This window comes from Dermacentor silvarum, chromosome 9 (genome assembly GCF_013339745.2).
Source record: "Dermacentor silvarum isolate Dsil-2018 chromosome 9, BIME_Dsil_1.4, whole genome shotgun sequence".
NCBI classification, from domain to species: Eukaryota; Metazoa; Arthropoda; class Arachnida; order Ixodida; family Ixodidae; genus Dermacentor; species Dermacentor silvarum.
The window spans coordinates 10584006-10728184 of NC_051162.1; the positions used below are offsets into that span (position 1 = coordinate 10584006).

Genomic DNA, 144179 nt, shown 5'->3' on the forward strand with positions numbered 1-144179 from the left:
GATTTAGTCAGCGAAGCAATCCGCCTGTACAATAAAGGTAATTATGATGCCATTAATAGTGATCTGAGCGCATTTCTTCGTTCGTGAGGTTATGTTCTACGCGCTCTACAAATGAAAACTGGTCAATATTTAAAAACAAGCTAGGTGATCTGGTTGACAAGTTCATACCGAGAATAACGTTCCGCGGAAACCGTAACAAGCCATGGTTCACTAAAACACCTAAGGAACTTGAAAACAAAAAGAAACGTCTCTTCCGCTCAGCCAAACTAAACGGACACCCCTCTGCTTGGGGGAAATATTTTGTGGCCGAAGACGATTATCTGAGGGCTATACGGAATGTTAAATTCTCCTTTTTTCACGATGAACTGCCTAAAATGCTTACAAACAGCCCTCGTCAATTTTGGCAAATAATAAACCCTCAGGAGGCGCGCATGATCAGCGTGTTAAATGCACATGGCGAAGCGGTCAGCGACAGCGAGTGTGCTGCCATTTTTAACGCAGCGTTTTTCTCTGTATTTACTAATGAGACTTCAACTCCAGATCTTCCCACATCTACTAACATAACTGCGTGTATGCCAGCAATTATATTCTCGGCAGATGGAATCACCTCGATCATTGATAACGTCAAGCTTTCATCGTCAGCAGGTGTAGATGATATTAATTCCAAACTCTTAAAAATATTAAACATGTATCTGCTGCGTACCTAACTTTGTTTTTTTCGCAGTCATTCTCTACAGGCATCTTACCATCCGACTGGAAAGTGGGCAAGGTCGTTCCAGCCTTCAAATCGGGCAACAGAGAAATCCCATTAAATTATCGTCCTATATCATTAACTAGTGTCCCCTGCAAAATCATGGAACACGTCATATACTCGCATATCATGAACTTCTTAGACTCAATCTGTTTTTTTCGCCCTTGTCAGCACGGATTTCGAAAAGGCTATTCTTGCGAAACGCAGTTGGCAATTTTCCTTCATGACCTGCATGTTAACCTTGACAGTAACCTTCAGGCTGATGCCATATTCCTGGATTTTGCAAGAGCATTTGACACAGTTCCTCATAAAGGTTTGCAGCTAAAATTGTCTCAGTTAAATTTACACCCCGACGTACTAAAGTGGATAGAAGCATTCCTGACTAACCGCTCTCAGTTTGTTTTCGTTAATAACCATTCTTCTAGCAGAGTCCGCGTAACATCAGGCGTCCGGCAGGGATCCGTCTTAGCTAGGACCACCTCTTTTTCTAATTTACATTAATGATCTACCAACACAGGTATCATGTAACATTCGTATGTTTGCAGATGATTGTGTAATCTACCGCAAAGTTACCAAGACATTTGACCACACATTCATACAGAACGATCTCAATAATGTACAAGAATGGTGTAATCGCAGGCTAATGAACCTAAATCCTAACAAATGTAAACTCGTGTATTTCAATCGCTGCCGTAACCCCCTCACATTTTCCTATTCCATTGCTGATGTTCCAATAGAATCAGTAGAATCATTCAAATACCTTGGTGTCACTCTATCTTGTGATCTGTCCTGGCGCTTGCACACTACTAACATAATCTCATCATCTCATCAGCTCACTGGAATTTCTTAGGCGACATTTACGTCATACCCTACAACAAGTAAAAGCGTTGGCCTATAAATAATTTGTAAGATCGAAACTTGAGTATGCATCTCCCATCTGGAACCCGCATCAGATTTATATCGCAAATGCACTTGAGGTTGTGCAAAATCGTGCTACGAGGTTTATTCATTCTTCATATTCGTACGATATCAGCATTTCATCGATGAAAGCGGAATCTGGCTTGGAAACTCTTTCTTTCGGTCGACAAGTTGCCACCCTCTCTCTCTTCCGTTCATTTTCTTACAGCTCCCTACATCACCCACCGTACATCACTTCATACATATCGCACCGGTCATCCGCTTCAGGTTGCACGTGCCCGGACCACCACTTTTGAAGCATCATTTTTTATTCGACCATCAAGGGACTGGAACGGCCTTCCACACGCCATCGCAGCCATCACAAGCCCATCTGCCTTTACCGAAGCTGTTGTCACCCATATCTCAAAATTAACGCCTGTCTCTAACGTTTATTTTTTTAACTACCCCTTATGTAATACCCCTCCAATGGGGTTTTTAAGGTAATAAAGTGAAGTGAATTGAAGTGAAGTCAAGTCCCATCAAATCTGTGCCACGTGCAATTTCACAAAGTAGACGCAAGACTCCTTGTGAAATCAGGAAATATTTATTTTGCTCTATATAAAAGCTCGTTCCGCACTTTTTGTGCGTTCATCCAACGTTGTGACCCCAGGTAAGCAGTAGTTCCTGTATGAAGCTCCACCGGACGGCACCAGCTGAAAAAAAAGTTAATTACAAGCATGTTACATTTACAAGCATGTAACAGCATGTTACAAACATGTGTTATTTGGTATTTAGATGTAGGAATACTGCGTGTAGAGGTGAAACGTGCGAAAGCGGTGAATGGGTGGCATTACAAACAAAAGCAATTCGGTTTTACATACATGGCGTAGAAAATACCCTGACTCATCCCAAATAATACCATAAAATATGAAAACATCTTATTTCCAAGTATTCCTCCATTTCCGGGCATTATTCCCTACACTTTAGCAGCACAAACACACGGGTGACTTCACGTTTCTAAAACTTGGCCTCGGGCGACGCGATGGTAGCTACATACACACAGACGGACGCAACAGAGGCAGAGGTTCCCAGCCGGACCATGCTAGACGTTCGCAGAATGCCTTCTACTCGCACTCAAGACAAATGCGTGGGTGCAAAGCCTGTTTTCAGTCCTTTAGAAGACGGAATTTTCGAATTACAAGTTTCTGATATGTTCCTCGGCGTTATATTTCGCGCGTTCTGCCGGCGCCAGCAACACAATGCCATGTTATATATCACTCTTGGCAATCACCCATCGCATTTTCGACAGGCGTGAGTACTGAAAGAAGGTATATGTTGTTGCATGGCCACAAAAAAACGTCACAAACTTGTCCCTCTAAGATTTATTAAACGCCAAACAAACTTTGTCACCATGGCCGAGCTGCTTATCGCTACCTGCGCCACAGCGCGCTGTGCGGCCAGCGTGCCTCAAAAGTACCCCAAAAAGTAACGAAATTACTTTTCAGTAATGTCTGGCGTCAGAGAAAGCGGCACAAACTTCTCGTAGCGAGATGCACTAGACTACGCACCACGCCCTGCGCGGCCAGTGTGCCTCAACAGAACCGCAATTAGTTACAGTAATCCCCTAGGAAGCGTCGGAAACATGTCCCAGCACGATTCATTAACTCAAGTTAACTGCGCCAGGACTGCCGAGCTGTTTTTCGCTAACTGCGTCATTAGTCTCGGTCCCGTGCCGTAAGCCTAATTGCGTCTAAGACTGTGAAACAAAATTTCTCACCTTGCCGTAGTTCAATAGTGCAGTTTTGTCTTGTCCCAGGTGCAGAAGGAACGCAAGAATACGGCGGGAGCCCAAGAAACCAGGCTGCATTTCAGTGGCGCACCGATGGAGGGGGGGGGGGGGGCTGTACCCCCCCCCCCCTCCCCGAGGCCGAGTTAAACCCCCCCCCCCCTTTTTTTTTCTGTTTAACCCATTTTCTTTCCTTGCGCCTTTGAGTACTGCAACTCAGATGTAAGACGCGCAATCGTCTGCACACTCGCGAACTTGTGCAAAAAGCGCATTTTTTGACAATTTACCGCGAAGAAATTGAAATTAGTGCTGTTTAGGTGGTATTGGCACACTAAGGCAAACTGTCAACCACCCCCCCCCCCCCCCCCCCCCCCCCGCTTTGGCAGAGATCCTGGGTGCGCTACTGCTACATAAAAAAAGAAGAAAAAAAAAAAAGGAGAGACAGACCGGTCTCCGCGGGCGAGCGCTCAAACGCGCGCGCAGCCGCCCTCGCTCACCTCGGGGGGAGTGTCTGGCGGATGACGCATGCATCTGGCGCGTCATTAGCCTGTCGCTAGGTAAGGCAAGAAAAATAAGTCGCAAAGTTTACGTTCATTTATACGCAAAACGTTTTAGTTTTCAGCGGCAAAGAATTTAAAAATGTCACAGTTTCGCCCTAAGGGCGAAGCGATGAATGCGATAGCAACACTAGCAATGTCATACGAAGTAAGGTGAGCGGCTTTGGTAGCAATATGAATTGTAGTAAACATGAGCTGATTAAGTAAGCAGGTGTGCTGCGGCGTAAGTAGACCGACATGAAGAGAGACTCGATGACCACGAGGAGGCGCGTGTGAAACGGTGGTGTTGATGAGAAGCGCTTCCCGTGGGCAGCGCGTGCGAAGGGACACACCTGTAGCGCTGCACTGCCGACCCAGGCAGCATTGCATGTGTAGCGTGCGTTGGAAAATGTGGCCCGACTATTACTAACTGATTGAAGAAGCGTGGTGTGAGCGCGCACAACAAACATGAATAGATCACACTTAATGACTGAGTGTAGACAACGACCGTCAAAACGCTGGCAGCGAGCGGATATATACGCCGCAGGAGCGGGCGAAGGTACGTGCGGTCTATCGCTTCAACGGAAACTGAGCGGCGAATGCGCATAAAGGTCAGAGCCGTGTGGAGATAAGAGACGGTGCGGTCGAACGAACGACGAGCGCGGTTGTTGGCAGCGTAGAAGTGCGCCCCCCCCCCCCCCCCCCCCCCCCGCTCCTTCCGGCGCTGGCTTCCCGCTTCCTTGCTTGCGCGTGGGAGAGATAAGAGACTGTGCGGACGAGCGACGAGCGTGGTTGTTGGCAGAGAAGTGCCGGCGCTGGCTTTCCGCTTCCTTGCTTGCGCGTGGGAGATTGAGTGCGTTCGCTCTCCGTGATAGCGCGCGTCCCCGCACGCTGCCTCTGGGGCATACGGCGCGCAGCGAAGATTTTATCTATACGGAACCTCACGGCGACGGCGACGGCGACGCCGACGGCAGAAATCCGGTTGAAGTGTCCATATAATTGCTATCGCAATAAAAATAAATCAATGTTAACTTAATTTCACTTCCTTTTTTTCGATGCTCGCGGCAGCTAACGTTCGGCATCAATACTATAGCGTGACGTGTGTTGACGTGTTTCCTGTTGCGAGTTTTTGCCGAGTGTCCCATCTTGCGGCATTTCTTTCTCTATGGCGCAACACTGGGGGGCTGGAGGGGGGCAGAGGGTGAAGGCCCGTTTATAGTCCGACTAGGGCGCCTCGATGCCAGCGCCGCTGGGCATCGAAGCACCCCAAGTCGAACGTTATCGGCGCGCGGGCCAGCGTCGTTTACGGCCAATCACGCTACGCCGGTTGCGCTGCGCCAGCCGAAACGCCATCTCCTCTATTGACCCTTTTCGCGGCGATGCCGTGGGCGCTGCCATATTTGATCACGTGGTGACGCGCCCATTGCTTGCCTCAACTTCCTCCGTTGCCTCCTTGTTTACAATGGAAGTGTATGACGCCGGCGCGGCTTAGAAAACCTCTGTTTTCGGAGATCTCGTAGACGGTGACTAGGTGGACGACACGAAGCTTTGATCACAGCTTCAGAGAACATGCAAAAGCGCGTTCGGAGCTGGTTAAGCTATGTCCAAACGGCGCAAGCAGCATATATGGTGCTTAATTGTTCTAAAAGCAGGGCTAAATATGTATTTCAAGCTATCCAAGCTTTCCGATTATGAATTCAGTCAGGATTAGTGCGTTTTGCTCTTTGTTTTTTATTCGGCAAATATTTTGAAGCGGCGACTTGTCAGTTTCTGACTCAGTGAAGTTCCCCGGTGCGGCCACTATCTGATTATTTTCTGCCTAATCGCTCGCGGGTGTGCTCGATTCCGATAGATTTGTTCTTGCTGAGCACAAGGCTTGAAACGTAGCTGTTTTGTACATTGTAGTACCTTGTAGCAAATATATATTACAGCTAGTAACTCGCTTACTCTTGTGGACCGTCACGAGACATTCAGCTTCCACCATTCGTGCGCCATAGGTGTAGTCCGTGATTTATTGTGCGTATACAGTGCGCGTATGTTCAAGTGTGAGTCCCTTCACTTATTCTTGATACGTCGGCGATAGAGTGGGCGTAAGTTTTCCTGCCATTTGGGAGAGATGTGTATAGATAACGTGCGATAAACTTACTATGACAAGAAGCGGCGCTACTCCCTTTGTCATTGTTTAACGAGTGGTACTCACTCTTGACGATGTTTTTGGGGATGAAGCCCTTTCATTGAAGGTTAGTAATACAAGGCTGGCGGATGATCAAATTTCTGTATCCTCGAGGAAAGCGCCGGTAACACGTGCGGTCAGTTGCAGAAGCGGTCCGCGAACTTGGCCACACACATTCATTCTATTCCTTAACATACGAGTCACTATTTTTGCAGCCAACTACTGCACACGTCTTCAATCTACATGATTCAATCTAGCATGATTGGAGCACAGTGTGTTAGCGAAAACTCAGTTACATTTCCGACAGCTGATCGCACAGAAGCAAGGTAGAAGCGGTAATGGTTTCGTATTCGTGCGCGGTCTCTGAGGAGAGGTATGGCGTGCCACCGTGAGCGCCATCTCGTTTCTCTAAAACAAACTGCTCCGCAAAAAGGGTCAATAGACCTCACAAACAGACACTGCAGCCGCACAGTGTAGCGCGGCTGCGCGCGCCCTATCTTGGAGGTAACCTGTGGCGGTTTAAAAGGCTTGTCCAGCCGAGATGGCTGGTGGCTTCATGTGCGCTGTCTTCCCGTGCACCTAGTGTTGGTAGTCGCATAATCTCAAGGTTCGGAGACGCGTTGTAGCGAGAGGCAGTAGAAGCATTCACTGCTCTCTGTTTGCGCTCTTTATCACGCCAGCATGTGACTGTGACAGCAAGCGTTCGCGGTCATGGAGTTTGATCTGCTCATGTTTGCCGGTGCGCGAGTTGCAACATGACTGTTAAGTTCATTAGTAAGTGGATGTCTACTGCAATTTACAGATCCGATACAACTACAAACTTTGCTTCGTGTAGTCTAATAATTTGCTTTCGCTATCAGTGCTTCGCCTTTCCGGCGAAAGTGCGGCTTTTTTTATATTCATTGACTTTTAAAGCGAAATCCGGTCTCCGGCACAGGTTTAATTGCATGTGTGCATTTCAGACAGACCAAATAGTCGCACAAAATCGCTTTCACTGCCGTTGTCATGACAACGCAGCCCTTCTTTCCAGCGCGCACATAGTGAGTGAGTGTCGCTGCCAGATGTCTTCACAAGAAAACGAGGAAAGATTACGGAACAAATTTTTGAAAAACAATTCTTAGTGAAGGTGACGTGTGATGGGCTGCTGAGGATGCATTGAAAGATCCAGGCTAGCTCGTTTAATAGTTCCGAACCCAGCGACGGAGATCGGTCCTTCGGGGCCCAGTGCACCAACGCAAACCAGCTCGGAGTCGCTTTTTATTAATTGCTCAATTACTTTCGTGAGGCAGTAATTGGTGATTGTAATCAATCACATTTTTCAAAGAAGGAACTGTCACTGTAATCGGTTACGTTTTTTAAGCGAAGCTTTATAGGCTCACAAGTGTCGGCTGCGATGGTGGTGGTGGCGGTGTCACGCTGAAAAGTGGCCGATCCTGGTGATAGTGCAGAAAGGGTCCAAACTCAATGGCACATACCCCTGTAGGCTCGGGGACCTGTAACGTGCCCTTGAACTACCCTTGTCACACGTGGGACCCCCAAAAGATCACCAGCCCTTCCACTGTCGAGAGAAAATGCCAGGCCTGCGCGGCACACGCAGCAAAGTTACAGCGTAAGCTAGACGAGCGTTTAGACAGTACTACCTAGTAATTTGAGTGAATGCGTCAGGAACGCGCTTGGGGCGCCGTCGCGCGTGCAAGCCGCCGCGTTCCATCGCCGATGGCTAGCTAGAGTCACTGGAAAAAATTTCAGAGTACCGCAAAGGTACACGGCATGCCGGCAACATTGGGTGGCAGCGGCCATATCCCTTCCAGACCGCCGACGCGCTGTAGCGGTGCCATGTATGGGTGTTCTGCGGCGGTGCTAGCTTGCATTGAGTAGCGTTGAGTTAACTGACGGATTTTCCCCCTAGATTTCGCGTTCCGTTTCGCGAAACTGGAATACACACAGCACCTTTTATTTTTCTCCAACATGAACACAATAATGCAGTGGAATGTTAGGGGACTAATCCACAACCTAGACGACATCCAAGAACTTATGAGTAAATTTAATCCAAAGGTGCTGTGTGTTCAAGAAACACATCTAAACTCCAGAAACACCAACTTCCTACGTCAGAATATTGTTTTCCGAAAAGATCGCGAGGATTCTGCCGCATCATCTGGTGGTGTGGCCATCATACTCGACAGAAGTGTAGCCTGTCAGCAACTTCCACTTAATACGGCACTTGAGGCGGTAGCCGTTCGTGCTGTACTTCTGGGTAAACTCGTTACCATTTGCTCGCTCTACATACCCCCACATTACCCTTTACACAAGCATGAATTTCAGTCACTTATAGATGAATTACCAGAACCTTACCTCGTTCTTGGTGATTTCAATGCACACAGCAGCTTGTGGGGCGACACGCGTATCGATGCGCGAGGACGCCTAATCGAACAATTTCTTTTCTCCTCTGGTGCGTGTCTCCTGAATAATAAGGAACCCATCTACTACAATCTCGCAAACAAAACATGTTCTTCCATTGATCTCAGTGTAGCTTCCCCGTCTATATTTGCTGAACTTAAATGGGTAGTTATAAAAAATCCTTACGGGAGTGACCACTTCCCTATACTGCTGAGATCACCACTAAAAAACGAATCTCCACCACAGGCACCCCGCTGGAAGTTGGATATGGCAGATTGGGAGAAATTCCAAAGTCTTACAAGTAGTATCTCGTGGTCTGAAATATCTTCGCTGGGAATTGATGCTGCTGTCGAGTATTTTACATGTTTTATAATTGATGCCGCTTCTGAATGTATACCTGAAATAAGTGGTGCGACCTGCAAACGCCGTGTCCCATGGTGGAACGAGGAATGTCGGAAGGCTCGTAGGAAACAGAACAAAGCGTGGGGGTTGCTACGCGACTCCCCAACTGCGGAGAATCTTGTCAATTTTAAGAAGATAAAATCGCAGGGGAGAAGAACGCGCCGACACGCCAGGAGAGAAAGTTGGAAAAAGTTTTTATCAGGCATAAACTCATATACGGACGAGGGCAGAGTCTGGAAGAAAGTTAATAAGATAAAAGGGCTACAAACTTATTCACTCCCGTTGGTAAACACACAAGGCGACAGTCTGGAAGACCAAGCTAACTGCCTGGGAGCACATTTTGAACATGTGGCAAGCTCATCTCATTATTCGCCAACATTTAAAAGACACAAGGCTACCATAGAAAAACAGAAAATAGAAAGAAAATGCACCGGAGACGAGGCATACAACCAGCCATTTTGCATCGCTGAGCTCTATGCGTCGCTTAGTTGTTGCAACAAGTCTGCCCCAGGCTCTGACCGCATAGTTTATCAAATGCTAAAACACCTACCCCATGAAACAAAGAAAACTCTCCTCTGCCTTTACAATGCTATATGGTCCTCCGGCAAGATCCCCGCCGCCTGGAAAGAGGCCATTGTCGTCCCTATACTGAAGCAGGGCAAGGACCCATCGTCTGTTTCGAGTTACCGGCCTATAGCACTAACAAGCTGTCTCTGCAAACTGTTCGAAAAATTGATAAACCGCCGACTAATACATTTCCTCGAATCAAACAAACTGCTTGACCCGTACCAATGCGGGTTTCGAGAGGGTCGATCCACCGCCGACCATTTGATACGTATTGAAACGCAAATTCGTGAAGCTTTTGTCCATAAGCAGTTCTTTCTGTCTGTATTCCTTGATATGGAAAAAGCCTACGACACCACGTGGCGGTTTGGAATACTTAGAGACCTCTCACACGTTGGAATACGTGGTAACATGTTAAATGTCATAGAAAGTTATTTATCTAATCGCACATTCCGTGTTCGTCTGGGAAATGCTGTATCAAAACCATTTGTGCAGGAAACTGGAGTGCCACAGGGCGGGGTGCTGAGTTGCACTATCTTTATCGTAAAAATGAGTTCTTTGCGTCTGTATATCCCAAGAAACATGTTTTACTCTGCATACGTCGATGATGTACAGTTAGGTTTCGCCTCGTGCAATCTTGCAGTCTGTGAGCGGCAGATTCAGCTTGGTCTGAACAAGGTGTCTAAGTGGGCAGACGAGAATGGATTTAGCCTTAACCCACAAAAGACCACCTGCGTCCTGTTCTCCAGGAAGAGGGGTCTGCACCCCGATCCTGACATTGAGTTGCAGGGACAACGTGTGGCCGTAAAAACAGAACACAAATTTTTAGGTGTGATTCTAGATACGAAACTTACATTTGTGGCGCACATACAGTATATAAGGAACAAGTGTATGAAAACAATGAATATTCTAAAAGTGTTGTCACGCACCGTTTGGGGTAGTGACACAAAGTGCCTTGTAAATCTGTATAAGAGCCTCATACTCACACGACTAGATTACGGCGCCATAGTGTACCATTCCGCTACGCCAAGCGCCCTAAAGATGCTGGATCCTGTACACCATCTAGGCATCCGCCTAGCCACTGGTGCCTTCAGGACAAGTCCTGTGTCAAGCTTGTACGTAGAAGCGGACGTGTGGTCGCTTGACATGCAACGTTCATACTTAAGCCTTACCTATTTCCTGAAAGTAAATTCGAACTCGGAACATCCGTCCTTCTCAATCATAAATGATATGACCAGTGCCACACTCTTTAATAACCGGCCGACAGTAAGAGAACCATTCTCACTACGTATAAGAAAAATTAGCGCAGAAATGGATATCCGACTACTTGAAAATAATTTGATGGCCCCAGCAAATCCAGTGCCACCGTGGCAGTGGCAACTCATAGAGTGTGATACTTCGTTTGTAGAGGTAACAAAAGACGCTCCAGAGGCACAAATCCAGATGCATTTTCTAGAAATCCAATTTAAGTACTCGTCCTGCACTCAGTTTTACACTGACGCTTCCAAGTCACATGCAGGGGTTTCTTATGCAGTAGTCGGCCCATCGTTCTCCGAGTCCGATGTACTGCACCCGGAAACAAGCATTTTTACGGCTGAAGCCTATGCAATTTTATCAGCCGTGAAGAATATAGGCAAGTCAAAACTCAAACGATCAATAATATTTACAGACTCCCTAAGCGTTGTAAAAGCTATCATGACTCTACACAGACACAAAAACCCTGTACTCATTGAACTGTATTCTGCTCTGTGCAAAGCATATATGTCTAACCAGCATATTATTTTGTGCTGGGTGCCTGGCCATAGAGGCATCGAGGGCAATGTTCTGGCTGATCAAATGGCCTCATCAACTCCATCGCGAGCCCTTAACCCTACAGCTTCTATCCCTGCCGCAGACCTCAAGCCCTACTTAAGAAATAATCTTCGAAGCCACTGGCAGCGCTTGTGGGATGCCGAAGGAAACAATAAGCTCCATTTAGTTAAGCCACAGATAGGTCCCTGGCATCCCGTTACGGAAATACGAAGAACTAATGTCCTATTCTCTCGTTTGAGAATAGGACATACATACGGCACCCACAATTTTATTTTAACCGGAAATGACCCACCAACCTGTGGTAGATGTGGAGAGAGGCTTACCGTGCTCCACGCCCTCGTGGAGTGCAGGGAAGCCGAAACAGAGAGAAAAAGGCACTTTCCTCTAGCGTACCGGTACTGTCTCCCTCTCCATCCCGCTATGTTTCTGGGTGACAAACCCCTCTTTAACACCAAAGCTGTCCTGGGTTTTCTTAGCGATGTTACATTGCATGTTATTTGCCCAATTGTTTCATAGCGCATCCTCTCTCCAGAGGATGCCGCTGCGATAGTAGTTTTGTATAGCACGCGTCTCCAGGCCCTTGCATTTCAAAGGGCCTGTCAAGGCAGTAGTGCTTTTTGAAAATACTTATCAGTGATAAATTCTCATTTATCATCATTATCTTGCAATTTGTTTTTTTTCGTTTCATAGTGCACCTCATTAGCCATTGCCATAATTTTATTACATATATATTTTACGCATTTTACAGCGATTGTTTTTAGGCCCTTTTACAGCCACGACACATCTACCTTTCGCAATTCATTGCTCCATTGTCAACTTATTAACACAGGCCTGGCGCTCTTTGGCCATACCTGGCCCTTGCGCCATTAAACACCATACATCATCAATATTTTTGTGTTTTATTGCGATGCGATGGACACTCCAAAGCAGATTTCTGCCGTCGCCGTCGCCGTGAGGTTCCGTATGAAGTCAATGGAGATGAAATCGTCGCCGCGCGCCGAACGCTGTATGTGCGAGTGAAATGGCGCGAGGGACGCGCGCTTTCACCATAGAGAAAGAAAAAAAAGTTAAGAGAGGACACTCCGCGAAATCTGGCCTCAGGAAGTACGTCACGACCACGTAACAAACTAGTGCTCTCACCAAACGCCAGAGGACGCAAGTGCGAAAAACAAAAAGTTATCATCAATTAAACAATGTTTTTTACAAAATAATAATTATGCGCCTATATTTGACATGTTATTTATACATAAAAACAATTTATTCAACGCACCTTACGTGGTTATTTTTGTTCAGCCGCACTGCCATAAGCAGCATCTACGATTTCGCGCCGAGAGTACTCGCCATACCAGCATGCGAGAAGCCCAGGCATGACCATAGGCTGCTTCGGTGTTTTCGTGTGTGAGACAGCAGGTGAGGTACGTTTTCAAGCGAAGCTTGTTGAATTACATGTTGTTGGGCTAGTTGGGTCATTGAATCAGAAAAAGGTTACAACTGCGCGAATAAGACGCCATGTAAGAAACATAAACACGCCCACACGCGTTGCGCTTCGTGTGGGTGGGCGTTTCTGTGTTTCTTACGTGGTGTCTTATTCGCGCAGTTGTAATCTTTTTCTGGAGCTTGTGAGGACGGCGAGGTTTGCTAAAAAAACAGTTTGCGGCTGTATGCGGCGGCAAGACGTGAACATTGTGCAACGTATGCAGAATCGCGTTCGGCTCGATGGAACGGAACGCCTCCGTCCCATCGTGGAACGCGTACAAGATTTCGCCCTAGTATAGCAGCAAACTGGGGCACGGCGTCAAGCCGAGGCGACGCGTGCTGTGCGCTGAGCTCGGTGCGAAACATTAGGGAGTTTTCGAATAGCGTACGAAAAGCTTGCGGCGTAGCGGCGAACGCGTCGTACGCTCGCGGGCTCCCCTTAAGTGAAGCCCGCAACGCTACGCCCGCAAGCTTTGCTTTCGCTATTCGAAAACTCGAAAACTCCCTGTTGAGGAGCGGTCGCTGGGCCTCGCATGCTTCACGACGCGTTTCCCGAAGCCTCGGACCACGAATAAATCCTGGTGTGCATTTACTGACATTTTCAGACCGCGCTGATGCCATGCCGTCCGGCGGTCCAAGCTACGGCAGCTACTGCTGTGTTTCGTGGTGCTTGAACAATGGCAGAACCCACAAGAAGCCAGGGACGAGTTTCTTCCGCATACCACGGGACGGCAGGTGCGCTAAAGCTTTTGTATGGTTTGCATGTCTTCAAGGTTACTTTTCGTGCTTGCTCAGTGAGGCTAACAATAACAAAATCACTGTTCGAGCACTTCGCCTTCAGCTGATAGTTCATTGCCGATGCAGGATGACAGCATGGATGCAGTATGCCGGACGAGATGATCTCCTGAGTAAGCCGGTCAGCCTATTGTACGCAACGTGCAGGGTTTGCAGCGACCATTTTACTGCTGAAAGTTTCATGGACCCTGGGCACACAAGGCTTACAAGAATGGCTGTTCCCAGTGTGCAACCAATTGCACCATGTAAGTGATTGACAGAAACTCAATTATCTGCGATAGCAGCCACTTATTTTGAATCAGTGGTGACAGTTAACCTGGAAGATATTTGTAGCCGATGGAGAAACCTCGCTGTAGAAGTAACACTTCGAAAGTCTTAAATTTTGTGAATTGTGGGCTATTACCTTCCTAACAGCTTTACATTCCTGTCATTCTTTTATGCTATTGACCTGTGCAACTTGTTTTGAAATACATTGAAGGGCTATTTAACGTTAACTTGAAGCCTTCATGCACATGTACACATATACCTCGTATCAAAGAAAGCTGGCACTGTCGATAATTCCACAAACCACAAATTGCTTGTTTCTCTGTTGATGCATTCTCTTTTCTTCCACCTACCAATTCATGCGTTTGAAAGGGCGGTTTAAATTTCCCTGTGCTACAAGCTTTGTAACTTGTACCAACTACACATATATGCAGGTTCTCTGAGCATCGCTTCAAGTAGTGACTGGGACATGACTGCAGAAGCCGCACTGCAAGGTGTGGATGTGCTTCAGTTTTTGTTATTTTAAGCCTCTTACTGACAAATTGTTGTTGTTTCATTTCTTTAGTGTCTGCGGCAGAGGCTTCGAAAAGCGGCTCCCACACATTGAAGTGCCCCGAGGAGCAGGGTGTGTACAGTGTCGACTTGTCTTTTTTTTCGAACTGAGTTGACTGTTGACCAAACCTCTACAGGTGGCAGCTCCCATGTAGCTGGTGAAGGAGTTCCTGCTGACTGCGTCTTGCTGGAGGAAACCTTGGGCAGTCGCTCAGTTGTCACAAAGGGAACATGTGTGACTGGTGAGTTTACTGTTTGCTTCAACACTTATGTTCACTTCAACAGACTATTGATATAGAGACTTCCGCAGGCTGCTCGCAAGATTGTTCCGACAGCAGTGTCCGAGGTACTGAACAAGCTTCGCAAGACTCTCCAGAAGATGTGTCCTCCAACAGCTCCACGCCTGAGTGCCCTACAGCAAATGGTGATTATGCTGTTATTGCAGCTGTTTTCAATGTGCAATTTTATGTTTAGGACATTCTGAGCAAACTAGCACCAATAAAATGTCATGGTGGGCTCTCAGTGATTTTCATTATTAGGGTGCCATTGTTAATGTTTTTTTTTTCAATTTGTGGAATCGAAAACTTTGCACCACAGAAAGTTGGGCACCTTGGGTAAAAAAGAAGCGAAGAAAGCGCTCGTACGGGATTAGTTGCTGTTCGCTTTTAAATCAATTTTTGTTTATTGCAGTGCTTTCCTGTGTGCCAGCTGCAAGGTCTCCATCAAAGAAATACAAGCAAACCATTCGACGTCTGCAAGCCAAAGTAGCAGCACAGCGGAAAACTATCAAAAGACTGCTGAGGCAGCCTCACCGAGCACCGTCATCGACTTCAAAGGCCCTTGGCATTATCCGACCGCACGTCACCGAGGAGGTTTTTAAACTTCTTTCTGCACATGTTCGCTTGAGGCCCAAAGGCAAGGGCAAGCGGTTTCCCGTGTGGTTCAAGAAATTTGCTCTTCACTTAAACTTCCGTGGTCCGCGAGCATACCGATTTCTGGCTCCATATTTTTCTTTGCCCTCCCGGCGTTCATTAAGGAGGTGGCTAGCCAATGTAAAGATGACTCCAGGCACAATTCCAGGAATCATTTCTTCCATTGCAACAAATACTCAAGCTTGGAATGAACGGGACCGAGTGTGTGCTTTAGTTTTCGATGAAATAGCACTCAAAAAGAATTTGTGTTATGATGCTGCACGGGACATTGTCCAGGGTTTTACAGATGATGGCACTGATCGCACTTCAACCATTGCTGATCGAGCAATGGTAGTTCTTCTTGTTGGTGTTTCGAAAAAGTGGGTTCAACCGGTTGCTTTTACTATAGGGCACACATCAACACCATCATCTGTTATGCATAACCTGCTGGTGTCACTCATTGTAGAGCTTAGGAGCATTAACATTGCAGTGAAAGCAGTCATTTGTGACCAGGGCAGTTCAAATGTAAGTCTCGCTAACCAACTAAGAGTGACTGTAGCAAAGCCTTTTTTTGAAGTTAATGGTGAGCGGGTATATTTCATCTTTGATGTTCCACATTTAATTAAAACAACGCGCAATAATGTGCAAGCACACAAGTTATATATTGGGGATGACATCGTTGACTGGTCCCACATTGTAAGCCTTTACCAATCCTCACATGAGTTGCGGTTGCGATTGGCTCCAAAGTTGACTGAAAGGCACATTCATCAGAAACCTTTTTCTAATATGAAGGTCAGCAGAGCAACGCAGGTCCTCAGTGCATCAGTTTCGATTGCTATCACGGCATTGGTGTATGCGAAAGTGCTGCCTGCCTCGGCCATCACTACAGCACAATTTTGTGATCGTATGGACAGGATTTTCGATGCCTTGAACAGCGCGAGTAAAAAGAAAACTTCGCGAAAGCTCCGGCATGCAATCGTGAAAGAGGATTCAGAGCTGATTGACTTCCTTCGAGGCCAGCCTCCCTGGATTGCATCATGGACGTTTGATGGCAGACGTCAACCACAAACCGTCGTTGGTTGGCAAATCACAATTCAGGCTATTTGTCAACTGTGGGACGACCTCTCCAAAAATTACAATTTTGAATACCTGCTAACACGCAGACTTCAACAGGATCCTCTGGAGAACATATTTGGCCACATAAGGCAAAAGCAAGGTTGCAACACCAACCCCAATGTAGCACAATTTATTTGTGGCCTGAAGCACATCTGCATAAGAAAACTCTTCAAACTGTCAGAATACGGAACTGTCGAGGATGATGAATGTGACCTCCTTCAGGAGCTCTCGCCATTCTCCCTCGCTAGTGCGTCTCTTGTGGATAATGAGGAGTGTGCACAGCCACAGCCTGACGACTTTCCCGCTCTAGACGATCTCTCTGAACTTGCGACCAACATTCACTCCCATATTATTGATGACTCCGCTACATATTATGTAGCTGGTTTTCTCATCAAATACTTTCTTCGGAATGCACGTGATACTTGCAGTTGCCCACAGATATTGATAGACGACAGCGAGACACTAAAGGGGACCCATCAGTATTTCACAATGCTCAAAGCATACCACGTCCCCAGCAAACTTTTCGGAAATCTAACTGTGCCATCGGAAGCAGCTTTTGAATACGTACAACTTGAATGTCACTTTCTTGCCATTATTGAGGCCACTGCACATCACCTGAAAGTGTCTGATGTTTTGTATCACCATCTCTCAAGTGTTGGCGATTTTCATTTCTGCTCTGCTGGGTGTCACGAGAAGTTTCTGACAATGTTTTGCCGGGTTCGTTTATGTTGGCATGTGCGTTTTGTGAACCGAAACTTAGATAGGGTTAGGTTCCAGTCTTCAATTTCAGGTATACAGCTTGACAAGTTCAAAGCTTAGCAATTAGCGGCTGCTTTACACAAAAGCATTCAAGTTGAACCAAATCCTGCAATAGCTTTGTTATAGTCATTACTTCGTTACATCAGACCTCATTATGGCCCTCTATCAAGTTCAACGGGACTAACCACTCCTTCGTTATGTCCATTCTTTTGTTTACCCACTATGAAGAGTATGACCTTAAAAAGAAATTATGCTTGGTAGCCTCTCTGTATTTTTGTAGCATATGCGGGCGAACTCTGCACGTTAGTGTGGGTCGTCGGTCACTATGTGCACTTTATCTCTCCAGCTCAAGTAATATAACGATAGCAAAAGCGCGTGTTGAAATATATTCAAGCGGGTAAGGAACACAGTATGAAGTGGGCATGGTTCACATTTTCATGCCTTTCGTATATTAGCTTCTCGTCAACCTCCTCACCACGCCCATCAAAACTTTTCATAAGATTGTCCAAAACTGCAGCTGTTGATGGGGTTGCGGACGCTGCCCCTTTATTATCATAGCTTGTGAGTCATAGCACACTGTGTACAGCCTTTGTGAAAAATAATGACAGTGTTAACGCACTGTGTACAGCCTTTGTGAAAAATAATGACAGTGATAAGGCACTATGTACAGCCTTTGTAAAAAAAAATGATGACAGTGACAATGCACTGTACAGCCTTTGTGAAAAACAATGACCGTGATAATGCACTATGTACAGCCTTTGTGAAAAACAATGACAGTGATAAGGCACTATGTACAGCCTTTGTAAAAAAATGAGTGATAACGCACTGTGTACAGCCTTTGTGAAAAACAATGACAGTGATAATGCACTATGTACAGCCTTTGTGAAAAACAATGAGAGTGATAACGCAATATGTACAGCCTTTGTAAAAAATGATGACAGTGATAACGCACTGTGTACAGCCTTTGTGAAAAACAATGACAGTGATAATGCACTATGTGCAGCCTTTTTGAAAAATAATGAGCGAAAGTGGTTTTCTTCGGCTGTTAGCCCTCTGATACCGCTTTGTAGCACCAATTAAGGTCCACAATTTTGGATAAGTGATGACTACCATCTATTTCAACTTGGAAGCGTCACAGCAACGCCCAGACGCAAGTAACTTGGGCTCTAAGTTTTTGATGAGAGCGACACATAAGAAGAGGCAACAGGTCTGCAAGTGTTGTAGCATAAAGTCTGTCTTTCACATTGTGGGCAAGCTGCCCTACCTTTCCGAGGACGAACAGGCAACGTTGAAGCATCAAGTTCGCTTTTTTTTCTCATTTTGGGCAAGTTGCTTTAAGAACAGCCAACACACTGTATTTTTGCTTTTCTGATATATTGTGTCGTGTGGTTTCTGTACGCTTTTTCTTTTCTGTGCATTACTTCTGTTAACCCGAGTCGTGACTCGGGACTTTATTGCTGTGTATACGTCACTTCTTCCTTCTTTATCAACTTTGTGCGCTGAGTTTTTGCCATAGATCCATATAGATCCTTACCCACTTGCCCAGTGCGTCATTCTTCACCAGCTTGTCGGCTACTGCCAACTCTAGCGATGTGTGCGTTGTCTGTGTTCTCACTCTATTTGTTAGAATTTATTTGTAAGTCTAGATGCATTTGTTGTCTACTTTGCATTTGTGTGCGATGTTCTTCTCATTTTGTGCTTTTTATATGCTCAGCCTCTACCTTGCCTTGGAATAAAAACATTGCGGGTACTCTGTCTCTTTGATTGATATATAGATTGACCGCTTGTTCCAAAAGAAAAGCGCGATGAATAAAGCCGTAGTGAATTATGATTACCTGCATATCTTTCTATTATAACTTAGTCGAAATAAAGATTACGTCATGACCTCAATTCGCACGCACAGTTTTGAGCTAAAACAAATAGGGAATCGCTAAATCAAAACGACAAACAATAGCATTGCTATTTGGGCGGAGAAAAGTGGTCTGAAATCATTAACTTTCGCCATAGCCAAACGTCGGTTGCGCACAGTAATCCAAAATTCGCGCCAGTGAAACCGAAACGGGAAGCGCAGGCCAGTTGCTCTCACCAACCACCAGGTGCGCTAGAGTCGATTGGGCCGCCTTTTTAAACAGTATTTAACATGCACACCACTTACGTCCTAAAACTGACATTGTGCATCTGGAACAACTCCAAAGTACCTTACATTAAGGATATCGCGACATGGAGAAAACCTGAAAAACAAAATAAAACCCGAGATAGTTCTTTTCAAAGTGAAGAAATTGGCACATACCTGCAACATTTATTGAGAGAACTTCGTAACATCGAAACAAAATAGGCTCTTTCTAGGACTGTTTATTACGTTTTGTGCAAAAGCACCTAGAGGTTAAAACAATATCCAGTGCTTCGATGCCGTGTCGATGTCGAATTTCATTGATAGGACGTAAGCTGCAGAATAATCGCAAGGGTGCTTTGCTTCACTTTGAGGGCGTCGCGCTACTTGTCATTAGTAGTAGTGGTGGAATACGACATCTCATTCTCACAGGTTCCGATCTTGTCGGGATGGATTTCACGCATCGATCCTCGCCGCGTAAGCTCCTGCACCGGCGTAAATAGGTGTCAATTATATCGGTCGGTAGGGCACGAGGGCACTTTGGTGGTTGGGACGGAAAGTCTCGCTCTAGAAAACGTAAGTCTCGCTCTAGAAAACGTGAGGGCGTCGTCCGTACAGCGGTTAAAAACAACACACTTGGAGAAAACAGTCCGATCAGTCCGAACGCAACACGTTGGAACAGCCATGGCCTCTCGATCGAGCGGCCGCGGCACAGCCGTGGCTAGAGTGACCGCCGTGGCGCTGGGGAAGAAGAGCCAGGCGATAAAGCACTGAGAACGAGAGTCGTCGCTTGGCGCCGTTGCTAAGAGTGACATCACAGCGTCCCGCAGGCGTGTAAGCCAATAGCGTGGCTCTGCGGTTGCCATGCGTTGTACCTACTGGATATTCTAAGTATGCCGCCGGGGTCTATGGGAGTGTCCACTCTAACTTTTTTTTCTTTCTCTATGCTTTCACGGGGAGTGAACGCACGGCGTAGAACAAACGCGCGTTCTGCGCCGTGCTTCCTTAAGGGCTGCAGAAGTAGGCGTCTCTTTCCTCCTTTACAATCACCATATATGTAGAGCAAACGCGCCTTCTTCCGACGCGCGAAAGGTCTTGGGGAGGGGGGGAGGAAGAGGGAAGGGAGGCGACGTTTAGCTGCGACACCAAGTGCCTATTTATATCAGAGGCTCCGGCAACAGTCACCAACGCCGCACGCATTTTGTGCGAACGCGGGGAAAACGCTGACGGCGTCGACAACAGTTCTGCGTGTTGCCGGTGCTGCTGCATGTCCAACTTTACACAGCTGATAAAGCTAATATCATTACTCCGTATAGCTCTCTACAAATTCGCTATCGCAATTGTTGCTTCGCCTTTCGGGTGAAACTGCGACAACTTTTTTCTTCAAGTGGATGTCACAAGTGACACCGAGATATCGACGGTAATGAACGTACTGCGCGGTAAGCGACGGAACGTATAAAATGTGCGGCGATGGTTCCGATGCTCTACGTGTCGCTTTTGGACTTCGCCTTGCGTCAAGTGCTATGTGCAGAGCTGCTGCAAACATACTTGTATGCGCCCAGTGAATTCGCTTGAAACGTCTTTTATGTGAAAACTGGGCCTTGAGGTTGTGTTTACGCTAAAAAAGTGGTCGCAGTTTCACCTGAAAGGCGAAGCATCAATTGCGATAGCAAACTTGTAGAGAGCTATACGGAGTAATGATATTAGCTTTATCAGCTGTATAAACCTGGACATGCGGCAGCATCGGCAACACGCAGAACTGTTGTCGACGCCATCGGCGTTTTGCCCGCGTTCGCTCAAAATGCGTGCGGCGTTGGTGACTGTTGCCGGAGCCTCTGATATAAATAGGCACTTGGTGCCGCAGCTAAACGTCGCCTCCCTTCCCTCCCCCTCCCCCACGGCTTCTCGCGCGTCGGAAGAAGGTGCGTTTGCTCTACATATATGGTGATTGTAAAGGAGAAAAGAGACGCCTACTTCTGCAGCTCTTAAGCGAGCACGGCGCAGAACGCGCGTTTGTTCTCCGCCGTGCGTTCACTCCCCGTGAAAGACGCGCCCCTCGCGCCCTTTCACTCGCACATACAGCGTTCGGCGCGCGGCGACGATTTCTTCTCCAAATGACGTCATACGGAACCTCACGGCGACGGCGACAGCGACGGCGACGGCTACGGCGACGCCGACGGCAGAAATCTGCTTTTGAGTGTCCATATAATTGCTATCGCAATAAAACGCAGCTTGACAGCCGATGGAATGTGCAGCGGGTGTTCAGGTTTCCCTCATAGTGCTCGTTCGCGTCCTTTTGAAGTACAAAAGTAAGCAAATGTAAACACCTTACGGCTGCGCTGGTTTATCTGTGTAATCGGAGCGAAGTGTGAGCAGTAATTTTTATGTAGATTTATAAAGTTGCCTGTCACGTACCAGTGATAAAACGCCAGTACCTGCTGCAAGCAAACTTCGCGCCTTGCGTCTACTGGCGTGTTTGCGAATGCGTGCTTGTAATGTTCTCATCGATTTGTCAAATAAGCTCTCCGAAGGTAATGTTGTAAACGACTGGTTAACAGCGTTTAATTCACGCGAAACTCAAGCAGGTATCCGCATACTGCTATAAAGAATGTGTACGAATGTCTTTTTGTACCTTTGATAACGTGAACCTTTTAGTGCACTTATTTCCAATCTGTTAATGTGTTCTGGAGTATCGTCTTGACATTGCCAGTACTAAATGGTGGTGCGGTTTTCCTACATTTTTTAAATGATGCTCTTATCACTGCACTCACGGCATAAAAAGATGTATGCGGCTGTGTTAAAAAAATTAAATTGTGGGGTTTTACGTGCCAAAACCAGTTCTGATTATGAGGCACGCCGTAGTGGGGGACTCCGGAAATTTGGACCACCTGGGGTTCTTTAACGTGCACCTAAATTTAAGTACACATGTGTTTTCGCATTTCGCCCCCATCGAAATGCGGCCGCCGTGGCCGGGATTCGATCCCGCGACCTCGTGCTCAGCAGCCCAACACCATAGCCACTGAGCAACCGCGGCGGGTTAGGGGCTGTTTTCACTGGAATTTTTCTAGGGCCTCTATGGCTAGCGTCATTCGGCCTAGCCAAGCGGCCGACAATGCAACTACGGCTGTCACATTCGCTCCCATTGCAATGCGCCCGACGCGGCCTGCTTGGGACGCCGTCGCCCGTGCAAGCCCACATGTTCCATCGCGGATGGCTAGCGCCGTTCGGCCCAGCCAAGCAAGCGCTTGCGTGGCTCAGTGGTAGAGTATCCGCCTCCCAAGCAGCGGGCCTGGGTTCGCTCTCAAGGAGGATTAAATAAAAATTTCACAGTTTCGCCCTAAGGGCGAAGCAATAAGTGCGATAGCAACACAGCAATGTCATACGAAGTAAGGTGAGCGGCTTTGGTAGCAATATGAATTGTAGTAAACGTGAGCTGATTAAGTAAGCAGGTGTGCTGCGGCGTAAGTAGACCGACATGAAGAGAGACTCGATGACCACGAGGAGGCGCGTGTGAAACGGTGGTGTTGATGAGAAGCGCTTCCCGTGGGCAGCGCGTGCGAAGGGACACACCTGTAGCGCTGCACTGCCGACCCGGGCAGCATTGCATGTGTAGCGTGCGTTGGAAAATGTGGCCCGACTATTACTAACTGATTGAACAAGCGTGGTGTGAGCGCGCACAAACAAACATGAATAGATCACACTGAATGACTGCAGACAACGACCGTCAAAACGCTGGCAGCGAGCGGATATATACGCCGCAGGAGCGGGCGAAGGTACGTGCGGTCTATCGCTTCAACGGAAACTGAGCGGCGAATGCGCATAAAGGTCAGAGCCGTGTGGAGATAAGAGACGGTGCGGTCGAACGAACGACGAGCGCGGTTGTTGGCAGAGTAGAAGTGCGCCCCCCCCCCCCCCCCCCCCCCCCCGTGCTCCCTCCGGCGCTGGCTTCCCGCTTCCTTGCTTGCGCGTGGGTGATTGAGTGCGTTCGCTCTCCGTGATAGCGCGTGTCCCCGCACGCTTCCGCTCGGGCATACGGCGCGCGGCGAAGATTTTATCTATAGGGAACCTCACGGCGACGGCAGAAATCCGGTAGAAGTGTCCATATAATTGCTATCGCAATAAAATAAATTGCCCCCATCTCCCCGAAGGGAATCGTGAGGAAATGAGAATGCATTTCTTGCGCCGATAGTACACGGCCTAGTAATTTTAATGCCGTAAATTAATGACGAGACGAGGATTTGTACCGTCGCTTGCGTGGCGCGATCGAGAGCGCGGGCGGCAGCGGGATCAGCCTGTCGTCGTTGCCGCTTGGACTCGGCCTCGCGCCGCTTCACTCGAGGATCGGCGGCTCGCCGTTGACGTTTCTCCGCCGCGTCTCGAACACGAACTTCAGCGTTCTCGGCTCGCCGTTGACGTCTCACAGCGGCGTATCGAGCACACATTTCCGGATCTTCGGCCCGGCGTTGGCGTTTCGCAGCGGCTTCCCGAGCACGGAGTTCGGTATCGGCAGCTCGCTTCGCTCGCTTGCGTTCGGCATCACGCGCTCTTCGCTTCGCAGCCTTGTCTTCCGCTTCTTCTCCTCCGGTTGATGATGACGTTGAAGCTACTGCAGTGACGTCACCTCCAGCGAGAGGTGTAATGCTCGGGTTGGATTGTATTACACTTCTTGCTAGGGGTACCGTTGCCGTCAGACATTCGCCTTCACCGACTTCTGCCATCGCCTTGAGAGGCGCCCAGCCAGCGAACGGTCGAGAGCGAGGCGCGCGCTTCACTCCATTTATATATACGTGCGAGCGAGCGAACGGGATAGTGGGGCGCAGGGAGGAGAGAGAGCGAACGGCGAGAGAAGGAGTGGCGAAGCACTGCACCTACCCTCTCCTACACTCTCTCCACACACGCGGGAGCTCCGCTACAGTGTACTGTACTGTTTTCTGTCTGACAAAATTTTACATTAGGTCGACACGGCATTAAACCGTATATTTGGTCACCGTCCCTTTCATTCAAAATTTTCTTTCATTTTTTTACGATTGCCCAATAATTCGGAAAATTCGAAGGCCCCTTCCACATAAGCGAAATCCGTCAGCGACGACCTCTTTGCACAAAAGGTTTAAGAGTTAGGATAGGCAGCAAATTGCCCAAGAGTTGCCGTCTTCCTTTTCCACAAGGTACTATTATGGCAAATATCATGTGGCCTAAACAAATATAGTGCTTGCTAAAGATATGTAAAGACTCTCAAGTATGCCAAAATTAAAAACAAGAGTGTGAACTGCTTCGAACTGAAACCGACAGAAACGCAAGGAAAATCAAAGCTTCTGCAAGCAAAGCTTCCATTGAAGTTGCCAGTGGCGCCACCTCTTGGATGCGACGCTGACTGCGTCAGAGGAGCGGCTGAGTAAGCCCACTGCCCCCTTCTAGTACACTGTAGCTCCGCCGAGATGATGATGATGATGATTTATTGGCATCCCCTTTGAAACGGGGCGGCGACAAATAGTCACCTAGCCTGCTTGATTTAATCAGGTATACTATACATGTTCTTTATCTTGCATTTTTGTATACCTATCATTATTTTTCTTTTTCAAAAATTTACCTTGTACCGCTGCCTATGATTTTAAGAGATCAGGTCGCATCCATCTTTTCCCTACTTTTTTTCCACCAGTACTCTAATCGTCTCTTGCTGATCTCTACGGCTGATCTGTTTATGTTTCCTTCCACTTTAAACCCAAGCGCTTCTGGGAGTTGCACGTTACCTACGGTTCTCGCTGGGTGGATCCCGTCGCATTCCATTAGGATGTGCTGAGTGGTCTCTGGATCTTTACTGCAGCATACACATGTCTCATCTAATTCCGAATATTTGTTCCGATATGTTTTCGTCCTTAGGCAACCGGCTCGAGCCTCAAATAGCAAGGCACTGCCCTTCGTGTTATCGTACAGATTTTCCCTTCTAATTTCTTTCTTCTCATTCTTGTAAATCTCCATTGTCCTTTTCGTTTCCATTCTTTGCATCCAATTCACGGTCTCTATTTCTCTCACTTTCTTTCTGATGACCCCTGGTTGTCTATTTACAGTTTCGATTACCCTGTACTTGGTTGCCAACTTCCTTGACCTCTTCCTCCATTCTGTGTCCACGCTTTTCATGTAGAGATACTTGTGCACTTTAGCCGCCCATTTATTTTCATCCATGTTCCTGAGCCTTTCTTCAAAACTAATTTTGCTTTGTGCTTCTCTGACTTCAAAAGAGGCCCAACCCATGTCTCCATGCACTGCCTCATTTGTCGTATTACCGTGTGCTCCCAAAGCCAACCGGCCTACTGATCTTTGGTTAACTTCCAAACCCGCCAATATATCCGATTTTAAGCATATAATGGCATTTGCGAATGTTAGCGCTGGCACCATTACTCCTTTCCAGATTCCACGCACCACCTCATACTTATTGTGGCCCCACAGTGCTCTGTGTTTCATTAATGCTGCATTCCGCTTCCCCTTTATTTTCAGATTATCTTGGTGGTTGCTTGAGTAATTCTTTCCTTCGTTTATGTGTACGCCGAGGTACTTATATTGCTTCACTATGGGTATTACTTGCTGTTGAATTGACACCACGAAGTTACTCGTGTGCTCATTAAAGATCATAATCCCTGATTTCTCTGTGCTAAACTTAAGGCCTAGATTTGTCGCTGCGTTCCCACAGATATTCGCAAGTATCTGTAAATCTTTTTTATTGTCCGCTAGTAGCACAATGTCGTCTGCGTACATCAGTCCAGGGATCTTCTGTTGCACCATTTGTCCATTACGCATGTAGGATAAATCAAAACCTAATTCGCTGTTTTCCAGTCGTCTTTCTATGCCCTTGACGTAAAGCGTGAACAACAATGGTGACAGAGGGCATCCTTGCTTCAATCCTTGGTGAATTCCCACCATTTCATTTCCTTTTCGGCCTTCCCATGCCACTTGTACTTGGTTGTCTCGATATATCTCCCTCAGCAGCTCCACGAAATCGTCATCTATGCCTTCGTATTGAAGAATATCCCACAACAATTCCCTGTCTACGTTGTCATAAGCTCCTTTAATATCTAGAAATGCTATCCATAAAGGTCTTTTCTGAGCTATTGAAATCTCTATGCACTGAGTTAGTACAAACATATTGTCTTCTAAGCGTCTGCCTGGCCTGAACCCATTCTGTAGTTCCCCCAATACACCGTTCTCCTCCACCCACTTCGACAGTTCTAATTTTATGGCTTGCATTGCCATTCTATATATCACCGACGTTACTGTAACTGGCCTGTACGAGCTCGTCTTTTCCTTATCTCCTTTGCCTTTGTAGATAAGATTCATCTTGCTTTCACGCCATCCAACGGGAATATTCTTTGTTCTAATCACTTGCTCTATGGCATTAGTCAGCAGTGCCTTGCTTTTTGGACCGAGGTTTTTGATTAGCTGTATTGGGATTTCATCGGGTCCTGCTGCCGTGTTGTTAGGGACATTTTCTGCTGCCTTTTTCCAATAAAAGCTTTCTATGCTGAATTTTGATCTCTCAGGCCTCTCTGTTGTTGCTGGATCTGTTGTCTGAACTAAGCTTTTTCTCGTCCCGAAGTTATGCCTGATAACGTCTGTGATGTACCGCAGCGCATCATCGCCTTCATAGATGTTACCGTCTTCATCCCTTATAGCCGTTTGCGAGTTTCTAGTTGGAGCTCCGAGTGCTTTTATATGGTTCCAGAATCTTTTTGGGGCGCCTTTGTCTCTTTTGTGAATGTTATGCACCCAACGTTCACTTGCGCATTTAATTTTCTCTTGCACGAGCTCACTCGCAACCCTTTTCTTTTCTCGGTATGTATTCCATCTAAGGAGCACCTCTTCTTCTTGTAATCCCAACTTTTTGGCTTCTCGATGAACCCTAGATGCCTCTTTGCGCTCTTCTATAGCTTGTTTAATTTCCTTGTTCCACCACTTACGTGGTTTCCTCTTTCCAATCCAACAATTGTATTGCCGTGTCCGCCTTATTTCATGCTGCATAACCTCCACCAGTTCCTTATATTCCCAGACTGCTGTAGGAAAAGCCTCAATTTTCTTCTCTATGTTGTTTGCGATCTCTGTTATTTGCTCGTCATTCATTTTTAAAAACTCTGAGGCTATTGGTTCATGTTCTGAGCTGGTATCTCTCCCAAACTTTAATGCTAAACGTCTATGATCGCTTCCCAGGCTATTTTTTCCATTTTCGTCTATTATCATTTGGTCCAGTTGTTCGTAGACCATTTCTGAGACTAAGGCGTAGTCGATACATGACTGCCTGTTTCCGCATTGCCACGTTACCTGTCCATGACACTTATTCTCCCTGTTAACTACTATAAGGTTCTGTTCATCACACAAATCCAGCACTAGAGAGCCGTTGTAATCAGTATATCCGTCTAAATCGTCCATGTGCGCGTTCATATCTCCCACTAATATCACCTGGCCCGAGTTACTGAACTCATTAATATCGCTTCTAATGCAATCGACCAATTCCTTATTTTTTTCCCTGCTATCACTACCTGTCCACAGGTAAGCTACTCCCAGCCACGTCTTTTTACCTTGCCATGTACCACTAATCCATAAATGCTCTTTACATGTCTCGTTTACCCTTCGCCACTTCAGACCTCGCCTAATTAGTACGCCTACGCCTCCGCCTTTCCTTGACCCGGTCATTCTGTTGCACCCTTCCCATACAAAGTTGTCAATAACCGACGGCTGCTCCAAATGTCGTAGATGCGTTTCGGTCAAGGCGTACACACTAATCGCTTCATCATTCAGTTGCGTTTGAATTTCCAGCCATTTTTCCTGCTTACGACCACCCTGCATGTTAATGTAGCAAATTTTACTTTCTCTATTCTTATCCTTTCTGTGTCTTTTCCTGACTCCTGGTCGCCTAATTCTGCCCTTTACTGGTGTTTCGCTATGTTCAATACCTAATCCTGCTTCCTGATTGCCTGGGGCCCGCCTAAAAAAGCTACAGCTCGTGCCGCGAATCGATTTCCGACCGGTGTTGCTACACTTTCACTAAAATGTATCCCGTCACGCACAAAAGCGCCTTCGCGGCCCGCTCGGTGCACTTCACGGTTGATGTCAATGACCGTAAAATTCATTGCTTTAGCTAGAGTCCAAATTTCCCTGTTTACTGCAAGAACTGCCCTTTCAATTTTATAACCCTGCCTTTCAACCTCTGGCACCGTGCACACCGCGATTTGTTCCCGCGATGCGAGCGCCCTCACACGCCAGAGCGCGCTCCTCCTCTCCACTCACTCTCCGCTACTCCGCCCGCACCACGTGCTCCGGTTGCTAGGGGCGAGGATAAGCGCGCGCACCCGCAGCTGTTGCTATGGGAGAGGGAGTGAGAGCGGAGAGATAACACCTGCCGGCGCGCGGACACCGACAGACGCCTGACATGCCCCGACTAAGAAATGCATTCGCATTTAAATATGCTGGAGTGGAGCTGCCGTCTTAAATGTGAAGCCGGACCGCCGCCATATTACCAGAGGCAAAATAACGTTAGGAAATAGCGGGGAATACACGAAGCACATTCTTCCCACTCCATGCCGTTTTGAGGTGGAAAATTTAGCCGTGCAGATATCATTGGACGTCTTCCTTTCTGTCACTGGTTTCAGAAGAAAGCCTTAAGTTAATTTCAAATTTTATGGCAAATCATGATATTAATCCACAGACAAAGGTAATATTTTAAGCGAAAGGTTCGAGCTTTTAATTTCAATTTAGCCTAGCATTTGCAATAACTGACCAAAAAGATGTGAGCTGCAAGCAGATTTCAGCTGTCATGGCCCTCTTTCAGAGTAGAAGTATGGGCAAACTGTGGCTTCACCTGTGCTGGTAAGAAACTGCGGGGACTGCCACTCCAGCATTTTTTTCAAATCCTCCTTGTTCGATCCCGGCGGAGAGCGGGTACTTTTTTTCGCATGCGATAGCGGCTACGGGGCGGCGGCGGCGGCATCATCGCGACCCGAAACGTCTATTGGAATGAGCCCATAACAGCTTACGCTGTAAAAGGGGGTAAGCGAAGCTTCGTTAGATTCTAGCCTGAGGCTTCCGAAGCCCAGGCGAAACGTCAGCGAAGGGCCGTGGACCCCGAGTTGCGGGAGTGCGATGTTGAGGCCAAACGTCAGCGAAGCGCCGCCAACCCTGAGTTTAAGGCCTACGAAGCGGAACGCCTGTGACAGCGTAGTCTTGCCACAAGCTTCGCTTATCCTCCTGTTCTAGGCAGGGGAAGGGCTATGACTTGTTTTCTGTAAGATGTGCAAGTATGATCCTCATACAGCTTTTCGTAATCACACTGAGGTAAATGTGGCGCTACGAAAATGTCTCAGTACGCATGAGACTGCCAAAAGTGAGCGCTTCAGGTTGGCATCTTTCTTGGAAATCCAGGACACCACGACAACGTGTCCGACGACAAATGTATTGTTTGTAACAATGGTTCGGTTGCTACTAGACTAAATAGTAGTAAAGAATGTTTGAAGCGCTGTTTTTTCTATATTGTTAGAGTTACGCTTTTTTATGATTACCTCAGCACTTGCACTAGAGTGTATAGCCATATCGAACGCGAACAGTACCAGTGGTTTGCAGAGGTTTGAAAAAATTTAAGAGCAAGTCCGCGTTCACTGTGCGTCGGTTTCAACCGTGCGTTTCCGTTTTCTTAGTTGGCATGTTCTACTGATTATATACACGCAAACACTACGACAATATACACTAAGGGAGAATGCAGGATATTTGTAAATGTATTCCGAGAAAGCGCCGTTTGTGCTGGCATGACCACGTGAAACACGTACCAAGCCACGTTCCCATCGCGTGGCAGCACCCTTTCAGAAATACACACGGGCGATGGTACGCCAAATATTACGGCGAAGCAGTATACCTCTCGTTGGCGTAAACACAAACCTCACCAGGCGTTGTTCTATATATAAAATATATAAAATATATATATAAAAGGGAGTCAAGTCTAGCAACTCATTCAGTTCAATCTATAGGACTGCCATGGGTAGACCAGGGAAATTAAAGATACCAGAAGAACAGCGTGAATACAATGCTCGACCATGTGTGGTGTTTGATACAGCTTCGCTGGACATTCACGTTCGCAGGGTGGGATGGCGGCCAATTTTCTCTCGGTATCAAAAAAAAAAAAAGAAGCTATAAGCCTTCCGAAAACAATATCCCCGCAGCACTTTATTGCCGAAGCGGCCATCTCTTTCTGCTAAAAGAAATGTGCCTGCCTGGCCCTTTGACTTGATCACGCTAATCACGGAGTGCAAATTTTGCACGCCGTGCTGGAGGCTCGCTACAGGACGCGAATGGCATGCTGGATCCAGGGAAGGTGAGCGCTGACCCGGTTCCAGAACGAGTCGCTGCCGACGCCGCACAGCGTCCCCAAGTCGGTGCTCTTCAGGATGGCGTTGGCGACGCCCTGCACGCTCCAACCGGTGCCGTCCTTGGCACAGAACAACGGGCCGCCACTGTCGCCCTGCGTGAAAATATAGGCACACGTTCAACGAGTGCAAGCGCGAACGCTGTGCTTTCTTGTGGAGAATGTTGGTATCGCCAAGTCAAGGAACACCAGACAACGAGACAAAGACGAACACTCGGATTTTGTTTGCTTCATTGTTCGGCGTCCCTTTATTTCGCGCTATCTTTGTCCAAAGTAAGCATGACGTATCAACTAGCCCAGTCTGCTGCCTGTCTAAGCTGCCCTTTTCATTCAAACACTGCACCGGGGTGCTACTCTGGACATCGCCAGATTCGGCCATATTGTCCAATTCGCCATCTTGTCGCATCTGATTGGCTCAGAGGTCCTCTCTGATTGGCGCAAAATGCCGCCATTACAGAAATCGATGATATGGCGCAATTCGACAACACCCAGAACAGCACCCTTGGTCGTTTTAGAGCGAAGCTGTTAAGCAGAGTTCCTCAGCCGTTCTCGTGCGGCCGAGGCTGGCGTGCGGCTTTCTGCTCGACATCAAATACGTGCACGCACGCACACACACAAGCGCGGGCGCACCTAAATTATACCGAGCCTTTTGTTAGACGGAGTTAGACGCCTTGAACGCATGATAGTTTCAGAGGCAGCAATTAGTTTACTTCCTCATTCCGAGGATGCGCAAAGGCGAGCTTACCGGTTCTTAGCGGCGGCGTACTCCGCTGTAATTGGTCGGCAACATAACAGCCAGGTCGCAGCACCCACGGTCACGAAACCCCGCGAGGTTCACAAAGAAAGGAAAACAGCCAGAGTCCCAAATTTTTGCTCTGAATCGTAATTATCAATTATTGCCTTTACCTCATTCGAATAGAGAACTTATTTGCGCGTTTTTTAAAACAGTAATCCAGAATGTTTCTTTCTCACGTCGCGTTTTGTCGGCTCCACGTTGGAAATCAGCGAAGAGTTTGTGCGGCTGCGCGGCGGTGAAACGGCGCGATCGCACGGTGCAGCAACGCAGCTTGCGATCGCCAAAGTCGATATCAGGCGCTGATATATGACATATAGGTTCAGAAAACAAGTGTTTTGATGTGTGATTGCCGTGATGCTATGACGTCTTTGCGTGTTGCACGTCAGGGGGCGTCCACTAATTTCAATCACGGCGTCCGAGGCATCATGAACTCCGTCGAAGGAATATACAGTCTTTTTTAGAAGCGAAGCATCTTATGGTCGGGGCTATGTCACTCCCTCCCTCCGCCCTGTGGCGTCCACACCCACACTGCGCATGCGCATCCTCCTCCCCCTCCTCTCCTTGTCTCATCTCATCTCTCCTCTTGGCATTCCTCCTCTCCTCTCCGACGCTCCTCTCCGGATTGCGCAACGAATGGCAACACCTGCGGCTCCCGCGCGATAATGCGAAGCAGCTTAGATTAGAGGCGCTACGGTAGGCGCCCCAGAGCAACCTAGTCTAGGTGGCGTTGCCCAGAGGCAACAGTCACCAACGCCGCGCGCGTTCGGTGCGAACGCGGGCAAAACGCCGACGGCGTCGACAACAGTTCTGCGCGTTGCTGCTGCATGTCCAAGTTTATACAGCTGATAAAACTACCTTGAGTCGACCCCATGGCTGCTTCGAATACTACTCAGGGTTCCCCTACGGGAAGATGGTGTAATTTTTTTTGTCTGGGGTTTTACGTGCCAAAACCAGTTCTGATTATGAAGCACGCCATACTGGAGGTCTCCGGATTAATTTTGACCACCTGGGGTTCTTTAACGTGCACTACAACGTAAGCACATGGGCGTTATTACATTTTCGCCTCCATCGAAATGCGGCCCCCGCGGCGGGGATTCGATCCCGTGATCTCGGGATTATATAGTCTTCGACATCGTTGTTCCTTCGAGAACCAGGGCCGAGACCGTCATCGACACGACGGCCTCAATAGTTGGCCACTCTGTAGTCTATTGTGTAAGCATCAGGGAGCTCCAAACTTCCAAGTGACCGTCAAGAGCGGGGAGCTTCTATGGCCCTGATTGGGGTCATTGGCAGCGAGCGTGCTCCAATCGTGCCTGTTAGTCCACAAGTGACCAACGCCGCCTGCATGCTTCTTCCTATACCGCCCTTCTCCAACTATGCCCTTATCCAACTTGCACTCTCGCAACACGGCAAGGTTCTTTCCGTCAACAGCGGATTGATGAGCGCAAGGCGAGGAATCCACGCGCTTCACCCGCATGGAAATGAACGCCGCGAACCCTGGGCCCAACTGTGTGTGTCTCCGGTCACCGTGCAACAATCGACTATCGTGGTCTTCAGCGAATATGCCGAAGGTGCGGAACAAGCGGCCAACTTCCGCGCTCAGTGCACGGCGCCCTTCTGTGGTAGATTTGTACGAGTACATTGAAGTGGGCGTTACATGTGAAGTTAAACGTGACCACACGTCACGTTTGACACACACACACATACACACACATCACCGACGTCGTCGTATACGGACGACGTCGGCGATGACCGCACCGATCGACTATTCGAATAATCAGAGCTCAAGGACAAGAATTAGTCTTACTGCCACAGGCGGTTTTTAAAATTCCGTAAAACTAAAAAATGATCACCCCGTATACATCGGTGCGTGTGCGGTCCAGTTTCACAGGCACACTGAGGGCCTAGCTTGTCGCACCGGAAACGAGCGCCCGCCCCTTTCTTCAACGCGTCCGCAGCTTTCCCCACGTCATCGGTCCTCATGGAACGCAAAGCCGTGGCTACGAACGTGAACAGCAAGTGCATAGCGTACACTAGATGCCAAGGTTTAGGTTTGCGTTTCAGAACGCTGCTATCGCTGGTGCGCGACTCGCACAACTGCGACTGTCGGCCTCTCCTCTCAAGAGTGCAGCGATCCGCTATGTACCGCTGCCGAGGGTGCCGATTGAAGTCGATGCTGTGGCGTGGCTGTATTCAGAATGGCGCAATTAACTCACGTGGCAAACGCCGTGCTCTCCGTGAGGGTCGCCTGCGCAGAAGGTGTCGTGTTCGTTCAGCTCCCTGAAGACAAGACCACCGGCGTTTCGGCACTCTTGGAAGGGCAACTCACTCATGGGGGCTTGCTTGAGTGTCGCAAAACTTCCGCTTCCTGTGTAAAGAAATGGAAAAGAACCGATTTTATTACAAAATTTGTTAGAGAAACATCGAACTTTGTAGAAGAAAAAGGCAACAAATTGTCAGAATCATTGGCTTTCTCACTGTTATATTCTTGTGTAATGCAGTGGACAATGAAACTTCAATGTATCGTAAAAATTGTTTAAAATGTAGATAAAATCTTTTTTCTGAACTAGGTTCTTGCAAATAATACTTCGCACGAGATTTCTGGTGCCAGGCCTCACAGTAGATTGTGTCAACACGTGGCTGCTGCTTGTTGGTTCGGGCAGCACGTGGTACATTACCACTGCAGCGTTCAATTGCCGCTGCCGCGTTCAATTGGACACTAATGCTTTAATGCTTCACAACTCATAATAAGTGCTTAGGTGCTGCTGTCAATGCGTTGTCACATTACGCGCCGCGGTGGCTTAGCGGCTATGGTGTTACGTTGCTAAGCACGAGGTCGAGGGATCGAATCCCGGACGTGGCGGCCGCATTTCGATGCGGGCGAAATGAAAAAAAAAAAATGCCCGCCCGTGTCCCTTGCATTGGGGGCACGTTAAAGATACTCCTTGTAGGTTAACATTAATCCGTAATCCCCCACGTACGGCGTGTCTCATAATCAAATCGCGGTTTTGGAACGTAAAACACCAGAATTCAGTTGGTTGTCAGATTGTCGTCATCACGACATCTTCTAGCCGTCGTGTCATACCTTCGTCACCATTCCGTCGTCGTCATCGCAAAAGTTGCCGTCGTGGTTGTTCCCTCGTCGTCGCTTTGTCGCAGCCATTGCGCTGTCGTCAACCCGTTGTCGTCACACCTTTGCCGCCGTCGACGCGCCGTCCTCTTCGCACAGTCGTCGTCATACCATTGTAATTATTTGAACATCCTATAGGCACCACGTTGTCGTCGCGGAGTCGTCGTCACGCCATCATCGTCATTTCATTTGGTTGTCATGCAGTCGACGTCACAGCATCGTCGACAGGCCGCTGTCGTCACTCTATAGCGTCGTCATCCTATATGGTCGTCGTGTACTCGTCGTCATACCATTGTCCGCACTGTTTGCACGCATATGAGTCATCTATACCTTCCATGAATACTTTGCATTCCATAGACAATCATCGAGGGTGATTTCTGCCTTAATTTCTGTTTGCTTATATCCGGTTCTCTGTGGCAAACTACTGATCAACTTGTCTATGCAACGATAGCGTATTTTCAAATTTCGTTTACGCTTGTGAAATATTGCACAAAATAACACTCCACCTCTCGAAACGTCCACACTCACCCCTTGTCTGTCCCCAGCCGGTTGCAAAGCACTCGCCGTTCCGAAGCAAATCGTTGCCCTTTTCTGGCAGACAAATAGGCCTCACTTTGTCGGTGAAGTTGATGGGCACGTCAAGCTTGACCAGGGCAATATCGTAGTTCTTGTTGAAAGCGCTGTAGTTCTGCAAGAGAAATGGTTTTCTTGAGAAAGTACTTTCAAATGAGGCATGATCGATGTCAGGTGTTTATTTATTTATGTGGAATACCCTCAGGGCCGAAGCATTACAGAGGGCAGCGGTAACCAAAAATACGCAATCAACAAAAATAACAATTAGAGATACAGCAGAAACATAATACAGATGGCCAATTAAGAAGAAAAAAGAAGCTGATACAGACACAAGTCCCGTTCATACCATGCTTTCTAAGGAATTCTTAAAGTACTTATGGTTCCGAATCTTTGTCATTTCTGCGGAAGTTGATTCCATTGAACAGATGTGTGTGGAACAAATAAAGATGAAAAAGAGTTTGTTCTGCAGGGTGGTGTGCCAACCTTGTTAGCATGATCTAATCTTCAAGATATGAATTGCGGTGACAGGGGAAATTCGGCTGTATAGCTGAGGATGCTAAAATATTTTGTGCAAGAGGCGTAGACGAAGTTGGTTGTGACGCAATGCGAGAGGGTAGATTAAGACTGAATGTCATTGAGGTTATGCTTGCAGTTCTGCTATAATAAGAAATATTATGGGCATTATGGCGTGGTCACCATAATGCGGAGCGACCGTTCAAAGATCCATCGCAATATGCGGATCACTGTCTATCACGAGTATTTATCCTTGTCATTAGCGGACGCCTCACACGAACGCATCTGAGGTCGCCGTGACTGCCTCTAATTGCCTATGTAGTGTTCCTTTTTTTTTTCGTCGTGCATCGTTGCCCTCCTTGCAGGGCTTAAAGTCTCCCTCCAGTGGAGGGGGGGGGGGCACACGTTCATATATATATATATATATATATATATATATATATATATATACATATCTGTGAAGCGTTGAATCAGGTCAAGGAATAGAAGCACGTAGGGAAAATTTAGGGAAAATACCCCGATCTTACTAACGTTTTGCCTGGGGATCAGCCTACACTCCGGGCCACATCAACCAATTAATCGCGATTAAATTGGTTATTGAAAAATTGGAGAGTTAGAATGGCCCCGCACAAGGCACCACTGGTAATAAAATCACCTCCAGCACCTGTCTAATAGTGCGAAAGTACTACAGTTGACCTGCCGACGGGGACCCTCCTTAAAAAATGGAGAGGGGGCCACTCCCCGCCCTAACTTTAAGCACTGCCTCCTTTTAACACCACGCACCCACCTGTTCGGAATTTTCGTTACGCGGGCGTGCTGCACCCTTGTCCCTTTTTTTTCTTCGTCCCGTTCCTATACACTGTTACACACGCATTTTAAATATTTTCAGTGATTTTAAGGAAGAAAAGAAAAGACCGTTTTTGTATTTAACAGCTATTATCCTAAACCGTGCTGTACTGTAGTACTGCACAGTAACAAAACGATGTACTTACGTTGTTTCTTAAACTTATGTATCAAGATGAAATTTGTTAGGTATGGAGGGTGTAGGGAACTAACGAGACGTGAAGAAACCAGACAGAGAGCTCATCGTTCCAACTTCTTCTCTTCCCAGTGCCCGCCTGCGCGCGTTTATTCGTCTTTTTCTACATACTCCCGCCCCCCAGTATCGTTGTCCAATTCAAGCTTGTACAATTTCTGCACTGGACTTCTTACAAACTTGCCATCTTGAGCTTTCACACGGCACGCTCAGGTTATTCCATCTTGGCCAGGGAAAACATCCACGACTCGTCCCAGTGGCCAAATACTTCTGGAAAATATAGGCTCCTCGATGAGGTCACGTCGCGTAGCCTGAGCGCTTAGAGCTCCGTAGTCGCTGTTGGTTTGCTCTGGGGAGGCAGAAAATGAATGTCCGACAAGAAAATGTGCAGGACATATTGTAAAGGGCTTTGTAGCGTCCATATTTTCAAGTCGGCCACGAAGTCGAAGCTGCCCGCTGTGATCCAGGTGAGGGTGGAGATCGCGCAATACGGAGTGTTTCTTGACAGTGTCCCTAAGCCGAAGGTGTTCAATGTCATTCGTGAATACTTCGAGCTGGACACGGCAGATCCTGAACATTTCAGCCAAGTTTAGCTCCTCTGTCGAAATAGTTCCTCCGAGTGACGTTTGAGTAGGACGGCTTCGATCCGCAAACCAAGATACCCAGGCGGTGACGGGCAGGCGCTTCTGCAGCTTGCTAAATTTCCTTGCGTCCATCAGGGTGTCCACTTTTTCCGGTGCTTGAATAAGTGCATGTTGTGTGTCACACTCTGACTCTTCGTAAATCGGTGTGCTCATGTCTGAGTCTGTAGGCCAGGTTGATCTTGGCTGGGATAGCCATTCAGGTCCCCGCCACCAGCTGCGACATGTACGTAGAGCCTTTAAAGATACAACCCCTAGTCAATAAATCTGACGGGTTGTCTTCTCCTGGGAAGTAACGCCATAGCAGCGGGTCAGCAATTGCTGCGATTTCATTCACTCTGTGCTTTACAAACTGACCCAACTTCTCGTAGTCACCCCGGATGCAGCTCAGTGTGCTCGTTGAGTCTGTACACATGACGCAGTGAAATGCTTCGTAATCGCACTGATGAGCGCCGTACTTGTCGAAGCTCTGGGTTGAGGTTGAATCCTTTATCGCAGCAGTCGTTGAGGGATGGGAAGCCTTCAGCGTGGGACGATGCGTCAAACACAACCCGGAGCTTAGGTGGTCAGCGAATTCCTCTCGTATAACTTCCCGATGAGGCGTATAATAGGTGTCCCCATCAATGGGAACATCCTTAAGTACCACTTCAGCGTGCCCTAGCTCCAGATATTGCCGAGTGACTGTGTCGTATCGCTCCAATAATCCTTTCTTCATCGATAGCCTCTTTGCCAGTTTTTGTATACGTGTGAGCGCAGTATCATGGTTGCTTCCAAGTAGCTGTTTTTGATCTTCGTTCCAAGATTGCGCTGTTTCGTTGTCTCTAATCGTTTCCACTCACTGGCAGACCATAAAGTTAGCGTCGCAGTGAAGAAAGGCTTTTTGGCGACTCGGCCCTTGCAGTGTCCAACCAAGTGCCGTGTTGATTGCGACCAATCCTTGAACTTCGTTGCTCCTGACAACTTCTCCAGTCATGATTTTCCAAAGATGGTCAGCTCCAATCAACAAGTTGAGGCCGTTCTCAGTCTCCGCTTCAATAAAATTCTTGTCATCAGCAAGAAATTTGCCCTCACATCGCAGCTTCTGGATGAAGTTGTTATCAGCTGTCGGCGCAGCAATGTCGTGACAGATAACTGGAACTATAATTGCTTGAACAATATGGATGTCGGGACAGTGTTGACTACGCAGTGGTACTTAAACAACCTTGCGTATTTCAGCAGAACTTGGGGATGCGTTGCCAAACGTGTTGAATGCCCCCAATTCGGGTTTATCCCAGTACCTGCAATTTCAGTTTTACAGCGAGATCTTCTGTGATGAATGATCTCTGACTGCCTCCATTAAGAATCCCTCTGATGTATCTGGACCTGTTATTTTTAACGACAAAAGCGCGAAAAGTCTGCAGGTACACTTCTTTGCCCGTCTTTGCGCAAGCATTTGTGGAATCTCTGTCGCAAAGCATTACTGATTGCGATGAGACTATTCCTGATGTGCCACGCGAAGCCACCGCTGTTTGCGAAGTTCCCGCTGGAGTGTCTTTCTTTCTGTAGTTAGGGTCACACATACTCGAGGCATGTCTTCCGTGACAAGCAGAGCGCGTGAGTTTGACATGACAAGAGCGTGCCTGGTGACCTCGTGATGTGCACCTATAACAGCGTTTATCCTTAGCTAGCTTCTCTTTTTTGGAAACAAGAGATAGGTTGGCGTCGCAGGCGCGTGTACCGTGGTTGTTAGATCGACAGAAGAAACACTCGTTCCAGCTGTATGGTGTACTGTGCAGTATGGAAGCGGTGCTGCTAGCCTCGAGTTCTCTCAGCACGGTCACCGACAGATCGTTGTGACGATGTGTTGCACTGCTCTCGGCTTTCTACCTCAACACGTGTGAACATGAGCAGCTCTTTTAAGTCCGCTTCCGATGTTGCAGCTGCTAGTGCTGACTCCGAGACGTTCGTATCAGACCTATGTTCTCGTAAAGTCTGACTCCGCTTTCCTCGCGTATATGCAAGAACGATCTCGTATGGCAATGCCTTCTGTAAAATATCAATCAGCATTGCAGAGAAACTGAGAGTCGGTACGTTTAGTGCAGTCAGACAGCGGATATGTAGTTGCGCGGCATCATACAGCTGCCTGAGGCCGCGTACGCCGCTTCCGTGTGGAAGCGGAAGATGACGAAGCGCAATCAGGTGGTGCTGCACTATCCTTTTACGATCGCCAAAACGTTCTCCGAGAAGTTCTACGGCATCTGCGTAGCAAGCTTCAGAAGTCGGTAAATCGGCAATGGCCGCTGCTGCTTCCCCGGCAAGATAATGCCGTAAATAGGAAAACTTGGTCGGGGTCGATATAATATTGTTGAGATGAACAGTCTGCTCGAACTGCTCCCAGAAAGCTGCCCATTTGTGAATGTCGCCTTTAAATGTTGGCATATCAAGATTAGGTAGCCTTGGGCCAATTCTGGCCATAGCATGAGGAACTGTCGGGCTTGAGTTCTAAAAAGCAGTCTCCGCTGTACTGTCCGCGCGTTCCAAAGCGTCGATCTTGCAACGAATCTCGGCAAGCATGCTGGTAGCTTGATCGTTATATTCTGCAGCAGTTACGTATTCTGCTTCGAGCTCATCGTCGGCAATGTGCTCTTCGAGTGCGTCGTTAAGTTTCGAGAGTTCGTTGTTGCTAGCAGATAGACGGTCAAAAATACCTGAAAGCTTGGGCTTGTCCACGGTAGACGAAGATTCGAAGACAGAATACGAAGATTCCTGTAGAATCTTCGTATTCTGTGCTCGTCGAGCCGATCGCTTGGTCTTGATAGATGTCTGGTCTCCACGCCGATCACGAACGATGCGTTATCTAGTCAGTCCTCGCCGCCCGCAGCGCGAAGCGGTAGAGTAGAAGGTCCTTGAAGACGTGCGATGAAGGGAACGAGTCCGCACGGAGGTTTTCGGCACCAAAATGTAGGAAACTAACGAGACGCGAAGAAACCAGACAGAGAGCTCATCGTTCCAACTTCTTCTCTTCCCAGTGCCCGCCTGCGCGCGTTTATTCGTTTTTTTTTCTGCAGAGGGTATCTCGGGGGAAGCATATTCGACGAATTTCAAAGCTGTACACGCCACCCCAATATTAAAGGGCGAACACCAATTATGTCTTCAAGTTTTAAAGCCAGTAATTGTTCTTAATTCTGTGTTGAAATAAAGAAACGTTGATAGGGAAGAAGTCATAAAAGAGGAGTATAAGGGGAATCGGAGTGCGATATATTTTTTCTTACACTTCCGCCTGAATCACTGCTTGAAGACAGATGAAAAGTTCGCTATCATATTAGGAAAGAATGTACATGCTCTAGAGGTGCCGTAAGAAAGTATCTGATTTGTGCAAATCAGGTAAAGGGTAATTGATACTTGCTGTTTGATAGAACGCTTGCCGTTTGAAATACAAAACGAAACTACGTGGAAATAGAAGGTCCTTCGCGGGTGAAAGTACTGCAGAAATTTCAAAGTTATAGGTGTATGGAGGGCGCACTAGGGTAATTTCGAGAACTCCATCGGAGCCAATCGAAGCCTTTAGAACGCGCATTCGGGCATGTCAATCTATACTGAGACGAACTGATAGGCAAATGGTTAGATTCTTATGCTTGAAACGTTGCACACGTCATGTATACGGGAAACACTCTAAGCTTAGAACATACCATTTAAATGAGCGTCTAAGAAAAAAATGAGCGGGGCTCTATATTAGTAAACCTTTCTTATATGTATTACCAGTAAAGGTACTCTTACTGTCAGAGGATAACCCAGAAAAATTCTCCGATGATTACGATACTGTCTAATTGGTAATTTGAGCGCAGCTGTGTGCGTGTTTTCATTTTGCGATATATTGACTGGTGCGGACAATCTGACTCGTGTGGTACGTTGCAAACGGAGCGAAGTGTGGCGCGACTGCCTCGCTGATCGGAAGGTGGTGAAAGGAAGCGTGTGGGTGACGCGTGGGCGCGATTCACAGTAGCCGCCGCAGACCAACTCCACTCATGCAGCGCTTTGTTTCCATACAGACGACGCGCGCTACTCTTGGGCGATTTTGTAGCCATCGTTGCCGCAAAGCCCGTCGTGCTTTTCTTATCACGCTTTCGCCATACCTTCCTCTGTTTTCCGCCTCATGGTTCCGCTGCACCGTCCTCCTCGCACTCTCTTCGCTCTCGCCGCTTTTTTCATCTCCCGATGCGCTCCGCTTTCGCTCTAAACTACTTTGTGTTCCAAAGAAGCTAGAAGGAGTGAAATAGGCAAATTTCAAGAATTTTTACCGAGCCACAGTGGCCAAAAAACGAAGAAAGTACTTTCAAATTGTTTATGTCATATTGACGTCCGGCATTGTGCTTCCGGCGTGGAATTCAAAAAGTAGAACTTTGGTCTTCATTTCGTCTGCTAGCAATCAATTTATTACATCGAAATTAACTAAAATTGTCTTTTAAAGGAATACTTTTACAATCTAAACTGATTTAGTGTTTGTCTTTATTGTTGCAAATCCGGAAGTATACTGAGTGCGGTAGTTAGGTTAAACGCCGCCAGCGTTTGTGGAACAGCTCTGGCTCAGCGCAGCATGGAGAGGATGGGGCCCGCGAGCGCCGCGAGAAATTCACACAAGAACCGGAAAGGCTTATTTGCCGGGAAAACGCTCGGAAGCTCAAACCAGGAGGCGTATTTCCATTTGCTAGTAGGTACAGCGTTCGACCGCTGGCGCCACGCTGCGCCGCTCGCGCGTACTATGTTTCGAGCCGCCGCCGTTGGAACGGAGGAGGCGTTGACGGAGAAAACGCTGGGCTGGTGGTCACTTAGCCTGCTGTTGGGATCGGTGGTATTATAAACGCATCACTGTTTTGATGATCCAAATATAATCTCACTATCAGGGAGGGAGCAGTCTACCTGACTGGAGCAGTATTTTTTTTATTTGGGGTGTTGCTACGCTGCGCTCCGCAACACCCCAACGACCGCCGATTCGCGTCGGCGCCCGGCACCAAGGCTGCCGCCGTGGCGCCGGGGTTCAAGCGACCGCGCTGGCAAACAGTGAGAGAAAAAAAAGGGAAAAGCGTGATATTAAAAAAAAATGTAGCCAGAGCGGGCTTCGAAGCCGCGTACGCAAGATTCCGAAGCGAGCGCCGTAACCACTCAGCCATACAGCCAAGCTTCCAAGGGTTGCATTCGTGCAAACCATATCATTGCGTTCGAGCGCCCTCGGTGAACGGAACCACCTAGAAACGCGGTACGTGCGAGCGGCGCAGCGTGGCGCCAGCGGTCAAACGCTGTACCTACTAGCAAATGTAGTGTTGCAACCAGGAGCGCCCCGTGTACCCCCTTGATAGACCTTGGTCGAGCCCCTTGATCTTGAGAGTTTGGTTCTTATTCAGCAAAGGCACGGAATTTCGCTGTTGTTTTCATTTGTGCGTGTTCATGCGCGCGTGCGTGGTTTCAGTTATTAGAGAGTTTTAGATTAGGGGGACGCAAGCGTAGGGGCCCGCTAGCGCTTGGGGCCGCGGTACTGCGCACGCGCTTGCGTCCCCCTAATCTAAAACTCTCTATTCTTTATGCAAATCACATGGAAATGACATATATCACATCACATTGCAACACATGAATGAAGGAACAGGGCAAAAGTATGACAACGTACATGGCTGCAGCCTGTCGTAGTCTGTCTCCTGAATAATTTTTACCACCTGAGGTTTCTTAACTTGCACATAAATTTATGCACATGACCGTTTCTGCATTTCACGAATAACAAGAAAATAGAAACGAATGAACACACATTCATGAGAAAAAAAAAGAGCACAAGCTGAATCTGCAAAATTCTACCCATTCTTGTTGATTTAAGGCACAGGGCCAGGGTATTGAACGTTTTTTTTTTACGCTAAAAATAATTTTGGGGCGCTAGATGGGACATACAAAAGGAAAGATGCACACACACACACACACACACACACACACACACACACACACACACACACACACACACACACACACACACACACACACACACACACACACACACACACACACACACACACACACGCACACACACACGCACGCACGCACACACACGCACGCACACACGCACGCACACACGCACGCACGCACGCACGCACGCACACACACACACACACACACACACACACACACACACACACACACGCGCGCGCGCGCGCCGCACGCACGCGCGCGCGCGTTCGCTAAACAATACTTATTACGCCATGTTTAGTTAACCCTACAAACACACCCAAGAAGTTCTATAAGTTACGTATTTCCGCCCTCTCTGTCGAATACAGTTCTGCAGAAGTGTGTGGGAAAGAAGTATAGTAATGAGAAGATATTTGTCTGTTCAGAATATGGTGCGTCCTTGTAATAACCAATAGATTTCGTTTCGCTTTATTTTTTTTAATTGAAATACTGAGCACATAGTAATATTGCGGTTGTAAAGGGCCGATAGCTTGTCATCGTCTCTTCAACGTTAGTTGTTAACAGCTGTTTCAGACCGTTAACATTCGCTTGTCGAGTACTGGGGTGCCATTCGTCTGTGTGGGCTACATGGATTGATTGCTGCACTAACACGAAAAAAATATTAGGGTAGCTTGCACTAGTGGCGCAAGGCTAAAGACACAGCGGAGCTAATCGGTTCCTAGATTGTCCTGGCTATACGAAGTGATGCTAAGTTATACGAAGTAATGTCAAGTGATGCTAAGTTATACGAAGCATTTCCTCGTCGTCCGTGGCATCGGGGAACGCCTCGCGAAGCACTTGCAGTCCGAGCACACGTAGGGGAAGTGGGGCGAAAGCTATGCACAGTGTACGGGCTGCGCGTAGCGGACGAAACGCCGGGATGACGTCACGGCACATGCGCAGTAGCACGCAGCTGTTGGGAGCTCGGCCAAGCCGCCGCCAGAGGAGCCTGCTGCAGTCATGTGCACCGCAAGCGTTTGGTGCTAATGCGGGGAAACGGAGAAGTGCGGATGGCGTCGGCAGCACCTCTGCGCGTTGACTCGTTGGTGCTGCTACCATTTGTTTCTCTCTCTCTCTCTCGCTCTCATTTTCTTTTATTGCGATAGCAATTATATGGACACTTCAACCGGATTTCTGCCGTCGGCGTCGCCGTCGCCGTCGCCGTGAGGTTCCGTATAGATAAAATATTCGCCGCGCGCCGTATGCCCCAGCGGAAGCGTGCGGGGACGCGCGCTATCACGGAGAGCGAACGCACTCAATCTCCCACGCGCAAGCACGGAAGCGGAAAGCCAGCGCCGGAGGGAGCAGGGGGGGGGGGGGGGCACTTCTCTGCCAACAACCGCGCTCGTCGCTCGTCCGCACAGTCTCTTATCACTCCCACGCGCAAGCAAGGAAGCGGGAAGCCAGCGCCGAAGGGAGCGGGGGGGGGGGGGGGGCGCACTTCTACGCTGCCAACAACCGCGCTCGTCGTTCGTTCGACCGCACCGTCTCTTATCTCCACACGGCTCTGACCTTTATGCACCGTGCATTCGCCGCTCAGTTTCCGTTGAAGCGGTAGACCGCAAGTACCTTCGCCCGAAGGTAAGTACGTTGCGCTGCCAGCGTTTTGACAGTCGTTGGCTGCAGTCATTCAGTGTGATCTATTCATGTTTGTTTGTGCGCGCTCACACCACGCTTGTTCATTCAGTTAGTAATAGTCGGGCCACATTTTCCAACGCACGCTACACATGCAATGCTGCCCAGATCGGCTGTGCAGCACTACAGGTGTGTCCCTTCGCACGCGCTGCCCACGGTAAGCGCTTCTCATCAACACCACCGTTTCACACGCGCCTTCTCGTGGTCATCGAGTCTCTCTTCATGTCGGTCTACTTACGCCGCAGCACACCTGCTTACTTAATCAGCTCATGTTTACTACAATTCATATTGCTACCAAGGCCGCTAACCTTACTTCGTATGACATTGCTGTGTTGCTATCGCATTCATTGCTTCGCCCTTAGGGCGAAACTGTGACATTTTTTTCTCTCCCGAGCATAGCGCGCGAGGCAACACTGGCAGTGGCAGGCAGCACACATTGCGGCCGGCTTAAACAGCTTCGCTGTTAAAAAGGTATTGAGGACAAAGATTTCACGCATCAGATATACCTTGTTCAGATACTAGTGGAAGTCTTGTATGATAAAAGCCACGGTTAACTACCAAAGCGGCAATATAGCAGCAGTATTCGTATAGAGTGTATGCTGTATATTTTAGCTCAAGAGTATCGGGCTGAAATGTACATGGATCCAACACATCTAGCTTCGCGCTGAAAGGGAGAGAGAGATGCAAGAAAAGGCAGTGAATTTGCAAGAAAAGGCAGAGGTTGACCAGAAATGCCGGGCACCAAAACGGGAAGACGAATCCTCGACCTGCTCGGGATTCGATATCATAAGGCGCGGGGACTGAAGGAAACACTGCTACCGGAAGTCAGGGTCGCCATACAGACGGAAAACATGCCGAAGAACATGCACCCGGCGCATGACGTGCAAAGACGTAAACGAAGGGTGGTAGCAATCCTCGAGGAGCACGAAAGACGAGAAGGCGTCCTCTTCGTCGATGCAGCCAGGTACCCGCGGCCCGCCGGTAACGTTGATGACGACGAGGGACGAAGACCACCATCGCCACTACAACGAAATGTGCGAGACGAACCGGGGATGCCAACACCACCATCACTACTACTACTACGACAAAAACGGCAGCAGCAACAGCAGCAACATCAACGACACGGCCGGCCGACGGCGGCGGAGCCCGCCTTCTCCATGGCGGTCGTAGATACGAAGGGAAGGATCCGAGTCAGGGCATCAGCTAGGCTGCCGTCGGCCGAAGCAGCGGAGGAGATGGCCATAGCCCTCGCGGTACTCCACGGAGGTACGGAGGATAGCCTGATCATAAGCGACTCCAAATCAGCGATCCGGAACTACACCAAAGGTTGGGTGTCCGCGGATGTGGCGCGCATGCTCAATGCCAGAGCCGGGGACTTCGTGTCCGGCACGATTACGAACAAGTCCCTCAAATGGTTCCTCGCGCACGTCGGGGAGCTTGGTACTAAAGAAGACAACAGCCGCAACACCAACAATACTAACGGCCGAAAACACACCGGCATCCCGCCCAACCACAACGAGCGTGCCTATCTCGTCGCGAGACAACTTACCCGCCGCAACGCGATCACCCATAGGACAGCCGCCGTTGTTGTGCGGGGACCCAGCGGAGGAATTACCAACACAACTCAAATCGCGGCGGACGGAGCTGGGGGCCACGGGGACGCCGACCGTGATATCGAGGAGTTTCCGGCCTCGTACCGAGATGTTCTTGCACACTACAGGAAAGAACGTATGACACATCCACAACCCCACGGGCGGCTGGAAAGGTCCCAGGCACTCGACCTGAGGCGGTTGCAGACGGGCACTTTCACCAAACCCTACCACCTGCACCGCCTGTGGCCCGCGCTGCACCCGTCGCCCGGCTGCCCGTGGTGCGAGCACGAACGGGCTGATATGGCCCATATACTTTGGGAATGTCAACGCCCTGAAGAAGAAGAAGGACCAAGAGGAAGGGGGAAGATAACAACAGGACCCTCTGAAGCGGGGCGCCTCGCTGAGAGATGGCAAGCCGCCCTCCTCAGCGAGGCACCCGAGGACCAGGAGTGGGCCCCCAGCGGGCCAGGGCTATTGACGAGGATCTCGAAAGATTTTTCTCCGGTGATGGACCCCTGGCAGCCTAGTCCCTGGCACCAACAGCCTTAATCGCTGGACAAATAAAGTTTATTCCTATCCTATCCTTGACCAGAAAGACATCCGGTTTGCTGGGCTGGAAAATTTGCACGTTTACGTACATAATAATTGTGGTCCTCAATATTGTACATCCAGCCCGATCACATAAAATGGGACGCCATACTTCAGTTTGTCACGTTTTTTTCAAGTTTATTTACAAATACTGCTGTCTCAGTTTCTGAGACGTAGCAGGAGTGAGTACAGAATGTTTAACACTATGAAAAAATACAATTAAAATACATTCAACAAAATTCAACAGAATTATACAAGAAAACCTTAACAAAATACATGATTACGCAATTCTTTTTCAAAATGCTTAGTACCGAGTCTGCGCAGCGACCCATGAAGTTCATTCCATAAATCCACCGTCCGCGGAAAGAAGGAAAACTTAAAACAATCAAGATTCGACCTGAAGGGCACAATTTTCAGGGGATAAGATCGTCGAGTACAGCGTGCAGAAGCTGCAACAAAAGAAATGGGCGCCAGAACACTCAAGCCCGTGTGAACTATCTTATGCAGAAGGATAACACGATCACAAGTGTGCCGATGTTCGAGAGATTGCAACGTTAAAGCGTGCGCATGCAAAGTAAGCGAGAGCACACCTGCTTACTTAATCAGCTCATGTTTACTACAATTCATATTGCTAACAAAGCCGCTCACCTTACTTCGTATGATATTGCTGTGTTGCTATCGCATTCATTGCTTCGCCCTTAGGGCGAAACTGTGACATTTTTTCTGTCTCGGTACCCACCGTATCCCCATTGTGGGAACAGTTCGCCTCAAGACTGGGACATTTCCACCAGGAGGAGGAGGAATAAACTTTATTTCAAGAAGAAAATTAGGCGAGCGTGGTTGGGCCCTTAGTCCAGGGCTCCACTGGCGCGAGCGGCTCGCTGGGAATGGTCCAGGAGAGCCGCTTGGCTCTCCTTTCCCTCGTCCGCAAGCCATGCCTCCCACTGCCTGAGTGGTTGTGATGTTATGTACGGGCTAGTAATATGTGAAGGCCTTTCCAGGCACTCCCATGTGATATGTTGTAGCGTGGGTTTGTTGGAACACCATGGACAGACGTCCAGAAATCTTGTTGGGCTTATTTTACTGAGCTGATGGAGGTTGGGTAAGCTGTTTGTTTGAATGCGCCGCCAGTCCCTACTTTGCTGTCTGTTAAGGGCCTTGTGTGGATGACCGTAGACTCTGCGCTACTCCCGTTATTGTAGAAGAATATCACGAGTGCTTGGAAGAAGTTCCGCGCAAGGCCCGGCCGCAGCTCGGTTGTTGAATCCTCGAGCTATACGGTCTGCCGCCACGTTACCTTCCAAGCCCTCGTGAGCCGGACACCAGATAATGTCGGGGTGTTCTTTCAAGGTTTGTCCCAGAATTCTGCGTACCATTTTGGGTACCGTCCCATTGAGAAACAGCCGACATGCCGTCTGCGAGTCGGACAGTATTACTGCCGACTCGTTTCTGTGTTCCGCGTCTGCAATTGCCATGGCTATTGCAGCCGCTTCGGCCGCGCACGTGGATCGAGTTACGACTGTGGCCGTTATGATGCGTTGTTGTTGGGTAACCGCTAGCGTGTGAGTCTCTCTACTGGCTCTGCTAGCGTCTGTGTAGTACGCGGCTGAACCTTTCCCAAAACGATTCCGCAGGGTTACAGCTCGTGCTCGTCTTCTACCGGCATGGTATGTTGGGTGCATATTCTTTGGTATTGGTGCCACCGTGATATGAGATCTCGTGTACCTGTCCAGTAGCACTGTATCCTCGTCGCAGTACAGTGGTCGCGGTGTGAAACCCAGCTTTTCTAGAACTGCACGTCCCTGGTTCGTTGAGCTGAGCCGCTCTCTTTGAGCTATAAGGATCGCGCTCGCCTATTCCTCAAAGGTGTTGTAGAGGCCTAGTCTCTCGACTTTCTCGTTATTAGCACTTTCGGGGATGCCAAGCGCTGCCTTGAAGGCTTTCCTTATTATTGTATTAACTTGTTTCGTCACCTGGTTTGTTAGTGTTTGGTACGGGAGTGCGTGCGTCACCGTGCTAATTATAAAGGCGTGGACTAGTCTGTTGGTTTCTACTTCAGTTAGCCCATCTTTACTGTTAGCTATCCTTCTTATCATACGGGCTACGTTCCCTGTTGTTCCTCTCAACTTTTGGATGGTGTGTGTTGTGCCTGCGTTCTGTTGTACCCACATTCCCAGAATGCGCAATGTTTTCACCTCCCTGACGGGACGTCCATCAAGGCGGATGGTCATTGGTACAATATCGTTCTTTCTCGCGTATTTAGCCCTGACTCTGATCAGCTCGGTCTTCTCAGGCGAACATTTCAACCCTTCTCTGTCGGTGAAAGCCAGTATCTTGTCTACTGCTCTCTGTAGTGTGGATACGCCTACGACCCTCTTGGCGTCCAAAGGGTTATGTCGTCCACGTAAATGGCGATGCCTAAATCTGGGTCCTCCTGTAGTTCAATGGCGAGCTTACGCATGGCCATATTGGAGAGGATAGGAGAAAGGATAGCTCCTTGCGGGGTGTTGTGTCTGGCGGTCCCTCGGGACAAAGGAGGCCGGCGCCGACTCAGACGCGCCAACCTGGTGCCCTTTCTCGCGGCCGAGAATTGTCACCTGGGACTGAGGAATTAGCAGTTGGTCTCCAGGCTACATCATGCGTCGCTAAACGGCAGCGTCGCCCCTTCGGTGCGGTTCCGTGAATTACCAGCGCCGCCCGAACCACGATGAGGCCCGGCGCCGATTGCGACGCGCCAAACTGGCGCCCTTTCGAGACAGCCACCGCCCTCCCTGGTTCCGCGAACTGACCGCTATGGAGAGGCGAATCTTCAAAGGGGCCAGTGTCTGGCAATCGCGGGGGAACGACATCAACGTTCGGTTCCCAAGGTGTTAACCGCTGCCGGTGTTCGGAGGCGACCTAGCAAGATTGGAGGCGGGAAACGACGACACATCACGTGCGGGATATGGCCACCTGATCAAAGACTGTCATTGGCTAAAAGAACTAAAGTGCATTCCCTCGTCGAGTGAAAGAGGGAAACGGAAGGGATAAAACAGGGGACTTGAGTGTTGTGGAGAGGCTTGACCATGTAGAGACGCTCGACCATGTAGAACGCTCGGAGTTGTAAACGCTACCACATGCAAAGATGTTAGCACGTAGACGGCTCCAATATTCTGGAGCCCTTCTTGTAAAATACCATGTACAGTGTATATAAAACAGTTTTCTAATCTCCCTGGATATCTCCTCCTCTTGGCACCTGGCACGGCACCATACATGAAACCTTCGTGGACCCTCGGACAGTCGACATTCACAACAGGGGTGCCTCTGTTCGGGAGGTCAAAAGTGTCGGACCTAGTCGACCTGATTCGATTGTGGCTTGCTCTGGGCCATGGATGCCCTGGGTGACTTGTTTCTTGGATGGGCTTTCGCCTTCGTGTTCTCCTCTATGGTTGGTCTCGGCCTCGACGTGGACCTTCGACGCTGCTGCTCCGGTTGTCCGGGATCCGTGAGGTTGTTCGATGGCGAGCGGGTTCTTGAGCGGCTACTGCGGGTCGCACCTCGTCCGTACTCCCATTCCGATTGTTCGTCCTCCGAGGAGAACCAGCGACGCGCTGGTTTGTGTGGTTTCTTGGGTGGTTTCGCTGCCTGGTATCGTACAGGCTTGAGGCGTTTTTGGGCAGCTGCGGTCTCCAGTTACGTGGTCCCCAGAGCAAATTGCGCATGTCGGGGCACAGTTGTGGGTTACTTCTGGGTTGCACACTCCGCAGGTACGGCACGTGGACAAATCTGGCTGCGGGCACACGTCGGTGCGGTGGCCAACTTTCCCACATGCTCGGCAGAATTGTACCGTGTTACGAAAAGGAATACACTCCTTCTCACCTCCTCTGTAGTAAATATATATCGGTAGCACGTCCCCGAAGAAAGTAAGGACAGCACTCTGAGAGTCTTCCAACATCCGGGCCTCTACCAGCTCCACGCCCTGGGTGCGAAAACGGATGCTTTCTTTGATAGTCTCAGACGAAGTGTGCAGCTCTATACCATGGATGACACCTTTCCTGGTTCCTTCGCCTGGTGTGACATAGACATTGACCGGGTGCAGTCTTCCGTTGATCTTCAACGACGTGACGCCCCTCATCGCCATTGCGACGGTTGTATCCGGGGTGGACGCTAGTGCTATGTTGGAACCCGGCCGGATGCGGAGAATGAACTGGTCCCATCTGATTTTTCCTCGGCAGGCCTCTACCAGTGGCGTAGCCAGAAATATTTTTCGGGGGGGGGGGGGGGGGGGGCTCAAGTTGCAACGCGGCCTCCTCCTTATAAAAGTTGTCGAGGCATCAAATACATGAATAATAACTGCATTGCCATTGCCAATGCCATTGTATATTAGGTGCTGAAAACGAATTATTTAACGCTACGCACAGTCAAGACAAGTAAATTATGTGTTTGTTTCATAAAAGAATAGCTTCGTATGTCCCAAAAATTGTGGCAGTAATAGCTGATATCAATGCTTCCGCGTTTTTTTCCTGGTCTATCTAATAAGCAAAGAAAATATCACGTGAACTTTAGAACTATATCAGTTCGAAACCAGCAAAGCAGTGCATGCAGCTGGTATGAAAAACGTAAAGGCCATAAAATGAACAAGTTGACAAATATTTTGATGAATCTTTGTCATTTAACAACCTCGTTTACATTTTAACACGAAAGTGTTTTATGCCGGGGTCCACCAAGACTTCACTGACGTATTTCCGTCACGGAAATACGTCAGCTTACAATGTACACGAACATAATACAAAGAAAGAAACCAGAAGAAAATGTTCCACAAACAATGCAAAATTTGGAAATCGAACCCACGACCTCTCGGTCCGCGACGATAGATCGCCGAGCGTTTAACCCATTGCGCCACAAACGCATTTGCAGAGAGCTACACAGACGCGCCTTATATATCTAACACTCCTCCGTGTACCCGCGCTCTTGCTCGGGGCGGTGCCGCCGCCTACGAGCAGAAAAGAGAAGTACTGCATTATGACACTAACGCGCACCGACAGTCAACGCTTCGGTGGTCTCAGCACTACGGCGCCTCGATGCCAGCATTCGAAGGGACGCTGGCATCAAGAAGCACTACCAACGCCACCTAGGTGGCGTTCACCGTACTCAGCACAGCGGAGCGTGGCCTCCGCAATTAGCTCTGAAAATGTTTCTGAAGTTGATCGCGGAGGCTGCAGCTACGACGCGCTGTACGCGCTGATTTGACTCGGTGACGATTCAGTTACGTGCTTTGTCTTGCGCGTTGTATTAGTGTGTCAGTTACGTGCTTCGTCTTTCGCGTTGTGCTAGCGTGTGCAGCGTAGTGCAGCTTCCATATGCACGACGGTTGCTCATGGTCATCGACGTTGGTAGTCGTGATGGAGGAGACGTGCCACCAGGCGTCAGCGTGGGTGCATCAACGCCTAAGGGCGCTTTAGCCACAAAACACCAATAGACATTATATATCAATGTGCAATAAACATTACACTACTTCTGTGAAGACACGTTTCACTTTCGTGTTCTATACCGATTCCTATATAAGAGGGATCAACCACATTTTTTTGTACATATGCAACGGTCAGGGAAAAACCTCAATGACGCTGTCCTTCGTTGCAACGGATTGCGCAGCAGCAGATTTTACCGCTCGTATATTGTAATTGCACCGAAATAATAGTTGCAACAACGAGTACATATAAAAAGCAGAAGTTCCGCAAAATATACATTAGAAATGCGAAGATAGAATGGAATATACAAATGGCAAGATAAACGGCAAGAAAGTGTCGCGTGAAACCAATTGGTTCACTGCTTGTATACACAAAACCTCGCAACAAGATATTTAAATATACGTATAAGTCTGCAATAAATCTACGTATCTAAGGAAACGTCATTGTATATAATGCGTCAAACAATACAAATAAACATGTTGCGCAGTCACAGATAGTAAACTTCACGCATACGAGTATATTTTAGGTGCTCGTATCCTTTGTTCTCGTAAACTGTAGTATGGTTTTTCGATTCCGCTTTGTTCATATAGTTTATTTTGTTGAATTACTTGGAGCAATTTAAAATAGTACAACTGATCAACCCTGAGCATGGAATGTTTTACGAACAGTGGAGCAGTTGGCAGGTCTTGTAATTTTCCCCTGTAATTTTCGAAACAACGCAATATTTTCTTCTGCACAGTAATAAGTCTATGATAATTTCTTTGCGATGTTGTTCCCCAGACTAATATCCCATAAGTTACCTTAGAATGAAAAAGTGCGTAATACATATTTAATTTTAACCTTAATGGGATTAAGTGTACTGTTTTGTGAAAACAACCGACTATTCGCGCTAATGCGGTAATCAGGTGATTTACATGTGTGTTCCAGTTTAATTCTTCCTGAAACCACACACCAAGAAATTTTTGTTCCCTAACGTGTGTAATACAATTTCCTTCAAATGTGACGCTTATTTTACTTATGGGCTTGTTTATAGGTCGGAATATCATGTAGGTTGTTTTTTTAGCATTTAATCGAAGCTTATTTTGCCTTAACCATTCTGAAAGATGCCTTAAATAGTTATTTACACTGACTTCAAGTGATAATAAATTGTCTGATGAAAAGAAAACATTTGTATCATCTGCGTACATAATAAGTTCAGGGGAATGAGGAATTTCTACAATGTCATTTATATTGTGGGGTCTCACATGTGCTCTTGGGACAAAGGAACGACACATAGTAGTGCAAACAATCAAAAGGGCATTTATTGCACCTTTCATACACTAATACATACTAGCCGAATTACAACCAATAGAACATTCACACGGGCGCGCGACAAATCAAGGAAGTCCGACTCACCGCGACCCGATAGCGAGCGAATACGTTCGCCCCATGCTATGACACCATCGCCTAGTCGTTCACGTGTACGGTCACGCGAACGGTGGCGCGCTCGAACGATCCGTGTTCGTCCATACCGGTGTCCCGCTCTAAGCCTCGCGCGAAGCGGGCCGGCGCACGCGCGAAGCGTTCGTGCGTGTTGGTCGCCGATCCCCAGCCAAAGAGAGAGCCCTCGACCTTTTTCTCCCAATTGACCCCGGCGTTTCGGTGGCGTTAGCATCGCGACACTAGCGCCATCTCTCGCAACGCGCCGCAACCACCGCCGGTAGCCACGCAGAGAAGCCGGACTACAGGAGACATGCGGGGAAAACAACATCAGGGGACGCGTGAGAGTCGCGCATTCCCACAATATAAGCAAGTAAAAGTAAATCCATGTAACTAAAAAGGAAAGAAAAGGACAAACGAAAGCCACAGATGATGCGGCAAGTTGATTTATCCAACATCCGAGTGCGTTTTTGCGAAACGCCGCGTGTGCCGGGCTTTCAATGAGCAAGGTTTGTCAAAATTGGTTATTGATGTCCCCGTAATTTTTGTATTCCCAGGATAATTTTGATTATCATGCTAACTGTTACAACAAACGGCGAACATTTCTGTGCTTTTAAAAGCTAATGAACAGTCATACGTTTTCAAAATTACGAGCTTATATAGGAACGTGAAGGAACAGATATTTTTACAGGCATTGATTTTTGCTGCTTCCCTATCTAAACGATAAACTTTACTCGGCGGGGAGGTTTAGTGAAGCGTTCAGTAACTTCCGACATGTTGATGGCGACGTCTCTGTCGGTGTATAGAAGCGCCAGCATAACCATGCGTTCCTCATTGTAAAGCGCAAGTGGTTTTTTTCGTAATCTCATGTTTGAAAATCTCTCTACGCTGGCAGTGGCACTGGAAGGGCGACTAGAATATGCAGCAGTTTGTACTAGAGCACTACACGGGCCGATTTTTTCAGCCCGGACCCGGCCCGGGCCCGTTTTTACTTTGGGCTGCCCGCCCGAGCCCGAACAAAACTTTCATGGCGAGACCCGGGCCCGGCCCGGGCCCGGAAATAATCTACGTTACCCGCCCGGCCCGGCCCGCCACCCCTTTACCTCAGGCCCGAACCCGGCCCGATACCGAAAAATACATGTTTGTCAGAGTTGAGACGCCCGAGAATAACTCGCTGCAGGTTACATGCACACCACCAGAAAGCCCGAGCCCGGCCCGGGCCCGGGTCAAAAAGCACACGCCGTGCCCGAGACCGGCCCGAGCCCGTGAAAAAACTGCTCTACCCGGGCTTTCGGGTAAGCCCGAGCCCGTGCAGTGCTCTAGTTTGTACACATGTACATATTCGCGACTCCAGCAATTCATGCGACACCTAGCGGCGAGCGCCGGAAACCTCGTACGGAGGTCGGAGCGTGCGAGCAGACGCTCCGTCCGTAGCCTTCGCACTGCGATCGGGTGCGCGTCACCATCAACGAAACTCCGCACGGCCGTGGAATTATGCTGCGTTTTGCAGTTTTGCGGCGTCGAAGAGCCACATGGATTGCGAATCTTATCATAAGCTGCGACAACGGCAATTGTTCGCAACATCTTGCTCGAGAAAGTTTTTTTTTTCAGGCGAGTTTCGGTTTGTTCTTTGTATGAAGAGAACGCGATACTGTTGCTTGTACTATGTTTGCAGTGAAGTGCCACAGCGAACTTCAGGAAGTTTGCGTTGAGGTTGTTACTGCCATCGTGATAAAGTTCAGCGTATGCGTGCTGCAACATGCAGTTTCATGTGATAGCCGGCGTGGTAATGCAGTTTATGATGCAAATGTCGCCGCGGTACTCAAGCTTTCCTTCATTAAAGCTGTTATATCGGATACATGCGGCGCACAACGTGGAACTACCGAGTAGGGTACATCAGCGAAAATCAATCCTTACATCGGAGTTTCAGTTACTCCCGGGTAACGTCGGCAAATCGTTCTATGTAAACACAACATGTACGCGCCAGCGTGCAAAATAACTATGGGTTGGCATAGCGGTACGCCTTCCTTGCGACCTGGACACGCTACCCGTGTAACTAGTGCAAATTAGTAGTCGCTCATTTGAAAATGCGTAATTATCAAAGCAATTGTATCTCTTATCAGTGTCTGAAGGAAATTGGCAGTCAGAGGCGAACACAGTTTTGGCCACTTAAAGTGCAGGCTACGTAAATTATAGAATAACATGAAAAATTAAATTCATAATGCAGTAGCTTAGTTAACATTAATTTACACAGATACATTTGTTTTATTTCATTAGTACACAGCAGCCATAAGCGACATGTTCGCAGACAGCGGGGAGTAATCAATCATGGTCAGGCCATGCAGTACAATCCATACATATACATGGTGTGCAAATGTGTTTTTATTGTAGTAAGCAGATCCTTCGGTTTCTTATTTATCGTTTTGTTCTCTACGAGAGAAAAAATGGTTCGCCACAGATTCGTAGTGCATGCTGGCGATAAAGTGCAAAGCTTGATTTTAGGTTCGCTTGCTCTCTAGACTGAAAAGAGCGTTCAGAGTTTGCGCCTTCGCCGAACGAAAATGTGGCAACGACAATGAGAAAGTGCGCGCCGGCTGCGCATTTATCCGCATTTACAGCGGCAACAGCTGATCGAGCAAGTGGGTGCGCTGCTGCGGGCCATGTTAAACGTACCAAACTGAGCAGGTTGTAATATTTCGGCAATCCTGGCGAGGCCAGCGTGACGTATCCAACTTCGCCGGCCGCTGTCTCGCACGCTCGAAACACCGGACTATCTATCCACGCCTTAACAGTGACTCAAAGCAGCAGAAACGTGCTTGTAATTTTCCGGCCATCCAACAGTGCACGAGTACTTCGGTTCCACGACCAATGGGTTCAAGAATACACCGGTGATTTTCATCAGAATCTCGTGCGGGTCCGCTGTCACGCCAGATGTTTGCACAAACCGTGCGACCACTTCAGCCTCATTACCCACTGTGCTTCTCTCAGATCGGCTAAAATGATTTGGCCGGTGTAAGCTACTCGCTTTCCTTCCAGAAAACAGCGCAAACCGGCATCACACTGCACTAAAATCATCAAACTACAGTGTACTGTACATCAAACACAGCGGTTGCGGCGACGCGGGGACCTCCGTATATCCGCCATGTTGCACAGTGTAGCCAGACGTGGCCAGTTTTCGCAGCGCCCCCTGCAGTTCATTTGAGTTGCGAATAACCTGCAGTCTCCACGAGAGAGGGCATCTATTCCTGTGCTGAAACCTAAAAACACTTCGATATCGTTTCCTCAGCACCACGCTCGACAAGGTAGACAGCCGTCCTCTTACGGAAGCCACAATTCTTGGTCCCTGGTCCCAGCCGACGTCGGAACGAACTGCTTTAAAAGCGCTATTACGCTTTTTAAAAGAAACAGGACTTAGTGAAAAACTATAGAATGTGCGGACTGATACGTTTCTTTTAGTTTTCTTTTTAATCTTCTTTTGTTTTCTAATATTTTCTGCCTTACCCCATCCCCCTGTGCAGAGTAGCTAATCGGACACTTAACCTGATTAACCTCTCTGCCTTTCACCTCTTATTTTCCTTCCTTACTTCCTTCGATATCGTTCACATCCTTGTTTACGTACCTTGCACAAACAGTAAGCTGCTCGATTCCAGCAATATCCGTCGTTTCGTCAGCAAGTACGGAGAAGCAGCCTGCAGCGTTCACTTTTGCATCTAGGCTTTCTTTGATAATTTCACCACACATTTGTATAATTTGGTTTTGTACGTCTGGCTTAAATACGAGGCATTACTGGGGCAACTTTCCAAATGGTTCTTCAGATGTGTATCTCCACAATCAGCTCGCATGCGAAGAAGCGTTCTGGAAATATACCAGTATTTTCAGCGGGGGCTTTACTTAAATCCATAGGACCAGTGTCCCTATCGCCACGGAGAGCAAGACCTTGCCGCCCGCAAAAAAGAACTGTCTCAAATTAAATAGGCCGTTGAGTTTCTTCTGTTTTCTGTTATTTTACTTTGCCTGCCCTGGTCCAGCTTATCGATCACATTGGACGCGCTTTCTGAAAATGTTTGGAGAAAATTATCAGATGCCAGCTGACAGTCACGGTGATATTTAATATTTTCCTGTGCGTGGAAGATTGCGAGCGCGTGCTTCCATTTCTGGAACGGCTTAGACACGCGCGTTCGAGTGCGTGCATGTTGGCCCAAGTTTATAAAAACATTAAACCCAGAAAGTTCCAGAATTAAAAATCAGAAGCACGCCTTTGGAAATGTCAGTGCACTTTCGCGTCAAAAGTCTATGAGAACTTTATACTCATCAAGTTTCGGAATTGAAATCTATGCGCTCCGTAGATTCCGGTGCCGCTGCGAGATGCCGCGACGCGCCCGCTTGCTATCGAAAATCCCTTGAAACTTTGTGCTCGGCTGGGGCTCCTTACGTTATGTGACTCCAGGTGCATGGGCGTTTCCACGAAGTCCAGCCCGAGTTCGCAATTTTCGCGCCGAAATGTCTTTTCGAGTGTCAAAAAGACATTGTAGACAAAATCCACAATAATTTCCGGCGCCGGTGGTTGTTTTGGTCGGCGGTGCATGACAGCACGAAAAAATTTCGGGGAGGGCTGAAGCCCCATCAGCCCCCCCCCTGGCTACGCGCCTGGCCTCTACTATTGTGTCGGAAACCGCTTGGCTGGTCATATTCCTCAGTGGCAGTCCCTGGTGAGGTCGGAAGACCTCTTTCAGATCGTCCTTGGGTAGGGGTGGGGGCCTGCGTTTCGCGGGTCGGCCTCGACGTTTTGGCTGGTTGCCTGCTGTATAAGCTTGCTGTCCGCGGAGAAGTCCCCTCCTTGCCGTACGTTCCACTCTGTTGCCTGTTTCTTCTTTGCTATGAGCGATTGGAATATCTGCCAACCCTCCTCTGCGTGGTCAGTCTCCTTTTTAGCGGAAAAATGCGCGTTGGCGTGCGCGGACGCCATGGTGCAATTCCCGGGTGGTTGTTCATGGTTCCGGTTTTGGGCGGCAAAGTCCATAACCTCATCGCTTAAAACCATTGTGGTTTGTTGAGTCACTGGCTGCGATTCTTTAGTCGAGGTCATAGTCGTCGTGGTAACTACGGCGACGTTGTCGTTGTCGTCCTCGGGCGCGCGTCTCCCGGCGTCGCCGCCGCTCCCCTACTCGAGCTAGCGGAGGCTTCACATGGGCGAAATCACAAAAGGCCGTGAAATGGTGAAAAATGGTTCAAAATCGGTGAAACTGGCGTCCACCGATGCCGGAGAACTTCCCCTACAAGCAGGTGACAATTTCCGGACGGTTTCAGGGGATGAACCACACGAAAAGGAGATCATGCGGAGCTCGATGTGCACGCGTCTGCACTGGTCGGCATCCAGTTGGCGTCCCTCCAGTTCCACCAACTCACCCGCAGTAATACCAGGCCTTGGAAACTCCGCTGGTTTTTTGTCCACGCCAATTGCAGCGCCATCCATGCAAAACCAAAATCGCTTTACCTTTTTTTTTAACACGAAAGTGTTTTATGCCGGGGTCCACCAAGACTTCACTGACGTATTTCCGTCACGGAAATACGTCATAGAACATATACAAAGAAAGAAACCAGAAGAAAAAGTTCCACAATCATGTAAAATTTGGAAATCGAACCCACGACCTCTCGGTCCGCGACGATAGACCGCCGAGCGTTTAACCCATTGCGCCACAAACGCATTTGCAGAGAGCTACACAGACGCGCCTTATATATCTAACACTCCTCCGTGTACCCGCGCTCTTGCTCGGGGCGGTGCCGCCGCCTACGAGCAGAAAAGAGAAGTACTGCATTATGACACTAACGCGCACCGACAGTGAACGCTTCGGTGGTCTCAGCACTACGACGCCTCGATGCCAGCATTCGAAGGGACGCTGGCATCAAGAAGCACTACCAACGCCACCTAGGTGGCGTTCACTGTACTCAGCACAGCGGAGCGTGGCCTCCGCAATTAGCTCTGAAAATGTTTCTGAAGTTGATCGCGGAGGCTGCAATTACGACGCGCTGTACGCGCTGATTTGACTCGGTGACGATTCAGTTACGTGCTTTGTCTTGCGCGTTGTATTAGTGTGTCAGTTACGTGCTTCGTCTTTCGCGTTGTGCTAGCGTGTGCAGCGTAGTGCAGCTTCCATATGCACGACGGTTGCTCATGGTCATCGACGTTGGTAGTCGTGATGGAGGAGACGTGCCACCAGGCGTCAGCGTGGGTGCATCAACGCCTAAGGGCGCTTTAGCCACAAAACACCAATAGACATTATATATCAATGTGCAATAAACATTACACTACTTCTGTGAAGACACGTTTCACTTTCGTGTTCTATACCGATTCCTATATAAGAGGGATCAACCACATGTTTTTTTTTCTTGTCAACCCTCTCTCAACTTTGTCGTTTATCGCCTTCAGCTATCGGCGGCGCGGTTGGCGCGGCTCGCGTGAAGTCCCTATATAAGAAAAGTACCGCCATCTACTCTTTCCTCCGCCGCCTCCTGTCCTAAAGCGCTTGCTTTTTTCTTTACTTTTTGCTTGCGAAAGCCAACTCGACGGTGGCGCACCTAGAAAGTCCACGTTGAAGCTTTCATGCCGGGCGCGCGCCGCCGTCGCCGCCGGCGACTGCGCAGAGGAGTTTCAACATGGCTCTGAGGCGGAAAAAAAGAAAAAATAAAGAAGTGAAAAGCGCGCGCTATCATCGTCGAATCGGAGATATAGGAGAGAGAGAAGCGGCGTTTATCAAAGGATGGCGGTACTTTTCTTGTATAGAGATTTTAGGCCCGCGCTCGTCGTCGGCCGTGCTGATAACGGCCAAAACCGCAGCATTTTTTAAAGACGATAGTCTTTCTTGGGGAACTTAAACGCTGAAAATTTGGTCTGTCTGTTTGTCTGTCTGTCACCCGATTCAGCCACCCGGCCAAAGTTGGACCACTTGCTTACCGCCCACACTACTTAAACTGGTACGGCAGTTCATACTTGTGAACGTTATCGATCAAAAAGTAAATATTACGCATACCTGAGGCGCAACATCACTAGGTAAGTATTAGGAGGTGTGTTCCTTTAATAGAAAATACATAGATACGTAACTCTAAAGACCCTAGTTTCTTAAGCTGCGATGAAAATGCCATGCTATGCGCACCGACGAACGACGTCTGCCACCAAGGGAGGGAACCCTCTGCACAAGCTCGTGTTTCCCCGACTGCGCGCCGACGAGCGCCCTCTGCCATGGAGGAAGGAAACCCTCTGCACAAGCTCATGTTTCCCGATGTATTGCCAGATGGCGTCCATGTCTCACGCAGCGCCTCCTCAATTTTATCAATGCCAGCCAGATGCGGCCGATTCCGCCTCCTCAATTTTATCGATGCCAGCCAGATGCGGCCGATTCAACATAAAGCGCAGCGCCTCCTCAAGTACGGCCGGCAGAAGACTATCGTCTTTCGACGACATTTGCAGCGAAGCACGCAGATACGCGGCCATTTTTTTCTGGCATTATGCGGTCAGTTTTGCGGTTTTCGCCTTCCGCGCTAGCATTGTGGTCCGTGTAGTACCCTGCCGTTGCACCTTTGTCGGCTTTCCCCCGCAATGTCTCGCAGCTGTCGCTGTTCGTGTGTGGTTCGATGGTGTGCGAACACATCAAGACGAAGTGAGCCATGCGACGTGAAATTCTACCGCATCCCTAAAGACAACAGGTGAGCACTGTGTAGTTTACTTCGCGGTTTTATTGCGATAGCAATTATATGGACACTTCAACCGGATTTCTGCCGTCGCCGTGAGGTTCCCTATAGATAAAATCTTCGCCGCGCGCCGTATGCCCGAGCGGAAGCGTGCGGGGACGCGCGCTATCACGGAGAGCGAACGCACTCATCTCCCACGCGCAAGCAAGGAAGCAGGAAGCCAGCGCCGGAGGGAGCGGCGGGGGGGGGGGGGGGGGCGCACACTTCTACTCTGCCAACAACCGCGCTCGTCGCTCGTCCGCACCGTCTCTTATCTCCACACGGCTCTGACCTTTATGCGCCGTGCATTCGCCGCTCAGTTTCCGTTGAAGCGATAGACCGCACGTATGTACCTTCGCCCGCTGCGGCGTATGCTTGCTGCCAGCGTTTTGACAGTCGTTGTCTGCAGTCATTCAGTGTCATCTATTCGTGTTTGTTTGTGCGCGCTCACACCACGCTTGTTCATTCAATTAGTAATAGTCGGGCCACATTTTCCAACGCACGCTACACATGCAATGCTGCCCGGATCGGCAGTGCAGCGCTACAGGTGTGTCCCTTCGCACGCGCTGCCCACGGGAAGCGCTTCTCATCAACACCACCGTTTCACACGCGCCTTCTCGTGGTCATCGAGTTTCTCTTCATATCGGTCTGCTTACGCCGCAGCACACCTGCTTACTTAATCAGCTCATGTTTACTACAATCCATATTGCTACCAAAGCCGCTCACCTTACTTCGTATGACATTGCTGTGTTGTTATCGCATTCATTGCTTCGCCCTTAGGGCGAAACTGTGACATTTTTTTATTTGTGATAGTAATTGTGTGCAGTCGTGCATGCATGTTGTCCGGTGGTGAGGCAGCAGCTAGCTGATTTGAAAACACCACAACGATGCAGTAAATCGTTATGTCAACACGCAGCGAACATAAAGCTCCTGATAAATATAGTACCACCTTTGCGTATCGCAAGGAACACGTGTGTAGATGTGCGCTTTGCACTTATTTCTAGCTAATTGGTCGCCATCGTTTAAAAATGCGTTTCTGAGAATTATGGTTGACATATCACAACTATAGCACTCTGCCGCGACGCGAAACGAGCTCAATTTTGTATGTTCCAACTGCGATGTTTTAATTTGTGATCTGTACTGTTCTTCAGGATGGAAGCATTTTTAACCTACGCTGGAAGGATGGACCTAATGGGTTTGCCCAGAGACAAGGTCAACAACCGCAGAATATGCTCTGTGCCCTTCACGGAGGTGGATTTTATGGACCGAGCGAGAAGCAGGCCGTGAGAAGCTATTGTGCGCATTGGCCATTAGAGCAATTAAATGTTTTTTACATGCGCGTACATCAAAGACCATCCGCGTTTTGTTGCATTCTATAGTGTGTTGCACTGTCTGCTCCAATTCTGGTTTTCGCAAACGAACACAATAAAGTGAGTCCAAAGAACTGATGTGTTGTAAGTGGAATTATTTTTAATACAATTTGGGCGCATGCTTGCTTGATTGTAAGAATGAACGCGACTGCGTGCATAAAATTCAAAAAGAATCTACTGCGCACAAGCACGCAGCACGAATGCACGAATGACACCGCTGGACAGGAGAGGAGCGCGCGCTTCGGTTCGGCGGTGCATCTGATAACCCTCGCGACAAAAAAAAAAAAAGGGGGGGGGGCGCCGCGGACAGCTGCAGAAATACAAAAAAGCATTGCGCGAGGCATGATGGGAGGGTGAGGCGAGGCATGGCAGAGGGACAGGAAAGTCAAGAGGGAAAGGAGAAATGAATGGAACAACGGTATCATAAAAAGTTGCAGTGGCTTAGCTCGGCTATGCCAGGATATACGTAGCGTTAGCAAAGGTTCAGCTGATTATTCTTAGCTTTCCTGGTTGTCTCCTACGCTCAACCGCTAATTTCCAGGCAACTAATTCGGGATCCGATGAGTCAAGCTTCTCCGTTCTTCTGCGCTGTTGAGCAGCATTTGCGCTCTCCTTCTCCATGGCTATACCACACTGGCAAACGCCAGTCAGAACTGCAGCGGCTCCAGCGCAGTGTCAGACGTTGACTGCACAGCGAGCGCGCGCCGGCGCCAGTGCGTCTACCACGGCTACGACGTCACTCCTCTGGAATGCGCAGACCAGCGGCGGTGAGTCGCGTGCGGCGGCGGCGGAGTGCGCGAGAGGTGCCGGCTCCGGTGCGCAAGCCGTGTGACATCACTGATACTTGCGCATGCGCAGCACGGCTCTTGATGTGCCGCGCGAAACGGGCTTGGCTAGGCCAGTGTAGCTAACGCTACAAAAATGAAGCAGAAAAGTGCTATAGCGAAAGGGGGAACGTAAAAAAAATCGCTCCGCTTTTTTTGCTTTTTTTCGCCACAGTAGTACCGTCATCCATCCGCTAGGGCCTCACTGAAGTGCGCCTTGGCGCTAGCGTCGACTGAGCGTCTGCTATAGGAGAACCAATGGGAGGTATAGGAAGATTCACCCCCCTTGTAATACTCAACGTAGGCAAGAAGACCGTAAGCTCCGCTATCACCTACTCGTCACGATTTGTCCTACCGTCCTGGCGACCAAGTCCTACTCTGCACGCCTGTGCGCTGGCCTAGTCTGTGTGAAATGTTTTTCAGCAGTTTCCTTTGCCTTTATGAGATCTTATTTATTTATTTAGAAACCTACACAATTGGGCATTGTTGTAGGGGGGCCGAAACAAAGGCCATAATCAAAATAAGGAAGCAGACGGTAACAGCTATCACTTGAACATTCAACTCAAGCTTACATCTTGCAAGGAAGAGAAAAAAATATTTGCGGGAACATCGACAACACTAGCATCCAACTGATTCCACTCGTGAATCGTAAAATGAAAAAAAAAGAAGAATGCGCAAATACATCCGTGCGACAACTTATTTCTCGAACCTTTTTTAGCTTGATCATCCCTGCGCGATATGGGCTGATAATGTAAAAGTTTTATTAATACCAGTTTCATCATAAAAATGGGAAATAAAAAATGTCACAGTTTCGCCCTAAGGGCGAAGCAATGAATGCGATAGCAACACAGCAATGTCATACGAAGTAAGGTGAGCGGCTTTTGTAGCAATATGAATTGTAGTAAACATGAGCTGATTAAGTAAGCAGGTGTGCTGCGGCGTAAGTAGACCGACATGAAGAGAGACTCGATGACCACGAGAAGGCGCGTGTGAAACGGTGGTGTTGATGAGAAGCGCTGCCGGTGGGCAGCGCGTGCGAAGGGACACACCTGTAGCGCTGCACTGCCGATCCGGGCAGCATTGCATGTGTAGCGTGCGTTGGAAAATGTGGCCCGACTATTACTAATTGAATGAACAAGCATGGTGTGAGCGCGCACAAACAAACACGAATAGATCACACTGAATGACTGCAGACAACGACTGTCAAAACGCTGACAGCAAGCGCATATACGCCGCAGCGGGCGAAGGTACGTGCGGTCTATCGCTTCAACGGAAACTGAGCGGCAAATGCACAGCGCATAAAGGTCAGAGCCGTGTGGAGATAAGAGACGGTGCGAGCGGTTGTTGGCAGAGTAGAAGTGCGCCCCCCTCCCCCCGCTCCCTTCGGCGCTCGCTTCCCGCTTCCTTGCTTGCGCGTGAAAGATTGAGTGCGTTCGCTCTCCGTGACAGCGTGCGTCCCCGAACGCTTCCGCTCGGGCATACGGCGCGCGGCGAAGATTTTATCTATACGGAACCTCGCGGCGACGGCGACGACGACGGCGACGCCGACGGCAGAAATCCGGTCGAAGTGCCCATATAATTGCTATCGCAATAAAAAATTTCATCGCGAAAATTTTCTTCGCTGCTGAAGAGGTTTCCAACCTAGCTCAGAATGAGCTAGGTTGGAACCGTGGCAAAGGTGCTGCCGTCGGCGTCGTCTTCGCCGTCGCCGTGAGGTTCCGTATAGATAAAATCTTCGCCGCGCGCCGTATGCCCGAGCGGAAGCGTGCGGGGACGCACGCTGTCACGGAGAGCGAACCCACTCAATCTTCCAGGCGCAAGCAAGGAAGCGGGAAGCGAGCGCCAGAGGGAGCGGGGGGGGGGGGCGCACTTCTACGCGGCCAACAACCGCGCTCGTCGCTCGCTCGCACCGTCTCTTAACTCCACACGGCTCTGACCTTTATGCGCTGTGCATTCGCTGCTCAGTTTCCGTTCAAGCGATAGACCGCACGTACCTTCGCCCGCTGCGGCGTATATGCGCTTGCTGCCAGCGTTTTGACAGTCGTTGTCTGCAGTCATTCAGTGCGATCTATTCATGTTTGTTTGTGCGCGCTCACACCACGCTTGTTAATTCAGTTAGTAATAGTCGGGCCACATTTTCCAACGCGCGCTACACATGCAATGCTGCCCGGATCGGCAGTGCAGCGCTACAGGTGTGTCCCTTCGCACGCGCTGCCCACGGGCAGCGCTTCTCATCAACACCACCGTTTCACACGCGCCTTCTCGTGGTCATCGAGTCTCTCTTCATGTCGGTCTACTTACGCCGCAGCACACCTGCTTACTTAATCAGCTCATGTTTACTACAATTCATATTGCTACCAAAGCCGCTCACCTTACTTCGTATGACATTGCTGTGTTGCTATCGCATTCATTGCTTCACCCTTAGGGCGAAACTGTGACATTTTTGCACTCACTCACTCACCGTCGCTACTGATTACGCTACGCGGTACGCAATCACTAGAGCCCTCCCGACAAGTTGTGCTACTGACGTCGCTGACTTTCTTCTCTACGTATGACATCATTTTAGTGCACGGTGCTCCACGCCAATTACTCACTGACCGTGGCCGTAGCTTTCTCTCGGCAGTCGTCGAGGACATCCTTCGTTCCTGCTCGACAAAGCACAAGTTGAGCGCGTCCTACCACCCACAGAACAACGGCCTCACGGAGCGCCTCAACCGTACCATCACCGACATATTGTAGAAGTACGTTGCGGCCGACCACCACGACTGGAATCTTCATTTACCATATGTGACGTTCGCGTATAATTCATCGCGTCACGACACCGCCGGCTATTCCCCATTCTATGTCGTATATGACCGAGAACCCGCGTTGGCCTTGGACACTTTGCTGTCCTCGCCCCCAAGTTGAGCCACGCCCTTGGACACTTTGCTGCCCTCGCCAGCACGTTCAGCCACGCCCCCCGACGCAATCGCACACGCCGAACACGCGCGCAGCTCGCCCGCACCCGTCTCGAGGCCTCGCAAGAGGATCAGAGACGCCTCTATGATTTCCACCATCGCGACGTGCACTTTTCTCCGGGTTCTCTGGTGCTTCTCTGGTCACCCATCCATCGTGTGGGCCTTTCCGAAAAGCTGCTGTCGCGCTGCACTGGCCCATACCGTATGGTGCGACAACTTCGAGCTATCTCATCTCACTTTCAGCAAATCACCGAGGTCAGATAGTTTGGACGTGGGGGAATCTTTTGCTGTTCCCCAGACCAGACCTGTGTACAGGATCTACTCAAATGCACTAATTTTGTCACGCAGCCGGTGAGATCTTTCGTCCCTCCTCATCTAGCTTGCTGCAAAGGCCTAGTTCGCGGTGTGGACATAAGCCTAACTCCACCAGAAATCCTAGATATTTTGTACAGCAGGTGTAGTTTCCGTGTACCGCTGTACCAGACTTGTAGACAATAAGAGGGTTCCTACAGAAACAATCATAGCGACATTTGTAGGGATGGCTCGCCCATCAGAGATAAAGGCATGGCCAATAATTTACAGGGTTGAACCCTTACCTCCACGACCACTACAATGTCTCAAGAGCTGGTGGTACGGACACAGCGCTAATGCTTGTTGTTCAAGTGCTCGATGCCGATTATGCGGAGAAGAACATGATGCCAACGATTGCACGTCTCAGGAACAATCATGCTGTTTATGCAATGCGAATCATGCTGCCGACTACTCCAACTGCCCTGCCAGATCCAAAGAAATCCAGGCGTTTGAAATAATTGAGAGGCGACGGTGCTCTCGTCGAGAAGCTCTTGAAGAAATTCAGAGCAGGACCAAGGGTTATGCCGGTGTAACAGCCCGTCAGTCATTCGGCATGGATCAATCACTGCCCCAGGCAATTACAGCAGCAATAGAAAAAGCGATGGAAAAGGCATTAGAAAACATTCTACTAAATCTCTCTGAATCTTTGGCTACTGTAATATCAACGCAATTGGCTGGTATATCTCAGACACTAACAAACAGTGCACAAAATACGGCCACCTTACCTGAAACATCACCTAAATATCAGACAGCTCTTCCTTCTAACACTGTGGATTCAGTACGTCCTTCGACTTCCGCTCAGGTAATCATGAATGCCACTCCGATTCAGATTCTCTAGGCAATGGAGATGTAGATATGGACACTCGAGTTATTAAACGCACAAGATCGCCTAACAACAAAATGTCTCGTTCTCTTAACTCCAAAACAAAAAAGTGTGCGAAAGAATCACTTACGAGGACTGACTTTCTAAAAGACAGTATCCTGGACCAAGCAGCTGCGGCTGCTTGTCTACCGTCAACATGGGGTGCCTAAGGATGCTGCAGTGGAACTGCCGACCTATACTTTCTGCAAAAACAGATTTATTATATTTAATCTCCCACCAATCGCCAGACGTTATACTATTACAAGAAACTTGTTTGTCCGCTGACCAAGACTTTCATTCAAACAATTACAAGTGTTTTCGATTGGATAGACCTTCCCGAGGTGGCGGATTAGCGTTTTTCATTTCGTCTAAATTCTGTCATAAAGCAAAAATTTCGTATCATACCCTATCATCCGAATGTGAAATCTTAATATTAGCAATAACTATTCCGGGTTGCGCCCCACTCTCTATAATTAACTCCTAATTTCCCGCTGGAGTGCAAAACGTATGCCCACTTGATGTCGCAGTAACGTACTGCAAAAAGAACATATTGCTTGCGGGTGCTTCAACTCGCATCATGTGTCATGGGGCTTCCGCACAGACTGATCTGGAAAACATTTATGGGATTGGGCTAATGTTAAAAATTTTACATGTTTAAATGCTAAAGTTGCCACTTTCGTGCGTTCGCAGTCACGGTCTGTCCTAGATTTGACATTTGCTAGGTCAGGCATTTCCATTTCTTCTTGGACTGTGGTTGATGCCGCCACTAGTAGTGACCACCGCCCGATTGTCATTGATATTAACAACCCTCTCATTTCTTTAAATAAACATACGCATACATTCGTGGACTATTCAAAATTTAAAAATAATTTACAGTCAACTTTGTCTTCTACGACAGATATGGAAACAAATATTAAAGCGATGAGCCTTTGTGCAATTTTGAAGGGCACTTAAAAAATCAGAATTTGTCGTATCATCAACAAAAGAGCGCATTGATTGTCCATGGTGGAATAGTGATTGCGCACGAGATTATCGACGCCGAAAAGCTGCATGGAAGAAACTTATTTCCAATCAGTGCCCTACTAATTAGAGTATTCATAAATATGCTGCTGCTATGTTTAAAAGAACAGTTTCCTTAGCGAAGGATAACTATGATGAAAAATGGTACAACTTTTAATCGAAAAGTGATAACAAAAAAGCATGATTTAGGTTTCTTCGCTCTCGTAAGGCCGGCCTTTCCAGTGCTCATAAATATTGATTCAGTGGTTCTGTCACCAAAAGAATTATTAGAATCATTAAACAAGATCGCAAAAGCCTTAGAAGAGCGCTTTACAACTCAGCTGCAAGTAAACTTCGTAGGGGTTCTATCAGGGGATTACTTTATAGAGGTATCAATGGAAGAACTTCAGCACGTTATTCGGCTGCTACCTGGCACAGCTCCAGCTCCAGATCGCATTACATCAGGCATGTTAAAAATATTGTTTGACCTCTGCCCACGAGACCTCTCCAATATCGTTAACGCATGGATAACGCTAATGAACGCATGGATTCCTCCTGACTGGAAACTCGCAAAAATAATCCCCTTGCTCAAAAACCAAGGAGCAGGATTGGACCCAGATAATATAAGACCAATCGCATTAACCTCAAATGTTATGAAATTAATAGAAAGGGTATTGCACATTTGTATTATGAAATCTTTAACGGATAATACATTATTGAGCCCATGTCAGATTGGATTTAGACCCGGATGCTCGATATGGTGCGCCCATGTCGATTTAGAGGAACGCATTAAGCTTGCACGGCACAGGCGGCAGTATGCAGCTTTAGTGACCCTTGATTTAGCTAAAGCCTACGATAGTGTAGAACATGTCATACTCCTTAACGTTTCATATAGCATGGATTTACCTCGATATATTATAAATTGGATACACGAATTTTTAAAGGATAGACAATTTTATTGTTCTCAGCGTGGCTTGGTGACACAAAAATATAGTAAAACAAGAGGAGTTCCCCAGGGATCTGTCCTTTCTCCTATTTTATTTAACATTTTACTAAGTTCAATCCCATTGTGAGATAGTGTACAAGTATATGTCTATGCAGATGACATAGCATTCTTTGCGTCTGCGAGTGGTATTCACTCATTACAGAGTACACTACAGTCATACTTGGGAACACTTGAAGCCTGGTTTGCGAATAGTCGAATGTCGCTCAATGTTAACAAAAGCGCCTTGACTGTGTTTCCATTGAATGTACCAATTAATATCTCTCTCCAATATCATTAGGAAATTATTCCGCAAGTTGAGTTTATCAAATATCTCGGTGTAATATACGACACAAACCTGAACTGGCGAAATCACATTGATCATGTTAAATCTAGGGCGACACGCGCGGTTGGCATGATAAGCAAACTTGGCCAACATCGCTTTGGGTTACACAGAGACACTTTAATGATGATTTATCTTATGTATGTTCGTCCGATATTGGAATTTGGGTGCGTGCTATTCTCTGGTGGGCCAGCGTACAAAATTAACCCCCTGGTTCTTCTAGAGCGGGAGGCGATTCGGAATTGTCTCGGTTTGCCAAAATTTGTAGCTAACAATAGAGAGTTTTAGAATAGGGGCCCCAAACGTTTTGGGGCCCCAAAGAAATAGCGTCGACACCACTGCGCATGCGCGAGGCGCTAACTGCGTTTGGGTTTTGCGTCGGGCACGCTATTTCGCCGATTTAGCGGGAGCCCCAAAAGCAGCCCCAAAAGTTTTGCGTCAACAAACATGGCGGCACCCATCGAAGCGGCGGCTCTCCGAGTACCAAACTCGGCTTGATTCGTGGTAACGCGTGAAGTTCCTAAGCTAGGAGAAGTGTCTGCGGTTATCGCTTTCTCTCAACTAACGTGTGTAATGAAGATTGATTCATTAGACGCAGCTGATTCTGAATACGATTGTCGATTCCATGGCTCGTAGGCCTAACGTGGATTAGCTTGGCTGGTGAAAGCACGTCAAGTTGGTTACTCAAAATTAGGCGCAATAAATCGCTTGCTGCTAATAGAATAACATCTTAATTGCAATTAAACGCAAAACCACGAAAGTCAAAATTACTCTTCCTATCATAAAATGGTATAGTTTATTTTAACATTTGGAATAGTTTTTCTTTGACACCATAGTGGCGCTGCAAGCGCAACACGCTATTCGCAAACGCAAAGCCCTATTCTAAAACTCATCACTCTTGCATGCCCCAACGCTAACACCCGCAAAGCTCTTTGGGGCCCCAAACTTTTGGGGCCCCTATTCTAAAACTCTCTAATGTATTATATCAAGAAGCACGACTGCCTACACTTCCCTGCAGATTCCGCATTCTAACGGTAAAAAAATATTGAATCATTTATGCATCTTCTTTGAGAAGATCACAATTTGTATTTATTAGATAAATGAGGGCATTTTTCGATCAGCATTGGTCCCGCCTACTTCGACCTCAAGTTTTGTTTGTACAAGCTGAGCTCGATCAATTAAATGTTAATATACGCGAGATCGCTCACTCAGACAAACCCTTACCTAATATAATGATAGAATTTGACGATATATTTCCATCTAATGCCAAACTCCTGCCCACTACATACTTAAACGGCATGTTGCAAGATCATTTAACGCAACTAGGAATAGGTCACGTGATCGCGACTGACGCGTCAATGAATGAAGAGAAAGCGGGTGTGGGTATTTTCTCCGAATCACAATCCTGGTCTTATGCAGTACGCCTTCCGGATTTCACACCCATATTTTTGGCTGAACTAGCAGCGATTATCTTAGCTCTGCGGAAACTTCCTTCAAATTACTCAACAGTGGTTATAGTGACTGATTCACTGTCAGTATGTACATCGCTCACTTCATCTGCAGACACTACTGTAACCAATACATTTAAATTGTTAACCCCTCCTAACTTAAGTCTGGTACGATTGGTATGGGTTCCAGGCCATCGTGGTATATTTTTAAATGAAATGGCTGACACACTTGCGCGGATATCTCTTGATGGACCCGTTATGTCAGTCATACCTAGTTCGGCTTATGTCACTGCGGCTAGGTTTAGAAAATTTTTTCTATTACAAGATTCCACAAAACTGAAAATCCAAATGTCGGAATTGAATCATTTGTCCTTTTCGTGGGACAATAAATGGTGCCCCACACGTGAATTAGAAATCTCCATAACAAAATTACGCTGCCGAATCCCACCATTAAATTTTTACCTACACAGGTCCGGTCTGGCACCGTCCCCTCTGTGTCCTACCTGCCAGGAACCCGAAAACATTGACCACTTTCTATTATTTTGTCGTCGCTTTAGAAATCAGAGGAAGAAATTCGAATTTTCATTCCGTAAATTGGGTATTTCTCTTACTACTCAAAATATCCTCTCCTTCGGGGCTTCTTCAATGGGCTTTAGCTACAGGAACATCTGCGTGGCCCTCTGTGATTATATCTGTGACACAAAAAGACTACCCAGTTAATTCTCGGAACAAATAATTGGATAACTCATTAAATCGCTAATTGTTGTTTCGAAATTATTCTAATACCACCAAAAAGTTTTTGCTGTTTATATACAATTACAATGATTTTACTTCTGTCTCTGCCCTGTAAATCTCTTTCCAAATTATCATAAACGCCATACTTCACCCTGATTTACTTTTTCGTCTAGTTTTTTTTTTCCGTCTCTCCCTTCACTTTAACCTTTAACCGCCAGCTTCTTGGCCAATCCCCCGTAGTGGGTAAGCGCCACGGATGAGGATCAAGCAAGCAAGCAAGCGTCGCCATTTTGGCCTCCGTTATCTTCCCTGTAAATAAAGTGTAAATAGCCTTGGGCATCAGTTACACGTAACAATATCATACTTAGAATGTGATGACTGTGACGTCGTGACAGCTTCGCGCCCGTGCGCCACGGGCGACCTTGCAAACCCTCCCTTATGAAAGCGACGTTTTTATGCCTAGTATTTTTGATAAACCTGTAATTTCGTGCACATGGTCATGCAATCGCGTACGCTCAACACATATCGAGTTTTTCTGTTAGATACCTCCAGAGTCCGCCTATATAGTGCTGTCGAGAAATGCGTAACCGATGGTGGGATCGAACCTCTGTCTACCAGCATAGCAGCCCTGTGCTGTGACCATGATCGCATGTCATGCTTCTCTCGTTCCATAGTCGCTCTTTGAAGCCTCTGGCGCATGTGCCACGTGCCAGTTTTTCTCACATTCTTCTCTCGTGGCAGCTAGTGCTTTGAGACGTGCGCTGCGTGCACTGCCTTCGGCTGGGGTCTGCCCATATTTTCTGTTAGATACTTCCAGTTAGAGACTTCAGCCAGCCAAGAGAACAGGCTGGCTTCAGGAAGGGATATTCTACGATGGATCATATCCATGTCATAAATCAGGTAATCGAGAAATCTGCGGAGAACAATCAATCTCTCTATATGGCTTTCATGGATTATGAAAAGGCATTTGATTCAGTAGAGATACCAGCAGTCATAGAGGCATTGCGTAATCAAAGAGTACAGGAGGCATACGTGAGTATCTTAGCAAATATCTACAAGGATTATACAGCTAGCTTGGTTCTCCACAAGAAAAGTAGAAAGTTACCTATCAAGAAAGGGGTCAGGCAAGGAGACACTATCACTCCAATGCTATTCACTGCATGCTTAGAAGAAGTATTCAAGCTCTTAGGCTGGGAAGGCTTAGGAGTGAGGATCGACGGCGAATATCTCAGCAACCTTCGGTTTGCAGATGACGTTGTCCTATTCAGCAACAATGGGGACAAATTACAACAAATGATTGAGGACCTTAATCGAGAAAGTGTAAGAATTGGGTTAAAGATGAATATGCAGAAGACAAAGATAATGTTCAATAGCCTGGCAAGGGAACAAGAATTCAGGATCGCCAGTCAGCCTCTTGAGTCTGTAAAGGAGTACGCTTATCTAGGTCAATTACTCACAGGGGACCCTGATCATGAGAAAGAAATTCACAGAAGAATAAAATTGGGTTGGAGTGCATACGGCAGGCATTGCCAAATCCTGAATGGTAGCTTACCACTGTCGTTGAAAAGAAAAGTGTACAATCATTGCATTCTACCGGTGCTAACATATGGGGCAGAAACTTGGAGGTTAACAAAGAAGCTCGAGAACAAGTTAAGGACCGCACAAACAGCGATGGAACGAAAAATCTTAGGAGTAACATTAAGAGACAGGAAGAGAGCGGTGTGGATCAGAGAACAAACGGGGATACACGATATTCTAGTTGACATTAAGCGGTAGAAATGGAGCTGGGCAGGTCATGTAATGCGTAGGATGGATAACCGGTGGACCATTAGGGTTACAGAATGGATACCAAGAGAAGGGAAGCGCGGTCGAGGGCGGCAGAAAACCAGGTGGGAGGATGAAGTTAGGAAATTCGCTGGCGCAAGTTGGAATACGCCAGCGCAAGACAGGGTAATTGGAGATCGCAGGGAGAGGCCTTCGTCCTGCAGTGGACATAAATATAGGCTGGTGATGATGATGATGATGACTTCCAAAATGGGTTAAATTTGCCTGTAATGCTATAGCATAAATAAAAGAAGACATGGGCGTCGTACTTACAGAGTGCGCTAGAAGCGTGTCAGCTTTGCGTGTAATGACGTCACCGATGTCTAGAAGGCTGTGCGCGCCAAGAATGGCGATGATGTCACTCGCGGTGCGCCTGCAAGACAAATTGTTGAGAAAAAAATTCAGAGCCCCTCCACTACTGTGAAGACGGAAGCCAGCGAAGCTGTGACTATAGCGGGTCTGCTGCAGTGAATATTGCCCCACGATGAGAATGAGCGTATCGTCGTTGGGCATCACCCAATCGAACATGTCTATCATGAACGTTTCGATCTCTTTCGTAGGCGTTGCAGGGGGAACGTAACATCTCCTAGAACCTCGCCAACAACAGCTACAATGCAAAACGCTGCCAACCCGGTGTTTTCATACAACTCCACGACGTGGCGCTACATGTCTGAAATTGTTGTACACTGCACTTCCGGTTTTCTACAGACGCAATCTCCTGGAACCTAGCCTATAACAGCTTCTCTGTAACAATTGGCATGCGGATGGTTCTGCAGTCCTCGGTGCTAGGATCGACACAGCTTTTTTTTGCAGAGTGAGTGAGTACGAACTTTATTTAGGTCCTGAGGAGAAAGAATGAAAGCGAGGCCGGAGGCCCCACCAATCTATCCGGTGGCTCCACCCTGGTCGGGGCCGGTAGACATAGTCCTTCGGCGACGGCCCGGGCCCTCTGGAGCTTTTTTTGCAGAAGAACCACTGCTAGCTGCACGCGCCCGTCCTCGCAAATCACTCTAGCCGCGGAAACGGGTACACGTGTTGTTGATCATCGCGTGAAAGTATATTTTCTTTTATAGAGAACATGTTCGTTTGAATGGCAGTATACATGACGTGACGTTTTACTAGCAGAATCGAAGTCGATTTCTTTTAATAAACTAGCGAATTAAGCATTCTTACATTAGAGCAACTAAGTGCAGAATGACAGAAAGATGGAGAAGTGGGCATAGAATGATATTAGAGTGCTTTAGCTGAGCGCTTGCTGCCCGCCCCGCTCAGACCGGCAGCAAATGCCACACAACCGCTGCGCTCGCGCACAGCGCTCATAGCGGCAGCGGAACGAAGACCGCATCCTTCGCTCCGCTATAAAGCCGACTGAGCGGAGCGTCACAGCGTGTCTACTTGGGGACTCTTCTTCGTTTTGCAGCCGAATTGATTGCGTGTCGCTCGCGTCTCGGCAAGACGCGCTTATCAAATGCGAAATCTACGCAGTTTCCTGCAGTAGACAGTTTTAGCAGAGCGCCGCTTACGCTCCGCTCCGCTTAGATTTCACGCTCTGAGATGCTGCAGGAAACTGTGTAGATTTTGCATTTGATAAGCGCGTCTTGCCGAGACGCGAGCGACGCGTTATCAACTCGGCTGCAAAACGAAGAAGAGTCCCCAAGTAGACACGCTGTGACGCTCCGCTCAGTCGGCTTTGTAGCGGAGCGAAGGATGCGGTCTTTGTTCCGCTGCCGGTATGAGCGCTGTGCGCAAGCGCAATAGCGTTCCCGCTAAGCGGTTGTGTGGCCGCAGTGGACTGGAATAAACACCAACTAAGGAAGGCACAGGCGGAGACCACGCGATGTAGAACGAAACCAGGATGCTTGTTTACACAGCTGCGTGTGGATCGGTCACCTCCTGCGGCCGTGCAAAAGCGAAGCTACTACCAAATAAAGTTGACGGCTTTCAACACCCATGACCTATCTCGCTTCTTTTTCACCTTGCTGATTTAATCGGCACATGTTCTCGGCAAACCTTCAGCTGAACGACTTGTGAAAGACAGCACTCGCGTCGCTCCTACTTTCAAAGCGAATCTTTCTTTGCATACGCTCCCGGGTTTAGCGTGACTGCTGTCTGCTGGGTCTGTCAGTATATTGGTGGATATGTTAACAGCGAAGCTGTTTAAGCTGGAGGTAGTGCGGCGGTGTACGCAGAAAACTCCGCCTGGCGATGACGTCACGGGCGTCGCCTAGTAACGGAGCGCCACCTCCTCACATACTACTACTTCGCCGAGCTGGGAGAGAGAGAGAGAGAGAGCTTAGAAAATGTGAAAGCCGAGTAGTAGTAGTGATTTTATTCAAGAAGAAAATGACGTTTATTTCTGCTGCCCAATAGGGAGCACGGCGCAGCGTCAGGGAAGGGGAAAAAGGAGATAAAGATGTTGAAAGGAAGGGAAGAGAAGGAGAAGCAACAAGAGTCTTATCCGATCATGGCGGAGGCTGGTGATGAAGGCGGTGGCCAGCTATGGCCGAGCGCTTAGCGATGGGCGGAGATTCCGTTCTGTTCCAAAAACTCCAAAAGGCTATGGATATCTCGGAGGTGGGGAGTCGACGGGAACAGGAGGTCGCTGGTTGTCGCAGCAGGTAGACACTGTGGCCTGTAGGCAGTGATGACCCTTGAGCGGTCCTGTGCCAGCGCTGGGCAAGCACAGAGAAGGTGCTCGAGGGTCTCGGGGTCGCCACAACTAAAGCCCCTCAATGAAGATTGAGGGGCTTTAGCCACAACGTTCGCAGGCCGGTGATGTGGAGCGTCCCTTGGCGTGCAGCCGCGCCGCCGTCCAGACACAGCCCGTGTGCAGTCGAAGCAACGTTGCGCGTTCCCTCCTGGTAAGGCCACACTCTGGATGTGGCCTGGGACCGTTGCCATTAGGAGTTTCGCTCGAGTGTTCGAGGAGATCGGATGTGTCTTTCGGAGCTTTCGCGTCTGCGGGAGACGCTGTGGCGTCTCATGCAACGCTCCCCTCTTTCTACTACGTACTGGTGCGTTCTTGCAACTGTGAGTGGACTTCGCCGAGCCCGTTCGCCTGACCGTCGTCCTCGCTGCCTGCTCGCCCGGTCAACGACGTCGGAGACGACGTGTCTCCGACGTCGTCTCCGTCGTCTTCGCCTTTTGCTATCCACGAGCTGGACTTGGTTCTTGCCATTTGTGCGCTTGTCTGGCACAGCCGTTTTCGCGACTGGGATGGCAGGGGCGCCCCCAGCTTCACCGGCGCAGCCGACCGACCACCCGCGGCGTTCCCTCGTACGCGGCTCGTCGCGCAAACGCGCGGTGAGCGTCGCCTGCCCACGATCTCTGTGGCAGCTCATCGCCAGCGCTGAGGCAGTGCGGTTGCAACACGAGCAGGCCTTTGCCGGGCCATCAGCGGACGGCCGACATCTACTGATGATAAGTGGTTCTTGAGGGAAAGGGAAAGGTTGGCGCTATCTTCTGCAGCCCTTGAGGGAGCACGGCTCAGCGCCAACGGGGAGGGGTAAGTGGGAGCGAAAGAAGGGATAGAGTGGAGTCGCCATGGCTGGGCGAAGCAAAACCGGCAGGCATAGGCGGCACGTATCAGGCCGAGATGGAAGGCCTTGGTGTGCTGCAGAGTGTGCAGGGGTGTTGTGCCAGGCCGGTCAGGCCCGGGGTGGGGTGGGAGGCCGTGAGGCCTTCCCGCTTGTAGAAATGTCCTTAGAGGCGTGCGGAGAGCCCTGACGAGTCAAGGAACTCCACGACGCCTCGAAGTGCAGAAAGGTGGTGTCGGCCGGGGAAGAGGAGATCTTCCTCCTTGCCAGAGGGGAGGCCCAGGCTGCCTCATCAATGAAAGCAGAGTATAAAAGTAACATCGCGCAGTATAGCGGGTGCGCGGGGGAGAGGGGGAGCGAGGCAGTTGGTAGTGGGACGCGTAGAACTGCTGCCGACGCCGACTGTGTTTCCCCGCGTTCGCGCCGAATGCGCCTGGTGTCCGTGACTGCAGCCAATGCCTCTAACGGTGGCTGGGCGGATTTCGACCAGAGAACTGGACACTCGTCGCTTCCGAAAGATTGAAGCGAGAGCTGGGGAAGCTGAAACCAAGCGTCTTGCCTAACCTAAAGTCCCTATATAAGAAAAGTACTGCCATCCTTTGATCTACGCCGCTCCTCTCTCTCCTGCATATCCGATTGGACGATGATAGCGCGCGCTTTCACTTCTTTATATATATATATATATATATATATATATATATATATATATATATTGTAACGAATGACTCAAGGACTTCTAAGGTAACTATTTATTGGGGCTAACTTCTGCCCAGCAAGTAAATAAAATTGAATAACTGCAGCGTTCCAAGCAGGAGATCAAGAAGCCTTCTTTTCCTCGAGCGGCGCTCCACGTCCTCTTCTTTTTTGACAACGGTCACATATATCCCCGTGCGTGCGGCGAATGCACGTGCCATTACGTCTTCGTCTTTGTTGTTTTCACTAATACGCCGTTGTCTTCTTGGAGGGCGCACGAACCTACGCGCGTTATTTAAAGACGGTTTTGTCTTGCGTCATTATTCCCCCTCCAAGAACGCATCGTCCCGATGCGTAAAGTGGCGAAACTGTTGACAAGCTGTTGCCCATACTAAAGTGGTATATGGCACTGAGTATAGGTGTTTGGTAGAACATTCACTGCCTGTCATAATATGGCTTCATTCTGACCACATGCACAATTTCTGCGCGACGTCAGCATCGTGATGAGGTCACTTGTCCTTCCGGTGTAACTTCGTAGTTTAAGGGACTAATGCGGCGAAGTACTCGGTAAGGGCCGAAATAACGGCGCAGAAGCTTTTCGGACAGGCCGCGCGTCCGTACAGGAGTCCACACCCAGACTCTGTCACCTGGTGCATACTCGACTTCTCTTCGCCGCAAATTGTACCGGTCGGCGTCAATGCGTTGTCTTTGTTGAATGCGGTGTCGCGCCAGCTGACGTGCTTCTTCGGCCCTCTTTGTAAATTCGCCGATTTCAGGGTTTTGTTCTACACTGTTGTTTACCGGCAGCATTGCATCTAAGGGTGTGGTAACTATTCGGCCAAAAACAAGCTGAAATGGCGTCACTTGAGTGGTCTCTTGCAATGCGGTATTGTAAGCGAATGTTGCATATGGTAGTATCTTGTCCCATGTACGGTGCTCTAAGTCTACGTAAATTGACAACATATCGGTCAGCGTCCTGTTCAGTCGCTCGGTCAACCCATTTGTTTGAGGGTGATAGGCAGTTGTTTTCCTGTGGCTGGTATGAGTTAGTTGCATGATGGACTGCGTCAAATCCGCTGTGAATGCAGTTCCTCGGTCCGTGATAATAACTGCAAGGACACCATGTCGTAGTACCACGTTGGTGACAATATATATTTTCCCTCCTCAGAGCCATGTGGAAAGTCCTCTGCGCAGCCGGAGTCGCCGGCGGCGGCGGCGGCGCGCGCCCGGCCCCAAAGCTTCAACCTGGACTTTCTAGGTGCGCCACCGTCGACTTGCTTTCGCAAGCAAAAAGTAAAGAAAAAAAAAAAAACAAGCGCTTTAAGAGAGGAGACGGCGGAGGAAAGAGTAGATGGCGGTACTTTTCTTATATAGGGACTTTAGCCTAACCTCCGCAGCAGCGCTGCTCGCTCCTCCGCAGTAGCTCTGCCTAGCTTCTCACCACAGCCGCGCGGGGGCGAAGCTAGGCAGTGACATCACTCTAGATTATATATCTCCGCGTCGCCGAGGCGCGGACACTGGGTCGGACACTCGAAACCCAGTTTGTGAGTTTGCGCCGAGCACATGGGTCGTCCGAAGAAGATCGTCACACCCGGAGAAGAGGAGGCGTGGAGCGAAAAGCGCCGCGCTGCCACTCGAGTGCGACTCCGGAGACTTCGCACCGATCCAGAGTTCCGCAGCACCGCCACCTAAAGCCTCGAAAAGTCAAGCTAATAGAAAGGCCAAGTTAAAGCTAACAGAGAACGAAGTTAAACCTACGAGAAAGCCAAGTTAAAGCTAATTAAAAGCCCCCAGCTTCGCTGTTTGCTCAGACTTCGCCACACTAGCGTGAAGTTGCCCCCATTTTCTGTAGATACGAAGGAAGTTACGTGGGCGCCGAATGAAAGTACCAGCGAATGGGGTCATATAACACATGTATGCGCTGACCCACAATGTAGTGCATGTAAGCGAACTTCTGTTCCACATAAAAAAAGTTCCGATATATAAAACTTGACCAAATAATGTCGGCCCACAAGTATCTCCAAAGCACAGCGACCTGCTAATGGAATTGTAGATTACACTCCACGGATTATTTGATTTAGTTTAGTTTCTTTGATTTACCCATTCGCTATATGCCACAGGGTGTACATGTGTCCGTTCTTGGCCAATCCTCTAGAAGGGGTATGAACCAAGAGATACAAAATCCTTAAATGTTGCTTGATACGCGTCATACTTTTCTGTGCCTACACCTGTATTACAGGTGTAAGCACAGAAAAGCGATCTTCCTTCGACAAGCATCACAGATCACCTTCGTCATCGTGACATCGCTGCACCGACGTCTCACACATTTGGAGTTTGCATTTCTGCATAGCTTGTGTGTGGTGTAGTGCATAAACATTTAAAATTGCATGAGAATACAGTTGTGACTTTTGTGGTGGACAAACAACATTACACGTCGCACAGGCTGAAAGTAAACGAATTCGTACGCATCACCGTTTGTTGTACAGCCTTCAAATCACCGTTTCAATAAAGCCTCGCTTCGCGTATTTCAACATGTGCGTTGTATCTGAACATCGTCTTCGTCTTTGTGCGCTGTTAATTATGGGTGTGTTCCTACACGGCCAGTGGTACTCCATTCTTGTTTATAATAAGAAGCCAACAAACATTGACACCAAGGACAACATAAGGGAAATTACTTGTACTTACTAATTGAATTAAAGAAATTATAAATTAATGGAAATGAAAATGGATGAAAAAACAACTGTCCGCAGGTGGGGAACGAACCCACGTCTTCGCATTAATCCCGACCCTCATAGAACGAATTTCCGGCGTCCAAGCGGCGAACTTCGTCCGACGGCGGCCGCTCTTCGGTCGGCGTCAAAAATCGCCACGCGCGCCACCGATTTGGAGGGGATAGATATTTTCGCCCGCCGCCGGAAGCGTCCAGCGCGCGGCGACAAGCCCGATCCAATCAGGAGGCTGCACTTCCGGCCGTTGCATCATGGGATTGAGGTTATGTAAAACATGGCGGCGGTCCCGGTCGCCCACTTCGAACTGAATTTGGCGTTGTTTTTGTATAATTCACTTCGTTCGTAGCAACTGACTGCGCAAACGGCTTTTGCTTAGTGTCATGCCGCTTGGACGAGAGAGTGTTATGGCTAATCTTGAGGAATTTTCGAGATCGCTTCTCCTTTCGAACGCGCCTAAGCCTAGCGAGAGAAATTTTCATTGAGATGCGAGCGCCACCTGTCGCTAAAGTTGGGAGATAGGCGCGACGACGGCATATGGCCTCTGAGATGGGAAGCTTTCGGGGGCTATGGTAGATAGCTTGTACTGCTTGTCTGTTTCGCTGCAGATCGGCGGGCATGGGAAGTAAAAATACAACGCGCTCCTAGCTTCCATTGCGCTGCCTCTGGCACTTTCCTGACGCACACACACATAGAATTACTTGGTTGCCCTATGTATGCGAAATTCAAAGCGTAATGGAACCGCGTATGTTGTAGAAGAAATAACTCAAGAAAAATTATAAAACACTAAGTTATGACGTTATTAAGTGTCGCAACATGCTAAATCTTACTGTGGGTTACATTTAAAAAGCAGTAATATCCTGCTTCACGGCTGGCCACACTGATAGCGGCTCGGCGGCGTTCGCCGCTGGATCGTCGCATGAGGGGCGGTGAGGCGAAAACACGGCGGCGCGTCTCGCTACACTTTTTGACGCGCGAACATCGTCGGGGAAGTTCGCTCCATGAGGTTCGGGCTTTACGCGTGCGATGCTCTCACCATCCGACCTCTTGCCAACACCTCTTGCAACACCTCCGACCAGTTGCCAACACCCCCCCCCCCCCCCCCCCCCCCCCCCCCCCGAAAAAAAAATCACGTGCTCGTGACGCCTGCGGCAGAAAGGATGTTCCACATCCGCCCCAAGGCTTGTGAGTGGTGGCGCTGGCTAACACTCCAAGGGTTAGTTCTAGTTGTAAAACATAAATACCCCAGAAAGTGGATGGGAAAACGGTTCCGCGGTAGCTCAATGGTGAGAGCATCGCACGCGTAATGCGAAGACGTGGGTTCGTTCCCCACCTGCGGACAGTTGTTTTTTCATTCATTTTCATTTCCATGAATTTATCATTTCTTTACTTCAATTAGTAAGTACAAGTAATTTCGCCTATGTTGTCCTTGGTGTCAATTTTTGTTGGCTTCTTATGATATGATTAATAAAAATCTGGCCACTCGGTTCCCTTTCTTCTCGTCCATTCTTGTTTAGCATTTCAATACCGTCTAGGAAAAGCTGTCGCACAAAGGAGACGAAAACTACAATCGACAATACTATTTTGCAGAGCCCCTTCGAGATTTGTTGCTACTATAAGAGACTGAAAGGCTGGGGGGTCTCGGTATGGGCCCATGCTTGAAAACAAAACAGTAGGTTGTGTCCCAAATCCGTGACGTCACACTGAAGTATCGGTGCTGGGGTTTCGGCGCGAACTTTAAATAATAAATTGAAATTTCACCTTTATTTTCTCTACTACCTGCCGCGGGGCATAGCTTAGCGGCTGTGACGTTGAGCTGCTAAGCACGAGGTCTCGGGTTCGATCCAGGCCGCATTGTGATGGGGTCGAAGTGCAAGAACGCACGTGTCCTTAGATTTAGGTGCACTCCAGGTGGACAAAGTTATTCCAGTCCCCCCATCACTGCGTGCCTCATAATCAGATAGGCACGTAAGACCCCGTAATAACGTAAGATCCCGAAATTTAATTTATTGTATCTACTAATAATCAACATAATACCGGGAAAACATCGAAAGTAGAGCTTTAAAAGGATACTTTATTTGTACAAGCTGATTCAGTCTTTCTTTTAGTGTCCTTTTAAAAACGCGCTGTTATCGCTTAAGCTGAAGCAGGAGACACGTTTGCGCCTCGATCAGCTGTGAGAAACGGCATCTCGAAAAAGCAATATTATGCTCTATTACGATCGCTTCCCTGCATGTGTAACGTCAGCCAGTGACATTTTAGCGCTGTCTCAGCGTTAGAGCACCATGCTGGACCAATTAATTTTATACAAGTAACTTCGCTCGTAACACGATGAAATACTCCTTGCTGGAGGGAGTGTGTGGCGCTCCATAGACAATCCCTTTCAGGTGGCGCTGCATACAGTCCACGACCCAGAGAGCTTCTGCTAGCCACCTCAGAAACGACATGGGAGACCCTAGCTAATACGGTCCCCTGAAGAAAAACTACAAAAAGCAATCAGTGCCTGGGCGAAAGAGGGCGCCGCAGACAAGCGGCCATCTACAAAGCCCTGAAATTTCTCTTTATTGAATTTTGTTCCCTTCGTAATTATAAGGTTGCCCTGTTTGCCAACAAAATAATAGGCGCCAGCTTTCCCCTCTCCTCCGCTCTTTTCCCCCGACCATCGCATAACACTATATACACGCAGCCAACGGCAATTTTAATTTGCCTACATGCTGTAATTTATATGGAGAACGATTGATTGAATTTCACGGGACAAAAATTTGGAATCAACTACTCCTATAATTTAAAGTAGCACAAAACTTTAAATACAGCGCAAAAAATATTTTATTTGCAATATAAAGATTTGTAAACAGTCCTTTTCATTTGCTGTCGTCAGTGTATTTTAGTTATTTACGTGCTATATGTTGTAATGATGTGATTATTGACATGCCTTGCTATATTTTTTTTCATGAGATGTTATTATTTCTATCCATATATATTTGCACTGTTAACCTTTTCAACGTATTCTTCACTGGACCGACCACTAGCCAATGTAGACTATCGGTACAGATAGTTTGTAACGATCTCTTGTGATTTATCTATATATTGAAATAATGAAAAAAAAAATGAATGAAAGTTGTTTCCTCCTCCTTTCAGGTGACATTCTTTCGAACATTTCCTCTGCACTGGACCCGCTTTGATGTCCAGCCTCTCAGGAGCGTCAATACAGTAACGTGACGGTGCTTGCACAGTGACAGCAGCCCAGGGTCCTTGAAACAAGCTTTATTGGGGCTGTGAGGAAACTAGAGTGGCGGTGTGGAGGGCAGCCACCGTCGATGATCGGCGCGGGTATGACCCCCATGCCCATACTGAGGCACAGGTCGAGCAGCTGCTTTCAAACACGTAGGTTCTTCTTCTAGGCCGACTATATCCCGAATTGCTGCTGCTGAACAGGTAGTTTCTTCTATGTCGACTGTATCCTCGGTGTAGCAGGGCTCGTCGAAAGTCGTCTCAGTGTATAGAAAGTTTGGTCCTTTCCACCAAATCGAACTTCGTAAGAGTTGCTCCGCAGTGGATCCTCTAGGCAGTAAATCCACTAGATTTTGATCACCCGGACAATGTCTACAGATGTTCAAATCAGTTAGGGAGAGTATCTCTGCAACTAGGTTTGCTATAAACTGTTTCCAGCGTTTCGTTGAGCAGCATAGCCAATGAATCATGATCATAGAATCCGTCGAGCTGCAACGACGGCTCCCATCAGTTCTAATCGTGGCACAGTTAATTTTTGTAGAGGTGCGACTCTCGACTTGACTAGCAGTAGCCGAACTGCTGTGGCTCTCTTCAAATCTCGTATGTGAAGGTTGAGCACGGCGCCGTACGCGACTGGGCTAGCGTCACCAAAAGCGTGGATGGTAACCCGCACATTCTTGTCCAGAAGGGATTGACCAAAATGTCTCTTCTCTTCCACCTGATTAACGTTGTAAGGCCTTCAGTCCATGCTGTCCACTTTAGAAGAAGGTACTCAGGAAGTGGCGCGTCCCAGACGTATTTCTGTAACCACAGCCTTTGCATAAATAACTTGACTACCAGAACGAACGGCGCTAAGAATCTAAAAGGATCATGCATGAGTGAGGCAAAGCTTAAGATCTGTCTCTTCGTAATCTTTTGTTCGCTCAATGGCTCAACCATCTTCGTTAGTGATGGCTTTAACATGCCTTTGTCAGTATCCCAAACAAGACCACGAAACTTCTTTTCGTTTTCTACATCCAACTGTACCTTTACGCCTTTAAGCCTTTACTATTCTAAAGGTTTCGTAAGAGTCCATCATTTCTCGTCCACTATGTTATGTGCATCCTTGCCTCTTTCAAGATACTGACGCAATCTCTAACGACTTGCTTCTTTCTTCTGTGCTCCGATGACCAAGTCATGAACGTAGAAATGGTCGTTCAATAGTTTGGCGGTAGAACGGTATTTGTCTTCTACCAGTTGGAAGTGGTGTCGCAGAGTTGCAGCAAGGAGAAAGGAACTGCTGCAGGCACTGAAAGGGACCCTTGTCATGCGCAGTTCTCGAATATTGGAAGACTATTCTTCAAACCAGAAGTAACGAAACGCGTTGCGGTCGTGTTCGGCCAGCGACACTCGAAGAAAGGCTTTTTCGATGTCGGCGGAAATTCTTAACTTGAAGCTGGGAAACTTCAGCAGTAAGTCGAGGATGTTGGGGTTCGAATTCGGCCCTGTCCACGAGAGGTCGTTGAGTGAAGGTGAGTCTGAAGCACGGGAAGAGGCGTCAAATACCACCCGTACTTTCGTCGTAGTTCTGTCGCGTCTCACTACTGCTCGGTGTGGCATATATTACGTGATATGTTCACCCGTACTGTCCGTTGTGACCTGAGCGAAGTCGTTGTTATAGTAGCTCCTAATGGAAGTGTCATATTCCTTCTGAATCACTGGCCTTCTTCTCTGCAGAGCCTTTTTAGCGCGAAATCCCCGTTGTCTTAAGGCTCGGAACAATTGCTGCGCCACGGCAGTTCAACTTGATAGCGACCATTGTTTCTAATAGTTGATTGCACGAAATTATTCAGGACGCATTCGTCATCTTTCGACAGTCTCTCTTCGTTAGCCAGTCCCAGATGTTCTACTTCACACAAAGACCTTAACTGCTAGGAAACGTTGGCTTCCGTTAGGCATATGTTAAAGTTTCTTACGGTTTCCGGCTTGTATAACTTAGGTAAACTTCTGGTATGTCCATGAAGTGTCCATCCTATGATAGTTTCAATGGTGGTCAAGGAGTCATCCAGTCGATGAATGTTTCCCCTGACCAGCAGCCAGTAATAGTCTGCACCTATAAGCACGCTTATTCCAAGCACAGGTGAGACCTGAACTGCGGTGACGGCAGCCAAACGTAAGTTCTTGCTTTCCACCTTTTCAAGTACGTTCGTCTCTGTCACTGCTGACAAGTCGTTGCATATTTATGGCACTTTTATAGCCTCTATTTCAAGTTAGTTTGAGTCGCACTGACCATGCAGCGTGACTCGTACTCTCCGATAATATTTCCGAGGTGCGAAATGTTTCCAAATCTGGAGATGGTGAGCTGCTCTTCGCTAACACGGTGGCTTTCAGCTTCCTAGACAATTCTTCCGCGATGAAGCTCTGTTGACTGCCACCATCCATAACATTCTTACAAGGCGTTTGCTTCCAGTGCCCAGAGCCCAAACTTGAGCGGTCTGCAGAATAACTGTGTACTTTAGCGAGTCTGCTGACGAGCTGGAAACAGTTATTCTGCCGATACGCCGAAATTGTCCTGCGCAGTGGAAGCAGCATCCTAATTTGCGTAGTTTCTATTTTTCTCGTCTACTGCTAGTTCCTTTGGGCAGACATCCACCGAGTGACCTTTGTCTCCGCATAGTTTACAAGTCTCTGGAGTCAGTTTCACTGTTTTTAGCTACACAGACGCGCCTTATATATCTAACACTCCTCCGTGTACCCGCGCTCTTGCTCGGGGCGGTGCCGCCGCCTACGAGCAGAAAAGAGAAGTACTGCATTATGACACTAAAGCCCGGCCCACATTCAGCGTTTTCACCGGCGTTTCCTGCCGTTGCGTCTCTCGGCGTCGTTGCATCAACGGCGCCGGAGAGGTCACCCAGCCACATGAGACGCACGCAAACAGCGCCAGTCCAGCGTCGCACAATGTGACCAGACAGATTTAACCAGAAGCAGTGTGCAATGTCATTCAAGTGAACTATGAGTAATGTTCCCGATTAAGGTTTTTAAGCCCTGTTTATAGTTCTGCGGCACACACACACACACACACACACACACACACGCACACACATTCACGGCAGCGCGCTCGAAGGTACGAGCGGCTGCTTTCTCAGACGGCGCCGCCTCGCCGACGAGACACTGGCGCCACATGGTGGCACGCACGCGAAATGGTTGCTGCGGAAGTCGCTTGCAAAAGTTGCCAGCAGCGCGGCCGCAGCCATGCGCTGATTGGTCGGCGCCAAGTCGGCGCTCATCGATCCGCTTCCGGCGGCGGCGCCGGCGCCGAGATTTCTGGTGTGCCTTGAGTACGACGTTTCGGCTTGGCGCCTCCCTCAGCGTCGACGCTGAGCGGCGCCGGGTCACGAAACGCCAGGAAACGCCGGGAAAACGCCGAATGTGGTCGGGCCTTAACGCGCACCGACAGTGAACGCTTCGGTGGTCTCAGCACTACGACGCCTCGATGCCAGCATTCGAAGGGACGCTGGCATCAAGAAGCACTACCAACGCCACCTAGGTGGCGTTCACCGTACTCAGCACAGCGGAGCGTGGCCTCCGCAATTAGCTCTGAAAATGTTTCTGAAGTTGATCGCGGAGGCTGCAATTACGACGCGCTGTACGCGCTGATTTGACTCGGTCACGATTCAGTTACGTGCTTTGTCTTGCGCGTTGTATTAGTGTGTCAGTTACGTGCTTCGTCTTTCTTCTAATTAGTATAATGTTGGCTTTCTTCCAGCTCTCTGGTACACTTGAAGTCGTGAGGCATTGCGTATAAAGGGCCACAAGCTTTTCAAGCATGATGTCTCCTCTATTCTTGATTAAATCAACAATTATTACATCTTCCCTGCCGCTTTTCCCCGGGCCATGTCATTGGAAGGTATTTCTAACTTCCTCCCTAGTTATAGAAGGAGGCTCTGTATCCTGTTCATAGCTACTTCGAATGAAGGGGCGTGGGTGCTCTGTGAACTGTACAGGTCAATGTAAAATTCTTCCGCTCCTTTAGTATATAATCGAAATTGCTGATGATATTGCGCTGCTTATCTTTCAGTGCATACATCTTGCCTTGTACTATGCCAAGCTTTCTTCTCGCTGATTTCATGCTGCATCCATATGTTACTGCTTCCTCAATCTTTCCCACGTTATAATTTCGAATTTCGATTACTTTCTTCTTGTTGATCAATTCTGACAGTTCAGCGAATTCTTTATGGTCTCTTGAGTTGGACATTTTCATGCTTTGTCGTTTCTTTATTAGGTCCTTTGTTACTTGTGAGAGCTTACCTACTGGTTGCCGTGGTGTCTTATCTCCCACATCAATTGCTGCTTTTGAGATCAGCCTAGTTACGGTTTCATTCATTACCTCTATGCTGTCTTCATCTTACTGTTCTAAAGCAGCGTATTTGTTTGCGAGCACCAGCCTGAATTGGTCTGCTTTCACCCTTACTGCGTCTAGGTTGGCCTGTTCCCTTTTCACTAATTTTACTCTTTCTCTTCAAGTTGAGAGAAATCCTAGACCTCACTAACCTATGATCACTGCACTTTACCCTAACACTTCTACATCCTGCGCTATACTGGGATCTGCAGAGAGTATGATATCTATTTCATTCCTTGTTTGTCCATTACGGCTTTTCCAGGTCCACTTTCTGTTGCGGCGCTTCCTGAAGAAGGTATCATTATTCAGAGCCTATCACTTTCCGCAGAGTCTACCAACATCTCTCCTCTACTGTTCCTAGAATCGATGCCGTAGTGGTCAAGTGCTTGCTCACCAGCCTGGTCCCCCCTCCCTTTTTTTTTCTTTTTACTGAAGTCGCATATGAGACTCAGTATACTGAGTTTGCACCTTTCTGATTGCTAATTCAACATCTTCATAAAACTGTTCTATTTCTTCATCATCGTGACTGAAGGTTGGAGCGTAGGCTTGTACTACCTTCATTCTATACCTCCTATTCAGCTTGATTACGACGACTGCTACCCTCTCATTAATGCTGTAGAATTAATCGATGTTGCCCGCTAGCAACTCGAGAAGCTAGCTTCACTCGAGAGCGTTCGCGTGGTGAACGTTGCCAGGTTCAGATTCCAGTGGCGGCCTGTCCAGATCCAGAGATTCTTAGCACCCTCTGTCGCGTCGCAGGTCTGACCTCCACCTTGGTCAGGTGCTCCGCAGCCGCTGGGAACTGAGGGTCATGGGTTAATTGCAAGAATCATGAGGGAGGTAGTGGCCAAATACTGCACCAGGGGGGCCAATTCCTGTTCTGGTGAGGGAGTGCCTTTGTTGAATCTTAGTGGGCGTTCCTAATTTGTTTGTACCTGGACTAGTATAGCTCCACTAGCTCACTGGAATATATTTGTGCCGGTGTTAGGCGTCCCTCTATGCCTGAAAATGTAGTGGACTGGAGGAGGATTCGAACTTACGGCCTTCAGATTAGAAGCCCGTGTTCTACATCTGCTCCATGTCACCATATGTATATAGCATACCATAAGAAGCCTACAAACAATGACACCAAGGATAGCACAGTGGAAATTATCTGCAGTTTTTAATTGAGTTAAAGATATATGCATAAATGCAAATGAAAGTGGCAGGCATTTGCGCCGTTATGTGACGAGAGGCGGAGGCCCCGACGCCTACAACCGGCGTAACGCCCTTTCACTTCGCCGCAGGCAAAGCCGTGCTGCAGCCGGGCTTGTTCACCGATTGCACGCTTTCTGGGCGCAGCACAATAGCAGTCCCGCAAGCGGCCGTGGTCATGACGTGGTTTTCTCGTATTTCGCGGGCTTTTGTTTTTTTCACAGCAAGACCAACCATGCAGGCAAATTTGAGCTCGAAAGAAGTGCTTGAATCCGAGGTTATTTGAGGCACTCCACAACTTAGTAATTGACATATTATCCGGGCAGTAATTAAAGAGTTGGCCAAATGAAAACATAATATTTAGTGATGACAAAAAATTCACTGCTGATTAAATATTCCCTAATGCGCAATTTGAGCGCCGCTGTATACGTGTTTGCTTTTGCTGCTGAAGTTTTTTCTATTTTTTGTGTTTAATCGTGCATCAGCAACACCCAGCGCTGTTTGTGCGGGCCTTCAAGACTGCTGCTTTGCTGGGAGGCCCTCCCTGCGAAGCCTGCTATGGAGGAGATGGTGGTGGACCCGTCTAGCGGCAGGGACAGACCTCCCGTCGCAAGGAAGCGCCTCAGCTCCTCAGTGGAATCAGAAGCTGCCGATTCCGAATCTGACGCCAGGTCGGACGACTCGGATGCCTTTATACCTGCTAAGCATCGGCGTTCAAGACGGAAGTCTTCGACATCGTCATCAAGCGAAGCAACCATCATATACAGCAGCATCGTGACTACGACAGTAGCCTTCGTACCGGTCGACGTGATGGTAAGCCTGAATGCCATCTCCAAACAGAAACTGCATGATTTTTTCTTCAAACTGGCACCGGGTCTTATTCAAGAGGTTCGAGTGAACCCAAGGAAAAATATCATTGCCGTGGACACAACAGATGAGAAGACGGTGCAAACTCTACTTGGTCTGTCTCAACTCTGTGGTGTCAACACGCGGGCTTACATACCACAGGGCGCGGATGTAGCAGCTGGCGTCATATCTGATGTTGACCTCGAACTTCAAGACGACGTGTTAAAAAGTATGATCGTTTGCACGCCACCATGCAAAATCATCAGCGTTCGGCGGCTCGGCTCGTCAAAGTGTGTGAAGATTCTTTTCGACTGTGCAAAACTGCCTAGTCATATAAAGGCTGGACTAGTGCGATACCCAGTTCGGCCTTTCGTACCAAGACCCTTACAGTGCCGCAAATGTTTAAAGCTTGGTCATGTGCAGGGTTTGACGACCGCGGCATGCGGATCTAGTCCTTCGGCTTCTCGCAATGAACACCCCGCCAGATGTTATAGCACTTAAAGAAACCAATGTAAGAAAAGATGATTTCAGACTTCCTGGTTACGTAGGCATCCACAGCAACGCTCGATGCACAGTGCCGGCATGCGGATCCTTCCAGTGTACGGACGCCACGCATCCGCGAAATACTTCAAAAGCATCGCTATACATCCGAGCTGACCTACATTTTGCAGTTATTGACACAAGTGATATCTGCGATGCCGATTTTGAATGTACAGCCGTTACTGTGAGTCTCAGAGATACGACGACGACTGTGGCAGTATATATTATCGACCGACACGATCTTCAGACACCACCTTATTGGAGTTCTTAGTCTCTCGGTGTGGCCCGTCATTTGTGCTGTGTGGGGACTTCAATGCTCACCATCCTCGCTGGTGTTCTCGTCAACAAGACCAGCGTGGGATAGAGATCAACGAGCTTATTGTTAGGCATGATCTACAAACACTCAATGACGGCTCACCTACATTTGTCGGCAGAGGGAAGGGACAGTCCACCATCGACCTTGCGATATCAACAAGAGATGTGTGTCTTGCCTGGTCATGTGAATCTGACCCATGGGGCTCAGATCACCTACCAATTTGGTTGATTCCAGAACATACTCCTAGCCGCCAGACTGCCGCCTACACAGTGACGAACTGGAACAAGTTCCGTCAGCTGATTTCAGAGGCCCCATCGCACGACAAGTTGTTTAAACTGGTGAGCGAGTGTCTTCAACAAGCTACCGTAAGACGACGGCGGGGCATAGATAAACCGAACCCTGATCTTAAGCTCTTGAGGCTACGCGCCTGTCGACGCCGCGCTTACAGGAGAGCGCAGCGCTCTAAAAGAAGCTCCGATTGGACGGTGTATAACCGCCTAGACGCAGCCATACGGCGGCACACAAAACAACTTCGTCGAAAGAGCTGGGCAGCACTGTGTAGTTCACTGCATACGGCAAATGGTTTTGGAAGTGTTTGGCGAATACTGAAGGCTCTTCGCACTCCTGAGATCTGCAAGAATCCAACTGCTGCTTTGTGCATAATGACTGGCCGGACTCCGAAAATTCTTGCGGAAGCATTTGCCGACCTTTTCGTACCTCCTATGCCAAGTGACAACGCAAACAATGACCTTAATCCTCTGACAAGTCAGAACATCACAACGTTCTGCTATGGTCCAGCCTGCCAGATGGATGAAACAGACTTTACTCTCGAAGAGCTGCGTCACGCCCTCAGCCTCTCCAAACGTCGCACTGCCCCTGGTGAAGACGGTGTTACGTACCAGGCATTACGAAACATCGATGAGGCCTTTCATCAAAATGTCTTGGACGCATATAACGAAGTGTGGCGAACGTCTCTGATCCCCAATGATTGGAAATCATCTGTGGTGATACCAGTCTTAAAGCCCGGCCGCCCTGCAAAACACCTAAAGTCTTACCGGCCAATATCGCTAACTTCTAATGTTATGAAGCTGATGGAACGAATGGTACTGTTTCGTCTAGATGGCAGGCTACAAGAGCTTAATTTCTTTCCTGATGTCATGAGCGGCTTTCGTCGTCACCGTTCAGCCCTCGATAGCATAGCAGACCTCGTTTCATCTCTAGAGTCTGCTCGAGAAAACAAGCACTCTGCATACATGCTCTTCTTGGATATACAGCAAGCATTCGATTCGGTTCCCCATAAGGCGATTATTATCGCCCTTAGGAATGCGGGAATTTCGGGTCGACTGCTTCATTTCGTGCAAAACTTTCTATCTGAGCGCCACATGAAAGTGCGTGTTGGAGGAGCAACAAGTGATTCTCGCCCTGTTAAGTGCGGTGTACCACAAGGCAGCGTCTTGTCGCCGCTTCTCTTCAACAGTGTACTTGCTGGACTTCCAAGCCGATTGCCTCAGGAAGCACACTTTCCAATATGCATAGCAATCTATGCTGATGACATTGCACTGTGGATCAGCGGTCCTTCGTACCACGGTCCACGTCTTCGTGGAATCCTGCAGAGAGCTCTGAATGCGACTTCAGAGTACTTGGAGGAAGTTGGTCTGCAGATCTCACCAGCTAAGTCAGCCGCGATTGCGTATCATCCAAGGCAACGGGCTCGTCGAACCATGAGCCGGCTGTACCTCGGAGAGACACCGGTACAATGGGTACAGCACCACCGCTACCTGGGCGTAATTATCGATGATCGCCTCTCTTGGCGCCCTGCCATTACCGCTGTGCGGTGCAAATCCCGGTCGCTGCTCAAGTATGTGGCCGCCTTGACTGCTAGGGGCGCTGGCTGCGACCAGACGACAGCACTTCAGGTATACCAATCGTCTGTCCTCTCTGGCGTGATGTATGCCTTGCCAGTCTTGAACGTGCCGCCAAATGTGATGTCTGAGTTGGAACGGGACCATCGTGTTGCCCTCCGAGTCATGCTTGGCTTACCTCGTGAGGCGCAATCTGTTCCACTACTCACGGAAGCGCACCAGTTGCCCCTGAGCTTGCAAGCAGACCAGAGAGCGCTACACCATATCGAGCGTTTGCACCGAGCATCAGACGGCCAAGCACTGATTAATCGGCTGCTTCAGCGCCCATTCTCTCGGATGGGAAAAATGGCGGCATTGTTTGTGGACATTACTCACAGGTCAGGAGACACTACTTCTTTGACAACTCCGACGAAGCGCAACAAATGCTCCTTCCCCATTTATCTGACAATTCCTGAAATCCACAAAAAATCTAGTCAGCCTGTTCCGGCACTATTTCAATTGGCCCAGTCCCACCTATTTGAAAAATTTGAATGTTATATTGAAGTATTCACGGACGCATCTGTACACAGCGACGTGCAAGGCGCTTCTGCAGCTTTCTTCTGCCCTTCGACTGGCATCAGACGGGTATTTAGAATACTACATCCAACCTCATCAACAACTGCAGAACTAGCAGCGATTGATGTTGCTCTGAAATACGTACACGAAGAATTAAACGCCTTGAAGGTCGTCATTATTACAGACTCCCGTGCTGCCCTCAGCAGACTTAGACAAGATGCCGATAGCCCATTGTTGTGCAGTATCCAAGAAACTTCGGGCAAAATTACTTCCTGTGGAGTGTCCCTTATTGCCCAGTGGGTACCCTCGCATGTGGGCATCGCTGGAAATGAAGAGGCTGATCGCCTCGCTTCAAGCTGTGCCCACCATGAATGTGACTGCCCTGACATTTCGTGCACGTTTGAAAATGCCCGTCTCCTGATACGCCGACACCTCCTAAAGCAGCACCCAGACCAGCGTGTTGCAGACGGATCATTCCCTCCCCGTGTTCGTGGTCGAGGCTTGCCCCGCGGTGCTAGAGCACTGCTATACAAGTTAAGGGTTGGGTCTGTGTTGGTGCGCGAACGCCTATACCGACAAAGACGTGTGGACAGCCCGTCGTGTACGTTTTGTGGCTCCTGTGAGACACTTGAACATCTAGTTTTAGAGTGTCCCGCATTCGTTGCGCAGCGCACATTACTAATTAAGGAGTATAGACTTATGGGGCTGCAATGTGCGACCCTTGACGATTGCCTTTTTCCAAGGGGGAGCGCTGCAAGACGTGACCAGGCCCATCGAGCCCTGCTAAGTTTTCTGAAGGACACTGACTTGGCCTCCCGTTTATAGACATTATTTTATTTTGTTTTGTTTTGTTTTGTTCTGCCTGTGTCTCCGTCATTTCTTGATTTCCTCTTTTCTTTTCTCATATTTTCATTTCCTCTATTCCCTCCTCCTATAGGAGTAGGCAGGCGTTGTGCCCCTCTCGGTGGCAGTTGTCAGCTTGCTCCCTCCTTAATCCCTTTGTGTCCTTCTGTGTATATGTGTACAAATCAAATAATAATAATAATAATAATAATAATAATAATAATAATAATAATAATAATAATAATAATAATAATAATAATAATAATAATAATAATAATATACGTGTTTTGATTTCGCGATATCTTGGCTGGCGCGCCAATCTGTCTCGTGCGGCACGTTGCAAACGGAGCGAAGTGAGGCGCGAGGGCCTCGTTTATCGGGAGATCGCGAAAGGAAGCGCGTGGGTGACGCGTGGGCGCGATTCACAGCAGCCGCCGCAGACAACCTCCGCTCATGCAGTGCTTTGTTTCCATACAGACGACGCGCGCTACTCTGGCGCCATCGTCGCCGCAAAGCACCTCGTTCGCGGCACTACGTTTTTCTTCTCTTGCTTTTGCCATACCGCTTTCTGCCTCATGGTTCCGCTGCACCTTCTGCGTCGCGCTCTCTTCGCTCTCGCCGTTTTTAAGCATCAAATGCTTTTAGCTCCCATTGTAGGTGACCTTCAAGAGCGCTTGAGACAAAATCCAGAGCCGTTACCCGGGCACTCAAGACGAGAATGAAACGACAACATATCGCTGCGAGAGCAAAACAAGATCATCCGGGCAATCACTCAAAACTTCAGAAAATGCGGTTTATGGCCCCCAACCCTTTATACAGGACCGCATTACATACGCTAGTTACTTCCCAAACAAATTACAAAAAATATTGCTTCCGATGTCTTCCTAATGTTAGTTCACCATATCACTCAAGCTGTAACTTCTAGTACGTTGAAGTTTAATTTGTCATTTCCAATAGCGACGTTCAAAAGGCAGATACAGTGCACCATACGCTTGATTGTCATCTTTTGGCGCTGAGACAGGCTTGCCTGTGCTCTTTTCAACGCCAGCGGTCCGTGAGTTTCGCGGCGCGGATTTTGCGCCGCCTCCTTCGAGAGATGGCGCCACGCTGCGTGACCAGGCCCCAGCGTCCGGCGTGCCGCGGATGGTTCTGTCGCCGAGACGAGAGAATTGCAACGAGGTTCAGTTCAAAACAGGTTCATTTCGGCTCAGTAAGCCTTCAGGTCTTCGTCGTGGCACCAATCTGCTTTGCCGGCAGCCATTTCATGCTTACATCTACTCTCGATTCGTATCGCAGAAAATCCGGCGTCAGCAACCGGTGTGTGATCGCGGGTGGCGGAGAAAATCATCCAACCACATCAACCGCGCAGGCCCTCCACGTGGTGCAAGGTTTTGGTGAACAAAAAAGGAATGTCTCACAGTGAAATCCGTCAGAAAAGTGTTAAAGTATGACTTTACCATTCGGCGTCGAAGTAAACACGACTACCGCTAATATGCAGTTGCTACGATTACTCTATAGCTCTTGTTCTTTTTTTTTCTTGGGCCGAGTTAGCGGGGGCAACCGGTATATGGGTATGTTTATGCACTGTACCAGTCACAATCTTGATGTGATGCAATCTACTTATGCTCTACACCGTTCACAATCTAAGCCAAGACGCAAACAGCAGTTCATGTGATTGCACGCTCTGAGACAGTGATGGCACGACGAAAAAGGTGACCTTGTCGAAGAAAGTACGACGTGCAAGGTAGCGGCAAGGTTGACTATTACCCGCCGCGGTGGCTCAGTTGGTTAAGGCGTTGCGCTGCTGAGCACGAGTTCACGGGATGGAATCCCGGACGCAGCGGCCGCATTTCGATGGAGGCGAAATGCAAAAACGCCCGTGTGCTTGCGTTTTAGTGCACGTTAAAGAACTCCAGGTGGTCAAAACTAATCCAGAGCCCTCCACTACAGCGTGCCTCATAATCAGAACTAGTTTTGGCACGTAATACCCCAGAAAGAAGAAGGTTGATTATTATTGTTCTCCATGGCCTGCTGAAAACTGGCGCGCTCATACGCTCTCGCGTGCACGTGCTACGAGGCGCGCGCCTATTCCGTAGGACAGCGGCAGCCATGGTCGGGCCAGGATAGTTTGCTAAAAAAACCTCGCTTTCAGAAAAAGAAAAAGAGAAAAGCTCGAAACAACCTCGACTCATCGAGTGTCTGATCCGCGAACATAAATGAAAGTGTCTGCAACCACGGCTCTTCAGTAATTTCCATAAACGCCACAGCATATCAGAGCCAACAAACATCAGAAATGATCTCGGAAAGGTTAGTGAATTCAGTTACTATCCTCGTGTATTCTTTAACGATTAAGAGAACTTCTTGTTGGGCAAGTTGGTATCGATTCATTATAACTATTTTAAGGCGCCAATAATGTCTTCTCCTGTGTGCTGTGTTATTTGACGCATTGAAATAGTTATATTGAAATCTTTAACGCGCTTAGATTTCAACATTTCAATCCATGCGGCCAGACCTCGTACCCGCCGTGGTTTTTAACCTGCATTTGCATTGAAAATCGTCAGTCGAACGCTAACATACGAGTGATATTTGCTTCATTAGAGGAAAAATGGTCCCGTCGATCCCAATGGTGCACTCACTCGTTCAAGCAGTGTGCGGCGGTGAGCACCCACTGGCTGGAGATGAGCGACCCTCCGCAAAAGTGGCCGATCCCTTCGAACTCGGCCTCGCCGAGGCTCACTTGCCAGGGCCACGAGTGGGGCACAGCCTCGGTGCCTCCCACGAGCCGGTCCTCGGTGTGCTTGATCGGGGGATGCACCGGCGTGCCGCACGGAACGTCCAGGATGTTCTTCAGTGCTCCGTTGGCTGCGTGCGCAAGCAACAGCCCTAGTTTAGCTTAAAGCCTGTATAGTGCACGACGTACTGCGCGACGCATCTGGCAGAAGCCGTGGTGTAGTCGAGAGTTCGATGTCGGGACAGGTAAAATCATTGTTCAGAAAGAAGCAGGTCACTGACCATTGTCAAAACGAAATGACGTTTGGTGACCCGGACTGGATCCCTCGTTCGCAATGAGAGGCCGGCTACGCAGAAGGCTCCTAAGTTGTCTTGAGCGCACCACGGGACTACTTACGAGCCTTCTGCGTAGCCGTCTTCTCATTGTGAGCGATGGATCCGTACGGACCAGGAAACGTCATTTTGTCTTGACTATGCACGATGAGGGACCTTATTCTTTCCTAACAGAAGCTGGGGTAAGTGAAGCTTTGCGTACACGTTAACATGACTATTCACTAAAGGGTCAACTACGACTTACTTATTCAAAGACAGAAAGAGAAAGGAGACGAAAGGCAGAGTGGTGAACCAGAGCAACCGCCCGGTTGGCTCCTCTGCACTGGGGTGGATGAAAATGGCAGAAAAGATGAGAAAAGAAGATAGGCAGAGAACCTGTCTTCCACAAACGAGTCCAGCTTTTCATTCGGTTCCGATGCTTAGAAAAGGAAAGGCAATAATGCTTTTAGAGCAACTCGGGCTGACGTCGGCTAGGACCAGAAGAGCAAAGCGCTCTCCTTGTGAACCGCTGAACTTGTTTTAATAGTACTGACACACATTTTAGAAGTCCCAGAAACTATACCACACGCTTCTGCCACGTATCACGGCATACAAAAAGTACTGAAGTTATTTTGATTTGATACTTAGGTTGTTGTTGAAAGCGTGGACATGGCGCCATCGCTATTATCCCCAACAACATGACACAAAACTAATTTAGCTGACGTCTAGTAGCAACAATGCTAACTATGAGGATTGAGGCTTATCACTCTCGAGGGCCAGTATAGTACGCATGACTTTCAGGTGGTTCTCTCTTGCATGGAATAACAAGCGCAAACTTTAGACAGGACAGTGAGGCAGTGCGCAGACCACACCGCGCATAAGAGGTCACGCATATCGTGCCATCTTGAAAAGCATGCAATTATTACTATTATTCTTTGATTTGAAAACATACACAGGAAAGGGAAAGCGAAAAGCAAGGCTGGCAACTGCCACCGGAAGGGGCACAACGCCTGCCTACTCTTCTGAAAGGAGGAGACAGAAACATAGAAATGGAAGTTGGGAAGAAGGGGAGGAAAGAAGCATGCGCAATGAAAAAAAAAAGACAGGAATCTTTCTAAAACAATTTCTTCTTTGCTACGGAACAATACCGAGGTGTCACTTATACATGCCTTCTCTTTCCTCTATTCCTTCCGTATCAGGTACTTCTGTGACCACGTATTTTTTGACTTAGTAGATTGAAGAAGAAAGGCATTATGAGAAGCACCTTTTGGAATCTTACTTACGAAGTAAGCGGGAGAAAGTAAAGTCGGCCACTGAGGTCAATCTATCGGGAAAGATTCTACCTAACCAAATCTTGAAGGCAAGAGGTCCAAGGTTTGTGGCTTGGCCTCGCGTTGACCCAATTGGTTACCTGGGCATGCTACGTGATGTAGCTAGAAGGGTGGCCGGTGAAGAAAACCTGCTTGTATTATCGAAGCAGTGAAAGGGATTGCACACCACTACGTACGTGTTTTCTCTACTCATGCTACCGTCTTTTCGGTTTGTACTACATAGCGCAAGAAGCGAATATGAAGCGCCACCAACTAGCCCCTTTCATCGCACTTCTGATATTCATATTCACGTCCATTTATACTGAACGGCATTCACTCAGTTTAACACTCAGCACGGACGCACCCTCGCACTCTGGTGCACTCAGGCTCACCCACAGCTGTGCTTTGTTCCTCCCACTCACACCTCTCTAGTTAGTCTGAATCTAAATTAGACCTATCCCACTAGCGTGTTTAAGTGTGTGTGTGTTAGCGAGTCCGTATCACAATGTTCGTAATAATAAATGTGACGCTGAATCTAGGTGATCCTCAATGAATCTGAGTAATATCTGTATTCACGAATGGTGTACTACGTTCAGTATAGTAAGCTCGAATGAGGACTTGTGGACAAAAGGTTTATGTCACTTGAATAAATGTTTGAAGACAAACTTATGGCATAAAGCTGGGCTAGTTGGAATGCTGTCGTTTATGATAGCGTTTTTTTTTTGTCTGTTTCTTCCGAAGCGCTGGAAATGCATCAATTTCTTGAAGACGAATCTGAGGAGTGGACAATCGAGTATCTCAGTTTTTGTGAAGTGTACTTGAGCTACTAAACTAGGCCCGTGGTCACAAAAATGCTCTTAAGCTAAAATTGTTCCCAAGAGCATACTGCAGCCAATCACGATTTTGAACATGTTAGTGGAGGCGGCCGGCCCATTCGGGGCTCTCGTGCAGGCTGCTTTGTTGTCTCTGACTGATACTGAGCACGTCCACGGCCGTGGAGATCCCCTGAAAAGCTTCGCTGTAAACAGAACGAGTACTGCTTGCGCCTCTCCTTGCTTCGCTTGCGTGTGATAGCGAGCCAATGCATCATGATGTCATGACGCTTCTACCTCCTGAGTGCCGAAAGAAACTTCTTCACCGAAACAAGCATGACCCCCTGATGTGCTAATGAATTCTGCTATTGAAAATTCAGTTTGACCGTATTTTTCTTGCAATTATATAGACACTCCCGCGAGGTTCCGTATAAAGTCCACGGGCGATAAAATCCTCCCCGCGCGCCGTATGCTCTATAGGCGCTAGTGAAAGCGTGCCAGGGTGAGCCGGCAGTCGCACGCAAGCGAACGAAGCGGGAAGGAAGCGCGCTGTCTCCCAGTCGCGCGCAACGTTCCAGACGGAGGGTAGGGAGGGCGGAACCGGGGCGTTTTGAACCCCATGAGAGCGATTTCGTGCGCGACGGCGACGAGCGACGGCTTCGAGCGACGAAACGGGCCATCGCGCGAACAAATCGCTGGTCCTTGCCGCTCGATCGCTCGGTTATGGAAATATAGATTTCGTCGCTCGTCACCCGTTATGAGCGACTAGCCAATAGCGCGAAGCCGGAACAGGCTGTACATCAGTCGAGTACTGCCGATTGTCACACGGAACGTGCAAACGACTAAATTTTGATACGTGCAAGGATAAGAGCCTAGTGCAAGACCTTCAGAAATACTTATCCTGCTCTTTACAGTAAAACACATCAACTTAAATTAATCAAGCACGTGTCACGCCAATTTCGCCGCGTACTTGCTGCCCTCATACCGGCAACACCGGGGAGACGTCGCTCAAAGTCGTCGCTCGCGTGCGGTACGACTTGTAGGCGACGAGCGAACACGATAGCCATCTCCGTCGCGTCGCTGGTCGCTGTCACGCGCAAGATCGCGTGCATGCGGTTTTCCACGCCGGGTCACCCGCGATCGCTTATCGGCTTCACAGGTCAATCAAAAATGTCTCTATAACCACCGACACCCGGAGGGTAACTTCCCTCCAGGATCGCTCGTCTTGCTGTGGTTGCCGTCACGTCGCCTTGGCTTATGCGAAAAGCTTCTCTCATTATATGTTGGCCCTTGCCGCGTCATAGGCACTGTCACTAATGTGATCTATGAGATCGCTCCGCTAAATCCTAAGTCAACATGCGCAACAACCACGAGTGACATGTCTCGCGCCTTAAACCGTACCACCCTCGATCCGAGCCCTAATTGCACCGGGACGGGGCTTACGGCGATCCTGTGGTTGGTGCTTGAACGATGACGACGACGATGGTGGGGCTGTCTGGTGTGCGCGCGCTATATCTACCACTGCTGCAGCGTTGTACTCCTTCCCTTGTAAATATATACTCTGTATATAGATTCTCCCCATAACAATATATTTCGGAAAACAATGAAAGGAGTGAACCTGCTACTCGATCACATACTGATACCGAGAACAACCATTTGGACGTCTACCTAGCTTCCAACTCGTTTTACTGAAAAAAAATACATTAGGCATACTAATCAAACTTGCAGCACAGATCAATTCAGAAGGGTTTTGAGATGTTTGCGACACATTTTAATTATAATTATTTTCATCGTTGTTGTTCTTTTGATTCATTATCTGAAAGTGCACAATTGACCTGAAGGGAGCAGTAAATTGTTTGTGGCATTCTGACGCTTGCTCGTATGTTTTTGTAGGGTTCAGAGGGTTCGGACCATCATTTAACGTAACAAATTACAAGAGGAAAGCGTAGTGTCAGTACTCCTTTAAATAAAATTTTCATTTTCAAACGCAAGCAAATTCTAGTGACTATCGCACGTAGTACTTTAGTATCGGGCCCCATATACGATGACAAAAGTTTATGAAAATGAGCAAGCTTAAGCAATTAGGCAATATGTTTATAACACCTTAAAATGTCCCTTGGATGCAGGGACATAGTACCGTGTCTTGTCGTACCGTAGTATCGGTGTCTTGTCGCTTATTAAGTATGTAACGCGGTTATCTGTGCCTGTTAATACAACTGCATCGCCAACATTTGGCTCTTTTATACCCCCTGGCATTTGAGGAAGGGAGTAAACGTTTCTCTCATAAGGGAGTGAACTATGTAAGACGACGGAATAACAAAAATTATACTCAAACTACGAAAAGGTGGTAGAAAGACAAATTGTCACTAAACTTGCCATATTTTCCCGCTTGTTTTATGAAAGTGATTTACCAGACACATATAAAAATGAAATAGAAAATGACAACTGTACTCAACAAAGTTTCAGTTAAAAGTCGGTTATCAGATTTATTTAAACTCATTGGTCAGTTTTACTCAAAATAGATGCTCAAATAATATTCACTCAAACCTCAACTCATTAGGTAGAGCAAACTCAATTAACAAATAATTAAAATGAAACAAATATTTTTGTAACGGTGGGAACAAGGCGGTTTAATAGGTGTAAGGAAACCAGAGCCAAGTAAACTAAGAAAGCTTGTAACCGGTTTGTTTTCCTCCACTTCGTGAGGTGAGAGAAAAATGAAATTAGTGCTTCAAGAATCTCCTCACTGTTCATGTGACCTCAAAGAGAGAGACAGAGAAAGCGGAATGGCAGGGAGATTAACCAGAAACCTCAAGATAACACTGCAACCAGTTATCTAGTTACGAAAAGTTCAACACCACGCGAAGCTGCGGCGTGCAGGAAGAGGACAAAAGAAACAGCGCCAAGTGCTGCAATGCTCGCCGATGGTGCCAAATGGTTAGAATAACTGTTCGTGCTTACCTCCGCAAGACTTTTCGTCCGATCCGTCAGCACAGTCGATGACGCCGTTGCAAATTCCGGTTAGACGGATGCATTGACGGTTGCTGCACTGGAACTGATCTTCGTCACAGAGGTCTGCAGGTTGTGCAGGGTTAGAGAGCGTCTTAAGTACGCAAGAACGGAAAGGTGACGCGAAAGACACTCCACAAATTTAAGTTCTTTATAGTCAATTCGGTTGGTAAACTTGGCGCCCGCGTTTTCTCTGAGGCTTTGGTTAGCTAGCACAGCGGTGCACTGCAGTTGTGCAGGTTTTGTATAGAAGCCCTTTTATCTGCCTGCCTGGCAGAGGCAAGCATTCTGTAGAGAAAATGGCGCAGCATATTAATGAAACCGGAGGAGCATACCAGTTACTGACACGTTGCCATTGACAAGAAAGACAAAAGCGCCGCGTAGACGTGATTACACGCAGACAGACAGTAACTATACAAATCAGCTAACCATTTACTGGGCGATCTTGTGCCCAGGAAGACCACTCAATGGTACTGTGGCGGCGACAAGCATGGGAGTGCGAATGATTACAACGTTTACCCGCAACTGACATCTGCGTTGTACTGTAAACAGGAGTCTCATCGATTAGCTCCTAAACAATGACTCTACGCAAGATATGTGAGCCTGGTTGTGTCTGGATGAAGATTAATCTTGCACGACACACCACTAGCACCATTACTCGTGCATCCTGCCCGCACACCCATTTGCTGCGTGCGCCACTGGTGAAACCAGCGCGACATTAATTACATAGGCTTATCGGGACCATGTTGCTCCTAGATTGCTTTCAGCACCATGTGTCGCTCAACATTGCGTAATTCACACTAGTTATTCAATTCTTTTTTATGAAGAAACGTATCATTACAGAGTGCACAATTAGATACTTAATCACTCTGTAATTATGGTGACTCATAAAATGCAGAAAGAGTCATTCTACAACCTTGACTTGCTCTTAATCGAGTCTGCAGCATCTTGGCATAAAATTACGTAAATTTCATACAGTTATCGACAGTCGATCATAATTCGTGACTGAAGGGGGTGGCATCGCTTAACCCACAAATTCAAAGTGGGCTTATCTGCACTATCAGCCTGATTTCTACGCGAGGTTTGCAATATCAGAAACGTCACGAGATACATAGCAGGTCGGTAATAAACCAGCATGGATCGTGCCAGTGACAAATAAAAAAATAAATTCTACAGAAATTCTGAGAATCGTCTACTAATGCGTAAGCATTCTTTGACTCGGCTGATACTTCGCTTTTGCTTACTTGCTTTTTCTAGCTTATGCATGTCTACCCATCGTTTTTACGGTGCCAAAAAATTAAATCCATGTACTGAACGGTGTAGAGATCAGTTGCCAGGAAGCTGCATGGACCCTTCCAAGCGATTGTATAAAGTGTGAGCTGGAACGCCGTCACGACCGGTTTCACCACAGCTGTTTGTTCACCTTCCTCATTTGTTACGACCTGACGTATTGAAGGCGACGTCACCAGTTTTGTTAAGGCCACAATTCATTTATTATTGTACTGTTATCACATGTACCAGTCAGTTATACTCAGCAGTCCCACAGCAGGCTTTTCTGCACACACGCCCGTAGTGCAGAAAAGTAAGCTTTCAAGGCGGCCTGACGAGAACGGTTCTCTGTGATGAATTTTAGGGGCGAAGCTCCTTAGGGTGTGGGTCGTTCCCTCCTTTGTAGTAGTAGTAGTAGTAGTAGTAGTAGTAGTAGTAGTAGTAGTAGTAGTAGTAGTAGTAGTAGTAGTAGTAGTAGTAGTAGTAGTATGTAGCCACCTCTAGTTTATGAATTGCTCAATAGATGGCGTTGTGTGTCCGTACGTGAAAGAGATGCCGCATGTAGTTTTATGAAGTGTTCACTAGAAGACCGTAGCTCTGGGTGGCATGGAGACCGCTATGCATGTATGTATACGCATATATTGTGAGCAAAATATTATTCCTTCATCTTCTTCACCTGTACATAATCATCATCACTGTGCGCGTCGTCTTCGTTCAGCGCGTGGCTCAGCCAAATAAAGGCGACGAGACAACAGCTGTGCTGCTGCCTTACAAAGTGGTGGAGGTGCTGGGTATCGATCCCATAGACCTCTACGCCGTCGAGTTCCACTGGAGCTTCGTTCGGGTCGCCGTTTGCTCCGCCTGTCCACTGCCATGACCCAAGTACCGCAACCCGGAGCCTCCGGCATCACCCCCGCTGCCCCCCAACCAGCCGCCTCCGTATGGACCGTTACCGCCCCGCAGCGTGACCCCACTATATTCTCTGGTCTCCCGCGCGACGACGTCGAGGACTGGCTGGAGAACTATGACCGGGTGAGTGAGTACAACCATTGGGACGACACTCAGAAACTTCGCCACGTCGCCTTCTACCTGTCCCATGTCGCGAAGACGTGGTTCTTTAACCATGAGAGGGCCTTGCCCGATTGGACCACCTTCCAGCACCAAGTCCGGAAGATTTTCGGAACGCCATCCATCCGTTCTGAAGTTTCAAAGCGGCAGCTCGATGCGCGCATGCAACAACCAGGGGAGACGTACACTTCGTACATTGAAGACGTCCTTTCCCTTTGCCGCCGCGTCGACTCGGCAATGAGCGAGACCGATCGCGTTCGACACATTTTAAAAGGCATTGGACACGTTGCGTTTAACGCACTAGCAGTTAAAGACCCCACCACCGTAGATGATGTCATCGCGACCTGCCAGCATCTGGATACCCTACAAGCCATCCGGTTACAGCCTGACGTCTGTGACACGCGACCTTCTTCGGATGCCGATTTGCGCACGTTGATTCGGGCTCTGATCCGCGAAGAGCTTCAAGCACAAGGCCTGTCGTGCTCTGCTGCTCCTTCAGCTCACTCTACGTCCACTGGGCTACGAGACATCATCAAGGACGAGCTGTCTTCCTTGGTTTCCGCTGTACGCCCTGACCCTCCGACACCACCAAATCCGCCACTCACGTACGCCCAAGTTGCTGCCATGCAGCCTTCCGTCGCTCAGCGTGCCCTTCCGGTTCCTCAGAACGACATCGCAGCCTTTACACCACGTGCACCTGTACCTGCATTTTACGCCCCCTGGCGCTCCTCCCGCCCAATCTGTTATTATTGTGGCATTCGAGGCCTTATCTCGCGGTTTTGTCGAAAGCGCCAGCAGGACGAACGCCGCGGCTACGATGCTTACGAGAGGGATCTGGTGTCCTTTCCGAGCTAATACCAGCGCCGCCCTTCAACACGTTCCTTCTCCCCGCCCGCTCCATCCGACGCTCCTCGAAACTACCGTCCAGGACCCCGCCGCTCTCCTTCCCCTCTCCGACGCTCAACATCGCCTCTCCAGCCAGTCACCCATACCGACTACCACTCGGAAAACTAGATGGTGCAGTTTTTGGAGGGGAAGCTGCATCGCTCGGACAAACAACACCTCCTGAGAGCCCGGCCAATTTGTTATTAGTGTATGCTGAAGGTGTGCCTGTTCGCGCATTAGTTGATACGGGAGTCACTATTTCTATTATTCATGCCGATTTGTGCTCTCGTCTACGCAAGGTCACTACACCTTACCATGGCACTCCTTTACGTAGCGCGAATAACCTTACGATACGGCCATCGGCACAGTGTACCGTTCGAGTTTTTATTGATGGGATTCGCCACCATATTCCGTTCGCAGTGCTGCCTTCCTGCGCTTATATGCTCATTCTTGGTTGGGACTTTCTTTCTGCCGCTGCCGCTTTCATCTCTTGCCGACAGCGCCTTGTCCACATGCGCGAGACCGATGACACCGACAAGGGGCCTCAGTCCCGCCACCGCCTGCGAACCGTAGCCGATTGTGTGGTCCCACCTGGCCACGAGCAACTTCTTGTGATTGCTTCCGACGTAATTGACAATGGCGATGTTCTAGTCACCCCATCAGCCCGTTGCCTCTCCAAAGGAATTGCACTAGCGTCGAGTCTCGTTCGATTCATCAACGGCACGGCCATTCTCACAGTACTCAACGTCACAAATGAGCCGATTTTGCTTCCCAAAGGTGCTGTCGTGGTTTGCGGTGTGGACACACAGCCTGTCTCGGTGATGGCTTCGAGTACTGGTACTGCAGAACCACGCTCACCTACAGCTGCTGCTCCTGCTACTGCTCTCGCCAGCGCAATCAGTAAGGATCTGACTCCGCGGCAAGCACATCAACTACTGGCCTTGTTGTCGAAACATAAATCTTCCTTCGACTTACACTCACCTCTCTTGGGACAGACTTCAGCGGCAATTCATCGCATACACGTCGATGGAAGTTCTATTGTCCGCCGTCGACCATATCGCGTTTCTTCCGCCGAACGCGAGATAATCGACAAGCACGTTGCCGACATGCTCGAGCGAAATATCATCCGCCCCTCCGCCAGCCCTTGGTCGTCACCCGTCGTTTTGGTGCGCAAGAAAGATGGCTCAGTGCGATTTTGTGTTGATTACCGTGCCTTGAACAAAATAACCCGAAAAGACGTATATCCTTTGCCTCGCATTGACGACGCCTTAGATTCATTGCAAGGCGCGGAATACTTTTCCAGTCTCGACTTACGCTCGGGTTATTGGCAAATTCCGATGCATGAGGCCGACAAGGAAAAAACTGCCTTTGCAACACCAGATGGACTGTACGAATTTAACGTCATGCTTTTTGGCCTCTGCAATGCACCAGCAACCTTCGAACGAATGATGGACACTGTTCTGCGGGGCCTTAAGTGGAAGTCTTGTTTGTGCTACCTTGACGACATAGTCATATTTTCTTCAACCTTCCAACTCCACTTGCAGCGCCTCGATGAAGTTCTGACGTGTCTCTCTGCTGCTGGCCTTCAGCTGAATACCAAAAAGTGCCACTTTGCCAGCAAGACTATTAAAGTACTGGGCCACCTCGTAAGCAAAGACGGCATTCGGCCTGACCCCGAAAAGATTACCGCCGTCCTACGCTTTCCGAGGCCCCAACGCTCCAAAGAACTTCGCAGCTTTCTTGGCCTGGCTTCTTACTTCCGGCGCTTCATACGTGACTTTGCTACCATCGCGGCTCCGCTTCACCGACTCCTCCCTTCAGGAACTCCATACGTATGGTCAGACGAGTGCCAAGCGGCTTTTGACACTTTAAAGCGTGCCCTCACGTCTGAGCCAGTGCTTTGTCATTTCGATGAGTCCGCACCCACTCTACTCCATACTGATGCCAGCGGCCATGGAATCGGCGCTGTTCTTTTGCAACGACAACGTCTTGAGGAACGCGTGGTCGCATACGCAAGTCGGACGCTAACATCGGCCGAGAAAAATTATACAATCACTGAGCAGGAGTGCCTCGCCGTTGTTTGGGCCATCTAAAAATTCCGACCGTATTTACACGGCCACCACTTTACGGTCGTGACCGACCACCATGCTTTATGCTGGTTGTCGACGTTAAAGAATTTATCTGGCCGTTTAGGTCGCTGGATACTTCGTCTGCAAGAATATGACTTCGACGTCACGTACAAATCCGGCAAGAAACACAACGATGCAGATGCTCTCAGCCGCTGTCCGTTACCACCGCAGTCCGACGTTCCCGGCCAGCCTCCATCCGTCACCGAGCCTGTAAACGCGTCCTCTGCAGTTCTTTCACTCGCCGCTCTCAACGGTCTTCCTTCTTTCCACCCTGAGACGTTCGCGTCCCACCAACGCGACGACGCTTACTGCCACTCAATTATGGAACGCCTTCACGGCTCATCTCGTCCTCCTAACGCGCGAGCCCGTCGCCAGTTACAGAACTTCAAGTGTGAAAAATCAATCCTCTACCGGTATGTCTTCCACCCCGAAGGACAGCGTTGGGTTCCTGTCGCTCCTCGATCACTCAGGGAACAGATATTGAAGACATTTCATGATGATCCCACGGCTGGACATCTCGGCTTTCACAAGACCTATGAACGCATCCGCAATCGTTTTTCCTGGCCTGGACTTGCCACCTGCGTAGCGAAATACGTCGCGTCTTGCTCGCTCTGTCAGCACCACAAACGGCCCACATCACCTCCGGCTGGACTGCTGCAACCTCTTCCCTGTCCTGACGCTCCATTCGCAGTCATCGGGATTGACCTCTACGGACCGCTGCCATTATCAGCTAGCGGCAAGAGATGGGTCGTCACTGCGGTTGACCACTTGACCAGGTACGCCGAAACTGCTGCGCTACCTTCAGGATCCGCGGAGGAGATTGCGACTTTCTTCCTGGAAGCCATCTTTCTACGACATGGAGCGCCACGCGTCCTTTTGAGTGATCGTGGCAAGGCGTTTCTGTCGAAGCTACTCGAGGACGTCCTACGCACATGCAACACCATCCATAAGACGACTACCAGCTACCATCCTCAGACTAATCGCCTCACAGAGCGCTTCCATCGAACTCTCTCTGACATGATCTCCATGTACATCAACGCTGACCACACCAACTGGGATACCATCCTGCCATTCGTGACTTTTGCCTACAACACCGCTGCACAGCGCACTACTGGCTACTCACCATTCTTTCTAGTTTACGGGCGTCAACCGACCTCTCTCCTCGACGTCTCTTTTTTTGATGCCCCCGTGAAATCGTCGGCGTCATTGAGTGAGCAGTTAATATCTCGCCTTGCCGCGTGTCGCCATCGCGCCCGCCTCAACACCGAGGCAAGTCAACAGGATAGGAAGACTCGCTACGATGCATTTCACCGCGTCGTTCAGTTCAGCCCCGGCGATGAAGTGTTATTGTGGACACCCACTCGAGTTCCTGGCCTGTGCGAAAAGTTTCGGTCGCGTTTTATAGGGCCCTACACTGTTGTAGAGCAAACTTCGCCAGTGAACTACCCCGTCACTCCCGTTGTCACGCCTTCCGATGGCCGCTACCGTGGCACAGAGATTGTCCACGTTTCGCGCCTAAAGCCCTTCCAACGACGTACCGCACCGCTATAACCAGCGGCCAGGTTGGCCGCTTTCGCGCGAGGGGGTAATTAGTGTGAGCAAAATATTAATCCTTCATCTTCTTCACCTGTACATAATCATCATCACTGTGCGCGTCGTCTTCGTTCAGCGCGTGGCTCAGCCAAATAAAGGCGACGAGACAACAGCTGTGCAGCTGCCTTACAATATATGTATATTGTGAGACAAGGTTTAGGCAGTCAGACTCTCATTTATTCTCCCGAGCGAGAGCCCCGCTACCAGGCCCCAAAACGGTGATGATGAGAATGTACAGATGAGAATATGAAGCGTATGAATAATGCTCACACTAATTTCCCCGCGCGCGCAAGCGGCCAGCCAGGCCACGACTTAGCCAGGAGGGAGGCGCCGAACGAATCGTTTGAGACGCGAAACGTGAACGATCTCTGAACCACGATAACGATGGTCGGAAGAAACCTCGATGGGAGTAACGCGATAGTTCACTGGGGATGTTTGTTCATTAATAATGTAGGGGCCAAGAAAGCGCGATTCAAACTTCTCACACAAACCGGGTGTACGAGTGGGCGTCCAAAGGAGCACTTCATCTCCAGGACGAAAGGAGACGTCGCGACGAGAGATGTCGTAACGTTGCTTGCGGTCGAGTTGACTGACTTTTGTGTTGAAGCGAGCACGGTCACGACATTCGTCAAGTCGCGAGACGAACTGTTCTGGCATACTGGCCGAGGTGTTAGTTGGGGCAGTTAAGAAAGCGGCGTCTATTGTGAATGTCGGCGAACGGCCGTAAACGAGGTAGAAGGGTGAGTACCCTGTAGTCCGCTGGATGGCAGTGTTGTGAGCAAGTGTCACAAAAGGTAAAAGTTTGTCCCAGTTGTCGTGGCTTGGCCCGACATACATTGCTATCATATCTGTTAACGTGCGATGAAATCGCTCTGTTAAGCCATTTGTCTGGGGGTGGTACGCGGATGTCGTCTTATGAACTGTGCCACATGCTCTGAGTACTTCTTCGATCATTGTTGACATGAAAGTCTTGCCGCGATCACTCAACAGTACACGAGGTGCACCATGACGCAGCACAATGGCATCCAGAAAGATGCCGGCAACGTCTGAGGCGGAACTAGAGCGTAGAGGTGCGGTCTCTGCGTACCGTGTGAGGTGGTCGACAGCTGTCACGATCCATCGATAACCTGCTGGCGTCATGGGTAGAGGTCCGACCAGGTCAATTCCAACGATGGCAAAAGGTGTCTCGGGACATGGGATGGGCTGTAAAAGGCCAGCAGGAGGTGAAGTCGCTCGTTTTCGTCGTTGACACTGGACGCAAGAAGCGACGTACGTGGCCACAAAGGTAGACATGCCCGGCCAAAAGAAACGGCTCCTAACGCGGTGGCATGTTTTGTGGAAACCAAGGTGGCCAGCGGATGGGTCGTCGTGAAAGGCTTCAAGGATTTGCGTGCGCATCGAACGTGGAACAACAGGTACCCAGCGGTGGCCGTCGGTGTTGTAAATGTAGCGGTGCAACACGTCGTTGTCGAGCTTAAATAGTCGCAGTTGTCGACGTAATCGGGCATTTGGTGCAGAAATAGTACCGCACAGGCGTTGGATGATGCTTCTGCAGTAGGGATCAGAACGTTGACACGAGGCGAACTGAGTTCCGCGATTAGAAGATGGCGTGTCAATAACCGCTAGAGGTAACAACGTAATTGGAGACTTAGTCGCATTATCAAGTGGTGAGCAATGGAGAGACGTGCTCGAAGATAATAGTGGCAGGGGGCAGCGAGACAAAGCGTCGGCATCTTGATGCTCTTTCCCAGACTTGTAGACAACGTCGAAATCGTACTCTGGTAATCGGGCCACCCAGCGACCAAGGCGTCCAGACAAATTTTTCATTGACGACAACCAGCATAAGGCATGGTGGTCGGTTATGACTGTGAAGTGGCGTCCATAAAAATATGGTCGAAACTTTTGTATGGCCCAAACTACTGAGAGGCATTCCTGTTCTGTTATCGAGTAGTTCTTTTCGGCAGCCTTTTCATGTACAGATGAGAATGTGAAGCGTATGAATAATGCTCACACTAAGTATAGTGCCACCTGTAGGTAGTGGGTCGAGGGCAAGAGTGGGTCGAGCCCAAGAGAAGAAAGAAGACCGCGCGCTCCTTCTCTGCTCGAGCCAGCCCCGACGGTCGCGTCTTCCAAGAGCCAGCTGCTCTACGTTTATCAAACCTTCAGGACTACTTCTCGAGGCTCGTGACAAACTGGTGGAGGAGCTGGGTAAGCGTCTTCACGGATGTTGCAGACCCCTCCAAGGATCCGCGCTACGAATCCAGTGCCTGTCGACACTCCCGTGCATCGGGCCAGCCGCAGGACCAGGGGACTGTCTCCAGAAGTCGTCAACGCTACAGTTCCCACCACATCAACCGGTATGACCAGCGCTTCTCTTCAAACCGCCCCAACCGGTACGGGAAGCACGATGTCGAACCGTTACACACTTGAGAGCCCACGGATCCCGAAGACCTTTCATGGCACAGTGTTCGAAGACGTCGAAGACTGGATGGTCGAATACGAGCGCGTGGCCTCCGTGAACGAATGGAACGACACGGAGAAACTCCGACACGTCTACTTCTACCTGGAGGATGGCGCGTGCACGTGGTTTCAGAACCGCGAGGGGCAACTGACGTCGTGGCGCGAGTTTTGTCGTCAGCTTTTGGAGACATACACCAGACCTGATCGCCACGAACGAGCAGAACGTGCTATTCAGGCCCGCGTCCAGTTGCCAAACGAAACTGTGACCACTTACGTCGAAGACATGACGTGCCTCTTCCGACGGGCGGATCCAAGAATGACGGAGGAGAAGAAGTTACGTCATCTGATGCGCGGGGTCAAGGAGCAACTCTTCGCTGGCCTCGTACGGTGCCCTCCTATGACGGTCGCGGAGTTCTTGTCCGAGGCCGTGACTATGGAAAAGATGCTTCTGCATCGCTCGAACATGTATGAGCGGCAAGCTAACAGCATGTCTGCTGCTGACATTTTCACGGCCATAGGAAGCAACGGTGACTGTCTGCGAGAACTCATCCGCTCTGTCGTGCGTGAAGAGTTGCAAAAGGCCGCCGTAACACCGCACCCTACGGTAAGCTCCATAGCGAGCATTATCAAGGACGAAGTGCACCAGGCGCTCCGTGACACCTTGCCTCCTGCTAACGCTGCGGCAGTACCTGTTGAATATCCGCGTGCGACCTACGCGGAAGCCCTGAAGCGCCCTTCTCCCTCTCCGCCGCGGTTCGTTCGTGCTCCTCCTACGGTGTCAATTCAGTCGGCGCAGCCGATGTCGTACTACGACGCTGGGTATACACCGCCGCCGGTTGTTCATGCCGCTCCATTTGCCCACCATTCGGAGCAAGCGGTTCGCTACGTCGACGACAGACGCCCGCTCCCTCGGCAGTCGGATGTTTGGCGCACACCCGATCATCGGCCTCTGTGCTTCCACTGCGGTGAAGCTGACCACCTGCACCGCCAGTGCCCATACCGGTGCCTTGGGATTCGCGGCTTTTCCGCATACTCGCCGCCACCCCGATACGGCCAGCGACCCCGGGACATTGAGGACTACCTCTCTCAGCAGCCCTTGCCACCGCCTGCCAGGCGGCAGTCGCGATCGCCGTCTCCCAGACGATTTTCACCTCCGCCCCAGCGCTATTCTCCCGAGCGGTCGACCAGTACCCGCCGGGAAAACTAACTGAGGCGATCTTTGGGGGCGAGGTCGCTGACGGTCGAAGCGCTGAAGACCTCCGACGGACGCAGTTACGGAAACATACCGATCCGCCATCACCTGCAGCTGAACGAGACGACCGGCTTTCGCTCGATATACCAGTGACCATTGACGGTTATGCCGTGAGTGCTTTAGTGGACACCGGCGCAGACTACACGATACTAAGCAGGAAAATAGCAACGCAGCTGAAGAAAGTGATCACGCCCTGGCATAACTCGCAGATTCGGACGGCTGGCGGCCACGTCGTTACTCCGCTGGGCGCCTGCACGACTAGAGTTGAGATTCAAGGATCTACATTCGTTGCGAGCTGCCTTGTCTTACGCGAATGCTCCCGCGACGTTATTCTTGGGGTTGACTTCCTGCAGGAGTACGGCGCGATTATCGATCTGCAAGAGCGTCGTATCACTTTCTCTACCGCACGAGCAATCGACGTGCAAGACGGCCAACGGCGCGACGACGTACTTCGTGTTTAGGCAGACAGTGTAACGCTTCCTCCACGAGCCAGTGTCCTCGTCGACGTTACATGCTGTGGCTTACGCGATGGCGAAGCGGTGGCCGAAAGTAACTTGGAACACCTACTGAAGCAAGGTGTTTGTGTGCCTCGAAGTGTTATACAGATTCGTGCTGGTCATTCGCAATTGCTTGTTACCAACTTTAGCTACGAGCACCGACACCTGTTCCGCGGCACTTCGTTAGCGTTTGCTGACGCAGTATCAAACGTTAACAACTGCTTCACGTCAGAAGTAGTGGAGACAGCAGACACGTCTCTGGGCCATCTCGACATCAATTCTGAACTGTCCACCGATAGCCAGACAGCACTGCGCAAGATCTTGCTTGAAATCAGGACCTGCTTCGCACATTCTTCCAAGGTACGCCAGACTTCGATCACTAAACACAGGATCATCACGTACGAAGACGCACGCCCGATACACCAGCAGCCTTACCGCGTGTCGGCAAAAGAACGCGAAGCCATACGTACGCAAGTCCGCGAGATGCTTGACGATGGCGTCATCGAACCTTCTAACAGCCCGTGGTCGTCTCCGGTCGTTCTTGTCAAAAAGAAAGACGGAACGGTACGCTTCTGTGTCGACTACCGCAAGCTCAACAACGTGACTAAAAAGGACGTGTACCCGCTGCCGCGTGTCACGTAGTAGTGACGATGAAGCAAACAGTCGTAAAACTGGGAATGACGAAACTGATTCTTTATTGGGCGAACCTGTGCCCACAAAAGCAAGTTACACTTGAAGCACAACGATAGCGGCGAACACAGTCGGCGATCGTCGGAATCTGATCAGCGGCGAAACGCGTCGGCTTTTATACCTGAGTCATCGAAGGTTCCAGATTAATCCCTGATGCCCGCGTGTCTTCCAGAAAGTTCTAGACAATTCGCATCGGTCACACAATCAGATAACATAAGCGTCTGTGAAAACAGGCAACGGAAAGAAGCATCGATAACGTTCTAGAAACCTCCGACACAGGCGCGTCCTGCGCCGAGCGATAACGTTTAACATTTGTTAGCCGGTGGAAAGCGGCCACCGGTGAAAGATAAAGATGTATACGTGTCAATACCCTCCCCTTAAAAAGCATCGTCCCGATGCTACAAGCACGAAAGCGAAAACAAAACAATGCGTTATAAACAACAAAAAACAATAACAAAGTAACAAAGTACCTAATGTCGTCAGCGGGCGTAGAAAGGTTTAAGACGCACCACATGGATGACTTCAGGTCGTGCCCGGCGCCGCTGTGATTGCGAAATGCCGTCTGGCACGACCTCATAGTCCAGTGCGCCAATACGTCGGATTATCTTATATGGTCCGAAATAGCGACGCAACAGTTTCTCGCTAAGTCCTCGTCGGCGTATCGGAGTCCAGACCCAAACACGGTCGCCGGGCTGGTACTCGACGTTGCGTCGTCGAAGATTGTAGTGTCGGCTGTCGGTCCTCTGCTGGTTCTTGATGCGCAAGCGGGCGAGCTGTCGACCTTCTTCGGCACGCTGCAAATAGGTGGCAACGTCGAGATTTTCTTCGTCGGTGACGTCCGGTAGCATGGCGTCAAGCGTCGTTGCCGGGTTCCTTCCGTAGACCAGGTTGAACGGCGCCATGTGCGTCGTTTCTTGCATGGCCGTGTTGTATGCGAAGGTCACGTACGGAAGGATGGCATCCCACGTCTTGTGTTCGACGTCGACGTACATTGCCAGCATGTCGGCGATGGTCTTATTTAGGCGCTCGGTGAGGCCATTCGTCTGCGGGTGGTAGGCGGTGGTGCGGCGATGGCTTGTCTGGCTGTATCGCAGGATGGCTTGGGTTAGTTCAGCCGTGAATGCCGTACCTCTGTCGGTGATGAGGACTTCTGGGGCACCGTGACGCAGGAGGATGTTCTCAACGAAAAATCGGGCTACCTCGGCGGCACTGCCTTTGGGCAAGGCTTTTGTTTCGGCGTAGCGGGTGAGGTAGTCCGTAGCTACGACGATCCATTTATTCCCGGACGTCGACGTCGGAAAAGGCCCCAGTAAGTCCATCGCGATCTGCTGGAACGGTCGGCGAGGTGGCTCGATCGGCTGTAGAAGTCCGGCTGGCCTTGTCGGCGGTGTTTTGCGTCGCTGACAGTCTCGGCATGTCCTTACGTAATGGGCGACGTCGGCAGAGAGGCGAGGCCAGTAGTATTTTTCTTGTATCCTCGCGAGCGTGCGGGAAAAGCCGAGGTGTCCAGCCGTTGGGTCGTCATGGAGAGCTTGCAGAACCTCTGGACGCAATGCTGAGGGTACCACGAGGAGGTAGTTGGCTCGGAGAGGCGAGAAGTTCTTCTTTAGAAGAATGTCGTTTTGCAAGAAAAACGACGCCAATCCTCGCCTGAACACCTTCGGCACAATGACGGTCTTGCCTTCCAGGTAGTCTACAAGGCTCCTTAGTTCCGGGTCGGCTCGCTGTTGTTCGGCGAATTCGTCGGCACTGATGGGTCCCAAGAAAGTGTCGTCATCCGGGTCGTCCTGTGGCGGCGGTTCGACGGGGGCGCGAGACAAGCAGTCGGCGTCAGAGTGCTTTCGCCCGGACTTGTAAACGACGGTGATGTCGAATGCTTGAAGTCTCAGACTCCATCGTGCGAGGCGACCCTGAAGGATCCTGCAAGTTAGCTAGCCAACACAAGGCGTGGTGGTCGCTCACGACTTTAAAGGGTCTGCCATAGAGGTAGGGGCGAAACTTTGATGTAGCCCAGATGATGGCGAGGCACTCCTTTTCTGTTGTGGAATAATTTGATTCCGCCTTCGATAGCGACCGGCTAGCGTAACTTACAACCCTTTCTAGTCCGTCAGTCCTCTGCACAAGAACGGCGCCGAGTCCTACGCTGCTTGCGTCGGTGTGGACTTCAGTATCGGCGTTTTCGTCGAAATGCGCAAGTATTGGCGGCGATTGCAGGCGTCGCTTCAGTTCTTCAAATGCTTCGATTTGCGGCATCTCCCACTTGAACTCGACGTCGGCCTTCGTGAGATACGTCAGTGGCTCAGCGATCCGTGAAAAATTCTTGACGAAGCGCCTGTAATAGGCGCACAGTCCAAGAAATCTACGCACTGCCTTCTTGTCAGCGGGCGGAGGAAAGTTGGAGATGGCCGCAGGTTTCTGAGGGTCGGGGCGCACTCCAGACTTGTTGATTACGTGGCCCAAAAACAAGAGCTCCTCATATGCGAAGCGGCACTTCTCTGGCTTTAACGTGAGTCCGGAGGTTTTGATTGCTTGAAGAACTGTTTCAAGGCGCCGCAGGTGTTCTTCGAAGCTTGAGGCAAACACAACGACGTCGTCCAAATAGACAAGGCAAGTCTGCCATTTCAAGCCTGCCAGTACTGTATCCATGACGCGTTGGAAAGTCGCAGGTGCCGAGCAAAGACCAAACGGCATGACCTTGAACTGGAACAGTCCGTCTGGTGTTATAAAGGCAGTCTTCTCCCGGTCCCTCTCGTCGACTTCAATTTGCCAGTAGCCGGTTTTGAGGTCCATCGACGAAAAATACTTTGCGTTGTAGAGTCGATCCAACGCGTCGTCAATCCGTGGGAGGGGGTATACGTCCTTCTTCGTGATCTTGTTGAGGCGACGATAATCGACGCAGAAACGTAGGGTTCCATCCTTCTTCTTCACTAACACCACGGGGGACGCCCACGGACTCTTGGACGGCTGGATGATGTCGTCGCGTAGCATTTCGTCGACTTGGTGCCTTATGGCTTCACGTTCGCGCGCCGAAACTCGGTACCGGCTCTGACGGAGTGGGCGGACATTTTCGTCGGTGATGATGCGGTGCTTGGCGACAGGGGTTTGTCGAACTTTTGACGACGACGAGAAGCAGTCCTTGTATTGCAGGAGCAGAGCTTTTAGTTGTTCTTTCTTATGCCTGGAAAGGTTCTGATTGACGTCAAAAGTTGGCTCAGGTATTATAGTCGTCGTTGCAGGTGCACTGGAATCCGTGAAGGCGAAAGCACTACTGGCTTGTACTATTTCGTCGATGTAGGCGACCGTGGTGCCTTTGTTAATGTGCTTGTATTCAGGGCTGAAGTTCGTGAGCATCACCCTTGCTTTCCCTGCACGTAGCTCAGCTATGCCTCTAGCGACGCAAATTTCACGGTCGAGCAGTAGGTGATGATCGCCCTCGATGATGCCCTCCATGTCTGCAGGCACTTCGGTACCGACGGAAATCATTACGCTGGAGCGAGGCGGAATGGTGACTTGTTCTTCAAGCACATTCAAGGCATGGTAACTTATGCTTGTATCCGGTGGTAGCGCGTTGTGCGTTGAAAGCGTTATCGACCTGGATCTTAAGTCGATGACTGCACCGTATTGGTTTAGAAAGTCCATGCCTAGGATGACATCCCTGGAGCAGTGCTGCAGGATTACGAAGCTCGCCGGGTAAGTGCGGTTGTTTACCGTGACTCGGGCTGTGCAGATTCCAGCCGGCGTTATTAGGTGGCCTCCAGCTGTCCGGATATCAGATCCTTGCCAGGCCGTCTTCACCTTCTTTAACTTGGCGGCGAACGCGCCACTGAAGACGGAATAGTCGGCTCCAGTGTCGACGAGAGTGGTGACGTTATGACCGTCGATGAGCACGTCTAAGTCGGTAGACCGTCGTCTAGCATTACGGTTAAGTCGTGGCGTCGGATCACGGCTGCGTCGGCTTGCTCCGCTGCTGCCACGTCGCGTCGGCCGGTCTTCTTGCGGCGGCGAAGTGCTGTCAAGGCTGTTGCTAGGCGGCGTGCTGGTATCTCGTCGTAATGATTCGCGAATCGTCGTCGTCGTCGGCGGAGGATCTTCGGCATTGCGTCGTACAGCAACCGCACCTCCATCGGTTGCTGCCTTTAGTTTCCCCGGTAAGGGCTGGGAGATCGGCCCCGGGTGGGACCGGTGTACTGATGACGATGCGGCGAGATGTAGCGGCCTGGTGACGGCGAGCGTGAGGGTCGTCGGGGTTGCCACTGGGCTCCGGCGAGGTAGTCGGCAATGTCGCGCGGTCGTTCACCCCGCACTGGACGCGGCGCGTTGACGGCGAACCCTCGTAGGCCCATCTCGCGGTATGGGCATCGGCGGTAGACATGGCCGGCTTCCCCGCAGTGATAGCAGAGCGGGCGGTGGTCGGGGGCGCGCCAAATGTCCGTCTTCCTCTGGTAGCTGCGCTGGGCGACGGGCGGGCGTGCTGGCGGCGGCGGTGGTGGACGTCGGAACTGCGGCGTTACGGGGCCCTGGCGCGAGCGCGGAGGGGGGCCTTGACGACGGGCGACGGCGGCGTAGGTCAGCGCTTCCGGCTCGGGTTGCGGCGATTCGGGAAGTCCTAGCGATTGCTGGATTTCGTCCCGCACGATCTCGGCGATGGAAGCAACTTGAGGCTGCGACGACGGTAGCAACTTCCGCAGCTCTTCGCGTACTATCGCCCTGATGGTGTCTCGTAGGTCGTCGGAAAGTCCTTGGACTTCGGCGTAGTGTGGCGTCGAACGGCGATTGTATTGCCGGTTGCGCATGTCCAGTGCTTTCTCGATCGTCGTAGCCTCCGAGAGAAAGTCTTGGACTGTTGTTGGTGGATTCCGTACCAGTCCGGCGAATAGCTCCTGCTTAACTCCCCGCATGAGCAGGCGAACTTTCTTGTCTTCGGGCATAGCTGGATCGGCGTGCCGGAACAATCGAGTCATTTCTTCAGTGTACATACCGATGCCCTCATTCGGGAGCTGTACACGGTTTTCCAGCAAGGCTGCAGCTCTTTCTTTACGGACGACGCTCGTGAAGGTGTCCAGGAAGGCGGCTCGGAAGAGGTCCCAGGTTGTTAGTGAACGTTCCCTATTCTCGAACCAGGTTCTGGCGCCATCCTCAAGAGAGAAGTAAACATGGCGCAGCTTTTCGTCGCAGTCCCACTTGTTGAACGTAGCGACCCGGTCGTATGCCTCCAGCCAGCTTTCGGCGTCTTCACATGGCGAACCGCGGAAAGTCGGCGGCTCCCTGGATTGTTGCATCACGACCGCAGATGTTGGCACAGGGGCTGTCATGGTAGCTGCTGCCGAGGTCATGACTTTTGTCCTCTTGGTCTTCCCAGGTAGGGGTTCGTACTCCGGTGGCAGGTTCAGTAGCCTGCGACTAGCTCGCTGGTCGATAACGTTCGTCATTTCAACTGATTGTAGAATCAGTTTCGTCATTCCCAGTCGTAAAACTGGGAATGACGAAACTGATTCTTTATTGGGCGAACCTGTGCCCACAAAAGCAAGTTACACTTGAAGCACAACGATAGCGGCGAACACAGTCGGCGATCGTCGGAATCTGATCAGCGGCGAAACGCGTCGGCTTTTATACCTGAGTCATCGAAGGTTCCAGATTAATCCCTGATGCCCGCGTGTCTTCCAGAAAGTTCTAGACAATTCGCATCGGTCACACAATCAGATAACATAAGCGTCTGTGAAAACAGGCAACGGAAAGAAGCATCGATAACGTTCTAGAAACCTCCGACACAGGCGCGTCCTGCGCCGAGCGATAACGTTTAACATTTGTTAGCCGGTGGAAAGCGGCCACCGGTGAAAGATAAAGATGTATACGTGTCCGGTCGTTCTTGTCAAAAAGAAAGACGGAACGGTACGCTTCTGTGTCGACTACCGCAAGCTCAACAACGTGACTAAAAAGGACGTGTACCCGCTGCCGCGTATCGACGACTCGTTAGATAGACTACGGCGTGCCCACTATTTTTCTTCTCTCGATTTAAAAAGCGGGTACTGGCAAATCGAGGTAGACGAACGCGACCGCGAGAAAACAGCCTTTGTGACTCCAGATGGGCTCTATGAATTTCGAGTGCTTCCTTTTGGCTTGTGTTCAGCCCCGGCTACTTTCCAGCGAATGATGGACACTGTCCTTACTGGACTGAAGTGGCAGGCCTGTCTTGTGTACCTGGATGATGTGGTCATCTTCTCTGAAACGTTCGAGCAGCATCTTCACCGCCTACGGAGTGTGCTAGAAGCCATCCGATCGGCAGACCTCACACTTAAGCCCGAAAAGTGCCACTTTGGTTACGAAGAGCTCAAGTTCCTCGGGCATGTAGTAAGCGCCAAAGGGGTCCGACCCGATCCCGACAAGCTTGCCGCTGTGGCCGCGTTTCCAGCTCCTGCCGATAAGAAGGCCGTCCGGCGCTTCCTGGGTTTGTGCGCCTACTATCGCCGGTTTATTAAAGGCTTTTCGAAGATAGCGGAACCCCTGACACGCCTTACGAGGGACGATACGCCATTTGTGTGGCATAATGAGCAACAGGCGGCTTTTGCTGAATTACGACAGCGCCTGCAGTCAGCACCCATTCTTGCACATTTTGACGATGATGCTGATACTGAGGTGCATACCGACGCCAGCAGCATTGGCCTTGGCGCAGTGCTCGTCCAGCTTCAAGATGGAGTGGAAAGAGTTATAGCGTATGCAAGCCGCTCCCTGTCCCGTGCCGAGGCGAATTATTCGACTACGGAGAAAGAGTGCCTCGCGGTCGTGTGGGCAATCATCAAGTTTCGCCCCTATCTCTATGGTCGTCCCTTCAAAGTAGTGACGGACCACCATGCCCTCTGTTGGTTGGCAAGCATGCGCGACCCTTCAGGACGACTGGCACGGTGGAGCTTGCGGCTACAGGAATTTGACATCACCATCGTTTATAAGTCTGGCCGTAAGCATGAAGACGCTGACACGCTGTCCCGCGCACCCATTGATCCTGCCAGTCAGGAAACAGAGGATGATGACGGCTTCCTGGGCGCCATTAGTTCGTCGGACTTTAGCAGACGGCAGCGTGACGACGCTGAGATTAGACCGATCATCGATCATTTAGAGGGCCGCGACACAACCATACCACGCCATCTGTCCCGCTCGCTGACGTCCTTCTGTCTGCGAGACAACGTGCTTTATAAGAAGAATGCTCGTTCGACCAGCCGTGCTTACCTCCTGGTGGTTCCAAGGGACATGCGTTACGACATCCTCTTCGCTTGCCATGACGAACCGACATCTGGTCATTTAGGCTTTTCACGAACACTCGCTAGAGTAAGCGAAATGTACTATTGGCCCGGGCTTTCAGCAAGCGTCAAACAGTACGTTAAAGGCTGCCGTGAATGCCAGCGCCGCAAGACACCATCCGTTAAACCGGCTGGCTTACTTCAGCCAATTGAAGCACCTCACACGCCTTTCGACCAAGTCGGCATGGACATTCTCGGACCGTTTCCTCTCTCGGCCGACGGTAACAAATGGGTGATCGTCGCGACTGATTATTTAACACGCTATGCTGAGACGCAGGCGATCCCACGAGCCACGGCCTCAGAGGTAGCGCAGTTCTTCATGCACCACATCGTCTTGCGTCACGGTGCTCCCTCCACTGTAATAACCGACAGAGGGACAGCTTTCACAGCGCAGCTTATGGACGAAGTTTTTGAATTGAGCAACACCAGGCATCGCAAGACGACCGCGTACCATCCGCAGACCAACGGACTTACCGAGCCACTGAATAAGACTGCCACAGACATGCTCGCAATGTACATCGACGTTCAACACAAAACATGGGATCGGATCTTGCCTTACGTGACCTTCGCGTATAACACCGCCGTGCAAGAGACGACACGCTTCACACCCTTTCGCCTTCTCTACGGTCGCGAAGTCCAGACGATGCTGGACGCTATGCTGTCGTGTCAAGACGCTGACCAATTGACAACTGACGCCGAGGAATTTGCAGAGCGTGCCGAGGAAGCTCGGCAGCTCGCGCGGCTGCATATCGGCCAGCAGCAGCAGGCAGACGCACGACGCTACAACATCCGCCACAGGGACGTGTCCTACAACCCCGGGGACCAAGTTTGGGTGTGGACCCCCGTTCGCCGTCGTGGCCTCTGTGAAAAGCTTCTGAGCCGGTATTTCGGTCCGTATAAAGTGCTCCGCCGCGTCAGTGACGTAAACTACGAAGTTGTTCCGGACACAACATCGCAGACACGGAGTAGGACACAAAGACAACCGACCTGAGACATAGTTCATGTTGTGCGCATGAAGCCGTACATTGCGCGTCCGTAATTTTTTTTTGTTTTCATTTTTTTTCTCTCATTCCCTTCTTTGTTTCTACTTTTCATTTATCTTTGGGAGCTTGCTTCTTCGTTCATTGACTGTGCCGGCGTCACGGCTACATTTTTTTTGTGTGTACTTTCGCTTTGCCTGCCTTACTCTTCTTTGTCTTCTACGCCTATTTTTTTAGCATCGAGGCGATGCTTTTGTTCGGAAGGGGGGATATTGCCACCTGTAGGTAGTGGGTCGAGGGCAAGAGTGGGTCGAGCCCAAGAGAAGAAAGAAGACCGCGCGCTCCTTCTCTGCTCGAGCCAGCCCCGACGGTCGCGTCTTCCAAGAGCCAGCTGCTCTACGTTTATTAAACCTTCAGGACTACTTCTCGAGGCTCGTGGCAATAGTATAACCGGAAGCCGACTTCCGCTTCCGTTTCCACTTCCGGTTCCGCTTCCGGTTCCACTTCCGCTTCCGGTTCCGGAAGCCAGCTTCCGGCTTCCGGAGAACGCTTCCGGCGTTTTTCTCTCTCGTCCGTAGCTAGGTGCGCTGCGGTGCACAAGGGCGTTCGTTCCCGACGCGCGTTCTCTTTCTCTCGTTCCCGACGCGCGCTCTCTTCCTTTCTCGTCCGTAGCTAGGGGCGCTGCGGTGCACAAGGGCGTTCGTTCCCGACGCGCGCTCTCTTTATCTCTCGTCCGTAGCTGTGGTTTATCCGAATGATCCCCCGGTGCTTCGCCCACTCATCATCATTCACTTCGTGGATATGCTGTGATTTTGTTGTTGGTTTCGTTTTTATAATTGTTGCTTATCGCTTATAAAGCTACCAATTATCTACATTTAAACAAATGTAATGATTAAATGTCTTCGCAAATTACGCATTTTGCTGCAGATACAAGACATTACACTTTTCGTGTGACAGATTAATCTGGGGTACTCGCCAAAGAATGTTTACGCATTATTAAAGAAAACTCAAAACTGGAAGATCGGACGTAACTGATTATAGAATCTGTTGCCCGAGCCGCGACACGGTGTTGAAGGTCGGTGTGATAACAAAAAAAGAAAGACCGAAAAAACAAAACGGCGCTTTTCAGGCTACATTGCGCGAGCGATACGCGAAATGATATGTGGTGTCCCTGAACACATATTAACAGCGAAGCTGTTTATGCTGGAGGTAGTCCGATGGTGTAGGCCTGAAATGTGGGCCGATCCTGGAGGTAGGGCAGAAAGGGTCTAAGCGCAATGGCACATACTCCTGTGAACTAGCGAAGCTGTTTAAACTCGAGGATGGTCCCTCGAGTGTACGCCTCAAACCCACCGCCTAGCGATGACGTCACCATGCTCGCCTAGCAACGCTTCGCCCCAGCTGCGCCGACCACACCGTGCCTCACCACAGCTGCGTGTTCCGTGACGTCATCGCCCGTGCCGCATCGCTTTGCCTTACCTTTGCCGAGCCATGACGTCACCGCGCCGTGCGGAGTGGTTGCCGCGGCTGCGCAGAGGCGGAGCTAAGCCGGGACGTCACTGCGCCGACCCACGGAGTATATAGCTCCGCGTCGCCGGCGCGGCCACACAAAAGCCCCGCCGTCTCCGCGCCGAGCATATCGCCGCGAAGATGCCCTATCTGGGGCGTCTTCGAATAGAAAGTCACTCCCGAAGAAGAGGAAGCGCAGCGCGAAAGCCGCCGCGCCACTACTCGAGGGCGAGTCACACGACTTCGGTCCGCTCCGGAGTATCGCGCCGCCGAAGCGGCGGCGAAACGTCGCCGATTCTTAGAAGATTCGGAGTTACGAGCCCGCGAAACCGAGCAAGAGCGTTTGAGCGTCCAGAAGCCTCCAGATACTTTAATGACCGAGTGTTCGTTGCTCCTTGGGCGGTCGATGATTCCGGGGTGATCTTGCGCAAAACGTGGCCGAGTCTCGAAGCATAACCTCGCGAAAACAGCCGAACCGAGATAAAGCTAGGTGAGGCCGCCAACTTCGCTGTTTACCCAGTCTTCGCACCACCAGTGGGAAGCTGCCCCCAATTTTTTTGTACTCTGTTGTTTGTCCTGCTCCTTGCGTCATTGCCCATAAGTAATGTCCAATCATTATGGGGTTTTTTCCCTATGCCCGAGAATGTACTCAAAGTTACCGCACGACTGACAATTCGGGGCACTTTGCGTGTATTCCTGGACTTCTTTCACGCTCAGAAAAACTTTTTTGTTGCATGTATTGAGCAACAGACAGCTGTATCGCGCGTTTTTCATGTTTCTGTACAATTTTCTCATTGACACTTTGATAATTAGGGCAGTACTTATTGCTCGGGCTTGATAATTAATTACAAATTATCTAATTATATCTGAGTAACCAACAAATTACTGGTGGCTACTCCACTGTACTGGAAACAATAAGTACTAAGTTTTATTGCGATAGCAATTATATGGACACTTCAACCGGATTTCTGCCGTCGGCGTCGCCGTCGCCGTGAGGTTCCGTATAAAGTCCAAGGGTGATAAAATTGTCGCCGCGCGCCGTATGAGCGAGAGAAAGCGCGCGGGGCACGCGTGCTATCATGGAGAACAAACGCACGACGGAAAGCAAACGCGACCGTCGCGCGAAAGGCCGTGGGGGTATGGGAGGGAGGCGGGGCGACGCTGTGCTGCTTCACCAAATGCTTATCTTGCAACCGGGCGCAACGGGAACTGGCCACTCAATCTCCCACGCGAAAGCAAGAAGGCGGGAAGGCAGCGCGGGAGGGAGGGGGGGGCAGCTTCTCCTCTGCCAACAACTTCTCCTCTGCACTTTGCCCGGCGGTGGCGGTCGCCCGCACCGTCTCTTATCTCCACACGGCTGTGACCTTTTTACGCTGTGCATTCGCGGCTCAGTTTCCGTTGAAGCGATAGACCGCGCGAACCTTCGAACGCTGCGGCTGTTGCGCTGGCTGCCAGCGTTTTGACAGTCGTTGTCTGCGGTCATTCAGTGTGATCTATTCATGTTTGCTTGTGCGCGCTGACACCACGCTTGTTAATTCAGTTAGTAAGCGAATGTGTCCAAGTTTATGCAGCCGATAAAACTACTATCCCTACTCCGAATAGCTCTATACTAATTTGTTATCGCAATTGATTCTTCGCCTTTCGGGCGAAACTGCGACATTATTTTTTTTCGAGTAACAATATTGCTCTTTTTTTAATCTTGGTGCATAATAGTTGTGACACCCTGTGCACGCGCAAAAAGGAAGCCGAAAAAAATTGACAGTCACATAAGTATTCTTAAGTGATTTGAATGCGAAAGCATTAGGACTTGTCTAAGTAATCACCTTAAATTAAAGCTCCACCTTATTCCACCTTGCTCGAATTTGTACCAAGCTTAATCCACTTCAATCCACCTTAATTCAATTTTGGGAGTGGGACAGATCCGACACCGTGACTGTTCACCGTGAGATTCCGCAGTGCGAGCCACAGCTAGCAGGTCCAGCGCCGGGAACGTGACATCATCATTTGGTCACGTGCGTTTTGGTACCATCGGATGATAACAACGGACACCGGATTTTCCGCTTCATGGGGAATATAATGCTTTCGCATCAAAGAAAGCCGCAAAATAAATTCATTTGTTAGTACAGCGACGCCTTGTCTGTCTTCCTTTGTTTTAGGGGCGAAGCTCTTTAGGGTCGAGCCTTGTCCCATGTCGCGCTGTCGTAGCCACGCTAGTACTCGCCGCTCCCGCTAGAGGCGCAGCTGTGCTCTCTTTCTCTCTCGTTCCCGACGCGCGCTCTCTCTCTCGTCCGTAGCTAGGGGCACTGCGGTGCACAAGGGCTATATAAGCGCTGTATATACTGTACACATGTACAGTATATATATATATATATATATATATATATATATATATATATATATATATATATATTGTGGGCGTTTATTACGCACATCTTCCTCATCTGTATGTTATCATCATCATCCTCGCACTTTTACCTGTCCTCCTCTTCGCCTGTATATGTGTTCATCATCATCGCCTGTGTGCTGCGCTGGTTCGCTGACGAGCTCCCGGGCCTAATAAACGTCGTTCCAACCGAGACGTCACAAGTGGTGGAGGTGCTGGGTATCGATCCCAGTACCTCTCGCAGTACCATCGCGTTGTATCTTTTCGACCTGGTGACGAGGTCCTGCTCCTGACTCCTGTTCGCACCCCTGGTTTATGCGAAAAATTCCAGCCACGGTTTATCGGGCCGTACATAGTCCTTGGACAGACTTCGCCTGTCAACTATCGCGTCACTCCTCTTGACGCCCCCACAGACCACCGTTGCCGCAATACCGAGGTTGTCCACGTCTCCCGCATGAAGCCCTTCACGCGGCGTGCCTCGACACCTTGACGGCCGGCCAGGATGGCCGCTTTCATGTCGGGGGGGAAATTAGTGTGGGCGTTTATTACGCACATCTTCCTCATCTGTATGTTATCATCATCATCCTCGCACTTTTACCTGTCCTCCTCTTCGCCTGTATATGTGTTCATCATCATCGCCTGTGTGCTGCGCTGGTTCGCTGACGAGCTCCCGGGCCTAATAAACGTCGTTCCAACCGAGACGTCACAATATATATTAATTCTCACGATGACACCAGTTTCTAGATATTAATTGCTGAACTTTGCGGAGAGATGCATGGGCGTTCCAGTTAATTTTGTGCTTCAATGCATAAAGAGACGTTTTGTTAACAAACTAACTGGAACGCCAATTCATTTCTCCGCAAAGTGCAGGAATTAATATCTCGAAAGTGGTGTCATCTCGAGAATTCGTTCCAAGTGGATCCGCCTAGCGAATTCCACGGCTACAATTTGTAAATTGCAATGTGGGCGATGAGGTAATTAGTTAAAATTTTATTTAGTTAATTTTTGTTAATTCGTCTATTATGCATTTCAATGTGTGTGTGTGTGTGTGTGTGTGTGTGTGCGTGTGCGTGTGTGTGTGTGTGTGTGTGTGTGTGTGTGTGTGTGTGTGTGTGTGTGTGTGTGTGTGTGTGTGTGTGTGTGTGTGTGTGTGTGTGTGTGTGTGTGTGTGTGTGTGTGTGTGTGTGTGTGTGTGTGGTATATGTCCGCCACGCTCCAGTTTCCGGAGGACGCTTCCGGCGTTCTGCCCAAATGATCCCCAGGCCGGTGCTTCGCCCACTCATCATCACTCACTTCGTGGATATGCGGTGTTTTTTTTTACTCGTCTCGGCACAGGCTAGTTTTGCGGCGGTGTCCCGTGCGCTTCGACGCCGTGGCGACCGAGTCTGAGGCATGCGAAGAGATGCCAGTAGCGGCGGAAGCCTTGAACGTCCGTCAGAAGCTGAGGGGTGGTCTCACATTCTTCGGTCCTGGAAGCTAGCTCCGAGTGGTGATGACCTCAACGGCCGAGAAGTGCCACATAGGCTGCGCAAATGACAACGTTGGTTTGTAGCGAGTTGGCTAGCTATGGTTGTATAGTAGTGGCCCGGGATACTGAAACAATAACAAGCAGTTGAAATGCGAGCACCATGTGGAGCGCCTAAATGTGTTCATTAGTGAGTAATGCGTTCATCGTCTAATGTGTTCATAGGCGATGCACCGTTCGACGACGTTCTTAATGCCACTATATTGATAACGCACGCAGTCGTCCACGCGGATAGTCTCTTTGGTTGTCCAAGTCTGCAGAGTTGTGTGACATTTGCGCAATCTGCGGACGATGTCCAAGCGCTTGCATCTTGCGACAATTTCGCATCCGGAGCTGGCGGTGTATAACATTATTCTGTCGGAGCACACTTTCCCAACCGACCTGCCATGTAGTCTACGAAAGCTCGGGAGGAGAGATGGCGTCGCACACAAGAGCGCTTCTTGGAGTGTGCGCGCCCTGGCGAGAAAGGAACGAAGGTGTCGCTGTACCTACCGAATGACATCGACGAAGACAGCGGCATAGAATAACTCAATGGCATCAGATTAGCATCCTGGAAGCGCTTTGGCGTAAGCCTTTGATTCTTCGATGCTAGTAGGCTCGCATTTTGGTCTTGACGCTTCGTTCTTAGTTCGATGTGGCAGAGGGGCCGCTGACCAACAAATCGGTGCATGGTCGCGCTAACGTTGGCGGGTAAGCGACAGAGGACGTCCAGCACTCTGCCTCGATAGTGTGTGACGCGTGTGTAAAAGGTGGGTGATGAATTGCCGAGAATAATTCTACCGGCTGTCACTCTACATGGATTTGAACTGGGCTATAGACAGGAGCCGACATCAGTCGTGTCACTGAGAGTGGGCAACTTCGGAAAGACCCAAAGGTAGTGAGGCTGAAAACGGGGCTCGGAAGGTGTCGCTGTACAATTTGACGCGTATTCTGCAGTTTAACCAGCCTGTTCTTCAAATCAACTCGTCTTCTGAGGGTGATCAAGTAAGAAGAGCTTCTTTTGTAACGACGACATATTATTGATTGCCGCATCGAAAATTTCATTGCTTGACCGTCAAAACTGGTCTTCTACGGTGAGGTTTTGTGGCAGCAAGCCATGTTTCATGTCTCCGAGGGAGAAAGCTTGATATAGTGTGATTCGGAACTGGCATTGTGGGAGTTTTCATCATCATTCTATTTTTTGTTCACTGCAGGACGAAGGCTTCTCCAGCGATCTCCAATTAGCCCTGTCTTGCGCTAGCTGATTTGAACTACAGCATGCAAATTTCCTAACTTCATCACCCCACCTAAACAAAAATGGCAACAGCCAGTGGGGCATACTGGTCCAGGTACAACCAACTTAGAAAGGTCCACTAACCTTCAACAAAGACACTCTCTCACAAGAACAGGAATTCGCCTCCCTGGTGCAGTATTCAGACACTACCTACCTCACCACTCTTGGCAACATGTGAGCTTTACGTCCTTACAATACAATCAGGATCCTTGATATATAGACTCTTATGACTATTTTTAATAGGATGTACAAACGCAAATTTTAAACAACAAACTGCCGTAGTCAACCTGGTGGCAATTGACTCTTTGAGCTCGTTTTACTGTAGTGCTATAATTTTTAATGTAAAATCGAAATAAATATAGCACGTAGACCGAAAGAAAAATCAGGCAAGTTTGCACTCGGTCGCGCAAAGCTTAGGCACAGCGAAGATTACTGGCTGCTACTGCTAGGTATGAACTTGGTTGCTGCTAGGTCTTAACTTGGTTTAACTACGCATGTAGGAAGGTATTCTCGAGCGATCATTTTCGGAGGTACCTTCCCTTTCGCGACATTTCACGGGACTAGCGCTGGACGCGTGGGCGCCTACGGGCGACAACGCTCCTGGCATGCCACAAACGCAGGAAGGCTAACCAAGTTTGGTACAGTGCCAAGAACGCTGTCGCTTGCCGACGCCGAACGCGTTGGCGACATTTCACGTGACTAGCGCTGGACACGTCGGCGCCTACGAGCGACAGCGTTTCTGGCATGCCACAAACGAAGGCAGGCTAACCAAGGTTGGCACATTGCCAAGAACGCTGCTGCTTGCTGACGCCGAGCGCGTTGGAGGCTAGCCGCTCGATATCAATCAGCCAGCTTCGCTGTGTCTTGAGCTTTGCGGGGCCTAGTGCAAGCTTTCGCCTTTTTTTTTCTCCTGGCTCAGCGCGACGCGGAGAGAAGAGAGGCGGGGGTCGGGAAGGCAGGGAGCTGGCTATAGGAGAAGGCCGCGTGCATGCGCACGCGGTCTCCTTCTCCTCTTCCTCCGGGTTACCATGGCTACCACGGCTACGCACCACAAATTACGGCTGGCTTAAACAGCTTCGCTGTTAAAAATAAGATTCCACTGCAGCTACGCATGCCTCAGGCCTTATATAATTCGACTTGCAAAGCACACTGGTGTGCCGTTCTCGCTATCCGCAGAAATTTAGTAAGAAAGCCTTACCCTCCTCCTTTTCGTGGACTCAATCGTCACACTGCCGTAAAAATTGTCCGGGTAGCTCGTGCCGTTCGCGAATCCAGGACTGACCACGTATCCCTCGGTTGCTCCAGTGATGAGCACATTCCTGCTGTCCTTTACAGTCACCTCGTCGGGTTTGTGCGCCGAGGCACCTGAAACGGCAAAATACCAACATCATATGTAGGTCTCATTTGTTTAATGAAAATTAAAATGAATAAAAAATCAATCAATCAATCATAGGCACCAATCACAGTTGCACTCGGCCTCGAAGTTATTTAAGATAAAACGAGTGTCACCAGCTGAACTGAAAATGTGGAAGAAACAGAAATAGACGAGATAGTCGCGGGTTCTCAAGAAGCAGCAACGTCCCTGTTTGTCTTCATTTATCCCGTACTCTCAGCTCAGCGGTTACAACTCGTCGTAGGCATGAACCAACTATAGCCCAATAAAATAATATTTTGACGTGGCTAAAGAATCGAGGTCGGAGAGGTGGCGCGAGACGACGAGGACAGACCGTTACAAATATCACTGTCGACATTCTATAGATTTCCTACTGTGTTTTAAATGCGAAGCATTTCTTGGCGAACATTTGCTAGTTTGACCGTATATATGTATAGCCGCCTACGACTTTGTGCTCTCATGGTCGTTTCGTTAATTTGGTATGTACCAAAATCGGCATACTATCACAAGAGTATATGACGAAAATAAATGATATGTCATGACATGAATATCATGACATGCGTGTCATGTAGGTCATGAAACAGCCGCCAATGTCTTGGTGCCCTCATGGTCGTTTCGTTAACTTGGTAGGTACCAAAATTGATATATGACAGGAGTGTATGACGAACATAAGTGACAGGTCATGAAAAAAATGTCATGACATGATGGTGTCATGTAGGTCATGACAATGACCCAGCGAAAAAGTTTAACACTCAAAAACCACTCAAATGGGTTCGGACATGGGTACTAAGTGAAGGAAACATGACAGGATGCTGGTAGGTCATAGTCATGAGCATGACTCAGCAAAAACTACGATGACTCAGCGAAAAAAGTAACACTAAAAACCACTGAAATGGGTTTGGACGTGGGCACTAAGTGAAGGGAACACTAACGGACGATGGTAGAAATCATAGGAATGAGCCTGACTCGGCAAAAATGACAGTGACTCAGCGAAAAAATATTAACAGTCAAAAGCCACTGAAATGGGTTCGGACGTGGGTACTAAGTGAAGGAAACACTACAGGATGCTGGTAGAAGTCATAGTCATGAGCATGACTCGGCAAAATGACAATGACTCAGCGAATAAAGATTAACACTCAAGAACTCCTGGAATGGGTTCGGATGTCGGTTCAAGTGAAGAAAACACTAACGGATGGTGGTACTCATGAACATACTCATGAACATGACTCGGAAAAAAACGTCAATGACTCAGCGAAAAAATCATTAAAACTGAAAAACACTGAAATGGGTTCGGACGTGGGTACTAAGTGAAGGAAGCACTAAAAGATGTTGGTAGAAGTCATAGTCACAAGTCATGACTAAGGCTTTCGCCCTAAGGTCTCTTAGGTGTAACTAAAGCGACTCCAGAGGACTCATGACATGAATGTCGTGACATGCGTGTCATGTAGGTCATGAAAGAGCCGCTTACGTCTTGGTGCTCTCATGCTCGTTTCGTTAACTTGGTAGGCTCCCCGCACACTGCTTCGCATAACATCGATTCCCACAGGGCGTGGGATCTGCCGGCTTTTTAGTGTTCTACAAACTTTCTTTAGAGATATGCTATTGAATTTCCATTTATATTTTTGTAAGGGGCGCCGGAGCACACAGTGACTGGTGTTCCTGTTCTCGTCGTTTTGCATCGCCTGTTGCCCTTCGACATGAACGACCACCCAGCTTAAAACGAGATTCTGTTTGACGGAGGAGACGTGTGGTATAGTTTAATGTGTAATTAAACTCACGGGAACCATTGCTTCAGCCTCCCCTGACCACGTGTCAGCGCAATCACCGCAGACAGCAGTAACGTTCTCTTGCGTTCTGCTATACCACGTGTTGTTCAAGCAAAAAATTGCTCTGACAGTAGAGCAACATTGATTGTTAGTTCGCAGCCCCGACCGACCAGAAGGGGCCGAAATAAAACTGGCGCTCCTCTATATAGCGCCACCTTACGATATGTTAGCCACTTGTGCGCAGGCACGCCGCAACAAAGTTAGGCATGTTTCGCTTGCCTTTGATGTCGATATATAACAACCAAAGGCTGTGATTTTGAGTACAGTGATGATTATTTTATGGTTATAGCAATTATATAGACACTCCTAGCGCATTTCTGCTGTCGCCATTGTCGTCGCCGGGATGTTCCGTATAAAGTCCAAACACGGTGACATCGTCGCCACGTGCTGTAAGCTGTATGTGCTAGTAAAAGCTTGTGAGGGTCAGCCGATGATCGCGGCTCAATCTCGCGCGCACGAGGGAGGAAGGCAGCGCGAAAGCGCGCCGTCTTCTGTCGCGTGCGAGGCACGGAGTGGAGGCGAGGGAGGGCCAGTGGGCGGCGGCTGCTGCCTACGGCGCGGCCACGCGGGCGCCGTTTCTTTACAGCGATCTGCGACGTGCACAAAATGCGCGCCCGCGTGGGCCTCATCTTCAAAGCGATCTGCGATGTGGACAAAGTACGCCCAGTCCTGGTAGCTTCGTGTGCGTTGTGCTTTCGACGGTTATAGTTGGCGTTGAAGGGAGAGACAGTACGAAGGTCAATTCGCTCGTTGCTGCTGCCCACGGTGTAAGAATAAGGAGAGGTGCTGACACTCTCCCCCCAACGCGCGCGAAAGCGCCGCTCGCTCGCGTCCAGATTATGTTCGGCTTGGTTGCAGCTGGTTCGGCGCCGTCGTAGAGGGCGCTGCGGTATGCGGTCCCAGCCTCGGCGGCAAGACGCGTGCTGCCGCTGCTTCGTCTTCCTGCTTGCATGTGCGGTTGCGCTGTTTTGAAGGCACGATTTTTGTTCGCGTTTGTTTCATGAGCTTGTGCTTGGGTATTGTCGCCACGGGCCCTCGACAAAGGTGGCAGCGGCCTTCTGAGGGGCGTTTGAAATGGCTAGAAAGTGCTTCGTTCCGAACTGCAATTCTGGATACCTGACTTGTGCGGAGCGTGTGCCTTTATTCAAAGCGCCGTCCGACAGCGGTCGTCTAGAGCAGTGACGCCGTGCAAATCTGAGGGCAGACCGAACTCTAACGCCTACCGACCATGTCTGCACCAGCCATTTTTCAGAAGATACGATATCGATGGCATATTGTCACGACGTCGAAAGATCGATCGAGGGACAAACGAAACGCACTTGTCGGCAGAGGCAGTAACAAGAACGGACGGTTTTAAAATAGCGCGCTAGTCACTGCTTCTTCTTCTTCTTGCTATGTTTTTCATAAGTGCCGATGTGTCTTATGCCATCGTCATCGCCGCGCTAGACACGTGGCAATATTACGCGGAGCGCTCGATAAAAGGATTCCCACCTTATTTCCAAACTGTCCAAAGAACCTCACACGGTCAAATAAACCTCGAAAGCCGCTGCGGAAGAGAGAACCTCCTGTGTGCCACAGTAGTTCGTGCAAATTTTGCTTCATGTAAAAGATATATACTGGGTGGTTTACTATCATGCACCAAGATTGGAAAATATGTAAATGTCACGTAGCTGGACAGAACCAAGGTAATGTTGTCTGCCGTCACTTGGAGATACTCAGATTATTTTTTTATTCCGCTTAATTACATAATTATTTTCATAATTGATTAATCAACTCTTTTATTGCTATAATTGGATAAAAAGTATGAACAACAGCATTGTACAGCAGCGTGTAAAACTCCCAATATAACTTTCTGTTGCTCAATACGTGATACATAAAAGTGTTTTCCGAGCGTGAACGAAACCCGCGAATACAGCAATATTGCCGCGCGACTGGCCGCTCGAGGCACTTTGCGTGTATTCGTGAGCTTCTTTCATGCTCGGAAAAACACTTCTACGTAGCGCGTATTGAGCAATACAAAGCTGTATCGGGAGTCTTTGATGTTGCTCTACAATTTTCTCATTGACACTTTTAATCTAATTATAATAATTGAGAAGTTGATCAATAAATACGACTAATTATCTAATTAGGCGGAATGTAAAAAATAACCGAGTATCTCCAAGGGACGGCAACAACATTACTATGGTTCTGTCCAGCTACGTGACATTTGCATATTTTGAAATATTTGTGCACCCTGTAAAATAATGCTGTTTTCTGTGCAGATGTGTGCCTGATTTTGAAATTTGTTCCATCCTGGCTACTGAATTTTTTTTACAATGCGCGTGCGGTGTATATTACACGCTTGCATGTTTTTATACATTTTTCCACTGTGGGAGTGTATGAGACCGCAAGCTTCTGGGATCGTTATCACCTATTAAAATTATCGAGCTGCTTCATGCACAAGTTTTTTTCGTATTGTGCCTTTGCAAAAGATAAATAAAGGGTCTATGGGATTATTGTGTGGTGGGTGTAAGTGTACTTGTGGGCAGGCTGTAGCATGCATTGTCAAACACGCTTACATTGGCACATTCTCATATGCAATTTAAGAAAAAAGAAAGTCACCTCTTTTTTTAGATCTTGCAAGAGTCACTCAGTCCTCAATGGACGAAAGCCCAATGAATAATATACACGGTCTATGTTAAGTGGAATTGGAATAAAAAAGGCATTTGCTCAGGTTTTCATCAGTAAAGTGTGCTAGTGATGCTCTAATTCAAGATAGACGCCTGCCTTCGTCCCGCCTAATAAATTCCCATTTGAAAGAGTTTTTACATAGCTGATGTGCATTCTCATCTTAAGTTCTAGCCATGAACAGCCACTTTGCTCTAGTGCATTGCATATCGGAAGCTTGCGCCGTTTCATTTCTTAATTTATATCGCGGCCACATTGAATTCGCGCAACGATGATTGAACGGTTTTCTGAGTGTGAATGGAAGCAGCGATAAGCATGAAATACATTTTCTGGTGAGGTCACTATTTTCTTCTGATCGAGGGGTAGCACGTGGGCTAACACTTTCATTTTTTATGCTTGGATGAACGGCTAGACCGGACGAAACAAATTGCGCGCGCGAGGGTAACTTCAGTGAGCTTTGAGTGCTGCCCGATTGATCCGTGTTCACGTCATCCACGCCCTGCACAAGGAACCTTCATGTTAGCGAAGCCTGGTACACTTATCACTTTCATGTGATATCATTTTAATGTGAAATAACGAATTTCCTTCGCGCTTTGAGTTTTACTGGCGCCACTATGAACGAAAATTTAGCGGAGGCAGAGGAATGCTAAGCCGCCGGCGCCGCTAAGCTGGGACCGCTGGCCGCGGCGCCCTCTATCTGCTCGCAGCAGAGCTACTCGGCGCGCCCGCGCGCGGCCGAACATAATCTGGACGCTCGCTCGCGCGCAGTGTCAACACCTAAATATTCTTCCACCGTGCTGCTGCCGCGCTTCCTGACTGCAGCGTTTTGACAGCGAGTTATCGCGTTCATCGAGCGATATCTGCTCATGTTTACGTGTGTGCGCGTGACACCGTCCTTGTTAATTTAGTTAGTAAGTGAATGTTTGTAAGTTTACACGGCCGATAAAACTAATATTCTTACTTCGTACAGCTGTGTACTAATTTCCTATCGCAATCGATGCTTCGCCTTTCGGGCAAAACTGCGACTTCTTTTAAGCGAGCGGTTAACTATATATTTTAAGAAGCAACGACATAAATCATGGATTTGCTGTGATAAACGCCGCCAGCGTGAGAAATTCAAGGCCGCCCAGTAAAAGAAAAATAATCCACAAAAAGAAAAAAAAAAATGTCACAGTTTCGCCCTAAGGGCGAAGCAATGAATGCGATAGCAACACAGCAATGCCATACGAAGTAAGGTGAGCGGCTTTGGTAGCAATATGAATTGTAGTAAACATGAGCTGATTAAGTAAGCAGGTGTGCTGCGCCGTAAGTAGACCGACATGAAGAGAGACTCGATGACCACGAGAAGGCGCGTGTGAAACGGTGGTGCTGATGAGAAGCGCTTCCCGTGGGCAGCGCGTGCGAAGGGACACACCTGTAGCGCTGCACTGCCGATCCGGGTAGCATTGCATGTGTAGCGTGTGTTGGAAAATGTGGCCCGACTATTACTAACTGAATGAACAAGCGTGGTGTGAGCGCGCACGAACAAACATGAATAGATCACACTGAATGACTGCAGACAACGACTGTCAAAACGCTGGCAGCAAGCAGCGGGCGAAGGTACGTGCGGTCTATCGCTTCAACGGAAACTGAGCGGCGAATGCACGGCGCATAAAGGTCAGAGCCGTGTGGAGATAAGCGACGGTGCGAGCGAGCGACGAGCGCGGTTGCTGGCAGAGTAGAAGTGCCCCCCCAGCTCCCTCCGGCGCTGGCTTCCCGCTTCCTTGCTAGCGCGTGGGAGATTGAGTGCGTTCGCTGTCCGTGATAGCGCGCGTCCCCGCACGCTTCCGCTCGGGCATACGGCGCACGGCGAAGATTTTATCTATAGGGAACCTGATGGCGACGGCGACGGCGACGACGACGCCGACGGCAGAAATCCGGTTGAAGTGTCCATATAATTGCTTTCGCAATAAAAACAGCCGTCAGATCCCACACCCTGTGGGGAATCGATGTTATCCGAAGCAGTGTGCGGGGAACCTACCAAGTGAACGAAACGACCATGAGAGCACCAAGACGTAGGTGGCTGTTTTCATGACCTCCATGACACGCATACCGTTACATTCACGTCACGACCTATCATGTATGCTTGTCATACACTCTTGTCATACTATGACAATTATGGTACATACCAAGTTAACAAAACGACCATGAGAGCACAAAGACGTAGGTGGCTAGACAGATAGATACTCTCAAAGTGGCAAATGTTCGCCAAGAAATGCTTTCGCATTTAAAAAGGAGAAGTGGATTCCAAAGTTATTCAACCTGACAAGTGTCAATAGGGTAGCAGAACTAACATAATAACATAAATCCGGCAGATCCCACGCCCTGTGGGAATCGATGTTATGCAAAGCAGTGTGCGTGGAGCCTACCAAGTTGACGAAATGACCATGAGAGCAACAAGACGTAGGCGGCTGTTTCATAACCTACATGGCATGCATGAACTTAAGGCGAAAGCCCCAGTCATGCTCATAACTATGACTTCGACCATCAACCTTTAGCCTTTTCCTTCACTTAGTACCACATCCGAACTCATTCCATTGGTTTTCGAGTGTTAACCTTTTTTCGCTGAGTCATTATCCTTTTTTGCTGAGTCATGGTCATGGCTATGGCTTCTACCACTACCCCTTATAGTTTCCTTTATTCAGTACCCAAGTCCGAAGTCATTTCAGTGGCTTTTGAAAGTTAATCATTTTTCGCTGCGTCATTGTCAGTTTTGGCGGCTGTTTCATAACCTAGATGACACGCATGTCATAACCTATCATTTATGTTCGTCATGCAGTCTTGTCATACTATGCCAATTTTGGTACCTACCATGTTAACGAAACGACCATGAGAGCCCCAAGGCGTAGGCGGATAGATAGATAGATAGATAGATAGATAGATAGATAGATAGATAGATAGATAGATAGATAGATAGATAGATAGATAGATAGATAGATAGATACTGTTAAAGTGGCAAATGTTTGCCAAGACATGCTTCGCATTTAAAACCGAGGTTCTGACGCCGATCACTGTGACCTTGATAATTATGTTTCGTTTTTTGTAATTTTATTACTATAATCGTGTATTTAATTATCGCAAGTTGTCTGGCTATGACCTAAATTTGCTTGCGGACACACGCATGGTACGGAATTACACCGACGTAAAAATAGGTCACAACAGCTGCTTGTAGATATGAAAAGAAAGGACGGCGCAAGATTAGGTTATCGGCCGACTGAAACAATGAGACAATGAAAGGTCGACTAAGCCAATGAAAATCGGATGTTTGCCTTCGTCCCAGTAGTTTAAGTGCAGCTTCTTCGTAACGGCAAACAAAGGGTGAAATGCCGTGGTTCGTGTACAATATGGAATAAATAAATGTCGCTCAACCACCGTTTTGTTGTGCGCAGTTTTTCGTTAGCTTTATTGGGTATATTGCTCGCTTTTCCACACCACATTCTTCCCTGGCAAGTGGCGCCACTATTCTGCAGCGAGGCCTACTCACGTGGTTTTCAGCTCATGCGACATGCCGTACCAGCTTCTTTTCGTCGAGCGGCGCCGTATCACTCTTTACGCGGCAATATATAACCCTATTGATGAAGTCGCACCACTGCAATATTTTTTTGTCCTTTCTCGAGGCCGAAGTGCTGGCGCGCCGCATTTTCATATTTTCCCATGCTTAGTTAATAAGTGATTGTGCCTCAGAGGCAAATACTTTGGTTATTATGACGTGTCGCGTGTGTTCCACCCCACGAAAAAAAAAAACGCCGAGCGCTCCGACATTAGTAGATAGTTCTATCGTTCACTCGCTGATCCATCTGTATTCTCTTTATACAACTATCGTTTAATTTTGAGCTACATGTCATATTTGAAGTCTAATAAATCTATTGTGTTTTCTCTGCCCAATTTAAAAGCAAACTGTAACATCCGTGATACTAGGCATAAAGAGGAATGGCACGTCCGCACACCTCGGACTAATTACGATACACAATCATTAACACATACAGTACCCATTCTACTTAATCAACTCGCACAGGAAGACTGTGATCCCTTATGCAACTCCAATAATGAAATAAGACTATTGTATCAGTTATGCCAAATAGACCAGTATCTCATAAAAATTTTGTTCACATATTACAGTCATGAGTGCTTATTAGTACACATTATACATACGTGTATATAGATTTGTGTGCATTGCTTGTGCATATGGCGTGTATCTGCATGTGTGTATATATGTATAAATGCGAAATTTTGTGTGTATACAAGTATTTATGCCTTTGTGTAATTTTTATATTAGATTTTTCTTTTTGTTGAAAGTGCATTTTGTTTCCAATATTACTTCGTTGCAAGTGTTGCATTTACCGTGATGTTTCTGCAGTGATCTGCCGTCAAACCTATAAGGGGGCGGGACCCTCGTCAAGCTGTACCCCAGCTTTTAGTCCTGTCTCCTCTTTTTCAATGTGAAAAGAAATAAAGACCATTCATTCATTCATTCATTCATTCATTCATTCATTCATTCATTCATTCATTCATTCATTCATCTTATCCTTGCAGGTCATTAATATTGCAGCTAAAATTGCGATGGCGGTGCCATTTTTTCCCGTTGTAGTATAAGCCATTCACGCTCGGTTGTATATCCCTTGTAAAAAATTAGTTTCAAATTTCTCACAGGCTTCTAACTAACGTGAACAGTAGAATTTCTCACGATAGAGCTTCGTAAAATAATTCTTCGAACTTACCTATCACGGAAGCGATAACGGATATCAGCAGGATCTTCATCGTTCTGGTGCACAGTATGCAGCTGCTTTAGCTGGGACCCGCGACTATCCTGCTCCGATGTGCGCGTCTCTACACACCCGCTGTTCGTACAACCCCACGATAGAAGTGTCGCAACGAAATCGACTTAATGACGTACGAGGTATCAGCGTTATTCACTTAATTGCGTGCATGTTACGCTGCAGCCCTTACGGCATCGCATAGATTGCGAGCCTGGCAATCGTCCAGGTTAAGCGATGACATTCCTCCACTGCGATTTCTGCTTGACGCATGGATCTGGCGAGATAACGTAGCAGTGATTACAGAGAACTCTTATCATCAGGTAAAAATATGTGCACTCGCTCGACATGCGGGTGGAGAGACACACTGGAGGGGGCGTCGCTTGCTTTGCTTTTTTTTTTTTTTTTGCTGAGGTGTATACCTGAAGCTGCTATTTGGATCCATTAAGAGCAGAAAGCGAATTAAAGTTATGTCCGGAGGTTTTACGTGTAAAACAACAATCTGATTATATGAGGCACTCTGGAATAATTTTGACCATCAGGGGTGCTTTAATCTAAATCTTGGCACACGAGCGTTTTGTGCACTTTGCCCCCGACAAAATGCGGCAGCCGCGGCCGGGACCGAACCCCCGAGCTCAGCGGCGCACAGCTATACTGGATACCGCGGCGGGCAGAGAACGCAGCGCGATGCAGGCAAGAACAAAAATTGCGTCCTATCCAGCATAGTGCTTTGTCCGCAAGGCACTATGTTTTCTTCTCTAATATCTGGAGTCGTCGTCTATAGATGCGATCGACAGTTAACCACGCTAGCAGGCACAAAAAAAAAGGAAACTCGCGAGCATAGCGCAAACTAGAGATGGGCAAAACGGCTCACTTCAGTGAGCGGCTCGGAACGGCTCAGCTCACTGAAATGAACCGGTTCATTCGAACGGCTCACCGATTCACTCAAACGTGTAACCTGTGTTATGCATATTCTATAGTTTTGCCTATAGTTGGCTATAGTTTTGGCTATAGGCTTTGAACAAACGATATATGCATAATTTAATAACCGTGTTATAGGTACTTTCGCTATGTTTAGAGAATATATTAACATATATTAAAAGAGTGAATTTTTAGTTGTAATGAAACTTTCTTTTCTTATATTGGGGATAAAATGCTTAAGATACTGAACAGGCAGAATGTGACGTACTTTTTTCAGAAAAAGAAATATGTAACTTCATCGTCATTACAGAAGCTTGTCTGTTTTTGTGGTACTTTAAAATCAACTTTCGTCAAAATAAGAACACAAAATGATTGTACATTATGTTTCAACTTTATCCATTTATTCACATACGTACGTTCACTATAATATGAGTAAGCTGTAATGCCATGCAAAATGAATGTAGAAATCATTTCTTGAAGTGCAATACAAAAATCATACGAAAGATCCACAAAACTGCCGCACGTACCTTTTTTTCGTTTTTTTTTTCTCTTGAGCGCACGCGCGATATTGGCGATCATGCCATCATGCGCCAGGACAAAACAAAAAAAAGAAAAAAAAAACCAAATGAAGTTATATTACAACACAAGAGATCATTGGCCTCGTTTTAATGACGTGCTAATGATACACGCTCAGAAAATGCACTGAAGTGGATGTCATGACACCAATTAGCACAAATGAAGACAAGGACGTTCACCTGTTGTATTTAAAGACACGGAAGATCATCTTCGACGTGTTATCGGACCAGTGCACGATGTGCGATCGGTGATAGTCGTGAGACATCGTTCGAACAGCAGCAGGCAACGAACGGTACCATCCTTTGCCAATTAAGGCTTCTTTACTTCTCCCCTCGGTGGCATCGGGTGCCACACGATAGGACGCACAAAAAACCAAAGGGACTGCTGCGCACACCACACACTGCGAGCGAGTACCAGTGTGTGGTGTGCGCGCACCGGCCACCATTCGATGTTCAAAAATCGACACCTCGAAACCAAGCAGAAGACCCGGCTCTGACGGAAGGGTTCGGCACAGCTCATTCAACGAGAGAGAACCGGCTTCCTCACTCCGAAAGAACCGCCGCTCACTTACTGAACCACGGCTCCCTCGCTCTTAAAAAGAGTGGCTCAAAAGATCCGGCTCAGGAGCGAGCCGCGCTCACGAGCGAGCCGGATCTTTTGAGCCGCTCTTTTGAAGAGCGAGGGAGCCGTGGTTCAGTAAGTGAGCGGCCGTTCCCGGATCTTTTGAGCCGCTCTTTTGAAGAGCGAGGGAGCCGTGGTTCAGTAAGTGAGCGGCGGTTCTTTCGTTCTTCAGTCGAAGGCGAGGGGGTGAAGGCGACTCTTGCGAGGAAGGGCGGGAGGGCAGTTGCTTTCTCGTACCGCTAATAGATGGCGCGGAAGTCGCACCCAGCAGAAGACCCGGCTCTGACGGAACGCATCGGCACGGCTCACTGAACGCGACAGAACCGGCTCCCTTTCTCCAAAAGACCGCCGCTCACTTTTACTGAACCACGGCTGACTCGCTCTTTAAAAAGAGCCGCTCACAAGATCCGGCTCGCTCTTGAGCGACCCACCTCTAGCGCAAACGACCCCCTTTTTAAGAACCGTGGGCATAGGAAACGCCTATGGAAAGTAACTGGCCTAGCGGAATCCGGAGAAATGACAGGGAGTTAAGCAGAACAAAACATAAACAATGTCCGCCTGCTGTCTTTATTTTTTAATTTTTTTTATTCTAACAGTTCTTTCAATCGCCTGTGATAGCTAGATGGAGTAGTTCCACGTTTACAGATGCGCTCATGAAAAAGTAGGCGGAAACTACCTGCGCGAGAAATCGAAATCTCTAGGTAGCTAATTGAAAAGATTCGCAAATTAAAATTTTGGTTATTCACTTAGGCAAATTTTGCAGTTGCAAAACTGAAGCTGAGCAGTAGAGCAGTCAGGTTTCATTAGGAAAAATCATACGACTGTTTAGAGCATCACTTCCGTGATATCCGGTATTAAAGTTTGTCATGAAGTACATCGGCATTCCATTTAAGAGTCTCTCAAAAGTGTGCGTCACGCAATGTGTGATGATCTTAACTGTAAGACCATTGTATCTTCAGCAGATTTTGCGGATGCATATCCCGAAAGTGGTGCCATTCTTAGTATTTTTGCTAAGCAGACATGACTTCACTACTCTTCAGCTTCAATTTCGCAATGCTAACGTGCGCTTTGAAGTGAATATTTACGAAAACTGTTAGTGAATCCAATTAATCAGCCGCCTGTACATTGCGGTCTCTCACGCAGGTAGTGTCCGCCTTTTCAGCTAATTACCCTAGAGCAGGCCAAATTCCACTGTATTTTCTTCCGCTTAAGTTTGCACGCGGCAAAACTAAAT

The 144179-nt window shown here is 48.9% G+C and overlaps 1 protein-coding gene across 1 annotated transcript; it reads right to left on the reverse strand.

The window, feature by feature from the left end:
• Nucleotides 1-30309: 30309 nt before the first annotated feature.
• LOC119464999 (chymotrypsinogen B) lies at nt 30310-106034 on the reverse strand. The gene is made up of 7 exons (XM_049656336.1): nt 106001-106034; nt 103296-103409; nt 97807-98032; nt 74724-74823; nt 35154-35313; nt 33712-33863; nt 30310-30795 (listed from the first exon to the last, which is right to left on the reverse strand). Exons 1-7 carry the CDS (start codon nt 106032-106034, stop codon nt 30613-30615), a joined length of 969 nt encoding a protein of 322 aa, XP_049512293.1. The 3' UTR covers nt 30310-30612.
• Between the last annotated feature and the right edge of the window lie 38145 nt (nt 106035-144179).

What these genes read in the sequence shown, in the direction of transcription:
- LOC119464999 (XM_049656336.1), bottom strand. Translation starts at nt 106,034, where the DNA reads ATGCTGGCAGGTCGCGATGACATCATCTACGGTG. An exon ending in CGATGACATCATCTACGGTG is followed by an intron (nt 103,410 to 106,000) that starts GTGGGGTCTTTA and finishes CACAACCTGCAG; the next exon opens with ACCTCTGTGACGAAGATCAG. An exon ending in GGACGAAAAGTCTTGCGGAG is followed by an intron (nt 98,033 to 103,295) that starts GTAAGCACGAAC and finishes TTGCGCACGCAG; the next exon opens with CCAACGGAGCACTGAAGAAC.